This window comes from Pipistrellus kuhlii, unplaced genomic scaffold, assembly GCF_014108245.1.
Source record: "Pipistrellus kuhlii isolate mPipKuh1 unplaced genomic scaffold, mPipKuh1.p scaffold_m20_p_31, whole genome shotgun sequence".
NCBI lineage: Eukaryota > Metazoa > Chordata > Mammalia > Chiroptera > Vespertilionidae > Pipistrellus > Pipistrellus kuhlii.
In genome coordinates this window covers 1,905,564-2,014,263 of record NW_023425531.1, presented here as the reverse complement: position 1 = coordinate 2,014,263, position 108,700 = coordinate 1,905,564, and the positions used below count along the sequence as shown (strand labels likewise).

Here is a 108,700-nt window from a genome sequence, read left to right as displayed (position 1 = left end):
GCAGCTCCAGGGACTGTTCTGGCCCAGCTTTCCGGAGGCTGTGCTCACAGTGCAGCCCAACAGCTACGCTGAGGCGCCAGCAGCAGGGAGACCGCCCCCTCACCGGCGGCCACGCGCACCAGGCTGCCCTCGCTGGCCCTGCCTCTGACCACCGGTGCGGCCAGCGGGAGAGGCTGCTTGAACCGCTCAGACCTGCCCATACTGAGGCCCGCTGGCCCAGGGGGTCAGGGGTGCGGGTAAAATACAGGCAGCCAAGTGAAATATGAATGTCAGATAAACAACGAGTTCATTTGTTAGTAGAAATATGTCTATATAATATTTGGGGTATTTATACTAATAACTCACTGGCTTTTCTGGAGTTCAAATTGAACTGCTCACATCTTGTAGTTTTGATTGCTAAATATGGCAACCTCTGCGGCTCCCCACCGAAGTCAGGGAGCCGCTACCGAAGGAGAAGGGTCCAGCGGGAGCAACAGCTGGCACTGCAGGCTGGAGTCACAGCTCTCAGGAAGGAACTGCCATGCTGGCTGCTATGAAGACTTATTAATGGCAGCAGTGGTTGCTGTCACCACACTCGCCATCATCAGTCGCTATTTCACAATGGTTATATTGTATCAAGCTCTTACCAATGCCAGGCACCAGGCCACATACTTTATAAGTCTTATTTCATTCAATCCTCATTTTGCAGGTAAATAAGTTGAGACTCAGAGAGGTAAGTAAGGTACCCAAGATTGCTATTACTCTAGTGAGCGATGAAGTGAGACCCCAGCCGCAGCCTCTTGCTGCCAGTGGGCTGGCAGGGCCTGAGGGCTTTCATGCGTCTGGTCTCCTCTGCTGCCATGGGGCACATAGAGCAAAACGCACTAGTTCCTTTGCTCACAAGCTGTTGTAAGTTAAAACGGGAACACATGGGCCACAGCTGGACACCTCTGCTTCCTGCCCTGCCCCCCACTGTGGCTGCGGGAGATGCCCTGCCAGGACAAGGACCAGGGAAGGGTCAGGTTGGAGATTGAGCCTGCTCGGCTGGACACTGGATCGGTGCCTGAGCCCACCATCTGATACTGTTCCTGAGAAAAACCAACTCCTACTGTGTGAGTCACTCCAGTCACATTCTTCTGGTACCTGTAGACAAGAGCACTCGCAACAGGTACGAAGCTCCCAGCAAATAACAGAACTCAGTCTGCCAGTTTTAAAGGAAAAGCTGGTCCTCGTCACAGAGGCCCGAGGCCCCTTCACACCCGTTGGGGGCCGGAGGGCGCTGTGCCCGCTCTTTGTCAGGTCTGTCCTTGGGGTCTCAGGGTTGCCCACCCATCTCGCCCTGGGCTACCTCCCGCCCGATGCCCTCTTGCTCCCTAGTATCTAAAAGCATCTTCTCTGCTGCTCACCTGCCGATCCCCCTCCCTTTCTCACTGCCGTCCCCAATGCACAGCACCCAGGGCTCCCTGGATCTCCAGCAGAGAAAGGAAAGAGCGTTCTTCCATTTCCCTGTATTTATTAATTCCATTTTCCAGATCGGGTCATTTTAAAAAATCACCTGAAAATACCTCTCTAATAAATAAACCTCCAATTTACAATGTTGGGGGAGGGGGGGTAATCACAAATGAAAGTCTTTTTAAAACCAACTCTGCCCAATCGGGCAGTTTTAGAGCAAAGCCGTCTGGAGGGCTGCCCGTCCCCGGCCGCAGGCCCGCCTCCTCTGGGCCGGGAGGGTCAGTAGTCCACGCTCCGCATGGCGGCCACCGTGGCGGCGAGGCGCCGGGGCAGGCCTTTGCTGACCTGCCTGTAGTCCTCGGGCTTGGTTTTCAGGAGCGTCCCGACGTGCTGGAGGGTGCGGGAGGGCTGCAGGCCCAGGGCGTCCATCACGTTGACCAGGTAGTCTGTGGGGGGGGACAGACAGACTCAGCACAGGCAGGACAGGCCCACAGGCCTCCCGGGGGCCCCCTCGAGTAATGAATGGACACTGTCCACCCTCCAAATGCTGGGGTCCACTCTGCCCTCAGCAGAGGCCTGGACTCTGAGGGTTTTCCTGGCTGAGCTGGGCCCGGTCCCGCTCCCTTCTGCGGCCAGCTGGTGTCCATCGGGCTGCGTGCTAGGAGGACGGAATGGGACAGAGGCCCTGGAGGCAGCCTGATGTGCTGCCTTTCTCCTCCTTCCCGGGTGGAGGCAGACCTCCGGGGCCTCCCGTGAGTTCTCAGTTCCCTTTCCTGCAGGGAGGGCTGGAGACAGCCCCGCCAGGTCCTCCCTGCTCCCCGACAGGCGAGAGCCCAGGCAGGTGGCCTCTTCCCGTGGCTCCTTCTGAGGCCCAGCTCAGCCCGGGCGGCTGGCTGAGGTCTGCTCAGGGGAAGTGCTTCCCAGGAGGTGGGCCCCAGTCCAGCACCTGCGTTCTGCAAGCTTGTCCTCACAACTGAGCTCCCCTTGCCGGAGCCAGGGGCTGCGAATGAGCCCAGGCCCACCATGATCGATGGCCAGCAGAGTGGCTCAAGGCTTGTTTCTGTTAACACCGAGTCTGAACGTCTTCAGGGGGCCGTGCGCTACCACAGACCTCACCCATCCCTACTGTGCCACAGCTTGAGCATCATGCCTCGGCCCTCCTCCCGGCCCCAGCACACTCTCCAGGGCAAGCGTCAGGACACAGGCTCTGTCCGCAGCCCACCTCCTAGCACTCCAGCCAGCACGGAAGGAGGCATGGATGACTAGGAGGGAGCAATAATGTGAACTGAAATCCAGCACAAGCCCAAGCTCAGCTCGCCCTCTATCCACTGGTTCTCTGCTCAGTGCCCTTGCTGCACTGGCATGGCAAGGTGCTGCCTCCCCAAGCAGCTGCTGAGCTTACTGCCAAGGGCACAGCTAAGGGCCCCCACTGGCTGCTCTGGGCCCAGGGGAAGCCTCACTTGTAGCTCTTCTTCAGCAAAACAAGAGGCTGGTTGGGCCCTGTGCCATCAGATCAGAACCCTGCTGGGCCTACCACCCTGGGCCCTGAGCACCAGCTGCCCCAGGCAAGCCAGAGGGATGACACCGAGACGGGATACTCCCGGCCGCTGCCCACAGCTCGAACCTCAGCACCACCTGCATGGCGGGCGCCAGCAGGAGCAGGTGGGCACACGCCTCTCTGCCCGCAGGCAGGCAGCGATCTGGGACTCCAGGTGTCCTCATTACACAACCACGCTGAGCCTCCATTTCCCTGTCAGCACCATGGGGGCGAGGGGCCTCGCAGGGGAGTTTGAAGATTGCATAAGGCAACGGGCGTGCCTGGTGTGTGGTAAGAGCTTAACCAACTCTAGTTTGCGCGAGTTAAATAAAAGGGACAGGCCAGGAGGGGAAGGCGGCCAGCCATTCCCTCTCACGGAGGCTGCCCTAACGCCTCAGCCTCAGCCGTCAGAACCCCTCCGACACTTCCAAGTGCAGGTGTGGCTGCACCCAGACTCGGTCAGACCCCCGGGACAGCCTGGAGGGGACTGCGTGTGGGAAAGCTTTCGGGCCACATCCGAGCGACTGGAGACCGGGGAGGAGACTGGGCGGCTGGGACCCACCGATGTCAGTGGCCAGCTGCTTGGTGGAGTGCGGGGTGAGCTCGGGGATCTGCAGGATCACGTCGCAGTAGGTCTGCATCGTGGCTCTGGCGATCGAGCCCAGCCAGTTGTCAGCCATGTTGTCCAGCTCGGGCAGTTCATCCCCTGGAAAGGGAGAGAGGCATCAAACACTCCGAGCTGCTCGGGGAGAGACCCACGGCAGGTGGTGACACCATCACCGTGGCCCTCGGGGCCCGCAGCCTCAGGGCGGGCAGGAGTGCGAGCACAGGAGCAGCGAGCAGAGCAGGCGTGTGCTGAGCAGTGCCACCAACAGAACACACGGGAGAGGGCCGTGCTGACGAAGAAGCACGTGAAGAAGCACGTGAAGAAGCACGTGAACATGCGATGCAGACAGGCCGGGGAGGACAGTCGGTTTCATCACCCTCTCCCCATCACCTGCTTTGTGCATGTGCGTGCGTGTGCGTGCGTATGTGCCTGTGTGAAAATTTCTATGAAAAAATGTTCTCTAAATTTTTTAAACTTAAAAGTATATTTAGCAAATAGATAAAAATAAAAAACGCTTATATAACCTCACAGCCTTCCATGACTATTACTGACATTTTGGTGTACACATATTTGTTACATACAATAGAGAAATATATTCCTATAAAACATTTCAGGTAACACAGAAGTAGCGTAAAAAGCAAGCACTGCTCCTTCCACCCCCGCTGACCCACACTCTGAGACCTGTTCCCACGGTTTCACATGCCTGTGTAGTGTGCAGATACACTGCATTGGTTTTTTTCTTTTCTTTTTCTTTTTTAAAATTTTTTATTGATTTTCCACAGAGAGGAAGGGAGAGAGAAACATCGACCAGCTGCCTCCTGCACACCCCCTACTGGGGATGTGCCCACAACCAAGGTACATGCCCTTGACCGGAATCGAACCTGGGACCTTTCAGTCCACAGACTGACGCTCTACCTATCCACTGAGCCAAACCGGTTTTGGCAGCATTGGTTTTTTTTCAAAGCACAAGTGAAATAACCGTTACTGTGCATACCCCACTCTTCCCTAGTCACCGTTTACCCTCAGACACGTTTCGGCGGCCTGGGGAGCTGTACGGGACCAGCCAGGGTGCCGGCCTCACACCGCCGGCCGTGCCCTCCCGCAGGGTCTCACCTTGCTCGGGAGGGAACGGCAGCTTTCCCGCGTGCAGCGCCAGCTCCAGGGCCGAGTCCTCCTGAGTCACAAACGGCTCCAGGTTCAGGGGCAGGGACATGATATACTGCCCGATCTGAAACAGAGGCACACAAGTGACTGCGGGAGGCACACCTGCGTGAAGACAAAGGATGGACAGACACACTGCTACCCCGGGGCAGCTCAGGCCAAGTGCTCCCGTGTGTGCCAACACCGCGCCTGGCCACACCTTCCGACACCAGGCCCGGCCCTTCTCCCGGGGCCTCAGTATTTCTGGAACACGCTCAGCACACGCTCTCCTCCAAAGTGGTAACGGACGCCGAAGTGCTCTGCACACCTTATGGCACTTGTACCAACACCAGTGACAGCTGCTCACAGACGAGAACCAGGAAGACACTGTCCACAAGCACATGGCCAGCCAGCCCTGCCAGATCTGGACCAGAGTCTCTGCCTTGTAGGCGATTTAAACAGGCGAAGGAAGTAATTTTTTTTTGGGGGGGGAGCCATTTATGATTATAAATTAATTTGAAGGGAAAACTATATTGTTTTCATAATACAAACTCTAGGAAATAATGGCGGTGGGGATTGGAAGCGGTGAGAGGTGAGGCTCCAGGCCTTTGGGACAAGCTGTGAGTAAGTAACACAGTGCCTGTCAGCGCTTGTCAGGTGCAGGCGGCGCGGCCATGGTATGTTATAGACGCCTGTTCCCATGACTACTCAGACCTGTTGTGTGTGTTAAGGTAAGTATAACATAAGGTCGATTCCCAGGTTATGACAACATGATATTACATTTTAACAAGGTCTGTGAGCCTATTGCTGCTTGTTTTGGTTCCATATTAATTCCAGACACCCGTCTCCACTGAGCGTTACAGGAACTCGGATAGATTATCTACACATGCATCTACCCAGCGGCAGGGCCTCCAGAGAGCACGGCCTCCGGCCTCCGGAAGTTAACAGACTCCAAAACTACCCGCCCCAGGGACCACATGCCTACTGCACCCTTGCCCCCAGCACTGCCCGGGGCTGGCTGCAGTGAGCCTGCGAGCCCGCAGTCCATCCGGCTCACAACCCTGACAGCCTGGCCTCCGTCTAAGGGGCCGCAGTGCTTTCCCCGTTCACGCACTGAGTGTGGTTTTTCACAGGAGCCAGGAAGTGGCCCTCAGCTCACTAATAACAACCACTGAAATTTCTGCTTGAAAATCCCAGCAGATCCCTCACTTCCCACAAAGTCGAAGGAAGAGAAGGGTGCTGATTTCTGGGCCAGGATTCTCCCCTCAGCAAGCACTTAATCCCACTCAGCAAGCACTTCCTGAACCCCTGCTGTCTGCAGACCCCCCTACCCCCACCCCCAGGCATGTTCTGTGCTTGGTGCACTGTTCATTGGTAGCCATACCTTTGGCTACATTCACAGACCCAGTTTTATTCAAAATAAAACATCACCCTCTCTCTCGCATCCCCGTCACCTTTAAGTTTTTCACGCGTTTTCTCGTTTCACCCCTTTGGAATGCTCCCACAGTTCTGCACAGGTGAGGGCATTCACCAATGAGGCAGGTCCTTTCGTTATAAAATTTCAAGCATCTGACATTTCAAATTTTAATTCCTCGGCCTCCGCTGTGGGCTCGCTTTCTCACAGCTCTGTCCCTATTCCCTCTGGAAGTCCCTGAGGCAGCGGTGCTCGCCACGGCCGCCTTCACAAGCTCTGCTGATGCCTGTGCGCGCAGCTCCGCAGCTCGGGAAGCACGGAGAACTCCGCCACTGCGTGGCCGTGGCCGGGGCCATGGCTCCTTCACCCCCGGCACCAGGAGGCGCTCACCTCACTGCCGAGGATGGAGTACTACTGAGCGATCCGCGCTCAGAGCACCTGGCGTCCTACCAAGCAGCCTGGGCTGGGTGTGCGCCACCTCACGCACAACCTGCTCTGAGCATGCGCCTGCACAATGCGTGCCTATGCGTGCTCCTTCCTCGGGTCCGGCCGGAGGCAAGGCTGGGCCTAGAAACGCAGCCCAGCCTCTTCCTCCTCCGCACCTTTGAGATCAGTAACTCGAACGCTGCTTTCAGCAACATGCTGTCCTGTAGTGATTTCACTGTGATGCATGTCTGGTTCTAAAAATGAGATTGCTCCCACTGGTTGTATAGACCAACCACATCCTAAGTGTCACAGAGCAGGAAGTCGGGTAACACCTGGAAAACAGAACAATGCCTGCCCCCTGGGACTCACGCACTTGCAGTGGACAGAGTGGGATGCCATCCTCTGCCAGTGGCGTCACCAACTCCCAACGCACAGCCTCTACGGTACAAGTGCAGTGTGTCTGCAACAGTCACAGCTTATGTGGGGGAAGGGGCGTGAGAGCGGGCGGCTCCCCCATCTGACCTTCCCACTGGACTCTCTGATGTCGCAGGTACTGACGCACCTCCCATTAGGGAGGGGGGGAGAGGAGGCAGCGTGCCAGGTTTGGAAACCAGCGTGTAAAGTCCTGGACATGGATGGCCCGGAATCAAAACCCAAGGCGAGGCCGGAAAGGCTGTGACCACCCCCGGGAGGAGCACCGGCAGCTCTTACATTGCTGATGTACTCCAGGGGCGTGAGGCTGAAGGTGGGCAGGGCGTCCGTCAGGGTCTCTCCAATGCCCGCGGTGCTCCAGCTCTGGGGGGAGAGGAGGTCAATGTCAGCACAGGCAGCACTGGAGAGGAAGGCCCCGAGGGCAGGCGAAGGGCATGGTCCCACAGGCCTCACCACTCAGAGCTGGCAGACTAGGGACTTCCCTTCTTTCAACCATGACTTGAAGCCCGCACAGAGGAATGCACCCTCTTGCCTTCTGAATGTCTGTCTGTGGGGCCATGAAAGGTGCCCCCCTCCTCTGCTGGACTATTTCGTGGGAGCCCAGGCCTTCTTCCTCCCTCAGAAAGTGAAATGAATTGGCTGCTTCTGCTCTAAGTTTTTCTACTGGGTGGGGGCAACAGGCACAAGGTCCCTGGGCACAGTAGCCTCACAGGCGCTCTGAAAAGGCGAGGATACCCCAAGTCTGCCTAGCAACCACACCTGGGAGGGAGGCCTGGTAAGCCCTTTAGGAGGCAGGAATATCCAACCGCACTCGCCAATACTCTGCTCAGCTGAGCTCCTGCTCTCCCTTCTCCCACCCTCTGGGCCCAGTCCTCTGGGTTCAGAGCTCAGCGGGGAGGGGAGGCATGCAGTGCCCACCCCGCTGCCGTCCTTTGTTTTATGTGCGCGTCTGGGCCGGCCTCGGCACCAGCACACCCTCCCTCATCACTCAAAGTGGGGGTGTCTAAGAGTCGCTGTGTGAGCCTCACAAGTCGCCAGCACACATACGGTTACAGAGCTCAACTCGGCACACCCTCCCACGTAAATCTAGTTTCTTCATTCCACCTGAGTCACCGTAAAGCCAGCCTGGAAAACAAGGCCGCTCTGGCTGACTCCTGGAGTGGCTCCCGAGGTCACGCCACGGCTCTCAGTACCACCTGATGCCGGCCCGGTGGCTGATCCTAAGTAGCGTTCTGGGAAGCCGGTGACCACATCCGCCTGGCTTCCGCCCAAGCTCAGCGCCGTCCCCCATGCTCCCGAGCACATGACTGCTGATTCTCTTCACTCTAGACCAGTTCTTCTCTTCCTCTCCTGCCCTACAATTCCCGAAGCTCCGTGTTCCTGCATGAGAACCCTCGCTTTTAGTTCCAAATACCCTCCCACCCCATGGGAAGAAACACCCGATCACACACAAGTACCAAGTGCCTGTGGCGTGCTAGGCTTTGCAGAGAGCAAAGAAATCGCCCCACACGCACCCACTCAGGCTCCCTCCTCAGGAGGTCTCTGGCAGATGCAATAAATGTTCAGAAAAGCAGGAGCTGAGAGCGCCTGGAGAAGGGGCGGGCCACAGGATGTGTGAGGTGACGAGAGAAGACTAAGAGAAGGCCAGGCTAAGAGAAGGCTTTACTTTCAAGAAATACACAGCAAAGGGCGGGGAGAGAAAAACAGAGCTGGCAGGCAAGGAAGGGAACGCACGGAGCAGAAGAGGCGTGTTTTAGGGGGGCGATGTGGACCGGGTGGCTAGCTGACCATGTGGAAGCAGGTGCTGAGGACATGGAGCTCAGGGTCCTCTCTATTCTGCACGTGTGAAAATTTCCATAATGAGACGTTTTTCAGTAGATTATCATCCTGGCCCTAGGGAGCTCAGAAGGAGTTTTGGTTGGCGAGAGATAAATTAGAGCAAAGTTTTATGAAGATTAATGCAGCAATCTGAGGAGGACAGGATGGGAGGCAGAGAGAAAGCTCAAGAAACAGCTCAAAGTGATGAGGCCTGGACCAAGGCAGTGGCCCTGGGAACAGATGGGACACACTTAAAAGCACAGGTCCGACCAGCGTGCTCCGTGGTCAGAATGCAGGCCTGTGCACCAGGGGTCAGAGTTGAATCCCAGTCAAGGGTACAGACCTGGGTTGCAGGTTCATGCCCAGACCACTGTCAGGGTGCTTGCAGCAGGCAACCAATCAATGGGTCTCTCTCACATGGATGTTTCTCTCTCACTCTTCCTCCTTCCCTCCCTCCCACTGTCTCTAAAAAAGCAGGCAGAGAAGATGGTTTTGAAGAGGGCAACTGGGAAATGCTAAGTTATTTTTTAATTGTTCAAAATTTATTTAAACTAGAGGCCCAGTGCATGAAATTTGTGCAAGGGGGAGGGTTCCCCTCAGCCTGGCCTGCACACGCTCACAATCTGGAACCCCTCCGACATTCCTTTCACAATCCTGGATCGCTAGTTCCTAACTGCTCACGTGGCTTCCTGCCTTATCGCCCCAACCACTCACCTGCCTGCCTCATCGCCCCTAACCACTCTGCCTCCCTGCCTGATCGCCCTCCCCAACCACTCACCTGCCTGCCTGCCTGCCTGATCACCCCTAACCACCTCTGCCTCGGCCCCCACTGCTGTGGCTTTGTCCAGAAGGACTTCAGGAATGACGGCCGGAAGCTGGTTCAGTTGTCCAGACTAATTAGCATATTACACTTTTATTATTATAGGTTTTCTTCAAAAATGTTTTTCTATCCATCTGTTACCAGGTAACAGCTAAACCTCAAAAATCTATTTTGCAATGGGATAGAGTGTGGGTTTATATTCCTGTCATGTAAAAGGGTGGTACAATTGACCAGCAAACATTAAAAACAAACATTCAATGACCAGGGTTTAATTTTTAAATCCTTAAAACCAGAGTGTTTGCCTCTGTGCTGTGCTTCCGTGCTGGCACAGGTGGAGAGCGCCCGCCTCCACGCCCTCGCCAGGGGCGCTGTGCTGAGGGCCAACCTAAGGCCAGAAGCAATCCCAACAGTGAGCTCGGATGCAGAGAGGGCCGGGCAGGTGGGAACTCCACACCCGCCCCATGGAGAGCTAAGACGGAGAATGAAAATTTCAGAACAGGTGGTCACGGTTTTCTGCTTCTCCCAATAAAAATAGCAGAAGAGCTGTGAGGATGCTGAACCTTAGCTCTCAGGGCAGGTGAACAGTGTCAACATCTGCCTCAATGGAGGGGTGAGCTCTGGCCGATGTGGCTCAGCTGGTTGGGTGTCACCCTGTGTTCCTGGTCAGGGCACATGCCCGGGTTATGCATTCATTTCTGGACGAGCTGTGTATGGGAGACAACTGATCAATGTTTCCCTCACTCCCTCTCCCTTCCTCTCTCTCTTTCTCAAATCAATAAAAACACAGAAATAAATAAAATAAAATGGCAGCATAATCAGCAAAGACAATGACTTTGGTCTCTAATAGTTTTCATAATCTTTTTTTCCTTAACCTTAGAGAGATCTTGGAACTAATTTCTTTTTTTCTTGTTTTGGTTAATCCTCACCCAAGGATGTTTTTTCCCACTGATTTTTAGAGGGGTGAAAGGAGGGAAGAGGAGAGAAACATTAATATGAAGGACATAGCAACTGGCTGCCTCCTACATGTGCCCCTACAGTGTCTGGGGATGAACCCCACAACCCAAGTACATGCCCTTGACCAGGACTCAAATCTGTGACCCTACAGTGCACAGGCCGGCCCTCTAACCACAGCATACCAGCTAGTGCTTGGAACTAATTTCTTTTGCAATGAAGATACTAGTATCTCAAATTTAAACATTCCTTTGGTTTCCTTTATCTTCTTTTTTTAGTTAAATTCAAATAAAATTCATATGGCACATGTTTTATTTTTTAAAAACAGCCTGGCTGTCCAATTGCCCTCTCTCCTGTGGTGCCTGCCGTGCAGCCTCTGACATGGGCAGGTGGGAAGAAGTCTGGGTGGACGCACCAACGTTCACTCTGCTTATTTCTAGGTGTTGGGATTCTGCAGGGATTTGTTTTTTCCTTCACACCTTCCTTTATTGCTTAATTTCTAAAAATAAATGAAGGCATTTAAAAAATTCTCATTCCTCCTAAAAAATGAGAGCCCAGAAAGAAAGAAAACCACCTCTTGTGAAACATCATCTACTGGGCTCAATTCTGTCACATACAAACCCTCACCTGATCCTTACGTGTCTGTACGGTGAGATCACCGTGCCCCATTTTAAAGATGAGGAATGCGGTCACAGAGGAAGCAGCAGCCTCAGCCTGTGACCCGAAGCCATGCACGCATGTAGTGGCCAAGGAGAGAGTACTGGTCACCGCCATCCCTTCACTGCGCTGTGATGGCATGGTGTCTTCCACCCTCGCCCTGCCCCAACCGTGCAAGCAATGTGCAGTCTGGCTGGAGCAGATGTCATGGCATTTTGCACAGACAAATCACTTTTAAAAATCACAGAATTCCAGGGGGAGGAAGAACCCTGAAGTTGTGCACCGGCAGTTCAACCAGGTCCTTTCATAGACGGAGACTGAGATGCGAGGGGCCGAGACTTGCCACGGTCACCAGTGAATGCTTGCTGCCCCGCCTGTGTGCTTTCAGGGAGGCAGCGGAAAGCCAACAACTTGTAATTGTGTCAAACTCGTTCTTGTTGCTTCCGAAAAGGATGCCCTCGTTATTAAATCACGATAACTGGATTTTCCTCAAAAGACTGTGTTTTAAAAAAGTGCCAAATCCTAACAGAATTGAGGACATGGTGAGATAGTAACCAGGGGATGGTCCCAGGACCCAAAAGGAAAGCGATGAGCTCAGGACCAGGGAGGGCGGCGCCAGGAGAGAAAATATGCCTGGTGGGCAATTCCTGGAGAAGGAATCGGGACAACCCGGAGAGAAGCGAGGGGAGGAGGCCGGGAGGAGCGGCCTCCGGCAGAGCAGAGTCTTTCCGGCCTCTCCAGCCCCAGGCGAATCTGGGGGGCAGTCCCCTGAGAGAAGTCCCAGAACCAACCCTCTCGAAAGGTCTCAGCGAGATGAAAACCATCTCACAAGACACTTAGCTCCTCGGACCTGCCCGACCTAGCCAGAGCCAGGCTCCTTATCCCCGTGGAGGGCACGGCCACGCTCCTGCAGGCTGAAGTTAATCAAGCAAGAGTAATCACCCGAGAAACAGCCTGGGACACAGCATCACGGTGACCGCAATTAAGATAAGGAATTCTTGCCCACAGTGAGCTGCCTCTGTGCAGGGGGGCTGCTTGCTGAACGCAGGCCCCTCCTGAAGCTCTGGGGGAGCAGGCAGGATGTTCCTGGGAAGGAGGAGGGCGGGTGGAAACTCACTTCCATCTTGGGAATGAGCAGCAGCTGCTGCTTGATGCGCAGGAAAACCGAGTCGAAGGCCAGCTGGTGGGCCTGCTGGTTGAGCCGAGTCAGGGCTGCTCGGGAGGCAGACAGCAGGCTGTGGTTGCCGGACCCTTTCTCCTAGGACAAGAACACGCGAAAGGCACTGTTAGGCCCTGCATCCGGCCCAGGTTACTAGCATCCGCTAGTTACACGTTCTGACGTCAGAGAGGAAAACAGTGAGGGGGTCCCAAACAGGACCCCTGGGCTCCACCCAGAACTACTGGCTTGGAATCTGCAGGTGCTGGAGCCCAGCAATCCCTTCTAAAACCACTTTTCCAGGTGATTCTGATGCAGCTGAGCTACCCCAGTTCGTGGGCTGGCAGTCCCGGAAAAACTGACCTGTGATTGTCCCTCGGGGATAAGGGAACAGGGAAAACCCAATCCGAAGTGTCATGTATAAGCCTGAGTGACGGACGAAGCCCTGGCCCAGCGAGGTCAGGCCAGTTACACTGGGCTGTACGCCAGTGTGCACAACCTGCGCAAGCCCAGGAATTCCACCAGCCCGAGAGTGCCGAGATGGAGAATGGAGCCTTCGTTTTGCTATTATAAATGAACTGATTACAAGCAGCAGAAATAAATCAGATCCGCAATAAAGATAAGCGGAGCTGCTGTGCCCTAACCGCAGAAGCAGATGACTGACCTGCAGAACTGCTTGAACAAGGGTTTGTCACGCTCCAGTGCAGTCAGCTTATGGGCCAGGGTGCAGGGACTGGGGGCAGGGGGGGGGGGGGGGGGGGGGGGGGGGGGATGATGATGCTGGGATGCCTGTGACCTTCTGGGAACCGTGGCTCATTCGCAGGAAGCTGTGAGACTCATTCATTTTGTTGGGAGGTCCTTCTATCCCTGGGCCCCAGGGGCTTAAGCTCCAAGGCAAGGGCAGCTTTGTGGCAGATACACCGAGACTCTGCAGCGCCAGTGAGCAGGGCGCTGGCCCCAGTCCTCATCTGCCTCCTGCAGGAACTGGCACCATGTCAGCGTGTGCTGGGCTGGAGTCCACCTCTCGGGCAGGCAGTTCACAGTGCGCCCCTGCCACTCAGTAAAAGGGGACCGGGAGCTGCTGAGGGCTTAACACTGGAGGGAAGGACAGCAAGCTCATTGGCCGCAGATCGAAAGCCATGTGCTCCAGCCTACTTTTGTTAGTACCGAGGCTCCAGCCACCCGACTCCTACATCAGTTGTAATTGGTTCCAATCCAGTCTAGTGCTGAGCCCTCAAAGCCACAACACTGAGACAGAGATGGGGCAGCAGGACAGGCCACGGCCCCTCGCCCACACAGGGCCAGAAAGCCAGGACCAGGGAAGGTGAGTGACATGGAGCGCTTCCATGGGCAAGAATGCCATCAGGCTGGTCTCATACCTTGAGGGTGTAGAGCATTTCCATCAGGCTGGCGTACTCGGCAGGGCTGTCCTTCTGGAGGTAATTATATTCCTGCCACGGGCTCCTGGCAGAGCTCTTCCTGTCCGTCAGGATGCTGTCCTGAACCCTGCTCAGGCTGCTCGGGCTGTAGGCGTCAGACAGGTACTTCCCGGCTGTGGACAGAATCCTGCAAGGACAACGGGAGCCCAGCTCTTTGTACGGAAGTGCCTTCTTGAAGCATTCAGACTGCTCCTTCCTCCCACCCAGGACATCCGAGGCAGGGACACTGGACTCCTCGCTCATCAGTGGACTTAGGGCCACTTTATAAGGAAAGGGAGGCGTCCGTGCCGGGAGGAGTGCGCAGGCTCAGGCGCACAGCAGACACGGGCGTTGCTGTGTCCTGATGAGCACTCTGCTCCAGAAGACTCTGTCTTCCTGACAGGACGGCAGCTGCAGGGCTCTTCCCACTGCAATCGGGACCCCGGGCACTCCTGTGTGGGCCTTACTTCCACGTGCCCATCACTGGGCAGAGTAGGCAGAGCCCTGGGAGCCGCCAGCACCTCAGTCCCAGGGATGCCGACAGTAGCCTGCACGCCACCCCCCACAGGACTCGCCGTCACGCACAGTGCCAATGTCAGTGACGTTTACCTTTGTGGCTTAGGTGCTGGGCCCGCCCCGGTTTCCCGGAGAGGAAAGTGCTCCCGAAGACCCTGGTGCTGTGGGGAGGCTGGACTCTGTCTCCAACAAGGACGACCTGCGGGGACGCTGAACAGCCTCCACCTGGTATTGCCTTAGCCCAGCGTTATCCTCCAGCCCACACCCCTCAACGGCGGTTGAGTGATACAAACATTCGAACAAGCATCACCAGACATCCTCAAGGGGCTCACCCACCCCCGGCCTCCCCGTCCTTTCCTGTGGAAAACTCTGCCTCGGACACGCCGCTTTGGGGTTGCACTCGGCACTTTCCCCAGAAGGTAATCCCGTGAGCGGCACTTGCACACCATCGCTGGGACGAGCCCTCCTGAGGAGCCTCTGCCGCTGAGGGCATCACCTGCCTGCGGCTGGGGCTGACGGTCCTGTACCTACCAGGCTGTGGCCGTCCCAGCTGCTGCCCTACTCCCAGGGCGTCTGGGCCTCGGCAGCCTCCCTCCCTCCAGCCCTTCCACACGCCACTTGCTCTGTCCTCCTCTGGTCAACAGAATGAGCTTTCCAAGTCACCCCGGGCCCCTCAGTGCCCAGGACACATCTAGACAAGCCGAGGCAGGACGCCCAGCCTTCCGTGGCCGGAGCCCTCCTCACCCGCTCCCACCCCAGCCCACCCGCTTCCCACACGCACATGCCATGCTCACCCTCAGCCCAAAATGCTGCCCTGCTCTGTGCACCTGGGGAAACCCACTCCTCCTGCCAACGCTGGTCCAGGGGCTTCTCTGCCATGTCCTTCCTGGCAGGCCCCCTCGCCTCTCCGTGGCATTTATCAGCGTGTCTCATTTCTCTCCCACTAGGTGAGGCTGTGCTTCAGCTCGGAGTCCCTACCTCCTCGCACAGTCCCTGCGTGTGATTTTTATAATTATCTCCTGAAAGCCAGCAGGCCCCGCGTGGTGACAGGAGGTGGAGGCTGCGCGGCTCGCCCTCTGCAGGACTGGCAGCGGAAGCCGGCCTCACCTGCCGCCCGAAGTGAAGAGCAGCAGACATGGGGAGTGTTTCAAGGACCAGAGGTTACAGTTTAAAATGTCAGAATCGTGTGGTCTATAATAAAAACCAAACCTGATATTAAAAACTCTCAAAAAACATCGCTCCAAGCCCCAGGAATTACGGGCACCCTGCCTGGCCTCTCCGTCCACAGACACAGGCCGTCTCCATCAGTCTGGTTCCCTGGCCAGTGTGCTTCCTAGTCCTGTGAGCGCACCCCATGAAATGGCACTGGGCTCCCTCGCTCTTCAGAGAAATGCGCTCTCCTAACCGCCGTGGCTCAGCTCCATCCTGGGACCATGACTGAAACAGCCACTGTCCTTAAGCTCAGGTTAATGGGGTTCCATCTACTGCCTCAGTTCACTTCCTTTTCATGAAAAGTTGTTCCCATCCCTCAGACATGGCTACTTGAAGTTTAGATTAGATTCCCCAAACCCAACTGCCCCACGGCACTACCGCACCGAAACCTGCCCCTGCTGAGACCACCACCGCTCAGAAGAAGGTGGCGCCGGTAGCTGCCCTGTGTCAGAGAAAGCCTCAGAAGACAGGGAAGCCACCCACATACCCACCAAGATACGAGTAGATAAAAAAAAAAAAGTGTGGTGCATGTATACAATGAAATATCCCTCAGCCGCTAAATAGATGAAATCTTACCATATGCAACATGATGGACCTAGAAGGCATTATGCTAAGTGAAATCAGTCAAAGAGCAAGACAGATACCTTATGACTTCACTCATACATGGGATCTAAAGGAAATAAACAAAACAGAAACAGGCTCACAGATACAGTGAGCAATCTTCCAAAGGGAGAGGACTTGGGGAGCGGGGCGATAAAGGGGAGAGATTAGGAAGTACAGATGGGTAGTTACACATCAGTCATGGGATGTAAGCACAGGATAGGAAACTGTCAATAATACTGTCAGCGGTGTGTACGGTGCCAGGTGGGCACTAGGAATACCCGGGGGAAGACCTTGTAAAGTATGATTGTCTAACCACTATGCTGTGCACCTGAAACCAACACAAAGTATTGTAATACTGAATATAAACTGGAGTTGAAAATAAAATGTTTTTAAAGAGAGGGAAATCTCTCACCTGACACCCAACTTGGTCCTGCTGTCCCAGCCCATAAGCCACAAAAATCCCCCTCCTCCGAGGAAGGGGTCTAGCCACGCTTCCCCGGGTAACGGTGTTCCCAGCGCCTGCGGCAGCCCCCGAGGAGGGTCCGTGCTCCTAGTCCGGGCCCTTCAGTGAGGCCGGCGGGAGGTGAGATAGGCTGCGTGGGCGCTGCCGCACGCACGGCCTCGCTGACAGGAGCACAGGTGGTGACTGTCGCGCTCTTCCGTGTCCAGGCTCCGTGCTTCCAACATGATGCCAGCTCTTACAGAGGCCCCTAGGCACCCCCAGTCTGCTCTCCCTCTCACACCGAAGCTTGATCCAGGCTTTCAAGCCCTCAGCTCAGCCTTTATCTGTCATGGCCCCATCATCTTCCTAACCAGGTGCTATTCGCCTTCATTAGAAAATTGAGAAGCCTGGCTGGGTGGCTCAATTGGTTGAAGCGTCTTCCCATACACCAAGAGGTTGCAGATTCATTCCCAGTAGGGGTGTACAGGAGGCAGCTGTCAATGCTTCTCTCTCTTCATTGATGTTTCTATCTTTCTCTCCCTTGGGCAATAAAAACGCATTTAAATATAATGTATACATACAATCTCCTCAGGTGAGGATTAAAAAAGGTTAAGGAGAGTGTGTTCTGATGTGGAGAGATGAGTCCAAGGGCAAACACTAGTCTGTGAGAATAGGCAGCGCGAGAGTGAGTCAGTCACCCACTCTGATGGCTCAGCTGATGCCCAACTCAAACCCCTGCCTCAGGTGTATCACCGCAAACACAGCTATTTCTGTAGACAACTTCTTTTACTTACAAAGTCACACTGGTGCCGGATTCTATGAGCGCTGTGGGAGAATCAGTCTGAACGGCACAGTGGGCGACATAAGGCCCTGGCCAGGGTCAGAACAGAGAAAGGGCACAGGGCTTCTCCCAGGCCACCGCCAGGAGCCCTCCATAGAGATCAGCCCCGGGGCAGCACAGACGCTGCTGCAGCACCCAGAAGGCAGGCTGGTTGGGTGTAGCCTGATTTGGGAGGCTGCCCCGGGGGACTTACAAACACCACTGCCATGGGTAAATTCATTTTCAGTCCCAATAACTGACTTACAAACAAGCAGTGGAACCCAGCCCATTCACAATTTGGAGACAACATGCACTGCTTCCTCATATAGGCCGAGACTTCCAAATTTAATCCAAGTTATCTGACCATTGCCAAGTAGGTCAGAGCCTTGACCTTTTCGGGTGCTCAATAAACGTTTAATAATGACAACAATGACACCTTGTACCTGGGTACACGCGGTCCTTGAACTCTGTGGCTTCAGATTTGACCATAAGCTGTCGCTGCTGTGTACTGTGTGCTGTATGTTGTGTCAAGTTCTTCCCAGAAAGAACCCCGGGTCTCACCCCAGCTCTCACCTACCTGTTTGCTAGCTGCTGCTCGAAGTCCCCACATTGCCTCAAGAGCTCTCCGCAGGTGGCTATTATCCTACACAAAACAGAAAGCACTTAAGTTCAAGTATCTGGAATGCCAACATTTACAGCACAAACAGTGTCTCATTCATAAAAATTTTAACTATTCACTCCTTTGGTGGAATGCTGGGTTCTGGGAAAGCAAGCTAACCACTTGACAGCCTTCCAGAAAGCTGCCTTAGTTGGTGATTAACATAAAAGGTACATACAGCCTCTTCTATCCCTAACGTCACAGGCCCCTCGGCTGAGAGTCACAGTTCTATCCAATGTGATCTCAAATAACTTTACATGTTCAACTACTCAGGTGCTTTTGGGCTTGTCCTTGAGAAAATGCACTGAAAATACTCCGAATCTAAAATTTAAAATCCACAGTTTATTATTTAATGTTTTTTAGATGCCTGCCATTTGTTGGGCATAGGAGATTGTCTTGATACTAGAAAATTCTCTGACCACCTGAAAGGCAGAGATTAATCCACTTGTTTCTCAGAGGTAAGTCTGAGTGATCATCAGATTTGTATTTAACCATCTTAATTTGCAAGTAATTTTATGCTAGGCTCCTGAGTCTTTCAACAGCAAACTATAATGCAGGACAAATCCAAGGATTAAAAACATCTTAAGACTAGTTAACTTTTAACTTTCTAAAAGTGCCTGTCATCACCAGGCTATCTAGGCATTCCATCGTAAGAAAAGTTCCTGAGAAAGTGAACAATTCCACTTGCCTCAGGAACAACGGAACAGCCTGTCCACACCCTCTCTGCTATTCCAGGCACACAGCTGGCAGGTGTACTGGTAGCCTCTAGAGCCCTAAATCTCATCAAAAACTTCCAGTCTAGATCGGAGCCCCTGAGGGGATAACCCAAATGGTGCTGGGAGGTCCTGTATCCACTGTGACTGAGGGAGGCCTGGAGCTGCTCAGGGGGCCACTGCATGAGACCACGAGTCCCAGGCACCCTGCACACACCACCTCGGCCACAGGTCAAGAAATGCAAGTGGAAAAAGAGCAGCTTCTCTTTTCAGAATGTATATCCAAGAAGAATGATTTTAAGGAAAAGAAATGTCTATGTTACTTTTCATCTCGGCCTAATGGCATAGCTAGCAAGCCCCCGGGAATGGCAGAACCATAGCACAGCAGAGAATGTATGGCCGGTCTAACGGGGACTGTGGCTACCAACCCCAGTGGGTCCTGTGTTCGGACAATGTGGGCCTGGTGCTTCCAGAGATCCCTATTTGTAAGTGATGTGAGAAATCTGGGTTATGTTAAATCAGGTTTTTCATATAAACGTTAGCAACATTTTGTAATGCTGTGATCGAACCAAACATGTCCATAGGTCAGATCTGGCCATAGGCCAGCAATCTACACTTTCTGGCTGGACATATCAATGGCCAAACTGATCAGGCTGCTGGGGCAACAGGTGTCTACCTACTGCCCCACCGGCCACACCGACTGTCTCAGGAGCGGGCTGGAGGGGCACCCTCATGGCCAGCACAGCCAGGCAACACTGCCCGTCATCTAGCACCATGGCGCCCAGGCCCAGCTACAGGAGCCGGTGCTAGGCATCTGCCACAGTATCTGCTCTAAGTCCTAGGTCTCTAAGAACTGTAGGCTAAAAGGAAAATCTTAAACCAAATGTAAAAATGTAAGTTATCATAGGAGATGAGTTTATAAAGAGCTTGTAAAGATATTTTTGAAGCAAGAGAAGTCTTTTTGGTGTTTGTTTAGCTAGGTTGGGTTTTTATTCATGACTTTTTTTAGAGTCTCTAGTATTTGCTTTAAAAGAAATGCAGTAAAAGAGAAAAAAGCCGAAACCGGTTTGGCTCAGTGGATAGAGCATCAGCCTGCAGACTGAAAGGTCCCAGGTTCGATTCCGGTCAAGGGCATGTGCCTTGGTTGCGGGCACATCCCCAGTAGGGGGTGTGCAGGAGGCAGCTGATCGATGATTCTCTCTCATCGGTGTTTCTAACTCTCTATCCCGCTCTCTTCCTCTCTGTAAAAAATCAATAAAATATATTAAAAAAAGAGAGAGAAAAGAATGAGCCCTCACGAACACACTTGTCATTTATATGCTCCACTGCGTGTCAATACAGCCTGCATGAGGCACTGCTCCTACTGCATCCCCACGTCACCTGATGGAGTTCTGAAAGGCCGTCCAATCCTCCTGAAAGAGGGAGTTGGGAGGAATGTCATCCAGCTTGCACTTCTTGCGTATCGAGTGGAGTGTGCTGGTGAAGTCAGACACATACCTGTGGGGAAGGGAAACAGGCACAGAGCTATGGCCATAAACTCCTCAGACCTACAGACTCCTGGGTTACAGTCTGGACCAGGGCTAATGACCGTGAGAGCGCCTGCCGAGGCTCCTTCCCAAGGGCGCGACAGCTCATAAGCCTGCACCAGAGGCCTTCCCATTGGCAGCAGCTTCACTGACTGCTCGAGTGAGGGGAGGGGACAGCCGCAAAGATCACGACTCTGGAGACCAGCCAGGTGAAAACCGAGGCAGGCAAATTACTCCCTTGTCCTAACAGAGGCATTCTTTGGAAGTTGGCTCAAAGAACTGTTTAAAGCCTCAGGGACCCACTATAACACCTGACTGTTACCGGGATGCTATAAGGCAGTTAATTCCCTGATGCCCAGGGTACTTTTGCAGCACTCTAACCTCTCGAATTTGTACTAAACATCCATCTCCAAGACAGGAAGAGCCCGACTTCAATGGCACAATTACACCGGATTCAATGTTGAAAGCCCCTTCCTCAGACTGTGCAGCCTGCTCCCACTGCACACCGCACCCCTCCTCCAGCACCTAGGTAAATCAAGCGCGTATGTAAGCTGTGCCCATGTTTCTTGTTGTTAGACTAGGAGCTCTGGGAGGGCAGGGACTGTCCCACTGTAGCTCATAATCGTATCCCCAGGAATAGCACAGAGCTGGCACAAAGGAGACACCAGCCCGGCCAGGGTGGCTCAGTGGTTGAGTGTTGACCTATGAACCAGGTCACAATTCGATTCCGGGTCAAGGGCACATGCCTTGATATTTCTATTTCTCTCTCCCCCTCTCCCTTACTCTCTGAAATCAATAAAAATATATTTTTAAAGTAAAATAAAATAAAGGAGACACCAGGAATAAGCCCTGAATTAACACCTGACTATAGGCCTGGGCAAATACCTCAGTGTTTCTGGACCTGTTTCAAACAGCCTTCCTCCTCACCCACAGAGACCTCTAGGATCTCTGCTGACGGGCCCGTCAGGGCCTCAGCAGCTTCATGCTGGCCCAGACTCTCAGCCTTCCCAAACCCTGGGCCTCGTGTTACAGTATCTCTGTTCTCCATTATGTCATCCAAAGCTATTATCACAAAGTACCCCCCCAAAATAAATACAGATTTGGAGAATTTTATTCTAAACTATAATTAAGAGCTAAAAGTAAACTGACAGTATCAAGGTTATAAAGTATTTTAAAGAAACATCACGATACCTTAATTTCCTCATGCTTTTATAGTTCCAAAATACACCTGACAAGAAAGGAAACTACTAAAACTTAATTACTGATTTAAGCTACTTTATCGGCAAATCTATGGCGAAGGAATGAGACTTGACTGTGTGAACACACCATGCAATGCACAGATGATGTATCACAGAAATGTGCACTTGAAACCTATATAACCTTATTAACCAACATTCATAAATTTTTTAAAAGAATTTCAAAATTTACGGCAAAGTGTTTTGTTGGAAGTTTTTTAAAATGGACTTTGCAGCGCCTTCTGAATTGCCTCGGAGTGTCATGACGCTAAAATAAATGAATCAATAGACACGTATGACATGAACGCTGTGGGGTGTGCTCAGCACATGCACAGTGAGTGCGGGCCTCGGGATGTGCTGAGCACACAGCGGGGAGCCAAGAGGCTCCTCCTGAAGACCTCTGGCACCTGTGGCGGCACAGGAGCCGTACCTGTTGCTTCCCAGACCGCAGGCTCCACTCTCGGAGTGAGGAGAGCGAGTCAACGGCCCGGTCCAGCCCGAGGAGCACGACCATTTGCCGGAAAGAAAGGCCATTCCAGGAGCCAAGCAGCAGAAACCCTTCCGCCCGGCCCGGCCCACAGCGGCACGGCTGCCCCATCCATGGCCTCCCCTTCACCACGGAGAGCCCTGAGACCCAGATCTGAGAGCATCTTCCCTTTCCACCAAGACAGTGACAGCTTTCTTGGGGAAGCAGCCCTGGGGAGGGTAAGCCTCCAGGACAACATGGCAAAGGATTGCTGAGGAACTGTGCTTCAGCTGGGAGGAGGCAGACAACTGTCCCACCCTGCGGCTCTGACAAACACCTACGAATGCATCCAACATGCGTGCTCTGCAGACGCGCAGATGACAGAGGCCTGGGGGTGGTGAGCAGACCCGTGTGCATCGCCTCTTCCCAACCTCCCGTGCTCTCACTACCAGCATTTCCATGTGTCTCTGCCATGTGATAGCCACTGCCTTAGGGGCTCTGACACTTTCCCTGACAGCCACAACTAGGAAAGGGGATGCTATCACCCCTCAGAGGAGACACCGACTCCCCGAGGTGCGCTTACCTACCCAAGGTCCCGACCAGTAAGTGTCAAAGCCAGGATCTGAGCCCAGGTGACCCCAACTCCAGGGCCCACGCTTCCATCACAGCTGTAAACCCCGAATTCTCTGACACCTTATCAGCTGCTAAATCCTGCATCATCACCCTGGTTCAAATTAGGCCAGTCTCCTCCTGCGCCTCTTCGTGCTCCACCCTCCATCCCTGCCCTCTACTGAGCACTGTTCCCCTCGAACCCTGCACAAGTCAGCTTCACGCTGCGTCCCCGATTTTGTAACATCAGCTGTCTTAGCAGCTTCGAAATCTCTCCTAAGAGCAAGTGATCAGTTTCTAACACAGATGTGTTATTTTTTTTTTTTTTAATAAAGTAGTCAAAATAACCAATAGTAGAACTAAGAGTAAAAGTGTCCCTAACAAGAACTGGGAGAAGCAGGGCACGAGGAGGACTGGCCTGAACCAGCTCACACAGTGTGAGAAGCCAAACACACGGGAAGTCTGGAGGGCACAGATGACTAATAGCTGTGTCCACAGCTCGTCAGCCTGAGAGTCAGCAGAATGGAAGAAAGGAAAGCTTTCCATTTTTTTATACCTTTTCTTTTTAAAAAATTATTTTAAAGGCGTTATTTTTGTTTTACAGTAGAATTCGAGATCTAAAAAAAAAAAAAAAAAAAAAAAAAAAAAAAATTCTTTCCACCCACCAAATCCCAGTTGGTGGCAGAGAAGAGATCAAATTCTACTTGATTAAACTTGTCGCCAATGCTTCTCTTTCTACAGGAGCACCTGGGACCATCTGGTCACACGTCCGTCTGCGAGCAGGTCACGTCCTGCCGAGGACATGGGCCGATGCTGTGAGCGCCCTCAGGAGTGCTGACTGCCGGCGTGAGGGGAGCACCGGCCAAGGGCCCTCAGCGCTCCCAGGGCATGCTCAGTATTTCTGGAATGACAAGAGCTCCCTAAATGTTCAACATCAAACACCATTCGGTCCAATAAAAGGAATCACTTGAGACTGAAGGCGACTGGATTCCAGAGCAGGCCACGAGGCAGGCCTCCTGGAGAGCCCGACAATGCACTTGTCTCCAAGCCAGACTGCCTTCTCAGGGACCATGCATTCCTCACTTGGCTTGATTTTAGTTTCTCCTTCTTTTCTTTCTTTCCACGGCTTTATTGTGATACGAGTCATACTGTGATATGGCTCACCTACCACACAGTACACCCACTTAAGGAGAACAGTTCACCAGTTTTTAGTGCCGCCATCACCACAATCGGCTTCAGGATATGTTCATTGCCCAAAAGACACCCCTTAACCTTTAGCAATCATCCTCCTTCTCTCCCAAATGGTTCCGTCCCCCAGCCCGAGGCAGCCACTGGTCTGTTTTCTGTCTCTAGGTTTGCCTATTTGGACATTTCATTTGGATGGAATCGTGTAACGTGGGCCTTGTGGCTGGCTTCTTTCACTCAGCATGATGCTTACATACTTTTTATTTATTTTTTATTACCTAAGAAATATGTGAATGTGTGTTTGCTCCTTCTTAAAAAAAAACCAGAAACTAAGAAATAAAAATAAATCCAGTATGACCACCACGCTAGTCCTTCCCCACCTCTCCAAAGATAACCAGTCTTTTGAGTTTGTTGTCTAACCTTCCACACATCAGGACTCAGCAGACTTTCTGTTATGATCCAGATCTTCTAGGGTTTGAGAGTCACGGGTCTTTGTTCTAACTACTCAACTCTACCTTCACAGTAGGAGGCAGTCACAGACCATAGGTAAGTGAAAGAGATGGTTGTGTTCCAATAAAACTTTGTTTACAAAAACAGATGGCATGCCATATTTGGCTCATGAGCTGGAGTTTGCAAAACCCGACTTTACAGAAACATATAATGCATTTCAAAGTATTAAAAAGAAAAGAAAAAAAAAGATCCAGAATGGGGGATGGCACTATGGTTTTGTACATGAAGTTGTACTAGAATACAGCCACACCCATTCACTTATGTGTTATCTACCTCTGCTCCCAGGATAGTAAGACAGGTGCCACAAAGGTCTGCATTGACCATGAGGCCCGAAAGCCAATAATTCTTGCCATTTGGCCCTTTGCAGAAAAGGCTTTCCAAAACCTGATACAGAAAATATACCCTAGATTGTATACATTCCTTTTACGTAAAGTGGGAGATTTATGTATTATTCTGCAACTGGCTGTTATTCCAACTATGTTTTTGAGCTCTATCTATGTTGGTGCGTGTAGACACAATTCATACCCCAAGTGCTGCAGAGAGTTCCCTGTGTGAATACACCACATCTCATGGAGCCATTAATGGACATTCAGCTGCTGGAATGCTCCAGGGTTCAAAGCAGGCATATGGGACACACACATTTACTGGGGCAGATATTGCGGGGGCTCCCCCCCATGTGGCAGCCCAGCCCCCTCAGCCCAGCCTTACTTGGCAAAGAGGGATTTCAGGGCTGTCAGCAGGCCACAGGTTCCCAGGCCGTTGGTGAATCGGATGCATCTGTCAACAGCTGCGGATGCCAGGCCAAAGAGCTTGCTCACAGAATGGCTCAGCTCCTGCACACAATCAATGACCTCCCCATGCTCCTGGTGGGCAAATATGGACAAACACAAGCCACCTCAGACTTGAGAACAAATAAATAGACAACACTGAGACGGGAGCCTTTCAAACCTCCTAATCCACCATAACATCACTCAGCAAGGACATTACAAATGCAGTCCCCGCCGCGGCTGGTGTTGCTCAGTGAATAGAGCATCAGCCTGCAGACCAAAGAGTCCTGGGTTCGATTTCAATCAAGGACATGTGTCTCAGCTGCAGGCTCCTCTCCAGTTGGGGCCCTGATCTGAGACGGTGCAAGAGGCAACCAATCAATGTGTTTCTCTCACATCAATATTTCTCTGTCTTTCCCTCTCTCTAAAAATCAATGAAAAATTATTGTCGTGTAAGAATTAAAAAAAAAAAAAATGCATTCCCCAAACTAGGATAGCTCTTCACCAGCTAAGTGGTCAGCAAGATCACAGAAATTAACTCCTGGCAGAAAGGTGCAATCAAATCCTGACATTCATCCTTACATTTTCATCCCTTTCCCCTTTTCCTGTGATTAAAATGGCATCTTTCTCTCCTGTTCTCAAGCTAGGACTCAAATTCTCTGTATCAGACTCACCAAAAGAATGCCAGGGAAAGAAAATGCATCCTTACGGGGCCAGCATGTCACTGAAGCAGAGCACTTTCCGGATGCATCCCAGGAAAATGGTACAGTGGTGCAGGAAGGAGGTTTAACTACGATGAGCTCTGTTCTTAAATGTCAACTCACCTCACACCAACCTTAACACCTGCCGGAGACATGACCTTCCCCTCCAGTGCCCCCAGAGCCCTGTCTGTAAGCGCCTGCCTGATGCGCCCCTTGCTCATGTGCCTCAAACAAAAGATGGCCAAAAAATTTAATTATCCCGGCCGGCGTGGCTCAGTGGTTGAGCCTCAATCCATGAACCAGGAGACAACAATTGATTTCTGGTCAGAGCACATGCCCAGGTTGTGGACTCAATCCCCAGTAGGGGCATGCAGGAGGCAGTCAGTGATTCTCTGTCATCATTGATGTTTATTCTTCTCTCCTTCTCCCTTCCTCTCTCTGAAATAAAAACATTTTTTAAAATATTAAAGCACCAGTTTGCTCAATGGTTAGAGTGTCAGCCTTCAGACTGGAGTCTCGGGTCAGATTATGGTCAAGGACATGAACTTGAGTTGCAGGTTTGATCTCTAGCCCTGTCTGTGTGGGTCTGTATGGAGGCAACCAATCAATATGTCTTTCACATCAACGTTTCTCTCTGTCTCTCCTCCTCCTTTCCATTCTCTCTAAAAATCAATGGAAAAAAATTACCTCAGGGGAGGATAAACAAAACAAAAAGGAATTATTTAAAAAGTGTTTATCTAGGAGACAATCAACTTATCGCCACCCAGATGGAAGCTTCCCATGTGGCTAGACTGTTATTGAAGATTTGAAGCAGAAAACTGGGAGTGCACATCTGTGGTCTCATCTTACATTTGGTTCCCAAGAGCCCACATGGCCCTTAAGGCTGGCTTTTGCACACCTGTCCCATCTCCGTGCACACCTAAGGCCAGCTCACACCTTCTCCAGGGCATACCCTCCCCCACCCTTGCCTGGCAAACAGAATGAGCTAAGCCACCAGTGGGGTGGGGACATTACCAGAGGCACCGCACTGATCTGGATGAGGAGGTTCTGGGCTTCCATCTCGCCGTACCTGAGCTGGTAGGGCTTGTACGGACCATACACGGCACCCACCAGCTCCATGACCTTCACCGGGTTGTGCTCCTCTTCAGGGAACAAGAAGGGAGAGGCAATCAGGAACAGTCAGAAGTCAGCCCGGGAACAGCTCCTGGGTCCTCCATTTCATCACAGCCCGCTTTTACTGTCCCTGGGAGCTGCACCAGTCACATCTTGATACATTTGGCTGTGGCGTTCTGTTTGTCTAAGAAGCACTATTAAAGCTCTCACCCCTCACCCCAATAGCCCACTGTGGTTAAGAACCCCTTCACACTGTACCTGAGAAGTAAAACATCATTTGAAGTCAAAAAGAAAAGAAAAAGAACACCTTCCAATGCTGCAGAGCCCGGGCGCACTCTCCGGGCCCTGCAGAACAGGTGCTCACACGGGGGGTCCCAAAATGCCCATCTTCAACACACAAAACGTAAAACTTCCGAATCAAAAATTTACATGGCACAGCAATTCAACTTCTCTGATCTCTACTTACCCAGTGGCTTTGGCATCCATTGACAATCTCTGCCTGAATAGACTACACATTACTGACCATAAATGGATTTTTCCTTTTTTTTTTTTTTTTTTACTAAAATCCTCACTGAGGATATGTCTTTATTGATTTTTAGGGAGGGGGAAGAGAAGTGGGGAGGTTAGGGAGATGGGAGAGAAAAACACCAATGTAGAGAGAAGCATCTCTCGGTTGCCTCCCTCATGCACCCTGACTGGGACTTGAACTGCAGCCTAGAGGTGTGCCCTGTCGGGGAGCCGCACCAGGAGCCTGTGGGCGTCGGACGTCGCTCTCACCGCCTGAGCCACCCGGCCAGGGCTCTTCCTCACTCTTAAATATGAACTCATGAATTTTTTTATTCATTGTGTTTTCAGCCACTACTGTCATTATTCATTTTAATATTCAAATTATTTCAACTATGGTCAGTGGCTGCTCCTTCAGGTTGGCGCCTGTACCTTTGTGATATGTCCCTATTAGTCTGAGTGCTTTCTTGCTTTTTGACACAAAATGTTCCAAGAACCAATAAAAAGATATAACAACTCATAGCTATAAAGTGGCCATTAAACATTTAATGACATAAGAAAATGCTCCTATATTAAGCAAAAAAGAGAATATAAGATTTAAAAATATACACATATATGCATGTGTGTGCATATAAAGTATTTACATGTATTTATGAAAAATGAGTCTTTATATTTGAATTACTGGGGGCAATACAGAATGTTGTAGTGACTCTCTCCGAGTGATAAGGTTACAGGTCATTTTTATCCTCTTTTTTTTTTTATGTTTCCAAAGGACTTTTACATGAAATGAAAAAAAAAAAAAAAAACCTTTTTAAAACTCGCTTTAGGAACCATTAGAGATTGTACCCCACTATGGCTGACTACCGAAGCACTTCCCTCCTCATTCCCCTCTCTTCCTTCTCTCTGAACGCTGTCCATGGCCAGGGAGGAAGGCCACGTGCCTCCCTCGGCTCCAGCAGGACACACGGTCTCTACACCCGCTCCGGCCACCTGTAAGGGCCCACCCCGGGCCCCTGGGAGCGGCCACAGCCACCGTGCCTCTCCCACAACCAGACCTGACCAGTGAGTGTGCCAATAACACCTCTGAGTCACCAGGAGCCTGAACAACAAACATACTTCCTGGAATGTCCAAGGCAATTATATGCCAGTGTAATTAAAGAGAATAACTATTAAAACAAGCTGAGCTGGTGACACAGTAGCCACACAGCACAAGCAGCCCTTTCTGGAGCTGTTTCCTGATCTGACAGCAGCATGCGTCACAGTGTCTGTGGTGCCTAAGAGTTGATGATGCTTTAGGAACAGGTGGAAACCGCTGGGGATGCGCGGCGCCCTCAGCATCGTGTGCCTAACGAAGACAGGAAGTGCCCTCCTCGCGGATGGCAGCGGGGATGCCCTTCTCCCTGTGGCCACCTGCAGTCCTGACACAGCATCCCTGCTCAAAACTTGTTGTCAGCAGAAAACTCCTCTGAAACCTAGCGTTCAGGCGGAACTGCCTGCGGTGATATGGTTATTTAAAAGGACGAGAACACTGCCCGGCCTGGGGCTCAGTTGGTCGGGTGTCGTCCCGTACACCAAGGAGGTTGAGGGTTCAATCCTGGGGGGAGGGTGGGCACGTGTAGGAAGCAACAGATCAATGTTTCTCTCTCCCTCCTCCTTCCTTTCTAAAAATCAATGAGCATGTCCTCGGGTGAGGACTGAGGAAAAATAGTTCTAAGTAAAGGAAGAGGACACTACCTTCCCAAAGGAACCTCTGCCAGCTGGTGGCCGCTAGGTCCGCCTGCCTTTTACTGCCTGAGACCCTCAGAAAGGCGCAGCGGGCCGTGCGGGCCGAGCACCGGCAGCACTGCTGCCTGGTCCAGCTATGCAGCAGCAACCATTCCCATGAGGGCACTGTTTTCCTGGGAAAAGGTTTCATGTCTGTTGAGAAGGAAAACAGTGACACCTCCCATTTCTGTAAAATCAGCCGCCTAAAAAGGCAAACCAGCCCAGGCCTCAGAAGCGCGAACAAAGTAGCAAGACCAGCCAGGGCCTGGGAGAGGGTGTTTACCTGCGTGGGGCTGCAGTGCCACCTCCAGCCCCTTGGCAAAGTGGGCAGTGGCAGCGTACAGCTCCAGCAGCTTGGGGAGCTCCAGCTCGGGCCCCGCCTGCTCCACACTGGAGCCCAGGCACATGGGCAGGGAGGGTGCCAAGTCCCCCAGGGTCTGGATTAGCAGCACAGTCACCACCTCGTAGGGGTTCTTGAAAACCTGCAGCAAGAGAGGGGTATATGCGTTAGCACACATGATCAAATGGGTGCATGCATTCTGAAGAAGCCATCTCCTGGACCACTCCCAGGGCCTAATCAAGAGCTATGAGCATCTGCTGATTGGATCAGTGATGAAAACAGCCCGATCTGAGCATCAGAAGACCTTCCATCCACCTGATGCGTGATCTCTCTAGTTCTGAGAAGCAAAAGTATAAAGTAATTTAAAACAATGAGTGTGTGTGTGTGTGTGTGTGTATTCATGTTTGTAAAAGTGACAGTATTAACTGAGGACCTGTTGATGGATGAACGAGACTGGGGGTGGGAAGGTGGGGACATATGTGTTTGAAAGGCTGATCAGTTCTGAGCAATGATGAAAAGGTTCAACTACTGACCTTTGTAATTATGAAGGTTTCTACACTTTACCTGAGCTTAAAAAAGAAAAAAAGAAAAAAAAGCTATGAGCCCCAAGTTTTCTTCACAGCACATGTGAACATGGTCAGAAACAAGAGAACTGGCAGGACCTACAACTTGTCCAGAACATTGGCTATTACTTGCCTATCACAGGCCCCAAGAGCTGAACTATTTCAAATCAACAAAATGGGATATTCATATGGTCACCAAAAACTGGCTAGAGGGAGGGCTGTGAAGATGACAATGCAGAAATTGGGAAGGTATAGAAGGGGGAACAAAATAAAATTAAAGAGCAATTCACTGAAAAAGAGCCGAAACCTGTTTGGCTCAGTGGATAGAGCGTCGACTTCGGGACTGAGGGGTCTGGGGTTCGATTCAGGTCAAGGGCATGTACCTTGGTTGCGGGCACATGCCCAGTGAGGGATGTGCAGGAGGCAGCTGATCGATGAATCTCTCTCATCAGTGTTTTTAACTGTCTCTCTCCCTTCCTCTCTGTAAAAAATCAATTAAATAAATAAATGAAAGCTGAAGGATCTTCCAGCTCAGTCACCTCTCCTCCTGACACAGATCTTCAGTAATGGGAAGGACCACCAGGAATAGTGTATCCAGAGCCTTTCAAATTATAGATTCATCTATTCATTGAGGCTTTACCCCATTCTGTAAACAACAGGTACCTTAGACTAGACCACATGTGTCAAACACAAGGCCCGTGGGCCAAATCCGTCCCGCCAGGCCTTGCAATGTGGCCCGCACCGCGCTGTCATCACTGCACTCCGCTGCGTTTCCATCACAATGACAGTTTATGACTGTTCAGTAAACCATTCGGCCCGCGATTTAGGCTGGATTTTAGATTTTGGCCCCTTCTCTGATTGAGTTCGACACCCCTAGACTAGACTAACACAGTGAAGTTAGAGAGGGATGCTTTCAGATTACCACTGCGGATTAAATGCTTCTTTATTATCACACTAGTGACCCGGTGCATGAAATTCGTGCACATTAAAAGGGAATTAATTAGCCGAAACTGGTTTGGCTCAATGGATAGAGCGTCAGCTTGGTGACTGGGGGGTCCTGGGTTCAATTCCGGTCAAGGGCATGTACCTTGGTTGCGGGCATATCCCCGGTGGGGGGTGTGCAAGAGGCAGCTGATCGATGACTCTCTCTCATTGATGTTTCTAACTCTCTATCTCTCTCCCTTCCTCTCTGTACAAAATCAATAAAATATATTTAAAAATAGAAATAAAAGGGAATTAGAGGAAATGTTTTAATATTGTTATTTACCCTTTCTCTGTAATAGAAGTATCACAGATGAAAGAAAATTAGTAAAATGTATATGAAAATCTTTCACCTGTCAGAGTCTGGTACATGCCACAGGACCCAGAGTCAAGCCCAACCCACCTGCATGTGCCTCGAAATCACACGAGACCCAGACCAGCCTAGCCCCACCCACAATGGGCAAGATCCAGAGCCGGCCAGCCCAACCCCCATCAAGCCCCCCGCCAGACAGGGAGCTCAACCTCAGGTCCTCCGGCCTGGCGTCGGGCAGGGGGTGCACCCTCAGGGCCCCCGTAAAGCCCCATCAGGTGAGGGGTGCAGTCCCAGGTCCCCCAGTGCACACCAGACAGGGGGCACCCCTCAGGTCTTCCGGCCTGGTACCGGGGCAGGAGTCATGGCCTGAGGTCCCCCAGCCCAGTACCAGGCCATGTCTTTTGGTCGCCCATCAAGCACCATTGGGGTGGGGGTAGGGGATAGGGATGGGGGATGGGAGGGCACAGCCTGAGAGGTCCCCGATCCTAGGTATATACCCAAAAGAACTGAGAACAGGGACACAGCCCTAGTGGGTATGGTTTAGTGAATAGACCGGCCCATGGACTGAGGGGTCCCAGGTTCAATCCCAGTCAGGGGCACATACCACAGTTGCAGACTCAATCCCAGACCCTTCCCTTCCACTCTCTCTAAAAATCAATGGGAAAATATCCTCAGGTAAGGATTAACAATAAGAACAACAAAAAATACTTGAAAAAAAAGAAAGAGAAAAAAGAAAGAAAACAGAAACACAAATAGATATTTGTACACCAATGTTCATAGCAGCATTATTTACAATAGCCAACAGGTAGAAGCAATTCAAGTGTCTCTCATCAGATGAATGGATAAACAAAATGTGGTACATCATAAAAAGGATGGCATTCTGATACATGTTACAAAATGGATGATGCCTGAAAATATGCTAAGTGAAATAAGGCAGACAAAGGGACAAATCTGTATGATTCCATTGATATGAGGTTTCTACAATAGGAAATTTATAGGAACAGTAGACTAGGAGTTATCAGGTGATGGGGAGGGAGGAATGGAGAGTTATTGCTTAATGAATACACTTTTCCTGTTTGAGATGATAAAAAAGAGTTCTGGGAATAATGGTGATAGTTAACATTGTGAATATACTTAATGCCACTTAACTGTACACTTAAAAATGGTTAAAGTGGTGCCCTAGCTGGTTTGGGTCAGTGGATAGAGTGTTGGCCTGCAGACTGAAGGATCTCGGGTTCAATTCCAGTCAAGGGCATATGCTGGGTGGCATGCTCGATTCCCAGTAGGGAGTGTGCAGGAGGCAGCCACTCAGTGATTCTCCATTATTGATGTTTCTATCTCTCTCTCCCTCTCTTCCTCTCTGAAATTAATAAAAATAAATATTTTAAAAAAGGAACAAACTACTAATACACACACACACAACCAATGAATAAGTCTCAAAAAGCGCACTGAAAGAAGCCTTACAAAAGGTTCTTACAAGGGTATTTCTTGGATCACATGATCTCACACATCTAAAGGAAATAATGAACAACACAAACAGACCCAGAGAAAGAGAACCAGTGATTAGACTCTCAAACCTCAGAGGGAAAAGAAGGGGGGATGAGGGTAAGGGGAAGAGATCAACCAAAGGACTTGTGTGCATACATATGGGCCTAGCCAGTGGCCATGGACAACGGGGTGTGGGAGTGTGGGGGGTGGTGGGGGGCATATCTAGGGAGGGGTTTGGGATGGGAATGGGGGAATAAGGACAATTATGTGAGACCATAATCAATAAAAAAAAAAAAAAAATTTTTTTTAAAAAAAACAGACACACACTGCAAGGCTCCATTCACATCATTCCCACACAGGCAAACTGATGCGTGATCGAAACCAGCAGAGCAGTGGGTGCCTCCCCAGGTGCGGGTGCACTGATGAGGAGGGAGCATGAGGGAACTTTCTAGCTGGTGGTCTCATGTTCTGTACCTTAATAGGGATGAGGCTGCACATTTGTCAAAACTGCATTTGTCAAAACTCACCAAATGGCATATTTAAGATGACTGCATTCCCAAGTTTTATAAAAAATAAAAAAAAAAGCATAAACAAATGTTAAACTCTAGTTAAAAATATGAATGTTGTTTGTATGCATATATTTATAACCCATAGACACAAACAATAAGATGGTGAAGGCCTGGGGCAGGGGGCGAGGGTGAGCTGGTTTGGCTCAGTGGATGCAGTGTTGGCCTGCAGAATGAAGGGACATGGGTTCAATTCTGGCCAGGGGCACATGCCCGGGTTGCGGCCTCGATCCCCAAGTGGGGGGCATGTGGGAGGCATCCAATTGGTGGTTCTCTCTCATCATTGATGCTTCTATCTCTCTCTCTCTCTCCCTTCCTCTCTGAAATCAATAAAAATATAAGATGGGTCAATTACAGGGCAGACACATGGACAGATGCCTAAATCTGTGATAAAGCTAACACAGTAAGATGCTCACTGTGGGACCTGGGAGGTGGGTACACGGGTGCTCACTGCACAGTTATTTCCAGTTTTTATATGTTGGGACGTTTTCATAGTAAAATACTAGGGGGAGTATCTGAAGGCGACACAGTCACCCCAGCACCCTTGGTGTCTTTTGCACTAGCGTGAACTTCGGAAGAGGACCACCACCTCCCATGCTTATATCCTGAAAAGAAAAGGGGTCACAGGCCCCCAAGTATGACCTAGCATAAATGCACAGCTTGTGAAATTGTGGCTGCAGCCTGAACAGCAGTCTGGGAAGTCTAAGTCCTTTTCCTTAGAGGCCAGGAATATTTGTACCAGTGGACAGGGCTGCCTCCATCTCGTGCGAGCAGCAGAAGAGGCAAGCACATGGTGGGCAGGGCCAGTGAAAATAGCTCACAAACACTGAAGCTTCTCCAGGAGCTGTTTCCCAGTTTCCCTTCCAGTCTGAATTAGGGTGACTGAAGGAGGAAGAAGTGAGGAGGGAGAAGAGTGGCGTCACCATCTTGCATGTCATGACCCTGCAGGACTTCTCTCCGACTGCAGCTGAATTCGCTCCAGCAAATGACTGGCAAACATAAGTTTGAAAACATGTAAGTCACACCATAAACAGACCCAGTCAGCCATCACTCAGAGTCAGACAGCCTTTTCCCTTCTAAAGGAAGACCCCAGGGCCTCCTGGCACGGAGACAAGGTAGCACAGGGTGTTGGAGCATCATCCCGACGGGCCAACGTGAGGTTCCATCCCAGGGCAGGGAACATATAGGAATCAACCAATGAATGCATCACTCCGTGGAACGGCAAATCAGTCTCTCTCCCCACTCTTTCCTCTCTAGAATAAATGATCAAATCCACCAATCAATAAAAAGACGAAGGGACAATAACTCACACCCTTTCGGCTAGAGATTTTTGGAAAGAAATTATGAAAAGGTTCCGCTTCACAAAGCTGCCCAGTCTTGCCTCTGACCCAAGTCAGAGGGTGCCTGTAAAACCACATTCTTCGGCTAACTCCCAAGGTATTGTGAGAACAAGAGAAACTAACTATAGGCAGGGAAAATTTTATCCAAAGTTAAGATAAAAATGATCTTGATCTTGTTCTCACAAGCAGCACCTGACCAAAAGCCGCCTGCTTTCCGATCAGAAGATAATGGCCTCAGGAATTCCAGGCTCCCCTGCTGAACTACAACTAGCACTGCCACATTAGATTCTACTTAAGATACAGACAAGAATGATGATAAGAGCTTTAACAGATCTGGAGGCCTTATTGCCTTGGGATTGGAAGCTTCTCTTTAACCCCTTCCATGCTGGCGGCAAGCAGGAGGCTCTTCAGAAGTGCTCGGCAGTGAGAGGTCACTCCCAGAGCGGGCACCTGTCTCCTGTCACCAAGGCTCTGTTCTCCCTAGAGCCCAAGCGAACCGTTACCTGCGTAGCCCATTGGGTTTGCGTGTGCCAAGCTCCGAGTAAGACATCGTAGAGTCCGGTGAGCTGCTGCTCCAGGGGGAGGTCGCTCTGGCACAGCTCTTGCCAAGCTGCTACAAGCTGCGCCTGTACAAGCAGAACAAAGGGGCCCGCTGGGTACACCAACACACGCTGCCCACTAAACCGCCCTGCCCTCTACCATGGCAAGCGATGTACTGCTGCCTCCAACCTGAGCAAGCATGGCCCCGATGGTCGTGCACTTCCAAAGACAGGAAAAGCCACTTAGCGTTACCTGCTCTGATCATCAAACCAAACCCAATCTGCTCCCTCCAGTGACCCTTTCTCCTTTTATCTTGCTCCAAAAGCAGGCCAATGCACTTCCCTCAGCAGGCCTCTCCCTTCTGAAGGGGGTAGGGAGCTGTGTTTTAGCTTCAAGTCCTAACACTACTGCTTAAATAACACATGAGCATCAGACCTGAAAGAAATCAGGTTGGCCCAGGACACTGTCGAGTTTTTCAAGACCTAACTCAACAACCCTAGGAAATATATGAAATTCTCATGGCTGGCTGAGGGCATAATAAAGCTTAAGACATGAATCTCTCTTAAGAGAAAAAAAACAAAACAAAAAAAAAAACCCACAAGTTTTCAGTCTATAAATGAAATCCAGCTGTAAATAAATATAACAGAGACCAAAACTGGTGCTTCCTTTTCCAACTGGCAACTGACCGAATGCCCAGGCTGGACCCCGAGCACCCCCTGCTGGCTAATGATAAGACAGTCAGAGCAGGAGGCAATTTTCACCTGTGAGCATGAGACTAGGATCCCGCAGGCATGATCCTGCGCCCTCCTCACCTTGTGGCACTTGTAGTAGTATGCAAGGAGCTGGGGCATCCGGTCAATTTCAGTGAACACCTTCACAAACACTTTGGATTGCTCTAAAGGAGAACATAAACATGCAAATGCTGTTACAAGGTTTTCTGCAGCAGCCAGAGAAAGAATTTACCAAAATAAATGTGGATGGACACATGAGCTAGCATTCAGAAATTCCTACCTAACATGGCATAACTCATGGGTGGAGACCGTAAATGTGCAACGTAAGTAAAGCTGGGGGAGAATCTGTCTCAATTGGACACTGCTTGTTCAGAATAATGCGTCAATAAGCACCATTAATATAGCTAAGTTTATATATCGGCCAAGTAATCGTTCTATGGGACTAGAAAAAAGTCAGAATCGGGGGTGGGCTTACTGTAAAACTGAAGGAACTGCCTCTCAAAGTTGTGGGAGGGGAGGGTGAGAGCCCCCCGCAATTCTGTGCTTTAAGCAACTCACCTGCCTGGCTCCGAGGGAGAAGTACATGTCAGTCTCAGAAAAGAATTCCAACAGCCGTCCACCAAGCCCAAGCCCAGAGAAGGCTGCAGGCCAAAGGGCGTCAGCAGCATGCAAGTCAACTGCGAACCCAGTGAGCCCCACTCCTCCTCCAGTCCGACCTACCCGGCCCATCTAACACTCAGAGGAACTGACACTGACTCAGGCAGACCGGCCTTCACGCTCTCTCTCTGTGTCGCTAATGCCTCATCAGAAGGGCCTTTCCCAATCAGCCGGCCTAGGCTAGATTATTGCTCCTAATCCCTGTCACATCTTCCCCTCCATAAAACTAATCACAGTATATGCTATTCTATTCAGTTACTTGCATAATAGCTTATGGTCTTTCTTGGAAATATACGCTCCAGCCCTAGCCAGTCTGGCTCAGTGGCTAGAGAGTCGACCTGCAGGCTGAAGGTCCCAGGTTCGAGACTGATCGGGGTGGATGCAGGAGGCAACCAATTAATGTGCTTCTCTCACATGGATATTTCTGTCTTTCCCTCTCTCTTCCACTCTCTCTAAAAATCACTGAAAAACACCTTCAAGTGAGAATTTAAAAGAAGAAAGGTAAGCTCCACTGGACTGGGGCCTCTCCTGTCTTGTTTCACTGTTTCTAGGGGTTGGCACAGTCCCGTTAGGCAGTGCCCGTGAACTGCTCTCTCTGAGCCACGCTGCCAGGGGCGCTGGGGTCAGGCTGCAGCACCAGAGCCCGTGCTTGCGAAGAACTGCTCCCGCCCCGGTCTGCGGGCCGCAGGGCAGCACTGAGCTGCCAGGGCAGGTTTTTTTGGAGGGGTTGTTGGGGGGAGAGGGCGAGTTGGAAGGGTTGTGATGATCCAGTCCTTAAGCTAAGGCTGAAATGTAGGCTCTGCTCCCTAGTCCCCACACTTCTCCTGGGCCTGCCCTTTAAGTCCCAGCTCTCCCCTTTCCTTGGTGATCAGCGGGACATGCAGGTTGTTAGTCGCAGTGTGGATGGTGATAGAGAAGGGACAGAGAAATGAGCAGTTTAAGGGAGTATGGGCTTCGATCTTGAGGTGTAGGAACCTAACTCATCTGGCTAAGGTGTAGACGTGACCTTTTTACAGAAACTACCATTTAGGACCAACTGCTCATTTCCATACGTGCCAAGCATGGGATCAAGCTGTGTCCCAGTTAGCGTAAACACTTCACAACAGGGTCGCTGTGAAGGTTAGATTTTAGGCATCCATCTCTCACCCAGGGTGAGATTTAACGTGCATCGCTTCTGCGTACAGGGAAACACAAATGCAGAGTGAACAGCGTTGGCAACGGGAAGGAGCCCCATGGAACAGGACCTCGGGCGATAAGCTCAGGACTGGCTCGAAGATAACAGCACCTCGCTTACGTCAGCAGTATTACAGCATGTTCAGGTGGGAAACAAACAGAAGAAGGAAAACTGCCTATAATCCTATCACACTGTTAAACATTGGCAACATTGTGGTGTATAGTCACAGAATATTTTTAGAAAAAAACTTCTAGTGTTCACTAGTCTAAATATAATCACAGCTTTACAATCTCTACCCAACACAGCAGAATTTATTATTTCTTAAAACTAGTAATAAAGCTAAATTGGGGTATATAGCAAACCCACTTAGTAAACCACAGTGAAACTTAAAACCAAGGGACTTGTGTGCATACATATGAGCCTAATCAATGGTCACAGAGAACAGAGGGGTGGGGTATAAGTAAGGGTAGGGGGAAGTGGGGGGATAAGAACACATATGTAAAATAATAAATAAATAAATAAATAAATAAACAAATAAACAATAAATACATAAATAAATAAATAACAATAAGAAGAAAGTGTGAGGTAACCGGAACCCCAAGAACACCTGAGAACGCCTTTACTGCCATGCTAGCACTCAGCAGCTGTATGGTAATACAACCTGGGGCTATTGGGTAAGGATTTCTGGACTTATGTTCCTGATCCTCCACGGGTGGGAGCCCTTACCTGGGCTGATCCTCCTGCCCAAAGTAGTTACTGATGATACCAAACACCTTGGTCATCCAGTAGAACCACGGGTGGGACAAGGAAGTATAGTAATTACACAGGGGTCACCACCCAGCATCCCACCTATATGACACAAAATCAAACCACTGCTCCTTTGTGTGTAAAATTAAAGAGAGGTTTCTGGCTTGCGTGGACACCAAAGGAAGGGACCATCACTACTTCCTCCTGGGAGAGGTGCAGAAAATGTAACGAAGACCTTGTCTATACAAAAAGAAACCGACAGCCAGTTTGAAATGGAATTGCCATGGCCTAGATCAAAGAATATCCTTACATGTTATTATTCTAGAAGGTCATTATAATTTTTCCCAGATTTAGGTTATCCCCATTACCTATAATAGTACCTCAAACCCTTGGGTATCAATAAAAAAATCATCTTTTTGGTGCTTGGAGACAAAGGTAACACATCTCTAGATATTTTAGAATTACAACAGCATAATGTACAATTATCCCAAGCAAATTTACAAACTAAATTCTTTGAATGTCTAACAGCAATTTAAAAACTACATGAAAGGATTTAATCCCTTCCATTGTGTAGAGAGCCCTTGGGAAGGCACCTGAGCATTCTATATTGGCTCCTCTTGCCCTTTTGGCCAAGAGAGACCCTCTTCTCATGGTCTAGTTGCCCACAGCTGTTGGCCTGAGCTTTCAGTTCATGCTGAGGTTGAAGCATCATGGTGGCTGGTACCATTGATCTCTCACCCAGTGGGGTGAGCTGGGCCCTCTCTGGAGAAGAAACCCGGGTTCCCCAAAGTATGAGATCAGTGCCTGGGCCTCGCCAGCATGCAAGGGGATCCCAAGGCAGGCGCTGGGGGGTGGAGGCCACAGGGGCATAGGCTACTATGGAGACAGAACTGAACCTCACATCCCCCTGCTTGCCCCCGGAGGATGGCTGGTTAGCCAGAGACGGGTAAGATTCCTCAGGGAAGGAACAACCTATGACAGGCACAGTCACAGAGGGGCCATCAGGAGAGAACTTGGGGGTCAACAGAGGTGGGGCACAGACCCTTACTGCCCCTGCAACTTTGCAAGGCCTGAACCTTCTGAGGGAGGTCTCCTGACCCCATGGCTGCTTCGCTTCCCATGCACAGCTCAAATCGGGACCCAGGTAACAGACAGAGACTTGGCTGACAGCAGCTGCCCTCTCACTGCAACAAGACTTGTTTGAGAGGTCTTGTACCCATGGTGAGGGGAAGTGGGTTTTTGATATCCAAATCCAGCCTAGTACCAGGAATGCTCAGGGCCTACTCAAGAAGGCAAATAATCCTTTCCACTAATACACACAGGGTAAAATAAGATTGTTGTTGGAGTGTTGAGTTTGACAGTAGTCTAGTAGTCAATTTCTCAGAGGAAATTAAATTGGCTAATGGAAATAAGTGAATATTCTGGAAAAATTTATTGTACTGTACAAAAAGCTGTTCCTAAAGTGTTAACAAAAATTCTTATTGGCAGTTCATCTCATGATAAAATTGCATAACATGTAATGAACCTAAAGCAGTCATAATTCAGAATAATTAAAATGTAAAAGCTATCAAGACTATATTATAAAATTTCCAAAAGTCTCCTAATATTTAATTTAAAAAAGGGGATAATAGTGGAAAAATATCCTGCGATCTAAATTACATCTAGAAAATTTGTACTTTAGAAAATTAACTTTCATTTGAAATGCTAACAGCAAAATACTCATGAAAAACATACATGGTGTCAAAACAGGCCAGAGGAAAATCATTTGGGCAAAAAAATGAAAAGGGATCCCAAGTCAAATTTATAGAAAATATCCCTTTCTTAACTTTTGGTTGAGAATATGTTTGTATATTTTCAGAAAACAACTCCGAGATCATGTGGATTCCTGCAACAGAGAGGAATTGACAGGAGTGCTCCAGCCATGAAGACAGAAGAGAGGCAGTCCAGAGATGGAAGATGCTGACAACGCCTTGCCAGACCAGCAGACAGCAGTTGTGCTTCGCTGCAGGTTGCCCAGGACCAAACCAGAGAGGGTCAGACCTGCATCACTACCATTTGTCCACCAACCAGATCTGAAATACCATGGCTGACATATACAAAAAAGGAACTGTTCGACATTGAAATTGGGACTCAAAAGAATTGTCGGCCCAGAAAGGAACTCACTACAGACTGATTCATTTGCCTCTCAGCATAACCATTATGGCTTGTCTCAGTTTTGGTTCTTATAAGGATATTTCTTATATCACATGACCTAACACATCTACGGGAGATAATAAACAACATAAACTGATGAACAGAAACAGACCCAGAGACAGAGAAGCAGCGATCAGACTGTCAAACCTCAGAGGGAGTGTAGGGGAGGGTGGGGGTAAGGACTTGTGTGCATGCATATAAGCCTAACCAGTGGTCATGGACAACGGTGGGCGGGTGTGCGGGTGTGTGTGTGTGTGTGTGTGTGTGTGTGTGTGTGTGTTGGGATTGGAACTGGGGGATGAGGACAATTATGTGATACCATAATCAATAAAATTTTTTTTAAAAAAAGTAATAATACATGGATCATTAGCCCTTATAGAGGAATTCAAGATTTATAAGACTAGTGCATTTAAATTAAACAGACCCGTTTGTAAGACTGGGGGAAGCTCCTGTTCGGACAACAGAAATCGGAAACTTATACTGGCTGCAAACGCCTCTAATTCAATTCAAAGTAACTGCAGGGCCCCGCAGGGCAGGGCCACCGCTGGTCCTGCAGGGTCTGGAAGTGAACTTGTTTGTGCAGCTCCCTGTCTCCTGCCACTTGTCTGCTAAAAGAACTCAGGTCTTCTCTGAGGAGCCATGCATCTGCCTCCCATCCTCCCATTTTCTGCCTAACTGTTCCCAGTGAGGATGACTCTATAAATGGCTGCAGGGCCTGGCCAGACAGGGCCTCAAATCCTCCTGCTTGCAGTAATTGGCTCAGAGGTGCAAAGACTGTCCTCTAAATGCCATCAAGATTAATTGTGGGCCCTGGCAAGTGCAGCTCAGTTGGTTGAGCCTCTTCCCATTCACCAGTAAGGTCACAAGCAGAGTTGTGGGCTCAATCCCCAGTAGGGGACATGCAGGAGACAGCCGATAAGTGATTCTCTCTCATCATTGATCTCTTTCCCTTTCCCTTCCTTTCTGAAATCAATAAAAATATTTTTTTAAATAAGAATCCCCAAAATTTATTTATGCTGCTTTCACATATGATTTCACATTCTATTTCAACATAAGTATTTCTCACAAAGTGTCCTGGGAGGAGAGATGTCAGAATTACCTGGGAAGTGAAATAGAAAAAATGCTCGGACCCGCTCCCTAAAGTACTTCCTCACCGTACAGCCCGCAGGAATCGGCCCGAGGCATGCATGTGCCGGAGAGAACCGCCCTCACCCTCTCCCCTGCTCTGTCCTGGACAAACAGCATTGAGTGTGTGAGTAAATATGAAGAGAAGTGAGGATAATATCAAAGGCAGATATGCAGAGGATGTCATAAGGACCGAAATTCGCTGCGGATAAGCTACTGCCTACTTGTACACTCACAGGACTTCCTCCAAAGCCTTCCCACTTATATAACCTCGCTTCAACTTCAGTGCAACCCTCTGAGTCAGGAAGGTGGAGAATTGCTAACAGAATAAATAAGTCAAGATCACACAACCAGCAGGGCCAAGACCATCTATTGGTCAGGTTCCTGAGACATCCTCTAACACCTATGACTTGTCCATAATGACAACTGACAGACACTAGATTTTAATCTCAGACCTAGCAAAGAATTCCAGGATTGTGCTGGTCCAGACCAGAGAAGAGAGCACTCCAGAGGTAAGTCTCTGGGCCAAGGAGAAACTCAGAAGAATGCCTTACTCCTAAGATACAGTGTTTGGAAAAAATTAAGAACTATGGATGGTAAGAAGAAAGAATAAAAAGCAATCAGACACTTCAGGATAAACATGAAACTGAACAGAAAAGGAGTTAAAAATAAAGGAACTATTTATAAAATTGTGATAATATAAATACTATTCAATTTGATTTAAAATGATGATATAGCCGAAACCGGTTTGGCTCTGTGGAAAGGTGGAAAGAGCGTCGGCCTGCGGACTGAAGGGTCCCAGGTTCAATTCCTGTCGGGGGCATGTACCTTGGTTGCGGCACATCCCCAGTGGGGGGTGTGCAGGAGGCAGCTGATCAATGATCCTCTCTCATCAATGTTTCTAACTCTCTATCCTTCTCTCTTCCTCTCTGTAAAAAATCAATAAAATATATTTATAAAAAAATAAAAAATAAAATGATGATCTATCCCCACTGGTGTGGCTCAGTGGTTGAGCATTGATCAGGAGGTCAGAGCTCGATCCCCAGTCAGGGACATACAAAAATTTCAGAGATGCCGAAACCGGTTTGGCTCAATGGATAGAGCATCAGTCTGGGGACTGAAAGGTCCCGGGTTCGATTCCGGTCAAGGGCATGTACATTGGTTGCGGGCATATCTCCAGTGGGGGGTGTGCAAGAGGCAGCTGGTCGATGTTTCTCTCCATCGACGTTTCTAGCTCTCTATCTCTCTCCCTTCCTCTCTGTAAAAAATCAATAAAATATATTAAAAAAAATTTTTTTCAGAGAGGAAGGGAGAGGAAGGGAGAGAGATACAAATACCAACAATGAGAGGGAATCATTGATCGGCTGCCACTTGCACGCCCCCTACTGGGGATCAAGCCCAAAACCCGGGCATATGCCCTGACCCAGAATCAAACCTGGGACTCTTCAGTCTGCAGGCTGACACTCTATCCACTGAGCCAAACCAGCCAGGGCAATAAAAACATTTTTTTAAATATTAAATAAGTCAATAAAATGATATAGGAGAATGGGTAAGGGGGAGGAGAAGAGAGCTATGAGAACTAAATCCTTAGCTATAACAATGGGGTCAATAGATATTACCTAAAATTGACATATGAAGAAATAAAATAATACATTTATTATGCAGAAATGAAAAATGAAATACCAAAAAACTAGAGTTCTAGAAATCAAAAGTGATGGTCTCCTGGGACTGGAAGTGGGGCATGAGGAGGTAGAGGAAGAGAAGCTATTTTCCCCTATAAGACCATTTAACTTTTCAACATTGTAAGGGGGGGGGGGGGGCACGCGCGCATGAGATTTAGCTGAACTCAAGAAAAAGCAAAGCCAATTAACTCACTTGTGGGCCTGCACGTCCAATCTGTAGCTGAGCTAAGTCTGCCCACAAATGCTGCAGCTCTCATTCAAGCAGAACCTCCAGGCGTTCTGTTCCAGCCTCCTAGAAACTGTCCCCTTTGGGCATTTCCAAGAGCCACAGTCTCAGAACAGGAGGTCCCAGAGGAATGAAGGATCCCTGAATGTCTCCCTGGACCAGCTCCTGCCGTCTCCCTTGATCCCCCCAAGAACGGCACAGTCCTATTCCACTCGTGTTACTGAGAGGGAACTGTGGTCTCACTGGTCACATGCAGCAGCCGGAGGTTTATCAGTAAAGCCAGGTCTGTCCAATCTCTAGTCAGCACTGCGTCCTCTCAGCCAGACTCCTCAGGAGACTTACTGATAAACTGTGACCAGCGATGAATATTCCCTGAACAGAAGCTCCTTCATCTGCTCAGGCAAACCATGCTGTTCCCAACCTTCCTTTCCAGCCTCATCAATGACCATTTCCCAACATTCACTCCACAAAAGTTGGTTTAATTATTATTCCCCAAAACAGGCCCAGTTTTCCTAAGTCTGTACCATTCAAGCATGCTCCCTTTGCCAAATGCTCCTCCTCACCTAACAAAATCTTACACCCAGGAGACAATTCTCATACTATATTGCTAAGTGGGGGGGCAACAAAATAAAATATATATACTCAATAGGTATACATTCCTGGAAAGATGTACGTATACAAAGGGGGGAAACTGGAAGAAAACACTGACAGTAATCCCTAGGTGGTAAGTTTACTGCTAAATCTTCTTTTCTCTATTTTTCAAATTTCCAATAACCCACATATGCATTACTTTATAACAAGAAATACTTTTAGATGGTTTAAGTCTATCTCTTTCACAGTTCTGCACAGATACTAACTCCTGCATAAAAGCATCCTCCCTCTTCGTTCGTCCTTCCCTTGGTCCTGGCCAACGCGGCTTTCACATTCCATCTTGTAACTACTGTGCCCTGCTCTCTCCCGGCCTCACCTCGACCAAGCTGTCCTGACAGGCAGAAGCCTTATCTGACTCATCCTGATATTCCCTGGTGTTTCTCGAATTACTAATGCGTCGAAGTAACAGTTACCCGTTAGTTAGCCCTTTGAAAGTTCTTACTGTGATCCTAGATGGGAACCATAAAAAACACACAAACTCAACCCCCAGATTTGGTGGCTTGAGAAGTGAGTGAGTAACTTGGTAAACACCAGCATTCCACACACAGCGAAGGCCTCGAAGACATGGGTCTGATGTCAAGTAACTCCTGGCACGCTTCCCCGGAAGGAAAGGACTACACAAGCCCGTGCTCCCAGGGTGACCGCGGGAGCACGGGAGGCTGGGCCCTGCTGGCCCTCACCGGGCAGCAGCACTGCCTGGCTTCTGACTGCCCCCTCCTGGCCAAAACATAGATGCCACAGTCTTAGAATTCAATTAAAAAGAAGGAAAAAACACGAGCTGACTCACCTTTTAGAGCTGCTTTGCTCCCCTTCACATCTAAGAAGCCCAATACACTTGCTAAGAAGGAAAATCTGTAATAGCAACTACTGCAGAGAAAATCCAGCTAAACTCTGGAAACCTGCCATAGATCTTACTTTAATGGGTAGGACTCTATGTGAGGAAATTACTATTTGCCTTTAAATGCTTATTCTTTTCATAAGATAGCATAAATAAATGCATCTTTCTATTACAAGTAAAATTATGCCACAGAAAGTTGATTTAACTTATCAACTGGTTGCATAAAACGAAGTAAATTGTCCTTCTGGGAGACAAACAGAAAAGGTAATGTGTTGGGGAGTATGAATTTACCAGAGCTTTCCCTTTAAAAACTGCTAGATAAAGAAGCACTTTACCTGACCAGTATGGTGGAACACCAACCTATGAACCAAGATGTCACGGCTGGATTCCCGGTCAGGGACGTGCCTGGTTGTGGGGAGCATGCAGGAGGCAACCAGACAATCAATGATTCTCTCTCATCACTGATGTTGATGTCTCTCTCATTCTCCCTTCCTCTCTGAAATCAGTAAAAAAAAAAAAAAAAAAGGAAGGAAAAAAGCAGCAGCACCGGGGCTTTCCAGGAAAGATGGTTGACTAAAGAGCACATTACTTTTTTTTTTTTTTTTTTTTTTTTGGGGGGGGGGGGGGAAGGGGACCTTCCTGATAGCAAAATTAACCACGAAAACAAACACACACCATTTCGTCTATGTTGAAGCCAAGAAAATACCTGTACTACAAACTTCAAAGAATGCTAAGCAATCATTTTGGTTCAAGAGGAGTGAAAGTGCTGGGAGAGTTCTGAACATAAGCACGAAGCCGCCCGCCGGGAAGGAATGAAGACAGAAAGTGAAGGGAAGTCAAGGCATGGTATCACTATGGGTTTGATTCCTGTTTGGGACCGTGCAGGAGGCAACTATCAATGTTTCTCTCTCACATCGATGTTTCTGTAATTCTCCTTCCCTTCCTCTCTAAAATAAAAAATAAACTTACTATAAAACCACAATAATCAAAACAGTGCGGTACTGACATAAGAATAGACAGTCATAATATTCATACGCAAGTGGAACTGCAGACAAAAAGTACTCAACAGGGCCATAACAATATTGATAAAAATGCTATTTAAATCCTAAAAGAGAAGTGGAAAGAGCAATGACCTGTGGACTGAAAGGTCCCAGGTTTGATTCCTGTCAAGAGCATGTACCTCGGGTGCAAGTTTGACCCAGCCCAGGTCAGGGCGCCTGCAGGAGGCAACCACTGAATGTGTCTCACATTGAAGTTTCTGCTGTCTCTCTGTCTCTCCCCTTCCTTCTATTCTCTCTTCCTCCCCCTCCCCCCCAAAAAAGGAAAAATATTCTCAAGTGAGGATTAAAACTAAAAAGAAGAAATAATAAAAGCTTCCAATTGTTTTCATGAGGCCACTTTAGTGAATCATGGTACTACAACCTGACAAAAATATTCACTTATGTGATCTCAACGAAAAAATTCTAAGTAAAATGTCAGCAAACATCCAGTAGGCCATTAACACACACATACACACAGCCACCCATGGACAAGTGGGGCTTGCTGAATTGCAGAATAATGCAACATCAGAAATGCTATTAATGTGATTTGCCATATTAGTAGGTCAGAGAAAATAAAAATAATACATTTGATCTTGATAGATGCTGAAAGGCATTTAATAAAATTTTACAATAATTTTTGAGACTACCTAACAGTAGTATTGAGGGCTGACTGTGAGTTCCATTTTGGTGTGGTTTCCCTCCCAGGGAGAGAGGCCAGGCCTTTGCAGGCCCTGGCGACCAGGACTGAACTGCAAAGCCCCCAGTTAGCAAATCTTCAAAGGGAGGACAGCATAGCTGTTTGGCACAAAGAGGTTAAGCTGCTCTCACCCACACTGAACACTCAACTAGCCACAGGATCGTTCTCAAGGGTTCTAGATGGGAACAGGGGACTGTATCTCCCAATCTGTTGTCCCAGCTTCATTATTAAAAGCACTCCCTTTTCCTCTTAAAAGAGTCCTAGTTTAATAATAAAGTATATGGTCAAACTCAGTATAATGAAATGTTATGTTTATATGTATGATAAGAGTTTACATTAGTATATACACAGGTTGCATATTCATGTTAACTATCTAGCTATAGATTTCCAAAAAACATAATTAATGAAGCCTGGTCTCAGCACATGCAACCACCCTAAAACAAATTTAAGACAGCACACAGAACCCAAGATAGCATCTTCTTGTGACTTATCATCAGAAATATGCCACCATATAAACAAAGTCGATACTACCTCTCAGGAGCCAGGGAGGGAAGCGTTTCAGAAAGAAGGGAGGAAAAAATATTAACACTGATGAAAATGAGAAACAGCCAAGTATAAATGGATGAGACCTCCAAGTTGCTGATCACAGTTGTTGGAGAGCTTCAATGCAACAGGATGAGAAGAACATTAAACCCAGAGCACAGGGCTTGTTGAGTGAAGAAGCAGGAGCAGTGGACAGATTACGTTTTGTGCGGCACCCAGTCCCCTCAATCCCCAGCCACCCAGGGCCAGCCCAAGGCACAGGCAAGCCTCAGATGTCAGCTGTCCAGCCACCCAGGGCCGCCCAAGGCTCAGGTAACCAGGGCCAGCCAAGGCTTGCGCTGCAGGCAGTGGCAGCAGCAGAGGTGTGAGGGGGCGTCGCCTTTCCCTGAGTGCCGGGTCACCTCCCACCCGAGGGCTTCTGGACTGTGAGAGGGGTCAGACTGGGCTGAGGGGCCGCTCCAGTGCATGAATTTTCATGCACCGGGCCTGTAGTACCCACATAATGTTCTTTGACAAGGGTCACAACTCATCAAGTGGTACACTTAAGATCTGTTCATTTCTCTACATGTAAATTTTACCCCAAATAAGAAAAAATCACAAACCACTACTTAATTCAAGTTACTAACATAAATCTTAAGTGTTTAGGAGTGAAGCCTACTGATGTCTGCAGCTTACTCTGAGATGCATCAGAGATGCTGAGCAAAAGGTGGCCAAATGGGTAGACACGTGACAAAGCAAATACGGCAAAATCTAATGCTAATGCTAGGATCCTGATGGTGTGTTTACTGTAAACTTACTTCAACTTTTCTGTATTTTGAAATTTTTCATTACAATGTTGAGAAAAAGGCAACCACCATAAAGTCACAATTTACTTTCAATCTACATAATTTAATCATCACTGAGGCACTGTAAAGACTGAACTCTCAGAAAACTCGTATGTGTAAGGAGGGGCACCCAGAGGGAAGAAACAGCCAGCACTTGCCTACAGACTGCGAGGTGAACGCTCCGACGATCTGGGGACTGGCCAAGGCCTCCAGCCTGTTCTTCAAGGCCTCCAAGTGCACACATTTTTCTGAGTAGTCCGGCGTGTCCACGAGCATCGCTAAGCTGCTTTGCATACCTGTCAGCTTGGCGGAAATCACGGCTATGTCCTATAAGAAGACCAACACAAAGGATACTCATTTTAGAACACCCCTGCTACTTCAGTGAACAGACAAAATGCATGAAAAGGCTTAAGAAAATGGCCAATAAACCTGTTTACTTTTATTAGTACTCAAATACATACTAAAATTAGAAAGTGCCATTTTCCTAACCAATTGGAAAAACTTTTTTTGAATATATTTTTTTACTAATTTCAGAGAAGAAGGGAGAGGGAGAGAGAGAGAGATAGAAAGATCAATGATAACAGAGAATCACTGATTGGCTGCCACTGCACACCCCACTGAGGATTGAGCCCACAACCCAGGCATGTGCTTCTAGCTGGAATTGAACCAGGACCATTCAGTCCACAGGTCAACACTCTATCCACTGAACCAAACCAGCCAGGGTGGAAAACTTCTGTTTTAATATATTTTTATTAATTTCAGAGAGGAAGGGAGAGATAGAAACATTAATAATGAGAGAGAATCATTGATTGGCTGCCTCTGGCACAACCCCTACTGAGGATCAAGCCCACAACCCAGGCATGTGCCCTTGACCAGAATCCAACCTGGGACCCTACAGTTCATAAGCTGATGCCCTATTCACTAAGCCAAACCAGCTAGGGATGGGAAAACGTTTTAAAAATTTTAATAGCCAGCCCTGGCCAGTGGATAGAGCGGACTGGAAGGTCCCGGGTTCGATTCTGGCCAGGGGCACATGCCCAGGCTGTGGGCTTGATCCCCAGTTGAGGGTGTGCAGGAGGACTACGAGGCTTTAGTCAGCAGAGGGTGTGAAGTAAGAGGGTGGAGATGCTCAGAGCACACTCAGGCGCTCCCTCCTCCATGTCTGACTGTTTCCATCTGTGGCCATCCCTGCCCCGATGGTTGTGAGTGAATGGTTATCTCATTAGTTTCCCCAAACCTCAAGTTCCCTAAACAGATTCCACAACATCCGCCAAACAAGACACCTACCTGAGTCTTGAATGTCTCCTCAATGTCAGCACTCAACGTGCTCCACTTGTCTGCTTCCTGAAGGGACTCGGCGGCGAGCTGCATCCTGGACTTCACCTGGTCGATTTCCACTAACACCTGCAAGGGAAAGGGGTCAAAATCCAAGGAAGCAGCTGTTCCATTTTCTCCGCCTCCATCGGTGACTTAACCCTAAGAATTGTGGCACATTCCTATTTTAGGGAGCTCCTAGGCCCCTCACAACACCAATCACATGGCTAAATGCCCAGTGGGTGCTGAACAGATGAATAAACTGAAAGAACGCAAGAAGAGAGCCATCTGAGTGCTTGCTAGCATTCTGAGCTAACTCGGGGCTCCCACTCTGAGTGAACATCGCCCAAAACCACAAGTCAGCACTCAGACAGGAGCCAAAATACCTGCATTGACTGAGATGTGTCCTGTTCAAATTTTTTAATGTCCTCCTTGACAAGAATCATTTGTTCTTTGAGAAAAGACGCCTCCTGCTTAAGGGCTTCAACATCACGGAGAACTTTGGGCATGTTCTGAAGGGCCTGGTGACTTGTTTCTGTAGCAAAAACCCAAGAACAGAAAGAGGAACCAAAGGTGAAAATTGGACCAGTCACCAATGAACAATATAAATCAGACAGGATGCGATTTGTCTATTAACCACACCATTTATTGACCCTGTGAGAAATGGGGGTTAGAGGGTACCATGGAGATGTTTCTCAGTAGTTAAGAGCATTGGCATGTGCACTGAAGAGTCTCGGATTCAATTAACAGTCAAATGCCCTAGCTGGTTTGGCTCAGTGGATAGAGCATTGGCCTGCAGAATGAAAGATCCCAGGTTCGATTCTTGTCAAGGGCACATGCCCAGGTTGTGGGCTCAATCCCCAGTAGGGGGCATGTAGGAGGCAGCCAATCAATGATTCTCTGTCATCACTGATGTTTCTCTCTCTACCTCTCCCTTCCTCTCTGAAATCAATAAAAATATATTAAAAAATAAAAGAAACAAACCAGCCAAGGGCATATATGTACCTGGGTTGTAGGTTTGTTACCTGGCCCAATAGAGGCACATGCAGGAGGCAACCAATTGATGTGTCTCTCTCTCTCCCCTCCTCCTCCCTTCCTTCACTCTGTATGGAAATCAATGGGGAAAATTTCCTCTGGTGAGGATTTTGAAAGGCAAGGCAGCAAAGGAAGGAAGGAAGGAAGGAAGGAAGGAAGGAAGGAAGGAAGGAAGGAAGGAAGGAAGGAGAGAGGGAGGGAGGGAGGGAGGGAGGGAGGGAGGGAGGGAGGGAGGGAGGAAAATGGGGGTGAAAGGAGAGCTGGCCTCTGCCAGGACCATATCCTCCAGACCGATGGGCAAGGGCCATATGATTGAATGCAATGCGCACCAACCGCCTGACCTACTTGCAATTGTTTTCCACCATCAATTGAGTTCAATTTTAACACCCTCTCCAAGGAGAGTGAATGAAGGACTCCGATACTAGAGGAATGCCAGTTATGAGGCAGGTGCTTTACACACTATCTATCACTTACTGTCTATGCCAATCACTGACAGCCACCTCTTACAATAAGAAAACGGAAGCCTGGAGAGGTCAGGTAACTTTCCCAAGCTTTCAGAGCCCAAACCAAGCCTTACAGACTCTCGGACCACCAGCACCTGCTTCAGTGAAGTTACCATCCAGGTCCCTCAGCCACCATCAAGAGATTCCTATTTAGGTCTGGCAGGACACCAAGTGAGACTGTGAGCGAGGAACCGAATTCTTTAATGTCTCAAGTGTAACATAAAGCTTGAACACCTCTGCAGACAGGATGTGTAATCTGGAAGGGGGGGAGGGTTAACAGCATAGCCCTTCAACCCTCTAATGCACATGTGTCAAACACAAGGCCCGCGGGCCAAATCCGTTCCGCCAGGCCTTGCAATGTGGCCCGCACCGCACTGTCATCACTGCACTCCGCTGCATTTCCATCACAATGACAGTTTATGACTGTTCAGTAAACCATTCGGCCCGCGATTTAGGCTGGATTTTATATTTTGGCCCCTTCTCTGATTGAGTTTGACACCCCTACTCTAATGAGATGTTCACTGGGAACCAACCAAAGCAGCCCGGGTCTTCTGTCCCACCAGGGGCTGGACAGACCTTCAGGGCATGAAGACGTACTCCGGGAGCCTGTTCATCCAGCTCTGACCGGGAACTACACCCAGTTTCCATCACGGACCCCACGTGAGATGCTGAGACAGAAAATGCCGGGACACACCGAGATTTCTTCGCACACTGTGTAAGTGCTGGAGTGGAACCCGGCTGCTCTCTACGTGCTAGGCCTCAGAGGCTCTCTTCAGGCCTGGCTGGTGCCCTGGGGACCTTTCCCTCTCTGCAGCCCCCCAAAAGGTAGTCCCCTCTTACACCATTTTAAAACTATCACTTTTAGGAGTTGCCTCCAGGAGGGTAAAGGTCAGACCTCACTTGCAAAGAGGTATGGGAGCACTGTTTTGTGACGGTAACATTCTCTGTCTTATGGAGGTCTGACATATCCTACTTACATACTTGTGAAAACTCATCACTCATCAGATAACATCCATGCATTTCATCTTATGTAGATTTTATCTAATGAAAAAACCTGTGCCCTGGTCAGCTGGCTCAGTTGGTTGGAGTATCGTCCCATGCACCAAAAGGATGTGGATTCAACTCCCAAACAGAGCACACACCTAAGTTGTGGGTTCGATAGCCAGTTGGAGGGTGTATGGAGGCAACCAACTGATGCTTCTATCTCACATTGATGTCTCTCTCTCCCTTCCTCTCTCTCTAAAAATCAATAGAAACATATCTTCAGGTGAGGATTAAAGGGGAAAAAATAAAGTTAAAAAAACTGTAAAGAAATACTGAATTATAACTGGAGGCCTGGTGCAGGAAATTTGTGCGGGATGGGGGGGGGGGGGGTGCACGCAGGGTCCCCTCAGCCCAGCCTGCACCCTCTCCAATCCAGGACCCCTCAGGGATGTCTGACTGCCAGTTTAGGCCCTACCCCACAGGGACATCCCTAAACCAGCAGTCAACATCCTTCTCACAATTGGGGACTGCCAGCTCCTAACCTCTCACCTGCCTGGCTGCCTGATTGCCCCAACTGCCTCTACTTGCTGGCCTGATCGTCCCCTAACACCCCCCTGCTAGCCTGGTGGCCCTCTAACTGCCCCCTGCCAGCCTGGCCACCCCCTAACTGCTTCCCTGCTGGCCTGATTGGCCCTAAACACCTCTACCTCAGCCCCCACCACCGTGGCTTTGTCCGGAAGGAAGTCAGACATCTAAAAGATGTCTGGTTGACCTGGTCTAATTGTTATATTACCCTTTTATTAGTATAGATGATTAGGGTTCTAATGGAAATATTTAGGGATGAAGTGTACTGTGTCTAAAACTTTCTTTAAAATCTACATCAAGTCCTGGCTGGTGTGGCTCAGCTGGCCTGGGCACCAAAGGGTCATGGGTTCGATTCCCAGTCAAGGGCATGTTCCTCAGGTGCAGGCTCTATCCCTGGCCCTGTCAGGCCTCGAGCAGGAGGCATAAATCAATGTGTCTTTCTCACATCTATGTTTCTCTCTCCTGCCCCCATCCCACCCTGGTCCTTCCTCCTATCCACTCTCTCTTTGGGTGAGGGTTTAATAATAAATAAAAATGTACATAAAAAATATAAGATGGATTAAGGATTACATGGATAAATTTATAACGAATAATAATATGTTCACTGTATCATCTGGACAATGGATAAATGCAGGTTCACTGTAAATTTTCTAAATGTTACTGTATGTCTGGCACCTCCACCCACAGCTGTTTAGTTCAAGAATCTGCCCTCGTTCTTTTTCTCCCCATCAGCCTCATTCAAACCCATCAGCAGTGCTCCCCTTTTTCCTCCTAAAAATGTCTTACTATTTCTCACCATATCCACTGCCATAACCCCAGGTGAAGCACCATCATCACTCTTCTGAACCTCAACAACAGCCTCCAGATGGGGACACAACCAAACTGTCACTCCTCTGCTTAAAACGCTTCCCCTGCCTTCACATTACACTCCTTTTAAGTAAAACCCAAACTCTTTCTAAAATTGATTTTCAGAGAGAGAGGAAGGGAGAGGGAGAGCAAGAGAAACATCAATGACGAGAGAGAATCACTGATTGGCTGCCTCCTACGTGCTCCACACTCAGGATGGAGCCCACAACTCAGGCCTGTGCCCTGACCAGGAACTGAATCTGCAACCTTTCCATGCACAAGACAGGCTGCCTCCTGCATGCGCCTGATGTTGGACACTGGCCAGGGCCCAAACTCTTTAATGTGACATTAAATCCCTGAATGATCCAGCCCTGCCTACCTGTCCAACCTAGGACTGGGTCTTGCTCAACAGTGTGTCTCTAGACCCGGGAAGAGTGTGTGCCCCCAAAATATTTGCTGACAGTGAATGAGCACATCAACCCCTCACTGAGGACCCTCACCATCCCGGCCAGCACCGCTGAGGAACTCCTCTTCACTGCAAACTTGGGCCTGGTCTCATCTTCCCTAAACATCAACCTCCGAAAGCTTCTCACAGCCAGAGGGATGAAACCCAAACCCTAGGAGAGACAAAGGGGCCTTGTGCCAGAAACCAATCACTGCCTCACTAATAGAGAGGCTGGTCAACCTTGAAGCTCTGAAAGGTCAGAGCCAACCACTCCCTATGGAACTGAGACAATGGTAACTGAGGCAACTTCCCAATCTTACTGATATGATAATCTGCTTATTACCTGCCTGAGGGCTATTGGTGTACCCCAAAGCTGCTTAAGGGTACTGGGTGTATCCCATAGCAGCCTCAATAAAAGGGATAGCAAGGCCAGAGCCTAGCTGCAGTCTTCCCTCTGAGAGGCTGACTCCCGCCTGGCCCCCCCATTTTCCCAAATTAACTCTTTTCTAATATCTCTCTCCATTTTAGTGTGCGGCCTCCTCCAGAAACCGGACCCTGCCTGAACGGGCCCTGAACCACGCAGGCCGTGTTAAGGGATCCCACAGCCTGAAATATGGTAGCAATCATACTTGGGTAAAAACTGCTGTTTGAATTTTAACCCTACTATTCTGACTTCGACCTTCACTTACTTGCTTTGTTCATCGCGCGATGGGCTTAGGGAGGATGAATTCAAATTCTAAGCAAGGTTACAGGCAGAACTTCCTTTTTTTTATTAAAGAGCCAGTCCTATGTACACTTAGTGGTTATCTCGATGCTGGCCTTGAAAACAATCCAATTCTACCCAACTGAGAAGGTGCACCTGGCATGGTATTGAGATTGTGGGCATATCTGGTCTCTGGGCTACAAGGTCAGACAGCTAAGTTTATCTTCATCATTCTTCAAACGGGCTAGAGCAAACTAGAAAGCAACATTTTATCTAGGAAGAACAGCAGAAAATTCCAAACAACAGTTTGTTGCAGAATGGGGGTTTTCCTTCTCAGAACCTTTAAAAAGAACTAGCTGCCCCTGAAGCGGTGCAGTTGTGTGGAGTCCGCCTGTGTGTGGTGCTCTTGCGGCTGTCCTGGCCAGATATTTCAATAAATCTTTGCCTGCTTTTTTTTAATAAATCATCAGCCTCCGGTGGTCTTATTTTGAACCCAGGGTTCGACCCCACAAGCCTTCACAGTTTGAGCCCAAGCTGCTCTCCTGCCTTATCTCCAGCAGAAGTTCCCCCATGAGAGCAGGATCCTCTGGTAATAATAAAGATGATGATGAGACTGACGGAGCTGTTTAACACAGAGAGGCTGCAAAGCACTATATTGGCTAAGAGCTGGGCTCTGCAACCCGTTGCCTGGATTCAAATCCAGACTCCCCGATTCATTAGCAATATGATGCGGGACAAGTTACTTCTCTCAGCCACACTTTCTCCAACTACAAAGTGGAATAATAGCTGTGCCCACTTCCCAGGCTGTTATCCAGCTTAAACTAGGTAATCGTGCCAGTAAGAGGGCACTGTTAACCTTCTGGCCGGGACATTCGTCAGAGTGCAGCCCTTCACTGTGGAATATTAGGAATATTAGGCATCGCTGTCAATCTTGGTGACATTCTCCACCACTTCAACTAAAAATAATCCCAATTTCCAAATATCCCGGGGAGAGGGGCAGGCATTCCCACCTTGGTGGAGAACCACGTAGTTAACGCATGTACAGCACTTAAAACAGGGACTGACACACCAAGGACTCAAATATTTGCTGTTCTTAATGTCCTCCCCCTGTGCCCTGTGAACTGCACCCTCTTCCAGTTTTCCCGGCTCGTGTTCTAGTCTCAGTAAAGCCACACCCCATCGTCCCCAGGACAAGCTCCAGAAGGGGCATTTTTCATCCTCAGTGCCCATTTCTTGACACACATAGTAGAAGCTCAATAATTAGTAAAAGACGCAAAGTACAATAAAGAATCTAAAGTGAAATAAGCATCCTTTTCTATAACCTTTGTTAAAAGGTCTATTTACCGAACCCTAAGCTTCCAGTGGGCAGCTGCTGACCTTGTCCTTCCCAGAGCTCAGCAGGGAGATAGGCGCAGTCCACTCCGAATAGACAGTGGGTGAAAGTCAGGTGGAGGACTTCGCGAGATGGCTGCTGGTGTGTGTTTTTAAAACTAACTACCCTTAAAGAACCTTGCAGTCTTTATTCTGACCAGCCCGGCTTGCTCGCTGCAATGAATTTGCAGGAACATGACGCCGCCCAGATGTGTCTTTGCCATTCACCTCTGTCATGCCTTTACCATATGTAAAGATCAGTGGATTATTACTTAACTAGAGGCCTTTTGCACGAAATTTGTGCATGGGGCAGAGGCAGTCCCTCAGCCTGGCCTGTGCCCTCAAAATCCGGACCCCTGGGCTGGGGGGAGGATGACAGGTCTAAACTGGCAGTTGGACATCCCTCTCGAGATACAGGATGCTGCATGCACCAGTGACCATACTTTTCATACAAGTGAAAGGCATCTTGCTATTGTATGGGCAGTTACAGTTTTTTGCCCTGATAGAAAGTGGTACATAACATGACCTTCTGAGGCAGTAGTACCATTTCCCCCCATCTTATGGGTGGAAAAACTGAAGCAGAGAGAAGGTAAGTAATTGGCTTTGTCGCACAGCTGTAAGTGTCAGAATCAGGGCTAACCACAAAATGTGCAAGCCAGAGTTCATGCCTGTCATCGCTACACCATCCTGTTTTGTCAGTGTTAGAGTAGCCTTGCCAGGTTTTAATTTTTAAACCTAAGCCACTGTTCCAATGTATAGGGTGGGACCCCTAGGCCTGGCCGGCAATCAAGGCTGATCAGTGGGGCCACCGCCTGGGCTGGCTGGCCTGGCACCGCCCCCCTCCTTCATCCCCCCCCCCCCCCCCATTCCGCAGGTGGTTCCGCTGTTTGGTCAATTTGCATGTTAGGGTTTTGTAGAGATATCCTTAAAGTTAATTATTTTAGCTTACGTTTTGTAAGGAAACCACAGCACCGCCCGGGGGCCCGCGGGAGGACAGAGCCCACCTGCCCTCGCCCCGGGAAGCCCGGCCGCCGCCGCTCGGCGCGCTCACCCTCCACGGCGTGGTTCACCTCCTGGATGAACAGCTGCAGCTTCATCACCAGCGTGGCCGCGTGCCCGTCCGCCTTCCCCGCCGCCGCCTCCTTGGGGCCGGCCCTGAAAGCCGCGTTGATCCACTCCTTCACGTCGAAGTCCTCGGCCAGGAACCTGGAGTAGTCCATGGCCGCCGCCCGCCCCGGCCAGAGCCCGGCGCCGCCCGCGTCAGCAGCCGCCGGCGGCCGGAAGGGCCCTCGCCGCGCGCCGTACCTCTCCCGGAAGTGGGGGCCGTTGCCATAGAGAGCGCTGGCGCGGGGCGTCTGGGGAGCTGGAGGAGCTCCCACCGCCGTGTGAAAAATCAATTTTTTTTAAAATCAAGTAACATAAACGTTAGGGTTTCTGGACTCATTTCTGTTCTACTACCTGTCCTTATAATACTGCTAAGCTATTTTTATTACTGTCATTTATTATATAGTAATTTTTGAAATCCAGTAGTGTAAGCCCTCCCACTTTCTTTTTTAAAATGTTTAGCCACAGCCTTGGCCTCTACCCATTAGAGGCCAACAGCAACCCTCACTTAAATGTGACAATCAGAGAGGTCTCCACACATTGCTGTCCCTAGCCAGAGCAGTTCCCCGAGGACCTCGTTTAGATTTTCTCTCAGCAATATCTTGTAGTTGCACATTGTAAATGTCTTGTATCTTTATTAAATTTATTCCAAAGTGTTATATTCATTTTAATGCTCTTATGAATATAATTATTTTGTTTTACAAGTACAATTTTTATATATTTATCCCATACCTTTGGCATTTACTGTCTCAGTATTTGCACCTCACCAAATTTTTAAATTTTATTTTATAAGGTGAACTTTAATTATGGGCAAGGCAAGTCCACCCTTCTACTGGAAGCCAGTTGGACAAGCTAAGAGGAAATAGCAAATGAAAGGTGAGTATTAGCTAACTGCCATGTGGTATCATAGTCACTTTACATATATTAACTCATTTAATTTTCAAAACAATCCTACTACCCACGTTACAGGGGAGGACTCTACAGAGGATATTTTCCGTGTCACATGGCTATGTAGAGGCAGTGGCAGTAGTGAAAGTAAACACAATTACAACTAAGGTCTGACTTCATTATTTCAAACTGTTAGGACTTTGGAAGACGTCCAACTTTTTTTTTTTTTTTTAAATATGGAACACTTTATGAATTTGCGAATCAACCTTGTGCAGGGGCCATGCTGTATCATTCCAATTTTAGTGTATGTGCTGCCGAAGCAGGTACAAGACCTCAATCTTTAAAAGCAGATGTACCTGGGGCCTGTAACGCTAAAGTGTTTCTTCATCTTTAAAAACTACCTCTGAAAACTACATTTTTTCTGAATAAACATGGTAGACTTGGGTTTGCACTGGATGAGGGTACAAAAGGCCGAGTTAACTTCATTCTGGGTGACATTGAGTGTGCCTAGCCCTAGCAGGCTCACCTCGGATAGACCCGGGTTTGATTCTGGTCAAGGGCACATACCTCAGTTGCAAGCTCCTCCGGGCCGGGCCCTGGTTAGGGCTTCTGCAGGAGGCAAATAATCAATGTGTTTCTCTCACATTGAAGTTTCTGTCTTCCCCTCTCTCCTCACTCTGAAAATCAATGGAAAAATATCCTTGGGTGAGGATTAAAAAATAAAAATTTTAAAAAGTGTGGTTTGGCTCAGTGGATAGTGTCAGCCTGCAGACTGAAGGGTCCCAGGTTCGATTCCAGTCAAGGGCATGTACTTTGGTTGCGGGCAATTCCCCATAGGGGGTATGCAGGAGGCAGCTGATAGATGTTTCTCTCATCTATGTTTCTAGCTCTCTATCCCTCTCCTCTCTCTTCCTTTCTGTAAAAAATAAAGTATATTTTTTTAAAGTGTGCCTTAACTGTGTAATTTTATCTGAGGACACTGCCTGCTTTGTCCTTGTTTGGCTCCCCTCTTTCCAGATGGGGTATCAAATCGCACCTTTAAAAACACAAAAACAAAAAAACCATAGCTAGTATTCCAGGACACAATTCTGTTTCCTTAGTAAAAAAAAAACAAAAAAAACACACACAAGCACACTAGTGACAGATTTTGTGGTTTGGGGCTGGTGTCTTCTATATGGGAATGTATCCAAAGAATGTGTGACTACTCGCAGACACTGCAGTTGTCCAGCACTTTGCATTTTAGAATATCGCTTTCCACCTTGTATATTTTTTAATGGTAACATGTTCTTTAAGCCATTTACCCTTTCACCACTTACTATCTCCATAGCCCTTTGATGCTCAGCAAAGCAGCATCTTCCATTCACTGAAGAGCTGAGGGGAGGAGTAACTGCAGTGGCCAGACACGGAGAAAACATCACAACATGACAAACTACCTTGTGGCTGTGGAAAGTCCGTTGTTTTTGACAGATGGCAGTGAGCAGGGCGCGCAGTGCGGGGGCACTGAATGCTGGTGTAAACACCTTGAATTTGATTGCATAGCTTTTCAGACATTAAGAACCACTCAGAATTTTCCAGCAAGGGATCAGGTACCCAGACTTGTTATAGAATTCTGGTGATAGCAAGTACCATGGCTCAGAGAACTGAGGTAGGCAACTAGTGTGAATGCAGGGAGAGCAAGATGTGGTAGTATTTAGAAATAAAGATCGAGACAAGGGTACCAAGTGGAATGACTGGAGCAGGAATGAAGGGTCCGTGAGGGCTCAGATAGATACTTTCGAATAGAAAACTTAGTCCTGGCCAGGGGCCTCAGTGGTTAGTGTCAGCCCACTCACCAAAGGTCGCAGTTCCTTTCCTGGCCAAGGGCTCATACCTGGGTTGCAGGTTCATCTCCCAGTCCCATTTGGGTACGTGGGGGAGGCAACCAATTGGCGTGTCTCTCTCACACTGATGTTTCTCTCCAGCCCCTCCCCCATTCACTATAATATATCTAAAAACAATGGAAAAATATCTTCCAGTGAGGATTTAAAAGCAAATAGTTAAAAAAAAAAAAAAAAAAAAAAGGACGAAAAGAAAAGAAAAAGAAAATATAGGTGGAAACAGGGAGGAGGTTGGGTTCTATTCCAAACATTTGGGGTTTGAGGCAGCAGTGGACCCTCCAGACAGAGAGATCCACTGCTGGCTTGAAACATGGATCCGACGTCAGCACGGTGGAAGCTTGAAACGGACCCATCTAGAGGTGCACTGCCCACAGTGCTTAAAAAAGAATGAGGACTACACCCTGGAGAAACACAGGGACAGAGGGGAAGTCAGAGGTAGGTCAAGAACTGGGGTGAACAGGATTCCAGGAGTTCAGGCAGGAAAATACTGACCCCCTCCACCCGGGAATGTGGATTTTTCTCTTCCCACTAGAACAGAAGATGAGGAAAGGTAGGAACTCTGGTGCTGCTGTACGGGCAGGGCCTACAATAGTGTCTGCCTCATAGTCGCTGGCCAAATACTTAAGTGAATAAGAGGATAAGGACTGAGCTTGAAGTGATGAATGAACTTGAAAACTAGAGGACTGATAACATACATCAGGGCCACATTCAGGACCACGCTGTCCCCTCCTCCCCCTGTCCACCACACCCTAAGCAGACCCCACTGCAGCAGAGGTCAGATGCAGGAGTTCACCTCTGAACAATGTAAGTCTCACTCACACATTGTGATGGCAGTTCTTCCCAGGCTGACACGGTCATTATAGAGGGTGAAATGGCTAGTCTATAAAAGCTATACTAAGCGTGTGAGCATTAAAGTAATTTTAGCTTAAAATGAATCTTATGTGCACTATGCCAAGTGAAGAAATCACCCCATCATTTATGTTTTATGCGTTTTCTCATTTGCTTAAAAATTAGCATGCACCTTTCCCCACCAATCAGTGTTGGCAGATTTCCAACTAGATGTAGACGTTGAAAGAGCAGGCTATACAGTGCCACATTTTGTGATAAAAAGCCCCCAAAGAGCCTTGCAGTTTCTGAGGTAGAATCCTGCCCACACAGGTGAGCTGCTGGGACTTCTTCAGGCCATGCAGGGCTTGTTAATCAGCACAGAGTGGGTGCTAAGTTCACTGCACACCTGACTTTCCCCTGACCCGTGAGTGTAACAGAAACCCAATCTCTTCCCCAGCACTGCTAGACCCAGGGGCTTGTGGCTTCCCTGAAGCCACTGAGGCCCCTGGTCCCTCATGAAGTCTTCCTTCTGTCCTCAATAAAGGCCACGCCCTTTGGGCCGATCATCTCTGAATGCAACGGGCTTTACACCTCCTTCAATCAAAACTTCAAAAAGTAAATTTGCTACACAGGTATTTATTCAGTGACTTTCTGTATTTAGTCACCATTTAAATCACTGCTAAGCTCTTTTCATATCTATTTGCATCACAGTTCATCTTGGGTTGCGAAGGCAACAGACGAGGGGGAGCCTGCTAGCTACGATGTACGGTGACTGGCACTGCGCCACCCGGGCTCTAAGTACATGCCTGGGCAGACGGGATGGAGATGAGGGTCCCGAGTAAGGGCCCAGACAGGCTGCACAACCCGCGGAGCCTAAGGCCTGAGTGAGGCCTGGGATCTGCGTTCCCCGCCGCCCTGAGGTCCAGCTGTGGGAGGTTCGAAGGCACAGTGGTGAAGAACATGACTGGCCACCAAGTGTGGTCCTCTGGTCGGTGCAGCCTCTTGCCTGGAAAACATGCGACACGCATTCCATCTAGAAGGTCTTTGGAACACGTGCCAGCTGCATTCCCTAGTGGAAGTGGAAAGAGTGCCCCAGAAGCACCCTCTGCCCCAAGACCCACTGGGTCCCTGTTAAGGTCCCTGAGAGCAGCAACCTGGGAGCAACCAAGACTTTCAGAGGCTGACAAGGCACAGAGTGGATGAGTGACAAGGTAATACATGAAAACAACAGCTTTGGCTATAAAATGTCCCGCCTGAGGCAGAAGACCAGTGTCCAGACAGAACAGATATGCTCGTAGCAGGCGGTTGCAGAAATGCTTCTGCACTTTGCATACTGACCACATCCAAGTTCTGTTCCACCCTCCCATGAACCCGGTACAGTGTGTTCAAGCGCACCCCCCCCCCCCCCCCACACACACACACAGAGTACAAAACAAGCCAGAGGCTGGCATCTGGAGGCTGCATCAGGACAGCACTCCTGGCAGTCTGCGCTCAGTCACTGTGATTAGTCCCATGTAGACAGCACAAGGAACATTGCCTACACTCGAATGGCAGGGTGTGTCTGGAAAAAAGTTAGGCTGCACCCAAGACTGCCAGGTCTGGAAAGTCTTTCACTTCTCCTACTTCGCTGAAAGGCTGTCCGCCCTGGTTGAATGTCAGCTTATACCGTAACCGGATTGGCTCCTAGGCAAAGATAGAAGATAAATTAGTGAGAAGCAGCAGAGAGAAGAGCACAAAGTAAAAGCCTTTCCCATGCAGTAGTCACCAAGCAACAGTGCATGCCTGTTAACTCGACCAGGTGAGGGCTTCACGCTGTGACACCCTGGATAGACCCCGGGGATTACCAACACAAGAGGAGCCAGGTCCACAGCCTGGCATTCAAGTCCTTCATCCCACACTTGTGCGATCCTGAGCTGGACCACTGCTAAGAGGCCAGCTGAGGACAACAGACAGGCCTCACCCTTTCAGACTCCATGTAACAGGGAGAGTTTGTCCCTCCCTTGGTTCCCAACCATGACAATCTCGTCCCCGGGCTTCTTTCAATAGCCCCAAAGGAAAACACACTCTAGCAGGGAACAGCCGCCACCACTCCCAACCACCAGAGACTTCAGAGGAAGACTTCAACATGCCACCCTATAGTTCAGGGGCCCGCCCACCTCCCTGCTGTTAGAAACCAGAACATACTTTGTGTGGATTGTCAAGCAGCAGCATCTGAGAGATCACGGCCGGAGGCATCAAAGGACTGAACGCTGGGAGCTGGGAGCTGGACGCCGGCTGCAGTTTCACTCTCATTGACTACAAGGATGGGGGAGATCCAACGTGTCATTTCTAATAAATGACAGCTTTAATATGGGATCAGGTGAATAGGAGAGCTTGACCCGCACCCCACCAACTAATGGCAGGATTCAAAAGATGCTTCCTCCCACAGGCAGAATGTGTCAGTCCTTGGGTTCGGAGAGGCACATGCAGAGCGAGGGCACATCTGGAATTGAACTCCAACTCAGGCTCTCTCTTGGATAAATATTTAACCTTGGATAAATATTTAACCTTTCCAAGCCTTAGAACAATAATTTATGAAACAGACGTAATAACAACACATGCCCCACATGATCACCAAGAGAATGAGAAAGTGGATCTTGGGCCCAAGCTGATTTGACTCAGTGGATAGAGCATTGACCTGTGGACTGAAAGGTCCTGGGTTCAATTCCAGTCAAGGGCACATGCCCACATTGTGGGCTCAATCCCCAGTAGGGAGCATGCAGGAGGCAGCCGATCAATGATTCTCATCACTGATGTTTCTCTTGCCCCCTCTCCCTTCTTCTCTGAAATCAATAAAAATATATTTTTAGAAATGTATCTTGGCCCTGGTCAGGCAGCTCAGCTGGTTAGAACATTGTCCTGATATCCCAAGGTTGTGGATTCAAGCCCTGGTCAGGGAACATACAAGAATCAACCAATGAATGCATCAATAAGTGGAACAATAAATCAATGTTTCTCTCTTTCAAATCCGTAAGAATTAAAAAATTTAAGAAAATGTGCACAAAAAAAAGAAAGAAAATGTGTACTTTGCCCTAACCAACTTGTCGGCCTGTGAACTGAAGGGTCCCAAGTTCGATTCTGGTCAAGGGCATGTACCTTGGTTACGGGCACATCCCCAGTGGGGAGTGTGCAGGAGGCAGCTGATCAATGTTTCTCTCTCATCGATGTTTCTAACTCTCTATCCCTCTCCCTTCCTCTCTGTTAAAAAAATAAAAAAGAATGTCAACTTTGGTGTCTGACTTCTTAAAAAAAAAAAAAGGTCTGCTTTGAATCTTTCCTTTCAGGACATGCTCCTTCCCTATCTTTTGTGATTCCAGTATTGCCATTCTTGTGGGGCCCTCCTCCTCTTGTGAAGGGGTGGACCTAATATCCAAATTGACCCGAGTACCTCATATCCCTGGACACTAATTGCCAAGGCCCACAAGGAACACCATAGTGCCAATCCTATCCATGTTTTCTTGGCAATTAGTCAGACTGCCTCGTGCCAGATGAGTCTTTCTTTCTCCTTCCCCTCGCCCCCTCACTTTAGGATGTGTTTTTATTGATTTTAGAGAGGAAGAGAGAGAGAGAAAAACATCAATGTGAGAAATGCCTCTAGAACTTGCCCCCAAAACCTCGGTAGGTGTCCTGATGGGGAATTGAGCCCACAGCCTTTTGGTACATGGGACAACGTCCCAACCAGCTGAGCCACCTACCAGGGTTCTTTCTTTTTTCTCTCTCTCTTCCATATTCATTGAATTTTACATTTTAAAAAAGTGTTTTAAAATTTTCAATTAGTGGTCACTTCAGCAGCACATATACTAAAACGGAATGATACAGGGAAGACTGGCATGGCCCCTGAGCAAGGATGACACGAAAATTCCTGAAGCATTACATAAAAATTTAAAAAAATCAATTATATCCCTACTCCAGTGGTCAGCAAACTGCGGCTTGCGAGCCACATGTGGCTCTTTGGCCCCTTGAGTGTGGCTCTTCCACAAAATACCACGGCCTGGGCAAGTCTATTTTGAAGAAGTGGCATTAGGAGAAGTTTAAAACATTTGGCTTTCAAAAGAAATTTCAATCACTGTACTGTTGATATTTGGCTCTGTTGACTAATGAGTTTGCCGACCACTAGCCAGTTTGGCTCAGTGGATAGAGCATCCACCTGGGGACTGAAGGAACTAGGTTTGATTCCAGACAAGGGCATGTACCTCAGTTGCACGCTTGATCCCCATCCCTGGTGAGGGCCTGTGCAGGAGGCAACCAATCGATATGTCTCTCTCACATCAATGTTTCTCTCTCTCTCCTTCTCCTCCTCCCTTCTAAAAAAATCAATGGAAAAATATCCTCTGGTGAGGACAAAAAAAAAAAAAACACAACCCAAACTTAAAAATCAATCAATAAATAAATTTTCCAACTACAGTTTACATTCAATATTATTTTGTATTAGTTTCAGGTGTACAGCATAGGAGAGTTTCCTTCTGAGATACAAGAGTTAAGAACCAGGTGATTCTAGAGCTGCTAGCACTGTTTTCCTGCTTTGGGAAGAGTCTGTCACAGAACAGGCTCCCAACAGGAAAGCAGTAAGAAGAGGGAAGAGACAGGTTCCTAAGGAATCCTCTAAGAATCTACCTGGACCAGAATTTAAGGGATCACCAGCAGAATGAGCCAATAAAGTCCCCATTTTACCTTCAACCACTTTTTTAAAATATACTTTTATTGATTTCAATCATGAAAGAGAATCACTGATCAGCTGCCTCCTGCACACCTGACATTGAGGATCGAGCCCGCAACCTGGGCATGTGCCTTGACCAGTAACGGAACCATGACCTCCTGGTTCCTAGGTCGATGCTCAAACACTGAGCCATGCTGCTGAGTACCTTCAACTACTTTGAGTGAAGATTCTATCCTTCCACCTAATTGAGAGATAATGGATCTGGTGCTCAGAAATTACAAACTCAAACCATCTACCCAGTGAATGGCTCACCTTTGGCACGGCCACCTGAAACATAATGTCCCAGACAGGCTGGGTGGCAGTGCTCATCATGGTCAGCAGGAGCACTTGCACCTCGGGGTGGCCAGGGACCCCCGTCTGGGAAAAGTGGAGCAAAATTCGGAATCCATTCCGGTCGTACACGATGATCGGAGGCAGGCTGCCTGGTAGAGAAGGGCAGAACCGAGAAACGTTAGTGCTGCTGTAACGACCAGACAGCCACGCCTGGAGGCACGTACACCTTCCCACCGAATGCTGGTGCTCCTCCGGTGGGAGCAGCTCAGGGATTAGCCTCGGCACTGCCGAAAGCCAGGTCCTACGGCTTCTAGTTGGATGTTCAAAACCCTCATAGACCTCTCCCACCATCTAACCATCCTAAGCACATTACCAGGTGTTTTTTAAGAGAGCTTTTAAAAAAGGAGATAAGATTATGATTAATATAATGTATGAACACTATGAAAAATACAGCATATCAAAGAACATCATTTTTTAAAACAAACGAACAAAAAACAAACAGCCTTATATGGAAAAAAATAAACATCCTTAATTCTACCCAGAAAAAAGCACTGCTAACCTCTACGCCTGTTTTCTTCTGGTCTCTTATATATGACTATACCCTCGCCCTCCCATATTTAACTTGGAAAAACTATACAGACAGCAGATCTCTTCCAATTAACAGGTTCAACGGCATTCCAACAGAAATCCTAAAGGAAAGGTTTTAATGTTGCTAGGAAATGATTCTACATCTCATTTAGTGGGAAAAACAAAGACATGAGACTAACCATAGAGAAAAAGGAGAGAGGGGGAGGGAGGTACAGCGATTTGCATTAACAAATACTCAGATAGCACAAACTAGCAAGTCAAGCAAAGTGGTATAAAACAAAGCATGCAAAACAGATCCAAATGTGAGAGCATAACATGTTAAGAACATATATTTAATAAACGCAGACACCAGACTAATGATCTAGAAAATAATTTTAATGAATCTTTGTCTCATGACAACCATCACTTATCAAAAGGCAAATATAAAAATACAGTTCCAAAACTCTGGCCCATGTGGCTCAGTTAGTGTCGGCCCATGCACCAAAGGTCATCAGCTCGATTCCAGTCAGGGCACATGCCCAGGTTGTGGGCTCAATCCTTAGTAGGGGACATTATAGGTGGCAGCTGATGGATGATTTTCTCTCACATTGATGTCTCTTTCTCTCTCTCTCTCCCACCCCCTCTCTTGTTAAAATATCAATAAAAAAAAAAAAATTTTTTTAATATCCTATAAAATAAAAGCCCAGCAACAGATCGGCATAACAATCAGAATGACTATGACTGGTCAACCAGCCACTATGATGTGCAGTGACCACCAGGGGGCAGATACTCAATGCAGGAGCTGCCCCCTGGTGGTCAGTGTGCTACCACAGTGGGAGCACCACTCAGCTAACCAGGATGAGAGGCTGCTCCTGCAGCGAACCTCAGGCTGATGGGCAGGAATCCGGGCTGGGCCGCCGCCTGGGCCACCGCCTCCTCCTTCTCCTCCTCCTCCTCCTCCTCCTCCTCATTCCCAGCTGCTCCTCCAGATGCCCACAGGCTGTGTAGTACCGCCATGCAGCCAGGCTCACAGAGCTGACACCAGAAGGTGGGAGGCGGGTTCGTGGCCACTGTGGTACTGAGATCTACTCCGCCACCTCTCAGTGCTACTGTCCCCGGCCCCACCCAGATTGGGTCCTCTGGAGAGGTGAGTGCTCCGGCTCCATGGAAGATGTAGTTGCTCAAAGGGCGGGTCCACAGTCCCTCAGCTGACTAGGATGAGGGGTGCTTCCACAGCGGGTCAATCCCCGCAGACCATTCCCCCACCGGTGCATGAATCGTGTGCACCAGGTAGTATTTAACAATTAAACTGCCAAAGATTCAAAAGACAATACCTATAAGGGATTGTGGTTGATTATAGAGTTAAAGCAACCTTTCTAGAAGGGAGCTTTGACAATGCAGATCAAAAATGTTTAATTGTCTACACCAATGTTTTTACTTTCATTTATTTATTTATTTATTATTTTATTTATTTATCGTTAATCTTCACCCGAGGATATTTTTCCATTGATTTTTCGGGAGAGTGGAAAAGAGAGGGAAAGATAGAAACACATCCTGCATGAGCCTCAACCAGCGCCTGGGCTGGGGAGGAGCCTGCAACCAAGGTATGTGCCCTTGACAGGAATAGAAGCCAGGACCCTTTGGTCCGAAGGCCAACACTCTACCCATTGTGCCAAACTGGCTATGGCCAGCATTTCTACTTTTAAGAATATATCCAGCCCTAACCATTTTGGCTCAGTGAATAGAGCTTTGGCCTGTGGACTGTAGGGTACGGAGTTTGATTCCAGTCAAGGGCATGTACCTTGGCTGCAGGCACATCCCCAGTAGGGGGTGTGCAGGAGGCAGCTGATGGATGTTTCTTTCTCATCAATGTTTCTAACTGTCTATCCCTCTTCCTTCCCCTTTGTAAAAATCATTAAAATATATTTAAAAAAAAGAATATATTCTGCATGGGGGGACATGGAGAATATCATTATAAGTCAGTCAGAGAAAGACAAGTACCATATAATCTCACTCATATGTGGAATCTAATTAACAAAATAAACTGACGAACAGAGAGGATCCAGAGGCATGGAAGCAGGGAACAGAGTGCAGAATCTCGGAGGGAAGACGGGGGAGGGTGGATGGATGGGAGGTAATCAACCAAAGACATGGTATGTATATACAGCCTGGGCAAGGGGAGGGGGACAGCGGCAGACTGGAAGGGGTAACTGAGGAGAAAAGGGGACGTATGCAATACTTTGAACAATAAAGATTTAAAAATTAATAAATTAAAATTAAAAATTAAAAATGCAATGAAATTTAAAATAAACACACACACAAACAAAAAAATCAAAAAAGAAAAAGAATATATCCAATTCAGCCCTGGCCAATGTTCTCAACGGTTAGAGTATCAGCTCACATGCCAAAGGATTTGAGTACCGGTCAAGGGCATGAACCTGGTTGGGGTTTCTCACATCAATGTTTCCCTCTCTCCCTTCCACTCTCTCTAAAAAAGAAAAAGAAAAAAAAAAATCAACGGGAAAACAAAAAAATAAAAAGCTATCAACAAAACAAGAAAGCCCACTGTATGGGAGAACATATTTGCAAATGTTACCACTGATAAAGGTTTAATCTCCAACATCTACAGACAGCTTATACAACTAAATAAAAGGAAAATGAATGATCCAATTAAAAAATGGGCAATGGATGTAAATAGAATATTTTCAAAAGAAGACAAAAGGAAGGCCAAGAGGCACATGAAAACATGCTCAAAGTCACTAATTATCCAAGAGATGCAAATCAAAACAACAATGCAGTACCATCTCACACTTGTCAGAATGGCCAACATCAACAAATCAACAAACAACAAGTGTTGGCGAGGTTGCGGAGAAAAAGGAACCCTCGTGCACTGCTGATGGGAATGCAGACTGGTGCAACCACTGTGGAGAACAGGGTGGAGTTTCCTCAAAAAACTGAAAATGGAACTCCCATTTGACCCAGTAATCCCACTCCTAGGATTATATCCCAAGAAACTAGAAACACCAATCAGAAAAGATATATGCACCCCTATGTTCATAGCAGCACAATCTACAATAGCTAGAATTTGGAAACAGCCTAGGTGCCAGTCAGCAGATGATTGGATCAAAAAACTATGGTATATCGACACAATGGAATACTATGCTGCCATAAAAAAGAAGGAATTCTCATCATTTGCAGCAACCTGGATGGAATTGGAGAACATCATGCTGAGTGAAATAAGTCAGTCAATGAAAGAGAAACACCACATGACCTCACTCATTTATGGATAATAAAGAACACTATAAACTGATGAACCAAAAGATAGATATAGAGACAGTAAAGCAACAAGCAGACTGTCAAATCACAGAGGGGAGGGGAGGGAGATCTGGGGGAGATAATAGATCAACCGAACGACTTGTAAACATGCATATAAGTACAACCAATGGACACAAAACTCTGGGAAGGGTGGGTATGTATGGGAGGGGTGGGGGCAATGGTAAAATATGTACACAGATAATGATTTAATAAAAAAACTAAATTAAAAAAAAAGATCCATAGAGGAAGAGAATCACCAATCAATTTCTTAATTTCCTTCTCATTCCTCCTCTTCTGAATTATTTCAAGCCACACTGAACATTCCCTCTTGATTCCAAATGAATGAACATCAAGTCCGTAAGCAGATTCAATCACCCTAGTTAAATTCCACCTGACAATATCCTTCACAGCATCCACCCCAAGACAAAGAAATCATCCTATCTAATAAAAGAATAATATGTAAATTGACTGTCAATCCAACACACAAGATGGCTGCCCCCATGTGGACACAAGATGGCCATCAGGGGAGGGCAGTTGGGAGGGACCAGGCCTGCAAAGGAGGGCAGTTGTGGGTGATCAGGCCAACAGAGGAGGGCAGTTGAGAGGGACCAGGCCTACAGGGGAGGGCAGTTGGGGGTGATCAAGCCTGCAGGGGAGGGCAGTTAGGGGTGACCAGGCTGGCAGGGGAGTGGTTAGGGGGTGAACAGGCTGGCAGGCAGAAGTGAATAGGGGCAATCAGGAAGGCAGGCAGGCAAACAGTTGGGAGCCAACAGTCCTAGATTGTGAGGGATGTCCCAGATTGAAGAGGGTGCAGGCTGGGCTAAAGGACACACACCCTCAAACACAAATTTTGTGCACCGAGCCTCTAGTCTACACTAACAAAAGAGAAAGATGCAAACTGACAGTACATTTGCAACACCCACCAATCAGGAGTGGGAATGCAAATTAACCCAACAAAGATGGCAGGTTAATTTGCATACACAGGCACTGAGTGGCCAGGGACAGGACGCTGGCATCGATGCCATGGCAATGATGCAGGTGTTCTGCACCACCCCAGCCGCTCTGAGCCTTTAGGCAGTGTGGGAAGGTAGAAGGCGGCTCCAGGCCGGAACAAAGGCGGTACTGGCAGCCAGGGGAAGGAAAGCCCGTTCTGGCACAAATCTTGCATCAGACCTCTAGTTACGGAAAATATTAGCTAAGAGATGTGAAACCACCTCCTTATCTTCTACCCCAAGGCAAAACTTCTATCACCCATCTTCTCATGGGATAAAGCTGGGCATCTAATAGAAGGAAAGAAAGAAAACAAAAAAAGGTGAAACTGCACTTACTGGGCTTAACAGACGCCAAAGGGACAAACACTTGAGCCAGAGGTGTATTCTGAGAAGAGGAAGACGAAGCCAATGGGCCAGCCTCCCAGGACCAACCTGGAGAGGACTTAGTACCTGGTGCCACCTCCTTGGGGATATTTTTCTGTGGAATATAATTCCTACAAAGAAATATAAAAAATATCAAGACAGATTATAGGAATCTGTGACTGTGCTTTCTAAAGAACAAGATAAGAAAGGGAAAGAAAAAAACTAAAACACATATATGTATATGTGAGTATGTGTGTGTTTTAGAGGTATGAGACTTTTTGTCTTTTTATACTTTATTGATTTCAGAGAGGAAGGAAGAGGGAGAAATAGAAACATCAATGATGACAGAGAATCATGCGTTGGCTGCCTCCTGCATACCCCACTGGGAATCACAACCCCAGGTACATGCCCTGACCAGGAATTGAGCAGTGACCTCCTGGTTCATAAGTGGATGCTCAACCTCTGAGCCACACCAGGTGGACTAGATAAGTAATGAAACCTAGATAAGTAATGTATCCTAGGCCTCACTTCTCTGAGTGTTGTTAGAATTAAATGAGCAAATGCCTGGAAAGTACTCAGTGGAATGTGTGACATAATGAGGGTCCAATAAGCTATTAATAAAGTAACCAATGTGGCTATCAGGCAGCCTGACCACAGGCAGCTCAGCCAGGCTGTTTCCTACATGTGATTCCCAGCGAAACGGAAGCCAGGAAGATGGTCACAGATTCAGGCACCATTTCATTCACACTTCTTGACGATGTTGTCCATTTGCAACACAAACTGAAACATTTTTGGAAAACTAAAGTCCAGAAACATAACCCATAAAAATAAGAATGATAGCTGGCCCCCGTGGAGTGATGACAGAACTGGAAAGAAGCCCCTCCCGCACATCCCTGCCACCAGAGCCCAGTGGTCTCTCTCCATCGGGGTCATAGCACTCAGGCTGCTAATATTTCCAAAGGCAAAGGGACAAGGTCTCGGGAAATGTGTTCGCATTCACAGCTCGAAGCACCTCTGTTTAAGGAAACCTGTACTATAACCACTGCCCCAAGTGCCTCCAAACTGGAAGCTATGGAAAGATCCACAAGAGGGAAATGATTAAATACACATATGAGAATATATGAATCGTTATATAACTATTTATATAAACTGACATGCACACATATCAAAGATAAAATGTGATATGAAAAAATCCACATTGGAGTAGTTTATAAATTATGACCCCATCTGTATAAAAATAAATGCCAATAACACATTTCTACATGTATAGAAAAAAAACACAAAGTAATATTCAACATTGTCTTTAGAGGTTGATATTGGTATTTTCTATATTAACTATTTCTCTGGTGATAAAATTTTACTTAGCCAAAACTGGTTTGACTCAGTGGATAGAGCGTTGGCCTGCAGACTGAAGGGTTCCAGGTTCAATTCCGGTCAAAGACATGTATTGATATCTTGGTTGCGGGCATATCCCCAGTGTGGGGGTGTGCAAGAGGTAGCTAATTAATGATTCTCTCTCATCGATGTTTCTAGCTCTCTATCCCTCTCTCTTCCTCTCTGTAAAAAATCAAAAAAATATATTAAAAAAAAGGTTTTTTACTTAACTTCAAATCTATAATAATAAAAGCATAATATGCTAATTAGACCAGATATCCTTCCGGACGACCTTCTGGACAAAGCTGGGGCTGTGAGGGAAGCCCGGGTCCCGGGTGCTGGAAGGAAGCCAGTGTCGGCAGCAAGGGGAAGGAAGGCCTACTTGTGCACGAATTTCATGCATCGGGCCTCTAATTATATAATAATCAGGAAAAAAAACAACAATCCTCAACCTGCAAACAAAAACATCATTACACACTGCTGCTGCTGCTTAAACAAACCCTCTCCAGAGCCCTTGGCCAAGGGTGTCCTTTCCTCACTGGGGATGAGAGTAAGAGGAGGAAGAGGGAAGCAAAGACGCCTCTGCAGAGCGACGTCTCTGCCTGTCTTCGAGGGTCACCCCCTCCCCCATGCAAGGAGCCCTCCTCTCGCTCCCCTGCCCACATGACTCACAGGGCGCCAGAAGGTGACTGTGGGGAAAGGAGGTCCAGCACGCTCCTCTCTGCTGATGGGCTCTGAACATCACCACCCTGCAGTGTGCCCGCAGGATTCCTCTTTTCCTTACAGCAACTCTGCCCAGCAACCTGCCAAACCAGGAACAGCTAATATGAGGCCAGGGTACGAATGACCACTAGCTACAGTGACACATGCATAGCTCTCCTGACCCACCAAAGCTACTGCACACCGGGCTGATTGCACTGCCTGAGGCAGGAAGGCAAGAGCAGAGCCCGGGCACTACAAGAGGAGCAGGCACGAGGAGGAGACAGGACATGTGCCCTGTGGGGCTGCCACCAGACAGCAGACTGAGGAAGAGGCTTTGGCCTCCAGGTCTAAAGCACCCCACACTAGCCCCTCTCCTCGACAGCTGTCCCTCCACTCCCCTGCGGGCCCTGGGAAGAGCCTCCTTACCTTGCTGGTAACTGGAGCATCACTGATTCCTACAAGAGAGCAACAGAGTCACTCATGCTGACAGGAGGGAGAGCAGCACCATGCCCATCCTTTCCAGGGCACTTAGAAAGCCCAAAGCAAAGAACCCACAGGCATTCACTGCACCCACAATGAACCTGAGACTAAGTGCAAAGAGGACTTCTCTGAGCTTCCCAGTATACCCACTTCCCTCTAAAAACAGGCACATTCCCTCCAAGGGGACCCAGCCTACCCACTCCCTGGGGAGCCAAGACCATTCTTGCCTGCTCCCCAGACCACTCCCTCACCTAAGGCTGCCAGGTCCTGATGAAGCAGAGATGGCGCCCCAGGCACAGCCTGCTCAGACCCACTGTCTGGCTCCAAGTCAATCAGGCAGCTCCTCGGGCAGGCTGCTGGACTCTGCAAGACTAGAGAACGGATTGAGGAGGCTCTTCATTCAGAGTGAGAGCAAAGTCTCTACTTAAAGCCACCAGCTTCCCTCGGGCCTCCTCCAGTCGACATCACAGCACCCCACCCTTAGCACCCCCCAACACCTTCCACCTCAAGTGGAGGGCTTGACAGAGAGCCAGCATGGGGCCTGGAATGAGGAGCCAGAGGACTGCCTTCCCGCAAGCAGCCAGTCGTCCTCTTGTGTCCATTCAGCCTAGACATAGCCAGCTGGCTTCTGCAGCTCAGAGCCCCTCTGAGGCTCCCGACCACAGCCAACCAGAAACAGCTGCAGGGCTTGATAAACATGCACACACCCCGCCTCGCTCTAAGTAATCCTGACTCAGAAAGCCCAGGCCAGGGGCCTGAGAATTTGTATTTTAACCAGAGTCCAGGTGACTCTGATGTAGCTAGCAGGTGTCAGAAACCACTGAAGACCATTTTTTTGGTCTCCAGTTCCCATAATAAGCACACATGAGAAAAGGAGTCTAAACCTGGGTGCAATACAGCCATCTGCTGCTGTGTCTAGCAAAGCTGGGGTCCAGCCTGCCAGTCAGTTCATCACGACACATGTGGCAGTTCTCAGAGGAGGGAGGGAGAGTTTTCTCATTTCCATGTCATAACCCAGGATATTCTGCGGGTCATCTCGTCCCTAGGATCTGAGGCTGCTCCAAGGTAGAGAGTACAGAGAGGCCCTCTGCACATACCTCTGCAGACAGGAGTGTCTCCTGCTGTGCTGGTCACCGTGCTCCCAAAGATGACGCGGCCCTCCATCACCTGTTTGTACAGCAGAACTCCCTGGGTGAGGAGGTCGTTCGCCTGGAGAATCTCCGCTGGAGAATGAGAGAAATCACAGTCCCCAAGTTTGGCTACCAATAACCAATCTCCCCCCCCCCCCCCAAAAAATATTTCTTTACTGATTACAGAGAGGAAAGAAAAGGGAGAGAAAGAAACATCAGTGACAAGCCCTAGCCAGTTTGACTCAATGGATAGACCATCGGCCTATGAACTGAAGGGTCTCGGGTTGGATTCTGGTCAAGGACACAGGCCCGAGTTGCAGGTTCCATCCCCAGTAGGGGGCATGTAGGAGGAAGCTGATCAATGATTATCATCATTGATGTTCCAATCTCTCTTCCTCTCTAACATCAATCCTATATAATAAAAGGCTAATATTTATTATTGCAAATCAACTGAATGGCGGAACGACCATTCCCTATGACACACAGACCGCCAGGGGCAGACACTCCATGCAGGAGCTGCCACCTGGTGGTCAGTGCACTCTCACAGGGGAGTGCTGCTCAGCCAGAAGCCGAGCCAGGCTCACAGCTGGTGAGCACAGCAGCGCGAAGGGAGCCTCTCCTAAGAATGTCCAATTGACGGTCAGGCCCATGGAAAGCGGGCCTAAGCCAGCACTTCGACATCCTCCAAGTGCTCCCAAACAGTGAGAGGGTGCAGGCTGGGCTGAGGGAAGCCAAGTGCACAAATTTCATGCACAGGGCCTCTAGTAAAAATATATTTGTTTTTTTTTTTATTCTTATTTATTTTAAATATATTTTATTGATTTTTCACAGAGAGGAAAGGAGAGAGACAGAGAGCTAGAAACGTCAATGAGAGAGAAACACCGACCAGCCGCCTCCTGCACACCCCCCACCGGGGATGTACCCGCAACCAATGTACATGCCTCTGACCGGAATCGAATCTGGGACCCTTCAGTCCGCAGACCGACGCTCTACCACTGAGCCAAACCAGTTTCGGCATATTTGTTTTGTTTTTTTAAAGAAAAGAAACATCAATGAGAGATAGAATCATTGACCAGCTGCCTCCTGCACACCCCACATTGGGGATGTGTAGATCAAGCTCGCAACCCAGGCATGTGCCCTAACCAGGAATCGAACCGTGATCTCCTAATTCATAGGTCTACACTCAACCACTGAACTATGCCAGCCAGCCTGTAGTCCTTTTTAAGCCATTCCGCAAGGCAGATGTCCCATGGCTGCCAGATGGGGTGTTATCCCTATCTCTCTTGATCATGTGATCAGGCCCCTCTAGCATATCCAATCACTTAATCCCTGAACCCCTACATTTCCATTCTCATGATAGAGGAGGAACCAAATTTTTTCACTTTCTATGCTTGTTCTGTCCAACATGATAGCCTAATGAAATATGTCTCCATTAACTAAGGAACTAAAACTTTAATTAATCTAAAATTAAAACAGAAAGCTGTTTTATCAATTTGGATGTGAATATTATTAAGAATTTTGGGGTACTTTATTCAGTTAGTAAAAAGCTTTTAAGTATGTAGGGAACAAACTGTTACATAAATCTACCCTTTTAAAATCTAAATATAGATCAAGCATTCCTGAAGGAAATTTAATGTCCAAATTAAAATGTCCTGAAAGTATAAAATACACCCAGATTTCAAAAACTACAAGAGCCTCTCATGGTCTAGTTTACCTGAAAAAATCACTCCCAGGAGACAGACAGGAGAGCACAGGACTAGGGGCCATCGAGGCCAAAGTGCTAGAAGGTTCCTTCCCAGAAGGGACCCCCCTATTGCTTCCTGCCAACAACCAGACACGGGAGGCCTCTTGAACACCACCTATGAAGTATTCTCGTTCCCCCTTAGCCCACCCCAAGTGAACCTGAATCTGATCAAGGCCCCTGACCCAACTGATAAGGAATCTCAGGAACAGAGACTCACAGTAAACACCATGGGGATGCCATCAGAAAACTGAGAACAAAAAAAAACTCTGCAAGTCACAGGACACATTTTTCACAGCCCTACCTGGTTTGACTCAGTGGAAGAGCATTAACCTACAGACTGAAGGGTCCCGGGTTCGATTCCAGTCAAAGACACATGCCTGGGTTTAAGGCTTGATCCTCAGTAAGGGGCATGAAGGAGGCAGCCTATCAATGATTCTCTCTCATTATTGATGTTTCTCTCTCTCCCTCTCCCTTCCTCTCTGAAATCAATTAAAAAAAATTTTTTTTAAAAAGACAGAATGGGGGCTATTCATTAAAAGACAAGAAATATCAACTGCCGGTGGGGCTCAGTGGATTGTCATCCCATGCACCAAGAGACACCAGATCAATTCCCGGTTGCAGGTCTGATCCCCAGTAGGGAATGTGCAGGAGGCAGCCGATCCATGCTTCTCTCTCACCAATGTCTCTAACTCTTTGGCCTTCTCCCTTCTTCTCTCTCTAAAAACAACATTAAAAAAAAAAAAGAAAAGGCCGAAACCGGTTTGGCTCAGTGGTAGAGCGTTGGTCTGCGGACTGAAGGGTCCTGGGTTCGATTCTGGTCAAGGGCATGTACATTGGTTGCGGGCACATCCCCAGTGGGTGGGGGGAAGGGGAGGTGCAAGAGGCAGCTGGTCGATGTTTCTCTCATTGATGTTTCTAGCTCTCTTATCTCTCTCCCTTCCTCTCTGTAAAAAAATCAAAAAAAATATATTTAAAAAAAAGAAAAAGAAATATCAACCAATTTGAAAGTATGGTTTTTCTTTTCAGTCTGGTTTAGAACAAACTATTTAAAAAGGAGGGGGCCAAACAGTAGAAAGTAAATAGTTAAAGAAGGAAATGCCAGAGAACTCTGAACACTATTTAATTACTTTGAAATGTTTGGAATTTGATTCAAAATAGAATGGGGGGGTGTGTGTGGAGGAAAAGTGTGTTTCAGAAGAAACAAAAATGGGAAAACTGGTCATGACTTGGTCATTGTCATTAAGAGAAGAGTACATAGAATTTATTCTACTATTTCCCTTTCTGATGTGTTTGTTGAGTTTCAATAAAAAACAAATTTTTTAAATATGGCTGTGTGTTTTCTTATTGATTTCAGAGAGGGAGTCAGAGATAGAAACATTAATGATGAGAGAGTATCACTGATCAGCTGCCTCCTGCGTGCCTCCTACTGGGGATTGAATCCGCAACCTGGATATGTGCCCTTGATCGGAATCGAACCCAGGACCCTTCAGTCTGTAGACCAACTCTCTATCCACTGAACCAAACTAGCTAGGCTAAAATGTTTTGGACTTCTTATTGACTTCAGAGATAGAAAGGAAGAGGAAGGGGAGGAGGAGGAGGATTGAAAAGAGAGAGAGAGAAAGAGAGAGAGAGAGAGAGAGAGAGGGAGGGGGGGCAGGGAGGGAGGGAGAGAAACATCACTATCTCCTGCATGCCCCCCACATGGGTTCAAGCCTGCAACATGGACATGTGCTCTGACCAGAAATTGAACCATGACCTCCTGGTTTATGGGTCAACACTCAACCACTGAGCCACACCGGCGGGGCAAACAAAATATTTTTTTTGTGTGTGTGTGTTTTTTTCCAAAATGGTTTTTTTTTTTCTCCTTTCTTTCTTTATTGATTCAGGTATTACATATGTGTCCTTATCCTCCCATTGACCCCCCACTGCCCCACAAAATGTTTTAATACCTGTGTTCAGATACTAAAATTCTCCATTCTCCTGCCCTAGCCCTGTGGCTCAGCTGCTTGGAGGACCATCCTGTAGATCAAAAGGTTGCACAGTTCGATTCCTGGTCAGGGCACATACCTAGGTTGCAGGTCCAATCCCCAGCTGGGGGGTTAAGGGGGAGTACAATGGAGTGATGTTTCTCACTCACATTGATGTTTCTCTCTCACCCATACTTTCCCTCTAAAATCAATAAGCATGTCTTTGGGTGAGGATTTAAAAAATTGCTCCTCTCTCCCTAACCCTAACTCCTTTGGTTCCTCCCAGCCGCTGAAGGTACCCAGGTGGGGGAACCTCCAACATGACCACAGGCAGCCACTGTGGGACGTCCAGCCTTTCTTCAGGCCCCAGCACTGTCCTCTCTTTCTTCTCTCACCCTCATACCAAATCTACATGGTGCATTTCCCCCTTTCCATGGTTTCAGACCAGAGACTGATTTCTTGCTCAAGGCTAGATTCTTCTAGAAATCAGTCCTAAGTCAACTTAGGGCATGCCCTTCCTGAGCCCATCACCATAAACCCTAAAGTCCATTCTGCCTTGTCCCTGCACCCCGGGGGCACCACAGGAAGGCGCGCGCCTGCTTGCACCTGGGCTGCTGCCTGTACCGAGAGAAAGAGCCGTTACCTAGTGCGTCGTCATCGTCCACAGTGTCACTCGCCAGCCGGAACAGGGTGGGCCGCAGCTTCTCACACCTCTCATACACAACCTGGGAAACAGAGCTCAGCTCACCACACACCCAGGACCCACAGGAAGGCCAGGGTTTGCTAAGCATATGCAGAGCCGGGCCCAGGAGTTCTTCTCCATCAGCCCCAAATTCATGACTGCAGGTTTGAAGTGACAGAGTAGTTAGTTTCAGAAACAGCCTGGACTACAATTGTATGGGAATTTTTTAATATAATAGTAAAAAGGTGATCAGACCTTAGCTCAACCCTGGCCGGGCAGCTCAGTTGGTTAGAGTGTCGTCCCTATACACCTAAGGTTGCAGGTTCACCACCAAACCGGTCAGAACACATACAAGAATCACCCAGTGAATATGTAAATAAGTGGAACAACAAATCAGTGTTTCTCACTTTCTTCCTTCCTCTCTCTCAAATCCATCAATAATGTGTTTTGCTTTTTTAAAAATATATATTTTATTTATTTTTTACAGAGAGGAAGAGAGAGGGATAGTTAGATACATCGATGAGAGAGAATCATCGATCAGTTGCCTCTTGTACAACCGTACTGGGGATGTGCCCACAACCAAGGTATTTGCCCTTGACCAGAATCGAACCCGGGACCTTTCAGTCCACAGGCTGATGCTCTATCCACTGAGCCAAATGGGTTTTGGCAATAATGTGTTGTGTTTTTTTTAGGACTTTAGCTCAGAAAGAAATTACTATGTTAGTATACAACATACTCTTCTTCAAGATCCTTTTACCTACTCCCCCGAGAGCAGATTGCAGTGAATGACACCCCCATGGAAGCCTGTGGAGACCCCCATCCAACTGCTGTTGGGGGCTGGTATTCTCTTTACAGCAACCTTCCCATGATTCCCACCACAGTTTCTCCAAACTAAACATCACCCCATCATCCCCCCTACGCCCAACACCACGTGAAAAATCTCATCTCCATCTTCGCAGGGCGAGTACTCCAGGCCAGAGGTCGCCAACCTTTCAGACCTCACAGACCACCAATTGGTGACTGCTGCGCCATCCACACTGCTGAGGAGCACACAGCTTCTGCGCATCTCCAGCTCCCTCCCTGCACGGGAGCCGCACTAACACTCCAGCCCTCTCCCTGGCGCTGAGGAAAGAGCACATCCACAGGCGAATCTGGGAGAGGAAGCAGAAGGAGCCCCTTCCTCCAGCTCTGCTCCCGAGTGCTACCTGCCTCTATGGAGGCCCACACTTGGATCTGCTCCTACCTGCTCTAAGTTTTAAAGAAGGAGCCCCCGTGGGAAGGACAACAGTGTGCCAGCAACATCTTAGGTGGCAGGAGCGTTCAGTATCAGCAAGCAACTGGCCGACATTTATCTGCTACATTTTCTAACATCAGCTTTATCCATTCTAAAGATGAACTTTTATTTCCAACTGCATTATCTTGTAGCTGGTTATTATCTTGGCTGGGGGAAAACTGTGCTATTTTTTTTAAGCATTTTTTTAAAATATGTTTTTATTGATTTGAGAGCAAGAGGGGAAAGAAGAGGGAGAAATAGAGAAACATCAATTTGTCTGCTACTTGCACACCCCAACTGGGGATGGAACCCAAATCCTGGGCATGTGCCTGATGGGGGACTAAAACCTCTGACCTTTTGATACAAGGGATGATGGACATTCCACCAAGCCACACCGGCCAGGGCAAAACTGTCCTACTTAAAAGCCCAACCCTCCTGAGGAACTCTGGTATGGCTGGGGCAGGTTAGTAAAAACTAGGAAAATTCCCTCGCAAGTGCAATGAGGAAACTGAGACAAATGGCTGAACCATCAGCCAGCAGGACTGCGCAATTAACACCCAGCTGATAAATGACAAGATCCTGTCTTCCCAAACAAAGAGACCTAAGAGCAGGTGGTTTAAATCACCATAGTCAGGGACCAGTTAGATTCAGACTAATGCAAGATGGAGAAAAAACGGACCAGGAAAGTGGCCCAAGACTCCATTATATGCTCATTTTAATACATCAGCATACTAACGGTCATATCTGGAAATCCAATGAGCGTTCTCCTGGCCCTCCCCTTTAACTCACACCTATAGAAAACAGACACACCTCCAGACAAAGAACACTAGCTTGCACTCTTGTTTGAGCACGCCGGTACCTCTTTCCTTAGGTGTGTGCTTCTGCTTTCTTTACCCTAAGCTCCAAGGGTCCCCACAAAATTTGCAACCAGGGAGCAGTGGTCAGCAGCAGCTCATCCCAGGCTAACCTCTGAACCTGTCTCTAAGGGCCCTTCCTTTGCCTGACTGTCCTAATCTTTAATAAACTTTCGCTTCACCTGGATTCGTGTCTTGAATTTGTTCCTGCGCAAGTCAAAAACCCAGAGGTCGCCTGATACGTGAAAGGGACAGGGCCAGCCCGTCACACCACCTCACCATGGAGATTGGCTTTGGAGTGTCTGCCTGGCTCAAGCCCCCAACCCTTCTGAGTCCAGTCCCCTCCAGCCACAGTGGAGACCAGCACATTTTTCTCTATAACTCTGCCCAACCCCAGTCACAGCTGATTGGCCCAGGCAGACACATGAGCCACACTGGCCAAATAGATTTTTCTCTCAGGAATTTGGTATAGGAAAGGCCTAATTTGTTTCTGCTAGCTTTGTGAAATGGAAGGGCGGATAAACTTTGTGAAGGGTCTCCCCTATGCAGAGAAGTATAAAAAGCCAGAATGCAGAAAGTGATGGATGTAGCCTGTGAGGGAAGCAGAAAGACTAAGTAAGAATGGCTGACTCAGACATTCCCACCATCCCCTGCCTGGCTACACCAAGTGGTGGTGTGTCTTAGCTGCGACACCAGAGCATCATCAATTAAAGAAAAGAAGGGACAAACTGAACTTCAAAATGAAAACCTGTGCCTTGGCCAACATGGCTCAGTTGGCTGGGTGTTGTCCTGTGCACTGAAAGGTTGCTGCCAGTTCCATCCCTGGTCAGGGCACATGTCTGGGTTGCCAGCTCCATCCCTGGTAGGAGGCATGCAGGAGGCAGTCGATCAATGTTTCTCTTTCCCTTCCTCTCTCTCTAAAAAGCAATTTTTTTAAATCTTTAAAAAAATTAAAAACTTTTTGCTTCAAAAGACAGTCAAGACAGTTAAAAGACAACCCACAGAGCACATCCAGAATCTATAAAGAATTCTTCATTGTGCCCTAGCTGGGTGGCTCAACTGGTTGTAGTGATGTCCTATGTATCAACCGGTTGTGGGTTCGATTCCCAGTCAGGGCACATGCCTCGGTTATGGGTTTGATCCCTGGTAAGGGTACATGCAGGAGGCAATCAATTGCTGTTTCTCTCTCTCTAAAAGAATCAATGAAAACATACTGTCAGATGAGAAAATAAAAAAGAATTCTTGATCTTAACGATGGCTGCACAGGTGGACACATCAACATGCAGCAGATACACTGGAAAGAGGTGCAGTTTCTAGCACGTCAGTTACATTTAGCTTCTCCTGAATGATTTCCTTCCTTCATTTCTTGGCGATTAGAGACGAGTACCTGCAGGGCCTCCTGGTCTGGCGGAGCCTGCCCCGGCCGGCGATACCTGCTCAGCATTTCCTGCAGCACCTTCACGTGGCTCCGCACTTCCTCCACGGCACTGACTCTCCTGGATACCTTCTCAGATTTCTCTTGCTCCTTTGGGAGAGAGGATGGCAGTGAGGAAGCTGAAGGCCTGGAAGCTGAACAGGGGGTGGGAAGGGGCATTGCACAGGGGAGAGCTCAGGCAAGTCACAAACGGATGGAGGGAGTGCTTGCCCAGGATTCCTGGGGAAGACAATGCAGCCAGGAGCCTGGTGAGCCACTACTTTGTACCACCAGCCTTCACTCTCTGAAAAACAGATTCTCAGACGGGATCTGTCCACACTATACTGCCACCGGGACAGAAACTGGTGTCTGTGAGACACTTTGCACTCCTGGACGGAAGTCCTTGGAAAGCACATAGCATGGCCCGTTTCCAGTCACCACCTGGGACCGTGGGGAGCCCATGGCTGTTCCCCAGCTCAGAGTGAGGTACTCCCTACCCCAGAAAGCGCGCGCGCGCACGCGCACACACACACACACACACACACACACACACACACACACACACACGGTGCAGCCCTGTCCAAGGCTGGTTCTGCAGAATGCGGTGGGAAAACGCCCACCTCCTTGACCAAACTCTTGATCAGCCGATTTGCAGCCTGCAGATCCTCAGGGTGGCTGCTCTTCAGAAGCCTTGTCAGAAGCTGCAGGTGAACAAGAAGAGTAGGTTGAACTATTCCCCATGGTGTCAAATGGCCAGGGTATGGCATCAAGCAATAGAAGAGCTAACCCTAATAGGAGCTTTACATTTCACATGCATTATCTGAGCAAATCTGAGCAATCATGCAACCATGTAAGTACTACCACTGTCTCAGTGGGTAGGGTGCAGGAGGATAGCCCTCAGGAGACACTTGAAAGTCAGGAGACACTCTGGTTGTCACAACTGGGGATGCTCCTGGATCTAGTGGACTCTATGAGGCGACAGCCCTTGGCGATCGTGTATGCTTTATTCCCAATGCCCAGCAGAACACCTGGCACATAGGAGTCACTCAATCTTTGCTGGATGGAGGGCAGAAAAGATGAGGATACTGAGTCCAGAGTGTAAGCAGCTCTCTCAGGTTTCTTTCTCAAAAGTCCAAGCCCTAACTCCTCCCTTGCTCCTTCCACTCTCTGCAATGTTAGACACCAGCAGAGAGGAGACAGGGAGCACAGAGCAGCCCTGCTCGTCTGCCTCCAGGATGCCATGCCACTGAGGACCTGGTCCAGGGAAGGAAGGCACAGCTGGAAGGCCGTGGGTACCAGAGACACACATATGGCCTGGCGCTCTCCTGGTACTGCACTTACCAGACCTGTGAGGGACCAAGATCAGGAACAACCCAAAGCTCTGCCACCACTGATGCTCTAGGGCACTGGTTCCCAACCTGTTTTTGGTCCCTCCTGTCACAGGTCCCTCCTAGGCATCTCTAAAATCCTGATGCCCCCACCCATGACATATAATTCTTGTTATTCAATAAGTGAACTCATATTCAGGTGGAGGGGCCTAAATGGCCATTATCTTGGTCTAAACAAGCTTCCAAAGAACATGGCACCCATGAAAGAGAAGAATAAAATAAAAGGACATTTGGGAGTACTGAGGAAGAAATCACTAAGAAATTGTTAAAAATATATATATATATATATGAAGTGATATGAAAAAAATAGCAAATAAAGTTTCAAAATATATAATAGAAAACTATGCATAAATGTGTCACAATATGAATTTATATACTGTATATGAAGCTCCCTGGAACCATACGTGCAAAATTTCACTGTTAATGACTCATTCTCAAATTGCCCCCTTACAAATCAAATTGCCCCCCTGTGGGCATGTGCCCCACATTGGGAACCACTGGTCTAAGGTAACTCAGGGTCTCTGCCTGGGTTTTGACCACGTTCTTCCCCTTACTGATGTCTGAAGATTCTTGAAGGCAGTAGAAGAAAAATGGGTGGGTCTTTTGAGTCTTGTCCACCAACATGCCATCCAGACTGAAGAAGACCCGGAAACTTTGGGGCCACATGAGCCACGGCCACGGCCGCATCAGCAAGCACAGGAAGCACAGGGTGGCTTGCATCGTCATAGGATCAACTTCGACAAATATCACCCAGGCTACTTCAGGAAAGTGGGTATGAGACATGACCACTTAAAGAGAAACCAGAGCTTCTGCCCAATTGTCAATTGTAGACCCTGGTCAGTGAGCAGACACGGGTAAATGCTGTCAAGAGCAAGACTGGAGCTGCTCCTATCACTGAGGTGGTGCGATAGGCCTACTACAAAGTTCTGGGGAAGGGAAAGCTCCAAAGCAGCCTGTCATTGTGAAGGCCAAGTTCTTCAGCAGAAGAGCTGAGAAGATGAAGGGTGTGGGGGGGCCTGTGTACATGGAAGGAAGTTCATTAAAATGTACACAAGTTAAAAAAACAAAAAGGGGGGGAGGAAGATGGGTAGGATCAGGCTTACTGCACTAAAAATACCTAAGCCAACATACAACGGGTTATTTCCATATGACTGACCATCGGCACCACAGAAAACACCCAACCCTTATGCTATCTCACTCGTAAAAACCTGCTCTAGAGAGAACTCACTAAACCCATTATCATGTTCTCCCATACTTTGGTTCGGGGCTCAGAAGACATTCCAGGGAACATCTGAAGGGAGTCCCCACAAGAAGGGGTCTGATCAGATTCCAGGTAGGCCACCAAGGTCAGGGAAGAGCTCCTTACCTTTGACTTTTCTTCATCGGCATCAAAGATGGAGTTCCTGGGCCAGGGAGAAGGTGGGGGCAAGATTTTATCCACTGGTAGTTTAGGGTCTTGCTTTATGATTCCTGAAACATGCAATTCATGAAGTGAAGATACTGATACGGGTACCCACTGACTTAATCAGGATCCCATATAAACCTGGATTCCTGATGCCCAGCTGTTAAGGGCCTTAAAAGATACATCCAGGGTACACTCTGCATCCTCCCTCCAGAGAATTGAAGGAACTAGCACCAAGACATCAGGGCTGATTAAGTCACAGCAGAACCAGAGCCTATGGTTAGCAGCCGACAGATTCTATGCTATAAAAATACCGATCATTTTATGCAGGTACATACCTCCCAGGGCCCAAAAACTGCAGCAGGATCCCTGACACTCCTAAAATCATTGCATGCATGTGATGGAAAACAGTCCATCATGAACCCAGGTCCTTCCTCTACGGAGCCCAGGGGAAGGGAGCGTGAATTCCCAGCACCACACAGGACACAGCATACAAACTCACAAAGAGAATACAGAAGCTCGGGGGGAACAGACTGTCTTCCTCCCCGGGCGTCGGTGTCTGGGTGTCTACCTCTGGAGACCAGGGACACAGTGCCTGCCTCAGACTGAGGCCTAGTCAGAGCAGAGATAATAACAACACTAACAAGCAACAATGGTCTACCTGCTGCCGGGAAAGACAAGGGCGCAAGACCGTCTCTGAGGTACTGCAGAAGACCTCAAGCTCAGAGGAGCAGACATTGAGAAAAATTCAATAGCAAATCTGCCCATACCTTCAACACAAGCTAACCCTGAAGGAACCTGAAGTCAGGTACAGTGAGGACAACCCCAGCAACAACAATTTCAACCCAGCTAGCTCCACAGCTAGACATTGAAAATTACTTGTCTCAGTCTCTACTGTCCAATTTTCACCAAAAAAACACCAACCACACAAAACAGAAAAAAGGAACAAGTATTGTGAAAAAGGGAACACAGCGCAAATAATGGAAATCAGACCTTGTTTCTTCAGCATCTGATAAGCATCTCGGATCTTAATGTCTTCTGGAAACCAGACTGTCCAGCTATAGAGTATTTCGATGACTCTTCCTTTAACTTTTTCTGTGGTCCAGGACCCTAGGTACTGAAAGCAATCAGGAAGGAGAATTACAGAGCTGGCAGAGATGCTGCTGACAGTGGAGAGGAGAACTGCCCCAGGTTGAGAGCGGAAACTCAGCCAGAAGTCACATCACCTGGGACAAGGAGCTAAAATTAAACCCATCGTATATTGGCCTAGGTTAGAGCCACCGGGACACTCATTGTTTGACTGGGGCAGGTGTGGAATAGTACAGAATATGTTTGGTCTTTGTCTCCAGTTCTGGCACAGAGTTTCAAGAATCCTTGGAAGTTTTTGAGTGATAGAAATCTTTGTTACTACAAGCCCTATTGGACCAGACGAGAGTTTAAGCTAATCTCAGGGTGGGAAATCATTTCTAGAGGGACTGACTATGCCACAAGACCAACCATGTGAACAGAGAGCTGGAACCAATAGGGGAGTGGGACTGGAGACCGAGACCAATTACTCGGCCAGTAATTTAATCCATTACGCCTTCATACGAAAATCTGGGTAATGCCGAAACCGGTTTGGCTCAGTGGTAGAGCGTCGGTCTGCGGACTGAATGGTCCCAGGTTCGATTCTGGTCAAGGGCATGTACCTCGGTTGCGGGCATATCCCCGGTAGGTGGTGTGCAAGAGGCAGCTAGTCGATGTTTCTCTCTCATGGATGTTTCTAGCTCTCTATCTCTCTCCCTTCCTCCTCTCTGTAAAATATCAATAAAATATATTTTAAAAAAGAAAAAGAAAATCTGGGTAAAGCTGAAACAAGGCCCACCAACCTTCCTGACTGAACACATGGATGTGCTGGAGGGTGGTGGCTAGGCGCCATGAAGAAAGGCACACAAGCTCTTGCTCCTCTCCCCCCAAGACCTTGGCCATGTATCCCCTCCATTTGTGTCCATTATAACCACAGTAAGTACAGTGCTTCCTGTAGGGAATATGGAACCTCGTGGAGGTGGTCTGGGAACCCCAACTCTGTAGTTAGTCAGGCAGAGGAACAGACACTCATGGCTGGTGTCTAAATTAGGCATCACCTAGGTATCAAGAAGTCCTGATCAGGTAGGCTCTGCACTAACTCTGGGTAGTGTAAGAACTAAAATGAGCCCTAGCCAAAACGGGTTTGGCTCAGTGGATGGAGAGTCGGCCTGCGGACTGAAAGATCCCGGGTTCGATTCCGGTCGGGGGCATGTACCTTGGTTGTGGGCACATCCTCAGTAGGGGGTGTGCAGGAGGCAACTGATCAATGTATCTCTCTGATGTTTCTAACTCTCTCTAGTCTCTCTTCCTCTCTGTAAAAAAAATCAATAAGATATATTTTTAAAAAAATAAATAATAAAATGAGCCCTAACTGGTTTGGCTCAGTGATAGAGCGTCAGCCTGCAGACTAAAGGGTCCCAGGTTCAATTCCGGTCAAGGGCATGTACCTTGGTTGCAGGCACATCTCCAGGAGCAGGTGTGCAGGAGGCAGCTGATCAAAGTTCCTCTCTCATCGATGTTTCAAATTCTCTATCCCTCTCCCTTCCTCTCTGTAAAAAAATCAATAAATATATTTAAAAAAAATGTTGTCCTACAACAAACATCCTTATAAAAAAGAAGAAGAAGAACTGAACTGAATTAAATGGTAGGACAAACAGTTAATATCAGAGAAGTGTTGCGGGAAGCAGCAAAGAAAGGCTCCATCTGTGTCTATTACCTGAGAATGCAGAGCTTGTAGAGCTTAAACAGGTACCAGGGGAAAGGCAAGAAGTGGTATGAAACTAGCTAGCTTTTTTTTTTTTTAAATGTTAAAGTTAGTTTTACTTTTTAAAAAATATATATTTTATTGATTTTTTTACAGAGAGGAAGGAAGAGGGATAGAGAGTTAGAAACATCAATGAGAAACATCGATCAGCTGCCTCCTGCACACTCCCTACTGGGGATGTGCCGGCAACCAAGGTACATGCCCTTGACTAGAATCGAACCTGGGACCCTTCAGTGCGCAGGCCAATGCTCTATCTACTGAGCCAAACCGGTTAGGGCCACATCTAGCATCTCCTGCTGTCTATCAGGAAGCCTGTGCTCCACGCTAGAATTCCTCTCCCCATCTAGGCTTCCCATCCACAAGCCCATTGGGGACACACACACACACACTCTCTATCTAGAGGCCCAGTACATGAAATTTGTGCACTGAGGGGAGGGGCATGTCCCTCAGCTCAGCCTGCACTCTTTTCCAATCTGGGATCCCTCAGGGCAGTCGGATATCTTTCTCACCAGCCAAGACTGCTGGCTCCCAACCTGCCTGCCTGCCTGCCTGATTGCCCCTAACTGCTTCTGCCTGCCAGCCTGATCACCCCTTAATCACTCCCCTGCCAGCCAGATCAATGCCTAACTGCTCCCCTGCTGGCCCAATCGCCCCCAACTGCCCTCACCTGCTGGCCTGATAACCCTTAACTGCCCTCCTTGCCAGCCTGGTCACCCCTAACTGCCCTTCCCTGCTGGCCTGATAGCCCACAACTACCCTCCCCTGCAGGCCATCTTGTGTGATGCCGTGAGGGTCAATTTGCATATTACAGCTTTATTAGATAGGATACGAGAGGCCTGGTGCACAAAATTTGGGGAGCGGGGGTCCCTCAGTCTGGCCTGCAATCTCTCACAGTCCAGGAGCCCGCAAGGAGGGGGCCAGAGCCAGTAGTCAGATAGTGTTAGCGCTGCTGCAGAGATACAAGAAGCTCCCACCACAGCTGCTGTGCTCATGAGCCATGAGCCCAGCTTCTGGCTGAGCAGTGACCACCAGGAGGCAGTTCCTGCATTTAGTGTCTGCCCCTGGTGGTCAGTGTGTGTCATAGTTCACATCATTCCACTGTTCGGTTGATTTGCATATTAGCCCTTTATTATATAGGATTTTTGTTGATTTAAGAAAGAAGAGGAAGAGAGAGAGAGAAACATTGATTGGTTGCCTTCCTTGACCTAGACCAAACCTGCAACCTAAGTATGTGTCCTGATCAAGAATCAGACTGGCAACCTTTCAGAGCACATAACACTCAAGCAACTGAGCTACTGAGGCTGGGCCAAAAGGCCATTTTTTAAAGGGAGAATAAACAATGGAGGGCAGGGATCAGCAAGGTCATCCTAGACCTTGGAGAAGAAAGCTTTCCCATCTAGGGCCTCCTCTCTCAGCTCCCTCACAAACCTGAGACAGGCTGTAGGGACTGTCCAGGAGCAGGCCTGCCTCTGTACACAGGAAGGGGCAAGAGTTTGAAGGCTGGGCCAGGTGCAGTAGGCAGGGCCAAGACCATGGTACTCACCTTTGGGGACAGCACTTTGATCAGCTCATTCAGGAAGCGGAACTTGGCCACCTCGCCATGGAACTTCTCTCCGCAGTGGTTCATGCATGTCTCCAGCACCTGCACAGACACGGGACTCCACGAGAACAGGAAAACCACTGGCTCCAGGCTTGCCTGAAACCTGATGAGCACTTGCTGGAACCAGGGCTACTTTTGACTTGGGACTGTGAGGACACTGGAGTTTGGGAAAAAGGGTAACATTTTCAGATTTTTGTTAAAAAGCACCTATTTGGTCTTGCTGTATCTTATATCTAACAGGTTTGTGCCCAGCAAACAGTTCAGTGGGGTGTATATCCTGAAGTCACCCACCTTTTAAGGAGATCCTTTGGGCAGGTGACTCCCTCCCACTCAGAGGCCATAGCCGGTATGTAAGGCCCATGAATTGCTAAGCCACATGTCCCCTGCTGGCATGCAAGTGGGGCCTACACACATTTTCTTTGGTCCACACTCTTGTTTAACATTTCAGGTTAGTCACCAACATAAAAAAATTCAGAGGATTCATGCCCAGCTGGTATAACTCCGCAGTTGAACATCAAGCCAGGAAGCAAGAGGCCACTGGTTTGATTCCTGGTCGGTGCACATGCCCGGGTTCAATCCCCACAGATGTGCAGGAGGCAGCTGATTGATGATGTTTCTCTCTCATCCATGATTCTCTCTCTCTATCCCTCTCCCTTCCTCTCTCTAGAAAAAAATCAATAAAATATATATATATATATATATTTTTTTTTAATTCAGAGAATTCATACAAAAATCTGGACTTATGGTTTCTCTTTAAAAACAAGAAATGCTAGCAACAATGGGCCCAAACTCATGGCTGGCAATACCAGCCAGTGCCGCACTGCAGCCACGCTTCCCTGGCTGGGCAAGCGCTCTCCAGGATTTTGGTCCTCACCCAGTGGCTCACTCACTACGTCACAGTTTGGCCTGTGGGCACTTAACTTACCAGCCCTGGTCTATGAAGAGCTAAGGAAATAAAACCTTTCTTTCCTTCTCCCAAAGCAGGCTCGGCGCTGCTCTCCAGAAGCAGACCTAGGACGGCTACCAGAGCCCAGCCTCTGTGGCCAGCGAAGGGGAACCTCTCAGGCTCTCCACACGCTGAAATGGGCCTGGGGCCCAGCTCCCTCTGGCCCAGGACAGGAAAACCGAGGCGAAGGGCCACGCTTACCGTTAAGGCATAAAGAGCTTCTTTCTCTTGTGGAGACTGGATCTTATGGGCCAGCAGCCAGGGCGCATGGGTTGGGCTAAGAGAAAACAAAGACACCTGGGCTCTGGGCGGACAGTCTGGCTCAGTGCACTCCATGGAGTCTCCTCCCCTCCAAGAGTTTGGTCCCACAGCAGAGGTGGAATGTAACTGGCACACAACCCATGCACAAGCCTCTGAAGGAGGCCAACCCCACCCACCCTTCCCGCAACTACTACTGTCCAGACACAGCACCCTCCCCAACTTATGCACCCTAAAGCTCCAAACAGAGCAGTCAGGACCAGGCCTACGGGTAGCCAGGTCATGAGCAACATGGACCTTATTTGTTGTCCGATAAACACTAGAGTAGACAGTGCGATCAAACTTTCAGCCCATTTCCAAATGCTGAATAGTCAGCAATCCTATCTAATAAAAGAGTAATATGCAAATTAACTATCATTCCAAGACAAAAGATGGCTGCCCCCATGTGGACACAAGATGGCCACCACAAGATGGCCTGCAGGGGAGGGCAGTTGTGGGCAGTTAGGGGTGACCAGGCCACCAGAGGAGGGCAGTTGAGGGAGACCAGGCCAGCAAGGGAGGGCAGTTGGGGGGAACCCAGGCCTACAGGAGAGGGCAGTTGTGGGCAATCAGGCAAGCAGGGAGGGCAGTTAGGGGTGACCAGGCCAGCAGGGGAGCAGTTAGGCATCGATCAGGCAGGCAGGAGAGTGATTAGGGGTGATCAGGCTGGCAGGCATAAGTGGTTAGGGGCAATAAGGCAGAGGCAGGCGAGAAGTTGGGAACCAGCAGTCTTAAGATTGTGAGAGGCATGTCCAACCACCGGGATCGGGCCCAAACAGACGGTCAGACATCCCTCAAGGGGTCCCAGATTGGAATAGGGTGCAGGCTGAGCTGAGGGAATTTCTCCCCATTGCACAAATTTCATGCACCAGGCCTCTAGTATGTAGAATAAACATCTGAATTCTTCAGTTCCTGTCCAGATACTTTGGGGGAAAAAATTCAACACAATCTTGCCCTTTTCTTGCCTCTTCTAAAGAAAGGTTACATTAAAATTATGGAGAGCACATGAGCTCTTTCATGCTGCTACCTTTTACCTGTACGTAACATTCAGGTCTCCTGAGTATGACTACTTCATAATGCTATTTTAAAAATAATTGCCAGTTACAGACTGACTATTCATTTGTTTGTTTTTTGAAAAACCACATGAATTTGAATTTGCTATCTCTAAAAAAGAATGATGTTCTCAGTAGATTGTGGAGGGGGGAAAAGAAAGAAAGGCTAGCTATTAAAACAGTCCCAAGACAAACGGCATGCACTTATTCCAAGGACCCCTGTGGTCCAGTGTGAGGGTCACCTTACCCATTGGGATCAGTGTTCACCTGGTCACAGAAATTCTGGATAGCTGACCAATCCTGTTCTGGCATGCTTGGGTCTGTGGCTTTATCTGTCAAGTAAATAAAAGATAAAAGTACAGAAAGCATAATAAAAACAAACATACACCTCTTTCCCTAAAATTAATATGACAGCCAAAAGCTATGACATCACATCTCTAAGGGATCCGACCTGCGGGTGACAGCCGCAAGCAGGCCCGTCCCTGTGCTGCACCCGCCACAGGCAGAGCGGCTGGCACACGGCCTGGCCTCAGTGAGCACGTGCTGGCTGAATGAACAAGCACACTGGCTGACAGGCTATAGCCCTGAAAGGGGCCCCACTGCCAGTACGGGAGCGGCCTACATGGGCCTTCTGCACGCCCTCCTCAGGCAGGACTCCCTGCTATGGCCTTGCCATGAGGGTGGCAGGGCCAGCACCTGAGGCTACTTGTAAGTTCCTTAGCTTTGTGACTGGAGGACAGAATATACTGAGGCTCTAGGTGGCTCCACTTGGTCATCTCACCATCTCAAAAGCAACACTCTTAAATCTAAGCCTCGGCTTACTCAAGTCCTTCCTGACCAATCGATGTAAGGAGCTTCTCCATGTGTTGGCAGCTTGTCAATCTGACCTAAGGACATCTCGCCTTCACTCCTCATGATGCTGTCCCTCTCCGCTGCTACACACGTTCCCAGGGACCCAGGTCCAATCATACTAGGGCTCCCCACCCAAATACTCATACTTGGGTGAAATCTGAGGACACTAAGCTGTGAAGAGCATCAGGGCAGAACCAGGGGCAAGATATACTTGGAGCGGGGGCACTATCAGAAGCCTGACATGAGACCACAGTCCACTGAGGGAGGGGCAATTCCCACCCTTCCTGGAACACGGGTTTGTATGCATCCTTCCTGGTGCTGGTGGTAGCAGCTTCCTCCTCTCCTCCCTCAAGAAAACCTGTGCTGCAGCCCAAGGATACCCACCCACGTGTCCCCATCCCCTGATTGAACCAGGTCACATGTCACATTCTCTCACACAAGGAGTCGCTGAAGACTGTCTATCTTCCTAACACCCCCGTTCCCCCACTGTCCGGCCCACCAAGGCCAACCACCTTCTCCAACGACACCTACTGGTCCCGGCGGAGCAGCTCTTTTCAACCCTGAAAACAGACATTCTCAGGATCCGATTTCTGATGTATTCGGATGTTCTAAAACCATCTCAATTTCCATCTCCTCCCTAAAACCTCCTCCCCTACTGTTACAGCCCCTACTACCGTATTTTTCGGACCATAAGACGCTCCGGACCATAAGACGCACCAGTTTTTAGAGAAGGGAAATGAAGAAAAAAAGATTCTGAAACATAGTGTCCTAAAATATTTTATGTGCATTAAAACCCAACATCACAGTCATAAACACATGTAATCAACCCTGTAAAGTAAACAGCAGCCTTTAGAACCATTTTAGAACCGGGCAAGCACACAGAGACCACACAGAGCCGGGCAAGTAAAAAAACTTTTTTTTAAAGTATATGTGTAGGCTATATTTGGACCATAAGACGCAGGGACTTTTTCCCCCCACTTCTGGGGGGAAAAAAGTGCGTCTTATGGTCCGAAAAATACGGTAATTCTCCTCCCTCCTGACTACTCAAGACTCAGCGGCTGACTAGTTTGCCTTTGCCTGACTGCAGGCACATTCATGTCATGTGCAAGTCATGTCTCCCCAGATCAACAGTGAGACTCAAAGCACATGTTCACCTATCTTCCCACCCACGTTTCCATTCTAAGTGAAAAAGGTGACAAAGGAAAGCAAAGGAATCGATTATCAATATCCATATACTCCTCACCTTTTTCTTCATTAAAGCTCTAAGGTTCCATCTTTCAAAATCCTATCCACTCTTCTGGTCCCAATTCAAACACCCCTTCTTCATAAAGATGCCCTTGATCTATAATACAGATTCTATATGAAAGCCCAGCCGGTGTGGCTTAATGGTTGAGTGTTGACTATGAACCAGGTCACAGTTCAACTCCCAGTGAGGACTCAAGCCCGGCTGCATGCTCGATCCCTGCAGGGAGCATGCAGGAGGCAGCCTATCAATGATTCTCTCCCTTCATGGATGTCTCTGTCTCTCTCTTCCTCTCCCTTTCTCTCTGAAATCAATAAAAATATTTAGAAAAAATTAAAAAGATACCCTTGATCTTTTTCTCCCACCACAGAAACCAGGAGCTGTCTCTCCCTCTCTGAAGGTCCATTCTACCTGCCCCGTTAACTCCACCCCTTATTACACACATGTCCTTGGGCTCTCTGAGAAGTTAGAAAAATAGTACCTTTCTCACGGGATAGTCATAGGATTTAAAGAAAATAGTATCTCCAGGACTTAAACATAAGACGAGAAACCATAAAAATACTAGAGGCATTCATAGGCAGCAAAATCTCAGACAGATGCCAAAAGAACTTCTTCACTGATACTGCCCCTAGGACAATGGAACCTAAAGAGAAAATAAACAAATGGGACTACATCAAAATAAAAAGCTTTTTCACAGCAAAAGAAACCATCAACAAAACAACAAGAAAGCACACTGTATGGGAGAACATATTTGCAAATGTTATCACTGATAAAGGTTTAATCTCCAACATCTATGGACACCTTATACAACTAAATAAAAGGAAGATGAATGATCCAATTGAAAAATGGGCAATGGACCTAAATAGAATATTTTCATAAGAAGACAGAAGGAAAGCCAAAAGGCACATGAAAACATGCTCAAAGTCACTAATTATCCAAGAGATGCAAATCAAAACAACAATGCGGTACCACCTCACACCTATCAGAATGGCCAACATCAACAAATCAACAAACGACAAGTGTTGGCGAGGTTGTGGAGAAAAAGGAGCTATCATGCATTGCTGGTGGGAATGCAGACTTGTGCAACCACTGTGGAGAACAGTGTGGAGTTTCCTCAAAAAACTGAAAATGGAACTCCCATTTGACCCAGTAATCCCACTCCTAGGAATATATCCCAAGAAACTAGAAACACCGATGAGAAAGGATATATGCACCCCCTATGTTCATAGCAGCACAATTTACAATAGCTAGGATATGTAAACAGCCTAGGTGCCAGTCAGCAGATAATTGGATCCAAAAACTATGGGACATCTACACAATGGAATACTACGCTGCCATAAAAAAGGAATTCTCATCATTTGCAGCAACCTGGATGGAATTGGAGAACCTCATGCTGAGTGAAATAAGCCAGTCAATGAAAGAGAAACACCACATGACCTCACTCATTTATGAATAAAGAACATTATAAACTGATGAACCAAAAGATAGACAGTAAAGCAACAAGCAGACTGTCAAATTACAGCGGGGAGGGTAGGGAGATCTGGAGGAGATAATAGATCAACCGAACGACTTGTATACATGCATATAAGTACAACCAATGGACACAAAACTCTGGGGAGGGAGGGTATGTATGGGAATGGGGGGTAATGTTAAAATATGTACAGAGATAATAATTTAATAAAATAGACTTTGGGAAGTAAAAATAAAATAAAAATAAAGAAAATAGTATCTCGCCCTAGCTTGTTTGACTCAGTGGATAGAGTGTAGGCCTATGGACCAGGTCAAGGGCATGTACCTCAGTTGCAGGCTCCATCACCTGCCCTGGCTGGGGCTCTCTCACATATCAATGTTTTCCTCTCTCTCTTTCTTCCCCTCCCTTCCACTCTCTATAAAAATCAATGGAAAAATATCCTCATGTGAAAAAAAATAAATAAATAAAAATAAGATAGTATATAAAGTGATCAGTGCAGCAGCAAATATTAAGTAATCAATAAAGAAAAGCTAGTGCTCGCTTCTGCAGCACATATACTAAAATTGGAACGATACAGAGAAGATTAGTATGGCCCCTGCGCAAGGATGACACACAAATTCATGAAGCGTTCCATATTTAAATAAATAGATAAATAAAAATAAAGAAGAGCTAATCTTATCATTATTGTAATACACACTCTCAGCCTTTCCTCTTAAAAATATGTACAATTGCCTTATTACAGCTATAGAGAATAAAAATCTTAAAACCATGCCAAACCGGTTTGGCTCAGTGGATAGAGCATCAGCCTGCGGACTGAAGGGTCCCGGGTTCGATTCCGGTCAAGGGCATGTACTTGGTTGCGGGCACATCCCCAGTAGGGGGCGTGTAAGAGGCAGCTGATCGATGACTCTCATCAATGTTTCTAACTCTCTCTCTCTCTTCCTCTCTGTAAAAAATCAATAAAATATATATTTTTTTAAAATCTTAAAACCAGACGCCATATATTCCCCACAGAGCTTAGCACAATGCCATAAATCCAAAATAAGTTACTCATGAACAAATTATTTAAAGCAGCCGAGAGGCTTAACTTGAAATGCAGGCAGACTGGGCAAGTCCAGTGGGAAACAAAGGCAAGTGGAACATAGGCAGAGGCAGACATGGCAGTTTGGCAGCCTAATCACAGGAACCAACCAAGCAGAAATCATAAAACGTTTCTGAACTCAAAGTGGGAGGCATGGGAAACCAAGGGACGGCCTGCAGCAATAAGGAGTACGAACACACAGAAACAGGGAGAGTTCGGGTCTGTTGCTGGGCAAGAACAATTGAGGGAATCAATCAGGTGACAACAGACACTGAGCAGGCTTGTAACAAATATATTAGGACACCCCTGGACTACAAGGCTTTAACGGCAGCCCCTTGTTGGGCCCTGACCCCTGCAAGGAGTCTGAATCTGCTTGTAATAAGTTTTCGACACTTTTGCTTAAATCTCCAGGTCCATGGAGCTCATTCTTCGGAGATGAGAGACACAACCCCAGGAAAAACATATCCTCGGCTCTCATCACGGTTATCTCAGAAAATCTGATTAAAGGAGTGTTAGATGTGAATCATCTAACAAAACCCTACAGCATTTAAGCTTCCTGAAGTTTCAATTCACTACAAGGTCAAGGTTGACACCTCAAAGGCATTCGGCACTCAACATGTGATAAATCTCAAGGCAGAGAACAGCAGGCAGGCCCAGCCCCCTGGAAGATCTAGCCCTCATCCCTCACCGCCCTCCCAGAGGCAGGTGAAAGGACAAGCCTGGCACCAGCTTTTCCAGAGAAAGGAGAAGCTTCTGTGAGGCTAAGTCATGTTCCAAACCCTTTCCCAAGGCCAAGCAGGTGGGAGATCTATAAAGTGTGTTTCTTATTTTTATCACTAGTGGCCACGTGCACGAAATTCGTGCACATTAAAAGGGGATTAGAGCATCAGCCTGCGGACTGAAAGGTCCCAGGTTCAATTCCGGCAAGGGCATGTACCTTGGTTGTGGGCACATCCCTAGTAGAGGGTGTCCAAGAGACAGCTGATCAATGATTCTCTCTCATCGATGTTTCTAACTATCCCTCTCTCTTCCTCTCTGTAAAAAAAAAAAAAAAAAAAAAAAATATCAATAAAATATATTTTTTAAATAAAAATAATAAAAAGGGGGATTAGAGGAAATATTTTAATATTGCTATTTGCCCATTCTCTATAATAGAAGTGTCAGAGATGAAAGAAAATTAGTAAAATATATATGAAAATCTTCCTCCTGTCAGAGTCTGGGGTGCACCATGGGACCCAGAGTCAAGTTCCTGCCCATCTGTGGTGCCTCAAAAATCGCACGAGACCCAAACCCACCCCCATTGGGCGAGATCCAGACCCAGCCGCCCCCCCCTTGTCAAACCCTGCCAGTTGGGGGGGAGGGGCAGACTCAAGTCCCCCGTCGAGCTCCACAGGGTGGGGGGCACAGCCTCAGGTTCCCCTCAAGCCCGGGGGGAGGTGCAGCCTCAGGTCCCCCACCAGCACCAGGCAGGGGGCACAGCCTGAGGTTCCCTGGCACTGGGGTGGGGGGCACAGCCTGAGGTTCCCCGTCAAGCCCTGCTGGGCGAGGGGTGCAGTCTGAGGTCCCCAGCCTGGCGCCAAGGTAAGGGGCATGGCCTGAGGTCCCCTGTCAAGCCCACCAAGCCAAGGGCACAGCCTCAGGTCCCCTACCCCAGCCTAGCGCCATGCACCCTCAGTCCCTGCTGATCACTCATTAAGGCTCGTTACGGGAACTCGGCCTCCCCTATGGGTGCAGCCAACTTGCATTATGGAAACCCCACCTCCACTGTGGGCGCTGCCACATTTTTTATGTTGTGATGGTCAATTTGCATATTCCCTCTTTATTAGATAGGATGAGGTCTCACTCAAATAACTGCAACAATAGTCAGAGCTGCCACTTAACACTTAAAGAGCTTATTGAGGACTGGCCATGCTGAGTGTTTTCCAATCATGGCTTCCTTCCCTTACAGCCTCAGAACAGGTGAAATTGGTCCTATTGTCTCACCATTTTACAAGTGAAGAAGCCCACCCAGCCACAAAGCTCAAAGAGGAGAGACAATAACTGTCCCAGGTCGGCCTGACTCCAGGCCGTTCCTCACAGTAAAGGCTTCAGCTCCTTGACAAAGACAGGACATCTTTGAGGACTCGTTTCCTTGCCTTTCTTGCCACTAAGTCACCAGCTCCCTAGGCAAGAAGGTCCGTATCATTCACCTTCCAGCACTAAAGTCTTTGGCATAGGTATTTACTCCATCAGTGAATGATTCATCTTTTGCTATGCGGTTTGGCCAGGCAGATGGACATACTGCTGAAATAACTGGGTCTCCCAGCGCGTAATCCCAGCTGCTTCACAGGTCGGGAGCAGCTCCAAAGAACATGAACCCACAGCACAGACACTGGGTCTGACAGGGCTAAAGCAACTGCCCAGACCGCTAATGCCAATCCCCCAAGGAGTGACTTGCTGATGCCAATCCCCAAGAGGGCATAGCCAGCAAGAAACTCACAGAACCCCTTCCCTGCATCTCAGGACCATCACTGCCCCATCAGGGCACTGAGAATGGCTACCCCTGGCACCAAGGCAGTTTATTTAACTGGCACTTGGGCGGACAAATAATACTACTGTCATAGATTTGCTTAATAAAAGCAAGGTGTGTAGGCATTTCAAGTAGATGACTTGGTAAGAGATATTAAGAAAACCGTTGAGCCCTAGCCGCTTTGGCTCAGTGGACAGAGCATCAGCCTACAGACTGAAGGGTCCCAGATTCTATTTCAATCAAGGGCACATGCCTGGGTTGCATGCTCGATTGTTGGGAGCAGTCAGGAGGCAGCCAATCAATGATTCTCTCATTATTGATGTTTCTCTCTCTCCCTCTCCCTTCCTCTCTGAGATCAATAAAAATATATATATTTTAAATTGTTGAGCCCTGGCTGGTGTGGCTCAGTTAGTTGGGCATCATCCTGTGTAATGGGGCCTCCGGTTTGGTTCCTGGTCAGGGTGCATGCAGGGATTGATTGGCTGACTGGGATTTCTCACATCAATATTTTTCTCTCTCCCCTCTTCTCCCTTCTTTTCTCTCTCTCTAATTAAAAAACAAACAAACAAAAAAAAAACTGCTTAAAACTTCTGATTGTGAATGAAATGACTCATCCTAGAGGACTAATCCAGAAGAAGTATCCCCACCCCCTGCACCCAAATGCCAGGGGCAAGCCTCCGGCCCTCTGGCCTGCTGGAGCAGCCTGTGCTATACTTTAGGGGAGCCCAAAGGAGCATTTGGAACTCAACCCGCCAACTGCACTCAGTGCACTGCACAGGGGGCCCCATCTGCAGGAGGTGCACGCTGACTCCTCCCGCCCAGCAGCCATCCAACAAGCATATGCTGAAGGATATCCTGTGCCGGGCTCCATGGCAGAGATTGAACTCAGCCCTGGAGAAGCTCCAAGAACATAAATAGATTGTCACCCAGACTCTCCTAATCCCCAAGGGAGGCATACAAGTGGGGATGGAAAAAAGACAGGACACTCCAGCTGGGAGGAGGTCCAGCTGGAAGGGACTAACTGAGCACCCGGCTTTACGCTACTGCCTGCTGACAGCACAACCAGCTACCCGAATCCCAGAGATCCAGAGGGCCTGGTCTGCTTTTAATAGCAGGAGACTGGCAACCACCTAAGATGTGCACCTCTGGGGACTGGTTAGCCAGCCGTAGTACACCCATACAAGGGAGTGTGTAGGGCTTTCGTGAACAGGAATCTGGTAGTTACACACACAGTCATGTGAGACACTGACCAAAGTCATCCACATGGGGGAAACTCCTGAATGCACACAAGTTGCTGTATGTATTTTTAAAGCAAGAAACTCTGATAACAGCTTCCTGATGATCCTTTGGGAACTATTCCTTCCCAATTCTAGGTGTAATGTTTTTCCTTTTCCCCTGTTTTTGGGAGTCCTATATGAGCTAGTTTTCTGTCACTTACAACTAAAAAGACTGACAATAGTAGCTAACACTGCTATGTGCCAGGCACTACTCGAAGTACTTCACAGGTATTGATTCCTCTGATGCCTATGACCCTAAAAGGCACCTGTTTTTACTCCAGTCCCATCTTGGAAACACAGCTGCCCTCCTTACGAGGCAAGGTTAGTCAATGAGCCAAGCTCAGCCGTCCTCAGACCCAGCCCAAGTGACTTTCTCCTCCATCCAGCCTGCTGCCCTGGCCTTGACAACCTCTCCACCTTATCCTGGCACTGCACCACCTGTGCCCCAGCCCGGCCTCCCACAACTCTGGTTTAACCTTGTTCACCCTCTCTGTCCCCATTAGGTGGAGGTCGGGAGGCATCAGGGGATCCTGCCTCTCTCCTCCAAGAGACCAAGAGACATCAGGCAATGTCTGGAGACATTTTTGACCAACTGGAAAAAGATGTGTGTTATTGTATCTAGTGGAAGCCAGGGATTCCACTCATCAACTATATGCACAGGACAGGACCGCACAACATAGAATTATAAGGTCCAAAATGTCAACAGCACTGAAATTGAGAAACCTTGTCCCCAAGTGTCCAGGTTGGCTCCCTTCTGTTTCTTACAGCCATTCCCAGACATCCCCGCCTTCCTCACACTGATCATCCCCTAACACTCAGTGTGGGGAGGGGGACTAAAGGGGCGGTACTGACAAATTTATTTGCATGTGCAATCATCTCTATCTCCTTCCCCAGACATTCAGAAGAACAAAAGGTGTCAGTCCTGTGTGTCACCCTTTCTGCTCTAGCTCTGACCTTTAGCACCTTTAAACCCCTCTGCAATGGCTTAAAGTGGGACCTAGAATTCAGGAGGCAGAGTTCCCCCAAAGCAACATCAAGCAGAGAGGGGCTCACCGATGCCCACCTCCTTTTAACACCTCTCTTATGTCTAACTCCCTCTAGCTATTCTCTCTCCTCCATTTCACATTGACACAATTTAGTCTGGCTGGGTTTGGTTCAGTGGTTAAGCGACCATCTAGGAACCAAAAGGTCTCTGGTTTGATTCCCAGTCAGGGCACAGACCTGGGGTAATGGGCTTGATCCCCAGAAGGGGGTATGCAAGAGGCAGCCTATTAATGTTTCTCTCACATGATTAATGTTTCTCTCTCTCTCCCTCTCCCTCTCTCTCTAAAAATCAATAAAAACATTTTTTTAAAGGGTAGGGGTGGGGAGGGGCTGATGGCCAAAGACTATATCTCCCCACAGATTAATTCTGCCTGGCCAGGATTAGATGAACTTCATATTTTCAAAGTAGTTGTCATCTTTTATTATTATTTTTAATGTTTTAGTTATTGACTTGAGAAGAGGGGAAGGAGAGGGTGGGAGAGTGGAAAAGGTGGAAAGGAAAAGAGGGAGGGATGGAGAGAAACATTGACTTGCTCCATTTATTTATTCATTCATTGGTTGATTCTTGCATGTGGCCTGACCACGGACAAAACCCACAACTTTGGCACAACCGGACGAGGTTCCAACCAACTGAGCAACCTGGCTTTTAAAAACTCAAAAGATTTTACATAAAAATGTAGGTACCAGCCCTATCTGGAAAACTGGAACCTCTAGCAACTTTGGGACCACTTAGGCCTAGAGAGCGGGAGCTGAAGAACTGCCCTGGGCACTGTCCCTCTAATCTCTCCCACCAGGTCACCACGAGGGTCACCAGGTCCGGTCAGTGGGCCAGCACTTGCTGTCCTCTAACCCAACCCACGTGGGCTTTTTGCAACTCCAGCCTAAGTCTCTGTTCGCCATTTAACTCCCAGCTTCCACCTGCCCACCAATGTCTGCTTCTTCTCTGTCTGTAGGCAGGTTTTCCCATCTGCTTCTCTTTTTTTTCTTTCTTTCTTTTAGAATATGTTTTTATTGATTTCAGAGAGAAAGGGAGAGGAGAGAGAGCTGGAAACATCAATGATTAGAAAGAATCGCTGGCTGACTGCCTCCTGCACTGGAGATGGAGCCTGCAACCCAGCTATGTGCCCTGACTGGGAATTGAACCATGACCTCCTGGTTCATACATAGGTCAGCACTCAACCACTGAGCCATGCTGATCGGGTCCTATCAGCTTCTTAAATGCTGAGGTTCTCCATGCTCTGTCTGCAAGTCTCTGCCTTCTTACTATTCACAGCCTCCCTGGCCAAGCTCACTGCCAATGAACTGAAGATTCCCAAACTAACCTCCAGCTGACCTGATCTGGGGCCGACCAACTAACCTAGAGAGGTTCTCTCTCACTGTGCCAAAATCACTTCCACCTCCACAACTCAACTGTGGTCTCCCTCCTGGACCAGTCCTCCTGCCAGGTGAAGTGTCTGGAACCAACCAGTTCCAGTTCCGGGAGCCAGAAACCTGGGACCCACCCGATTCCTCCATTGTCTCTCCTCTCCGTCCCAAAGCCTCTGTCCTACCTGAGCCCATAAGACTTCCAAAGAGCTTTAAACCTCTCCCCCCTGAGTCTCAGGGCCTAACCAACTCAGCGCCACATGGCGGCAGGCGATACTTTCCAGAGGTGTCCTTCACCACAAATGCTCTGGCTGAAGTCCAACACTCTAGCCCTCAGCCCCACATCACAGGAAAAAATCAAACTCCTTTCTGCAGCATACAAGCCCCTGGAACAACTTGTCCCAACGAGCCCTGCAGCCTCTGCCTCTCTCAGCTTTGCACTCCAGCGGAGCCCAGAACGCTCCAGCCGCCTCCTGCCCTCAGCTTTTGCACTTGTGGTTGCGTCTGGAATGTTGTCACCTCCATTATCCACTCAAATGCTATATCCACTGAAACAGTCCCCAGGAAAAAAAACAAAAACAAAAAAAACCACACACACAAATTCCTACTACCGCACTTTAAACAAAGCGTCCCTGTGCCCGTTATAAACAAGGTGATGTTAGAGGCTTGGATGGATCAACCGAAAACAGTCTTTGTGAGCGAGGACCCAGTGCTAGCTGTCCGGGCCCAGCACCGAGCAGAGCCCATGCAAGGAGCCCGGTCTTCACCGCGGATCCCACCCCAGCCCGTCCTCGGGGACCTGGGGCGGTCACGCCCGCCCCGCCCGGCCCGGGGCCCCTCACAGGAGGCACCCCGCACTCAGCAGCGGCCACTGCGAGCACCGCCCAGGCCGGCTCTGCGGGACACCAGCGCGGGGTCCTCGCCCACAGGGTCCTGGCCCACAGGCTGCTCGCCCACAGGCTGCTCGCCCACAGGGTGCTCCCCACAGGGTGCTCCCCACAGGGTGCTCCCCACAGGTCCTCGGCAGGAGAGACGGCGGCCGCGGCCGTCCAGCCCCGGGAGCGCAGGGAGCTGCCCTCGTGCACGTCCCGCCGCTGAAACGGGGTAGACGGAGCAGGGAGAGCCCTCGGGACCTCCGTGAAGGCTCACAACAGCGGAAACCGCTTCCGGCACCGAGCTCGGCACCAAAGAGCTCGACGCCCGGGACCCGCGAATGTCCGCCGGGGCTGGAGACGGGGCGGCGCAGCGCCGGCTCCGCCCGCGGCCCAGGGCCCGCCCGCAGGCCCCGGAGGAAAGGCGGGAGGCGGGGAAGCCAGGCCTCACGTGCGGCGCGGCCGCCTCCAGGGCGCCGATACTCACTGAGCCACAGCTCCGCCGCCGCTGGCCCCGGGGGCCCCTCGGCCGACCGGGCCGCCGCCGTCCCCGCCGCGCCCGCCGCCGCCATGGGCCCGCACCGCGGCCGAGCCCGCGGCCACCGCTCAGGCCGCCGCCGCCGCCGCCGCCGCCGCCGGGCTTGCTCCCCACGCCGACCGGGCAGGCGCGGCGCGTCACGGGGCGGGGCCTGGGCGGACACGCCCCCCGCAGCCCCCTGCGCGCGCGCGCCCCCCCGCCCCCGCCTCCCCGGCCCCCCGCCTCCCTCCTTGCGGACGCCCATCCGGGCCCCGGCCTCCCCGCCTCCCTCCCCGCGGTTCCCCGCCCGGCCTCCCTTTCCGGGGACGCCCACCCCGCCCCCGCCTACTCCGGTCCTCCAGCCTCCCCTGCTCCTGCCCCGGCCTCCCCCCCCGCGGACGCCCAACCCGCCCCGGCCCCCCCCTCCTCCCTCCCCGGGCCCCCCCTCCCTCCCCGGTCTCCCCTGCCCCTGCCCCGGCCTCCCCGTCCCCCGCTCCCGCCTCCCCGGTCCCCCCCGGCCTCCCTCCCCGCGGTCCCCCGCCCCGGCCTCGAGTCAGAGCGCTCTAGCTAACAGCCTCGCCAGGCCAGTGCCCTCACACCTTCAGAAGCTGTCCTGCCAGGTCAAACCCAGGAGGCACCGGGTTACCTTTGAATTTCTCATAATGAGTAATTCGGTAGCACTTTTATTCTGGAGGATCCCCCTCCCCCTCGGCACCTTCTCTAGAGTGACATGCCTATGCCCCTCCTTATTCTGTTTTATTTTCCCCATAACACATTACACTGTCAACGTACGAGTTGTTTAATTGCTTATTTTGTTAAGAGATAACTACTGCCCTCCCCCCAAAAAGTCGTTGTTCTTATATATTAGGAAATGAATACTAGTTAAATATTTTTAAATATATTTTTATGATTTTTTACAGAGAGGAAGGGAGTGGGATAGTTAGAAACATCTATGAGAGAGAAACATTGGTCAGCTGGCTCCTGCACACCTCCTACTAGAGATGTGCCCACAACCAAGGTACTGTACATGCCCTTGACTGGACTGGAGCCTGAGACCTTTCAGTCTGCAGGCCGATGCTCTATGCACTGAGCCAAACGGGTTAGGGCTATTTTTGTTTTTAACTTTAATTAACTGCAGGAACCAAGATGTTAATTTTTTTTCCATTAAAAAAAGAGAAGTCAGACAAAGGGGTAGATTTTTAAAAAATATATATTTTACTGATTTCCACAGAGAGGAAAGGAGGGGGGTAGAGAGCTAGAAACATGACTAACTGCTTCCTGCACACCCCCCACTGGGGATTGATCCCTCAAATAAGGTACATGCCCTTGACTGGAATGGAACCCAGGACCCTTCAGTCTGCAGTCCAGCACTCTATCCACTGAGCCAACCCAGTTAGGGTCAAAGAGGCAGATTTATACTGAGGAAAAGGATGCTTCAACAGATGCTCAGGTGGACACAAAACAAGCTTTTCTACCAGCTGTGAGAGTTGTTCATCCTCCAGACAGAATTAATTTGTATGCCTCTAAGCAAGAATTGTTTGCTTGTAATCTTGAACATACAGTTTTCTCCTCATATTTCTTTTAAATGATTTGTTGAAATCTTATACCTTTTAAAAATGGCTTTAAAATGTAATGTACTTTAAAAAAGTGCAATACGAAGATGGTGGCATAGGCAAACTGGTCTGCTGCTCGCACAACAATTTAAAAAATTAAAACTAATACAAAGGACATCTATCATCCAAAACCACGGGAAGGCTGGCTGAAAGAGAAAGGAGTGCAAACGCTGAAAAGCTGAGGAGCCTAGGTGCGGAGGTATGCAAATAGGGCTGGTGGTGGGCAACTGGGCACGCGGCTCAGCTTTTCTTTTCAACCCGAAAAGAAACAAGCTCCCTATCAGTTTGAAATCCAGTTTCTGGGGACATGTGGGGACCCAGACGACTACGGGGATCAGGTCCAAAGTGAGGGCGACGCAGCAATCATTGTTTACTGCGCTGGATCGCAGGGAAGCAGGGCACTTGGAAACACTGATGGCAGCCATGGTTGTTAGCCATGCCCCAACCTAGTGACATCCTGAGAACCTTACAACCAAGATTACTCTACCCAGCAAAGCTATCACTCAGAATTGAAGGGCAGCTAAAGAGCTTCACAGATAAAAAATCTAAAGGAGTTCTTCACCAGCAAACCAGTATTATGTGAAATGCTGAAGGGTATTCTTTAAGAAGAGGAAGAAGAAGAAAACGGTAAAGATAACAATTATGAACAACAAATACATATATATCAACAAGTGAATCTAAAAAAATTCAAGTGAACAAAAAATCTGATGAACAGATTTTTCTGGTGAATATAATAGAATCAGGGGTATAGAAAGGAAGTGGACTGACAATCCTCGGGTGGGTGGGGAAGGGGTATGTGGGGTACAGGAAGAGACTGGACAAAAATCATACACCTATGGATGAGGACAGTGGGGGTGGGGGAGGAGATAAGGGCATTGGGTAGGGTGGGAACCAGGTGGAGGGGAGCTATGGGGGGAAAAAAGGAGGAACAACTTTAATAATCTGAACAATAAAGATTAAAAAGAAGGAAAAAAAAAAAAAGAAAAATATCCTTGGGTGAGGATTAACAAAAAAATCAATTGGGAGGGATATCTTGAATGTAGAGATTTCCAGAGCCAGGAAAAGTCAGCACAACATCTAGCTGTAAAGTACACCAGGGAGTGTGGCTAAGTGACAGGAAGCTATGGGAGTCCCAGGCAGTTTCTCTTAAAGGGCCTGCACACAGACTTACTTGGATTCACTCTCTCTTTGTCTTTTGCTGTTGGTATTTTAATTATGATGTGTCTTGGTGTGGTCCTCTTTGGATTCCTTTTGTTTGGGGTTCTCTGTGCTTCCTGGACTTGTAAGTCTATTTCTTTCATCAGGTGGGGGAAGTTTTCTGTCATTGTTTCTTTAAATAGGTTTTCAGTATCTTATTTTCTTCTTCTGGCACCCCCATAACTCAGATGTTGGTACGCTTGAAGTTGTCCCAGAGGCTCCTTACACTATCTTTATATTTTTGGATTCTTTTTCTTTTTGCTTTTCCAGTTGGGTGTTTTTTGCTTCTTTGTATTTCAAATTTTTGACTTGATTCTTGCAATCCTCTAGTCTGCTGTTGGATCTCGGTATATTATTTTTTATTTCAGTCAGTGTATGTTTAATTTCTAGTTGGTCCTTTTTCATATCCTCAAAGGTCTCACTAAATTTATCTGCCTTTTCTAGAAAATTCTTGAAAAACCTTATAATGGTGGTTTTGAATACTATATCGTCATTTGCTTTCATATCTCTGTGACCTGTTTTTTTGTCTCCACATTTTAGCTGTTTCCCTGAGTTGATAGAGTGGCTTTGTTTGGTAGGTGTTCTATAGGGCCCAATGGCTCAGCCTCCCCAATTACCTGAGGTGGACACTCTTGGTGCACCCCTCTGTGGGCTGTGTGCACAGTCTTATTGTAGTTAAGCCTTGATTGTTGTTGGTATCACTGGGAGGAACTGACCTTCAGGCCAATTGGTTATGAGGATCAGCTGTGTCTATGATGGGAGAACTTCTGTGCTTGAGACACTTGTGGGGCAAGACTTGCTTCAGTGGGGCTTTGGTGCTCACTGAGTCTCCCCCCCTGAGTGTGTCCCTTATGGATCTGAGGAGCTGTAATCTGGATGGTACCACTCTAACAATTGGATACACTGACTTTTGGATCTCTAAGGAGGTGCTAATTTAACCTCTGTCTGAGACCACCCAGCAGGAGCTACAGAGAGATCTGCAGATTCTGCTTCTTCGTTTGGTGTTGGAGACCAGATGTAAGCACCGGAAGGGACTGATAAGATTCAGTACCCTGCCCACACAGTGTCCCCTGACTTGTTTGGATGGCAATTTCCAATTGTCAGCAGAATGAGAGCGACCTTTCATGGCTTACCAGAAGTCTGTAACTATTTAATGAGGTTTGCTGTACCAAGAATTGGCTTCCTCTTTATCTCTCTTAGAGATTAAGAGGAACAGAAAGTACTTTCCTTTTGAACTGACCTCCCAGTCAGTGTTTGTGTATAAAAAGTATTTCACAGTTAATAAAGTTGCTACAATCTGTCAATGGCTTTCAGTCCTCCTTATCCCACTTTCATGTCTTCCTTTTCTTAATTCCCATCTCCCTA

General features: G+C 48.5%; 2 protein-coding genes, 4 non-coding genes and 1 pseudogene across 11 annotated transcripts; 4 read left to right on the top strand and 3 right to left on the bottom strand.

Annotated features, from left to right (window-relative positions):
* Positions 1–1,591: 1,591 nt before the first annotated feature.
* COG7 (component of oligomeric golgi complex 7) lies at positions 1,592–57,424 on the bottom strand. 4 transcript variants are annotated; one of them, XM_036460119.1, is made up of 17 exons: positions 57,248–57,424; positions 50,111–50,259; positions 49,698–49,814; positions 48,569–48,737; positions 36,095–36,177; positions 35,246–35,368; positions 29,435–29,633; positions 26,785–26,912; positions 25,011–25,165; positions 20,152–20,268; positions 17,978–18,043; positions 13,769–13,955; positions 12,351–12,491; positions 7,267–7,350; positions 4,689–4,803; positions 3,531–3,674; positions 1,592–1,877 (listed from the first exon to the last, which is right to left on the bottom strand). In XM_036460119.1, exons 1-17 carry the CDS (start codon positions 57,414–57,416, stop codon positions 1,711–1,713), a joined length of 2,313 nt encoding a protein of 770 aa, XP_036316012.1. In that variant the 5' UTR covers positions 57,417–57,424; the 3' UTR covers positions 1,592–1,710. The 4 variants fall into 4 exon arrangements, with proteins under 4 accessions (XP_036316012.1, XP_045445309.1, XP_036316014.1 ...); XM_045589353.1 differs by having other exon boundaries at positions 25,011–25,162; XM_036460121.1 differs by lacking the exon at positions 7,267–7,350.
* LOC118731687 lies at positions 29,756–29,834 on the top strand. The gene has a single exon (XR_004991941.1). It is a non-coding gene; the product is annotated as a small nucleolar RNA U2-19 (small nucleolar RNA).
* Positions 29,995–30,064, top strand: LOC118731686. Its single transcript, XR_004991940.1, has one exon. It is a non-coding gene; the product is annotated as a small nucleolar RNA U2-30 (small nucleolar RNA).
* Positions 57,425–58,418: 994 nt separating the features above from the next.
* LOC118731682 lies at positions 58,419–58,515 on the bottom strand (annotated as a pseudogene).
* A 2,998-nt stretch (positions 58,516–61,513) lies between these two features.
* Positions 61,514–104,595, bottom strand: GGA2 (golgi associated, gamma adaptin ear containing, ARF binding protein 2). Of its 3 annotated transcripts, XM_036460126.2 has the most exons (17): positions 104,496–104,595; positions 92,542–92,626; positions 91,147–91,222; positions 89,943–90,041; positions 86,563–86,686; positions 85,534–85,637; positions 83,400–83,480; positions 82,753–82,890; positions 79,200–79,281; positions 74,813–74,938; positions 73,967–74,086; positions 73,662–73,690; positions 73,206–73,336; positions 71,133–71,290; positions 65,902–66,071; positions 63,078–63,188; positions 61,514–62,576 (listed from the first exon to the last, which is right to left on the bottom strand). In XM_036460126.2, exons 1-17 carry the CDS (start codon positions 104,578–104,580, stop codon positions 62,466–62,468), a joined length of 1,830 nt encoding a protein of 609 aa, XP_036316019.2. In that variant the 5' UTR covers positions 104,581–104,595; the 3' UTR covers positions 61,514–62,465. The 3 variants fall into 3 exon arrangements, with proteins under 3 accessions (XP_036316019.2, XP_045445313.1, XP_045445312.1); XM_045589357.1 differs by lacking the exon at positions 65,902–66,071; XM_045589356.1 differs by lacking the exon at positions 71,133–71,290.
* LOC118731678 lies at positions 64,709–64,814 on the top strand. Its single transcript, XR_004991936.1, has one exon. It is a non-coding gene; the product is annotated as a U6 spliceosomal RNA (small nuclear RNA).
* Positions 96,394–96,500, top strand: LOC118731674. Its single transcript, XR_004991932.1, has one exon. It is a non-coding gene; the product is annotated as a U6 spliceosomal RNA (small nuclear RNA).
* Positions 104,596–108,700: the final 4,105 nt, after the last annotated feature.

Excerpts from the sequence above, each read along its gene's own strand:
- GGA2 (XM_036460126.2), bottom strand. The coding sequence starts at position 104,580 with ATGGCGGCGGCGGGCGCGGCGGGGACGGCGGCGGCCCGGTCGGCCGAG. Across the intron at positions 73,337-73,661 it reads ATGCTCCAGTTACCAGCAAG|GTTGCTGGGCAGAGTTGCTG; the intron begins GTAAGGAGGCTC and ends CTGGTTTGGCAG. Across the intron at positions 62,577-63,077 it reads TGCTTGACAATCCACACAAA|GAGCCAATCCGGTTACGGTA; the intron begins GTATGTTCTGGT and ends ATCTTTGCCTAG.
- COG7 (XM_036460119.1), bottom strand. The coding sequence starts at position 57,416 with ATGGACTACTCCAGGTTCCTGGCCGAGGACTTCGACGTGAAGGAGTGG. Across the intron at positions 35,369-36,094 it reads ACTACTACAAGTGCCACAAG|GCGCAGCTTGTAGCAGCTTG; the intron begins GTGAGGAGGGCG and ends CTGCTTGTACAG. Across the intron at positions 18,044-20,151 it reads GCCTTTCAGAACTCCATCAG|GATAATAGCCACCTGCGGAG; the intron begins GTGACGTGGGGA and ends TGTTTTGTGTAG.